The sequence below is a fragment of the Dermacentor albipictus genome, chromosome 8 (genome assembly GCF_038994185.2).
Source record: "Dermacentor albipictus isolate Rhodes 1998 colony chromosome 8, USDA_Dalb.pri_finalv2, whole genome shotgun sequence".
Taxonomy (NCBI): Eukaryota; Metazoa; Arthropoda; class Arachnida; order Ixodida; family Ixodidae; genus Dermacentor; species Dermacentor albipictus.
In genome coordinates, this window is record NC_091828.1 from 36853772 (window position 1) to 36997950 (window position 144179).

Sequence of the window (144179 nt, forward strand, 5' to 3'; positions counted from 1 at the left end):
CGCGCCATAAGGGCACCATCACTGGAATCAGGGAGATCAGCGAAGAAACGGTCCACCTGTCGATTTCATGATGACAATTTAAGTACAGTTGCACATATTGACAACGGAGGATTGATCAAGCAGCTGGTAGCACATATACGGCCAACGTCAACGAGCATGTTAAGATGATTGCCTCGAGTTGATTATGATTATGTTTATGATACCATGGCGCATGCTGCCCACAACGAAGGGCTGGTCATGAAGTGGCTCTAAATACATTTGAAATAAATGAGAAGAAATGAAGAAGAAGAAGAAGAAAAGGAAATTCTCCATCTCCATGCCAGATGGAGAATAATAAATTGTCGCACGCAGCTTCCGTATCGACAACGTTCAAATTTAACTCGCGTCGTATTTCGAACGTGGCAAGAGCTGTGGCACTGCCTCTAGGCCTGTTGCCGGCGTGCCTCATAATCAGAAAGTGGTTTTGGTACGTAAAACACCATAATTTAATTTAGGCCCGTCGCTGTTCGGTATTGCGGCTATATCGTACCTCAAAGCATAGCAACGGTCCGCTAAGATGTTGTCCAATCTTAAAACACGTTGAGACCTCTCAGGAAAATGCGAAACCTTGCCACTCATCGTCAAGAGCACATTGGCCACGCATCCTCGAGCGCATTCCCACATACCAGTATGGCGTCGGACGAGAGACGGCACTACGATCGCAAAGTGGCGGCGCCCTCCCTAAAACGATCTATAAGATTATTCACATTGAGTAGCACGGCTTGCGAGACCATATGCGCGTGTCAGTTTTCTTTACGCGGAAGAAGTAGGATTGAAATGTCAAAATTCAGAGCATTTCATTACCGCTTCACGAAAGCTTCGCTTCACGAAAGCTTCGCTTCACGCAGAGTTCAACATGCTCGTCGGGCCTGCATGTCATTTTTTTAATGCGAAAACATTATAAGCGTCATTACGCGAGCATTTGTTGGCGTCGGCGTGACCGAAAGATAGTACCAAAAATTGCCGACGGCACAAAGAGTAAAAACAAATCATAAATGCCCAGATTGACGTCAGATTTCTTAGCGAGAATCCTTTTAACAAAGTGAAATAATGGCATGGGAAAGAAAGTTTTCTATATTTCGGTCTGAATGGAAATTGAGCCCGGGTCTCCATCGTCCGACAGGGGGATGCTTCCGTGACGCCACCGCACTTCCACGGGTCTGACTGACTAAAGGTGAGCCCAGGGCGTGCGTTATAGAACACGTCACGTCACCACCCTCTGGCTGAATAAACGTGTGGCCTAGTGGGGCTGGTCATAGGGATTGTGACCGCGAATGTATTGGGAGGGTTGTGGGCCACATCTGAGTGTACTGTACCGATCGTCCGTCACGTCACCGTGGGGGTCATTTCCTCCTGCACTTTCTTCGAAGCAAGATGTCCGACTGGGGCGCCACCACAGCCACTCGGCAAACCTGCCTTTATTTTGAATGAAACCAGTCGATCCTTCGTTCTCAAGGTGTCAAAACATGTATTCTTTAACTCCGCTAAACCGAGCTCTCAACAAATGGTGACCAGTATATTTACGTTTCATTTCGAAACACAAGTCATGGACGACGCTGCTCGAACTCCTGTTGACTGAGGCGACGCCACGATTACGTCTCGTCTCATCGCCACAAAGCTTCAGCTTCCCAGCTTGTGACCCAAGAAAGCCTAAGTTTAGTTTATGCCTATAGATACCCGTTTTCAACTCCGGCGCATCACTTCACAGACAGCAAAGTGCCTCCACGTCGTAGCCACACTATCCTCCGACATCGCTGATGCCATAGACGCCTTGCTGGCAAGAATACCTTCGGCCACGGCATACGATGACAATACCTTCACGGTCCTGCAGCGCCTCGAGCCACTCCGATAGAATAGGCTCCAACAGTTCCTCTCCGAGGAATTCCGCTACCAACCACCGTCGCAACTGCTGCCCCGGGGCGCATTACTAGGTGAGCACACTGGAAACGAGAGTCAGCTTCCAATTTTGCGCGAGCTGTTAATGCAACATCTTCGACATCCTGCACGCACGGTACTGGCGGGCTCCGACGAGATGGGTCTCGATCGGCTAGCTACACTCGCTGACTGCATATGCGAATTTCCTTCTTCAGCATAGCTACCTATTGCACCTGCGAGAGTCTCAGAGCCAGGAGACTGACTCTAGCGCCTGCAGGAAACAGTGAACTACCTTACGGGTGCACTGGAGAAGCTGACGACTGGCGGCAACGCTGACGGGCAACTTCTGCGCAACCGTTCGGCTTCACGGTCTCGCAGTGCACCTAGAGACTCGCCGCGCCAGTTGTGGTAGTACGTTCGCGAACGAGGAAAGTCGCTCTTCGTGGATGGCAAACGAACGAACGAGGAAACTCTTCGTGGATGGCAAACGAACCGGCCTGTTGCTGACGGCGGCACGCGACATCGGCCCTCGAGCAAGTCGCCTATTCATATTCCACCGCATCATTGGTACCCTCCTCCTCATTGACACTGGAGCCGCGCTGTCTACAGTTTTCGCCACGGCCTCAGATCGCCAAAGCAGCCAGACCACGCTCTACGGAATGAAGTCTACCATTGTGTCGTATGGGCCCCGGTGAATAACGCAAGACGTTGGACACCAGCGGGTGCACATATGTGTGTTCGCGATCGCCGACGTAACTCTTGCCATACTGGGAGCCGAATTCCTCAGCCTAGATGTGAGTGCTCGTGATCGGCGCCTAAAGGATAGCATCACATACCTCGATGTGCTTGGCCTCCAGTCCACCCTCCCCTCATCTGGAATCTGTTCCATTCGGCCAGTGTCAATCTAAGACAATATGCTTGCTGTGTACCCGCAAGGCAAGAAGCCGTGAAAGGATGTACTGCCCATGAAACACAAGGTGACTCACCAAGTTACCACAGCTGGCCCACATGTCGCTGCCTGGCCACGGAGGCTCGCTGGAAGGAGGTTGGAAGCCACCTTCTGCGAGTTCTCAACACATTCAATTGGTCTTCGCCTCTCCGTCTGGTTCCAAAGCGGGACAGTGACGACAGGCCGCCTTGTCGTGATTACCGAGCTTTGAATGCCATAATAATATCTGGATTATTATGCCCTTCTTTACATACATGATTTAGGCACCCGTCTTTCAGGAACCAAAATGTACAACAAGCTCGATTTGATGAGCGCGCACCATATAAATCCTGTCGAGCCCTGTGAGAATCGGAAGACAGCAATCAGTACTCCATTTTGGCTAGTAGAATTTGTCCGTACACCTTACGGTTTGAAGAATGCGGCGAAAACTTTTCAATAGTTCATGTACGAGGTTACGCGTGGACTCTCGTTCATTGTCGGTTGCCTAGATGACATTCTCGTTGCAAGTCGCCCAGGTCAATAGCACAAAGAGCATCTTCGCGTTATATTTAAGCGGCTGAATGAACGCGGCCTGGTCCAAATGCCCCAGCAATGCATTTTCGGAGTTGAACTATTGGTTTTTCATGGCCATCGCATTTCACCACGAGGCATCAAGCCACTGGAATCAGGGTTGCGGGCAATCGAGCACTTCACCTCTCCAAGCTCCTTCCAAAAGTTGTGCGAGTTTCTGAGCTCAAAATTTCACAGGCGTTTCATAATGTCCTGTGTGGAAATTCTTCAACTGCTAACCGACCTGCTGCGTCGCGACTCCAAAAAATAAAATTCCTACTTTCCACTGGTCCTTGGACCACGAACACTACTTTGAGGAAGCCTAAACGCGGTTGGTGGCTGCAGTGTGGCTGATGCATCGATTACCCGATGCGCCAACTTGCCTTAATGTAGACGCGTCGACCATGAGAGAGGGTTCAATACTGTGGCAAATATGAACAAGCAAATATTAACACATCTCACTCGATGACCCTGAAAATTCGCTGTCAACGTTGGCGTGATCAAGAGTGCTGACGACAGGAAGGCAATGATTTGTGTGGCTTCTCGCTTCACCTCTTGTGGGAAAGTTGGGATTACGGGGCCCTCCAAACCTAGGTGCGGGAGAACACAGCACCCATGTAGCCACCAGACATCACGGCCGTTTTAAGCTGACGAGCGTAGGGCATACAGTGCGCGTGAACGCGCTGACAATCGTGTCTCCTAAGTGTCACATCCCTACGCGGCGGAAACACGCCTTTCTTCAAATTTTAAAGCAAATCTAATTTACCTTTCTCCTCGTGGGCGCCACGCTCCTGGCCGGAACGTCGAGCTCAATCGCGCAAGTATACTTGCATACATGCACGGCCGTACTGTGGCCTCATCTATAGTGACACATGGCTTCGAGAATTATTCAAGGCAACATCATTTATTTCTTTGGTTGTGTATGTTTGTGCCCCAGGAGCGAAAGAAAGAGGAAGAGCTGACCCGAATCAACGCCGGAATAGAACCGCGAACCGTGGCTTCACGTGCCACTTCCAGGAGCCGTGTTTATTTTCACAAGCGGGTGGGCGCTATCCAGATTCTAAGTGCCTGCCCTCCATGGGAGGGCGCTGAAGGACCCCGCTTTGACTGGAAGTCGAAAGCGGACTGAGGGCCGGCTATGACACTCTTGCGCGACTTCAGGGGGCCATGCGAGGCTTTCCATCACGGTCTCCAGGTAAGCCAGCTTAGGCCGGTCTAAGCTGACTGTCTCTTCCCGGCTGCTCCTTTGGAGAGTGGCGGTTTTCGTGGTGCAGTGGAGAACTTGAAATGGTCCGTCGTAGGCCGGGGTTAGCGATGGTCGGACAGTGTCGCGGCACACAAAAACGTGTGTTCAAGAGGTTAGGTCGTAGGCGGATTGAAGATTGTATTGGGGTGAGAAAGATGGGGTGGAGTGGGTCGGATGCCTTTACTCAGTCCAATAGGCGTTGTACGAATAATTGTGGCTGGGGTGGTAGCTGCGTTAATGTAAAGAAGTCTCGTGCGAGTCGCAGAGAACTCCCACACACCAGCTATGCTGCCGAGCATGTTCATTTGCCCAGAGGAGGTAAACCATGAGCACAAGGCACAAGCCATCAGCCCAGGCGGCGCAATTAAGGTGGGTAGCCAGGACAGCCTTGAAACGTCACTAAAGACGTTCTACCATGCCGTTGGCACATGGGTGATACTCATGGGTACGGCAATGTCTGGCACTGAGAATGCGATTAGGGCAAGAAAACTTACAGAGAAGCGTCCATGGTCTGTTGTCCCAGTGAGAGGGCAACCAAAGCGAGATGCCCACGCAGTAATGAAAGAGCAGGAAACAGTCTCAACGGTGATGTCAGCGTGTCAAACGGTTCACCATGCTGGCGAGTATATAACGACAACTTTGAGACTCGGGTAGAGGGTACGCCATGTCTAGATGAACATGGTCGAAACAGCGGCCAAGTAAAAGGAAAGCTTGGGGAGGCTTCTTGGTATGACGTGATACCTCTGTCATCTGGCAGGGCAGACACGTGCTCTTTCGAGCGTGCACATTACTGTTAATTCCGGGTTAGACAGTGCTGGGTTGGAAGGTGCTGAGTAGCCCGAATACCAGAGTGACATATGTCGTGTATAGAGTGGAAAATGGTGCGATGTGGTGAAGCCTGCACAAAAGGGCGGGGAACGTCCCCCGAGACATCGCACCATAAGAGCTCAGGCGAGCATGGACCGACACTTGGAGATGGAGAGTCGACCACGGCTGAACGAGAAATGGCATAAGCGGCAGATTGTCGGCAGCTTCCACGTGGCGGATGTTGGTTGTAAAAAGCGAAATAGCGAAAAAAATAAACGTTTGTGTGACATGTACTTAGACAAGTTGGTGCGGAAAACATGTGCCAGTGGCTGATGATTGGTCAGCGCGTAAAACTGGTATGCTTCCAGAAAATGCCGAAAATGCTGCATCGCAGGGTTGATGGCTAGTGGCTCTCGGCTGAAGACGCTATAGCGGGTCTCAGCAGGAAGTAGCTTCAGAGAATAAAATATTTATGCCTGGCTCTGCTATGCCTCCAAATTATGATAGGCCGACTTTAGAGGCGACATTCAGAAACGGGTAACCTTCTGGGATCAGTTAGAACTAGCTGTTCATTTGAAGAAGGCTTTGTCGACAACGGTGAAGTTTTTCTGCTTATGGCATTACCTTGTGGGGCAAGCGGCAGCGGCCATTGACGCTTTACCTACTTCGTATACTTGCTAGGCAGATGCCATAGAACATCTCAAAGAAAATTTTGGTGATCTTAAAGGGATAGAGCAGCAACACATATTGGCGCTTCGTAATCTACCTCATTCAAAATTGCGAAGCGACGTACGAGGCTTCAGACAACTTCATGAAGCCATGCAACTAAATATCCTCTGTCTGACTGCATTGAACCTAACTACTGTCAGTTTTTCTGCAATGCTGATTGTTATTCTACAGAAGCCATTGCCATATGAGATCCTTCTCGTATATACAAGCAGAAAGGGCATCGAGACTTTAGCAGAACATAGGTGCGATACGAACGTCTCGGAGCTAGCACTAATAGTTGCAACATCAGAAGAAGTTAAGAGGGCTCAGAAGGTGAGAGCAGTGCAACCCATCGTCACAGCGATCTGTCGATGACCGTGCGGAGAGAACTCGAGGTGGAAGCACTGCTTGTGTGCTGCACAGTGCATCATACAGCTGGAACGAGTGTTTTTTCTGTCGATCAAGGAAGCACGGCACACGCGCCTAGGAGTCAGCCTCTCTCTTTTTCTAAAAAGAGAAACTAGCTCAGGGCAACTGCTGTGATAGATGTACATCACGAGGCCATAACGGCACGGTCACGCCACGTCTAAATCAAAGGCTCAGCTTCTTATGGAAGACACGCCCCATGTATGTGCTACCCTAACTGCAGAAAGAAACACACTACAACAGAAACTTAATCACCAAAGGAGGCTTCCGGTAGCATAGCAGGGCTAGTTTCGTTAACATCAGTAATGCTATGCGACAAAGATTCAGCAAACGTTTGCGCCAAAACGGGCAGAGAATGTACCTGCAGACTTTTCGCGCCTTGGTCGTTAAAAATAGAAGGTCAAAGTGCATCACAGGGATGCTGGGCGGATGCATTCAGGTATGATTCATCACAAAAGACCTCGCTCTAAAACTGCAACTACATGTACTGACAGAAATCCGAATTGCATTCAGTAAGTTCGGGAACGCATCCCTACGTGCTGCTGAAGTACGAAAGGTTATTGAAGTACCCCTGCGTAGCCAACACTGTTCCAACACCAACATCGGGCAAGAGATTGTGGTTCCAGTTATCTGTCATGACACTGCTGCTCCGAAAGCTAATAACAACTTCATTCAGAACTTGATATTTGAAGGGAAGTTTCTTGCTGATGAAAAGAAGTTTCTTGAAGCGGAAACAGAGAACAGCATCAACTTGTTAATTGGAGCAGACCATCTTTGGAAAATCACGAAGGCAGATATTGGAAGAAGCACACAAATTCAAGGATTGGTCGCGATCAACAGGGCGTTTGCAATCTGGAGTTTATATGGACACTGCAAGGAACCAGCGGCCCAAAAAGTTTTTCTTGACTGCGACACTTACCCCATGGTCTGCGTTCTTCGAGTGGAAGCGATTGGTGACGATGCGACAACGTCGCAGATACTTCAGTCCTTCTGGTAACTAGAAGCAACGGGCACCGTAGTTTCTAGCGAACCCTCTAATATGAGACCATTGCACGTTTCCGATATATTGATATATTGCACGATATACCGAAGTGCTTCCTTGGAAGGAACACCAGAAACAGTTGCTTGGAAGCAACCGTGATACCGCGCTGACACGTCCACAAAAACTTGCAAAGAGGCTATCAATAAATGAAGGATTACAGGAGCGATACAAAACAGTCATCGAGCATCGCCTGGAGCTAGGTCACGTAGAAGTGGTACTTTAAATGTTCATATTAATCGGGCGACCTAATATATGTGACATCGAGAAGTTATGAGAGCGGAATCGCTGACCACCATGCTCAGGGTCGTGTTCGACACATCGTCATACTCTCAAGGCTTCCGATCCCTCTACGACTGTCCGAATAAAGGCGGTGACTCTTAATCCAGAGTTGCTACACGTATTAAACTCATTGTGGGGCTCGACCCATTTCCCCTGTGTCATGTAGATAGCAGGGAAATAACCATAACAAATAGGGTCAGTTTGTAAAGCATGGAGTGACGGAAATCACAGGAGTTGCTGACCCATTGTTATGGCGCTACTATCCAGGGGAAGACAACCCATCAGATTTACTGACTATAGACGAAGGGTAATGACGCTAAATGCCTGGTGAAAGCTGGTGAAGCCGAACCAGGGATGTATTCTCTAGGAGTCCACCTAGTGGACTGTCTAGTTCGGCAGCTGCTCATTGGCTGGGGCTGCTCGGCTCCTCCTCGTTTGTACAGCTGCATCCAATCAACAACGGCCGAAATGGACGGTCCACTAAGTGGACTCTTACAGATACCCCCCCCCCCCCCTTAATGTTTATCCCAGCCAAGATCAACTTAGCCTACAAGATCAGGCGTGAGCACACATGTCAACGAAGAGCCAGTGCACGACGCACCAAGTACTACTTCAACCACCGAGAATAGTGGACACCTTGATTGACTTAATGAAGTTTAGCATCCTGAAAAAGCTCCGGCACGTCAGCACGTGGGTATTTCAATTTGTGTATCAATGCAGTCATACTCAAACGTCACTTGGTGGAACTATTTCAAGCGAGGAGCTAAACAAGGCTGAAGTGTTTTTGATCTGTCGTGTTCAGCTCGAAGTATGCGTGATTGACTTTGAACACCTTCGGTTTAGAGGCATTTTCAAGAGAAAGTGTATACCGCGCAATGTCCACTTTTACCTGGATCAAATTCCCCAGCTTCGGTTTGCTTGCTGACTTGAGGGAATGGAGGCTACGTATGACAAAAAGCATTGCGTTATTTTACCGCAAAGGCATCTCTTCACAACCTTACTTTTTTACATAAGCGTAATGGTAGAGATTTACTTGGTGGTGTGGCAAGAACTATGATGCAAATTCGACAGATTTACTGACTTATACTTGCTCGACAAGAAGTTAAGTGAAATATTAATGCTTGCTTTCTCTGAAAAATATATAACATGAAAGCTGTAAACGTACAGCATGCACTAATGCCTACAGACAGGCTTCTCACATCGCGGGCATTTGAGGACGTGAGATTAGACTTTGCAGGCCCACTATATGTAAAGCAACATGAGCCAAGGGAGGTTACAACCAAAGCGTACATTCTACTGTCCATCTACCCGGCCACGATATCGGCACACCTTAAAAGGAAGAATGGAATCTCTACAAGATCTGTCTTGCTAGCATTTCGTAGGCTTATGGCTTCTAGAGAAGTGCCCGTAACACTGTGCTCCGATAACGCTTTCGCCTTTACGGGAGTATTGCGATACCTATGCCTTGGAACACCATGAAGAGCTCTGCATTTGCACCTTTGCGGTTGACGCATCGCAGAAAGTGGAAGTTTATTATGCCAGGTGCGCCTTCGTGGGGTGGCTGCTGAGAGAGAGTTATCCGATCAGTCAAGTCATCTTTGCGCAAAGTGCTAGGAACGAGCAAGCTCAAAAGCGAACAAGGAAATTGTGCTGCTGGAGGTAGAAGAGGTTATCAATTAAAAGCCGTTAACCTATACGTATACGGACGCTAGAGCCCTTTCCACTATATCCTTGTCATGTTCTGGTCGGGCGTTGATTTTTTGCCCCTCCAAAGCGAACATTGTTACGAAGCTCGAACTGCTCAGCTTAATCGACATGACCTCAGCAAGAATTTGTTTTATCGCCAGAAGCCCATCGACAGCCTGTGGATCCGATGGAAGAAAGAGTACCTCCTCGACCTATGAGCACTTCACCTCTACCTGTCGCATCCTAGTAGCAGACTACAAGTAAATGAAGCGGTCCTCGACGACGAGTCTAACACCATTAGATGTATTTGGCCAATGGGGTGAGTCATGGATGTCTTCCCTTGTCAAGATGGAATAATCCTAGCCTGCCGCGTGAAAACTTAAGGTGGCAAGATTATAAGAAGGCCAGTGCAGAAATTGTACAAGCTCGAATTGGACAATAGTATTGGGGTGCGGGAGTATGTAGAAAAAGAGGAATAAACGGAGGCAGGCGGGCGGTCACTGCGAGAGAAGGTGACGTTGTAACGATGAGTAGCTCTGCGTCTGGATTCTTCGCGTCCCGTTTGCATGCTACAGCCCCATCGCATCAGTGCCATCAGTCTTGCTGCGCACAAATGATCGATGCTGCACGCAGACGGAGGGCAGAAATAGGCTACGAGCAAATGGATGCAATACAATGGCCGTGGCTTTCACTTTTGCAGGGATATCTCGTCTGTTGAATCGATGAAGCAAAATGAAGCCGTGTGTATGCGATTAATAACGCATTGATGAAGTTGATTCGGCAGTTGTGTGTGTGTGTGTGCGTGCGTGTGTGTATGTGTGTGTGTGTTTGTGTATGTGTGTGTTTGTATGTGTGTGTAAGTCTGCGCTGTTGACTTGCACCGGAAAAGGGGGAGAGAGGCGTGTTTGACAGTGAATGGTGACCTACTCGAGATGACGAGTGCGACCATCAGATACCATTTTTGCTTGCGGCCTTATTACTGCGGTCTGCATGCAGCATCGATCATTCATTTGTGACACGTTTGAGAGCCCTGTGGGAAAGGACACTTCTGCCAGGTTTATTGTCGCAGAGCATTCAGCCCTCCTAACATGGCGTACTCAAGGTGACAAGCCTAACATCCGCCTTTTCCTTGGTCGCGAGCCCATCATCCTCTTCCTCTTCGATGCGCAGCGCGAGTTTCCAACATCCTCCGCGGCCGACCACCTCACTTGCACAGTTCCAGAGGACAAAGAAGTTGAACCGGTCTCGTGAGCTCTGTGTTGTTGGACTTTGGAAGTTGCACTTTGCATGCTCTGACGTACCCATCGCTCCCCTTAAAGATTTTAACAACTTTACCTAATTTCTAAAACGTAATGGGTACTTTGTTATCTCTATTAATGACAAGGTCATCATTCTTTAAATAGTTGTCGAGCTTCTGTGACCTGCTGTGCACGCTTCTCGGTGTCAAGATGTATTCTTTGTACCAGTGCTGCCAAAAGTCGTTTAGGTTTTGCTGTCTACATCTCAAGGTGTGCAGTGTGTCTGTGCGACTTCACGAGTTCTCGCTAACTTGCGCTTGTTGAAGGGCAGTGACACGTCTACCTGACAAAAAGTGCGAACGAGCTAGTACTACCATTCAGGTAGAATCAACAGAAATGCTTGTGAGTGGTTTAGAATTTATCACTGCCCGACCTCTATTAGTAAAGCGTGGAGCTGTTCGAAGCTGAAGCATCCTTTTCCTTGAGTATTCCTGGGGTAATTCTTAATGGTTCGAATCATTCTTTTCCAAAATCTTCCCCAGCAGGAAGCGCGCTCAGCAATGAACTTCCATGTGACGTTACCAGATGTACAAATGTTCTGTACCTGGACATCACGTAGTAGTCCATATGCGAGCATAAGTTCGCGACTGACTGCCTTAAACGTTAAAGCGTTTTCAGAATAAATTACATATGGCAAACCACTGCGCGAAATAAATAGATGAAAGAACAATAAAAGGGAATTTACAGTCATGTCACTGGAAAGTTCTAAGTGAGCATCTCGCATCACACCACAGGTAAATACTTCAATGAATGTTTTCACAGAACCGTCTTCCTTCACAAACACTGGACCAGCCAAGTCGACTCCCGTGACTTGAAATGGATGAGACCTCGAGACTGTCGATCGGAAGTGGGTCTGTAGGAGCTGAGGCCGCTTTAAGACGGAACCTCGCACAGACCGCACACTGGCCAAGCAACGTTTTAACGCACTGGCCACCACGTGCTACCCAAATTTCTCACGGAACTCGATGAGTGTAACACTGATACTACCGTGAAGAAGACGTCGATGTTCGCTGTCCACTATGAGGTGCGTACAGTGATGATCTGCAGGTAGGAATGCAGGACATTTTACGCTGTCCGAAGCAGCTACGTTGTCAAGGCGAGTCTTGATCCTGATAATGCCCTTGGCATCCATGAACGGGTGAAGGTCTCGCATGGTCGACGTCTTGTCGAGAGCTTTGTCTGCTTTTAGTGCAGCAATCTCATTTCCAAAGCTTTGTGCTTGTAAAATCCTCAGCCACCTATCTTCGCTTTCTGAAATCTCCTGAGCGAAAAGTGGACCTCCTCTTCTAGTATTAGAAAGTGCTTGGCAATTGCTAATGAACCTCTTCACCCGAGTCGTGATCCTTAGGATGTCTTCCAGCGACTTTATTTGCGGACATCTAATATAGGTTCAGGAGTCCTACTGAGGGCAATCAGAACCACTTCTGCTGGTTTTTTTTCGTCGTGTAACACCTCTGGTGAGTTTTTGCAACTGTATTCTTGTTTTGGCCGCGTTTGTTGGGGCGTAATTAGACAATGGGGGCCAAGCCACCATAAAGAATTTGTGTAAAGGCTCTGGCTGACGCACCTCTTGTTAGTAAACCGGTTGGGTCGGTTTTCCCAGCGCAGTGGCCCCAGCGACTTGGGTCAGTGCGGTTTTGAATTTTTATTACTCGATGGCAAACAAAGGGTTTCCACTAAGCGGGTGATGACCGTATCCAGCATAGGCAGATGTTCGAATCGGTCCAGCAAAAGTATTCGTCGGATTTTCGTAGTGTCTCTCGTAGGAATGTCACGATCCGCACGCCTAGGCAAGCCCAGGTGAGTTCAAGACGTGGTAACGTCAGTCTCTTCTCTAGATGGGAGCGACCTGAGCTTTCGAGGGTAGTTGTTGGGCATAGATGTTGCCCGATCTATCTTCACCCTTAGGCATCCGACGACACCGTATGTCTGAGGGCTCGCGTCAGTGAGTACATGCAGCTGAGAGTGAGCTCCGACCGTGCTACTTCGGTCAGTGAGCTCCTCTTCAGAGCAGACCCCATATGTCTTAGGCCTCCACAGCAAACTTGCTCCAATCATCTTCGAGATCCTTCAGTAGTGCCAAATCCCAATCTAATTCTTACTTTCATGTAGGTTGAAATATTATTATGGCTCTGATTGCGAATGGTGACTAGAAACCCAACGGGTCGAAAATTCTTGATGTGGCTTGGAGCACTGTTCGCTTTGTGGTCTTTCCTTTGCTGATAGTCTCTAGAAGTGGGTCAAGGTTCACACAAAATGTGTCTTCTTCCGTATTACAGTATAGGCTGAGTACCTTCGTTAGTATATGTTCCCCCGTTGATCATTCTTTTTTTTCGGAGTGTCTGTCACAGCACGTCGTCATTAGTTCACCATTTTTGCATATTCATCCCTGCTATCTTCACAATCAGGGTTGTTTGTTCGCACAAGTGGGATATCTCCTATAGTTTTGAAGCGCCAAATACCAAATCGTCCACGTAGAAGCTTTTCTTGAGCTGAGCAGCTGTTTCTTGGTGTTTCGAATCTACGTAGCTGAAGTGATACTGAAGCGTAGCCGATAGGAGAACGGAAGTGGTTTGTTCTTGGTGGGAACTTCCTCAAGCCACAAAAAGCGAAGCTCATCCCTTTCTTCTTCCTGGATGGATGTCTGAAGGAACGCCTTCTGTACATCCGCTGCAAGTCCAAATACGTACAAACGAAATCTGATTATCATCTTGAGAAGGTCAGCGTTCAAGCTCTGTCCCTTTTCAAGTCTTTCATTTAGGCTGCATGATCCTGTTCTGTGCGACGATGCGTCAAAAACAACGCGCAGTCTTGCAGTAGTAGACATCTCGCGAAAGACATCTCGCGAACGTTTGCACGTCCTTGGCCTTCTCCGCATGGCTATCCTTCTCGTACTGTCTGACTGCTTTGGCATACGCTTGCAAAGCTTCATCGTTAGACGAAAGCCTTCGAACGAATGAATACAGTCGTGAAAGCGCAACTTTGCGATTGTCTGTCATATCAGGTCCACCTGATTTCCACGGCAGCGATATTTCATAGCGACCATCTTGAAATTTGATGGTTTTCATTAAACTTCAACTAAACATATTCTTCTTGTTTGAATGATGGCCTATCCACCATACCAATCACTTCCATTTCCCAGAACTGTTGCAACAGGATGGAAGGCTCTTCAGGCTCGTGTGCGTCTACTCGTAAAACGCATATCTAACTGCTCGTTTGCCGACTAACTTTCCTTTTGACCACCAAGGGCTCTTGAATAGTCCATCCGTTGTTCGTGTTGATTGCTACAAGAGAGTGGTTTTCGGTGTCCCGTTTAACCTCACTTGAATTCGGCATGAGCTTGTACATTTGATCGAAAACAATCAAAAGACTCACTCTGGGTTCCCCTGTTATGCCTGTGAAAAGCACTGCGTCTGCTAGTGGCTTGTTCTCCGCGACGATGGCACGCCACAACTGGTTATCTGGTGGCACTTAGATCATTTCTTCGTAGGCGAAAGGCACGACGATTGTTTTTATCTGTACTGATATATTCTTGTGCTCGCTCCGAAGTGTTATGCTGACTACGTTAGCCCGGTGAGCATGGTGTGACCGAGGTCGTCCGAACGTGCTAATCACCACATCCATATCTCGTATAGGAGATAAATTAAGCTTCTTACAGACATCTTCCCGCGGAAATGTTCTCTGACTGCCATTGTCCAAAACATCGCGGACGTAACAGCAGTGGGTCGGAGCCATCAGCCAGCCACGGAACATCTGTAGAAGAATCTCCGTAGCAACTCGAGGCTGTGTACCGTTCGTTGCAATGTGCATGGCAACATCCGGCGTTCTTTGTGGGGTTGAAGAAGGCGATCTTTCGTTAACGCCAGCTTTGCACATCGTGGAAGAATGACGACGCTTGCATGCGGTACACTGGATCCTGCGATGACAGTCAGGCGCAAGGTGTCCCCTCGTCATGCACTTGAAGCATCGGCCCTCTTTCGTGAGCATGCTGAGTATTTCTTCGAGTCTAACGTCACTGGTGGATCGTTCCGTCCTCTGGTCTTTGGCTGAACAAAAGAAGCATAGTTCTGTTAATACTTCTGTCTTGTTGTGAAGAACCCTTGCAGCAGGAGCCGGCGACATATTGAAGCTTGGACTGTGTTTAGGACGTGTTTCGTTCAGCCTTGGTGTTCTAGTCTGAGCGCACCTCTCTCTACATTCGACTTCTAACTGACGAAATTTCAGGAAGTGCTCTAACTCCTGTTCCGGTGAGTGCTCACTGTTGCATGAGCCTACCGATGGCTTAGAGGACTTGATGTTCTCGCACTTGTAATACTCGACTACCATGAATCTTGACGTATAGCTTTCACAAGTATTTCACATAGCATCGAAGCGTAAGATTAAGCACTCACCTGAAGGTTTGCGAGTCCTCGTCGGGTTGAGTTGAATGTCGCCGAGCAACTTCCGCAATGCTGTAACATTGTTCGAAGACGTCACCGATCCGAGCATTCGTAGAGCTTCTGCTCGATAACCTTGCTGTTTCCGTAACGCTGCTTCAATATTTCAAGTGCATCGCTGTAGCTTGATTCCGTCACTTGCATTCCGGCGACCGCTCGAGCAGCAGCGGCGTGAAGTAGCGAAATCAGATAATGGAAGCGATCCGTGTCGAACAGCCAGGGGTTCCCTTGAACAGAATGAAAAAACATATCCCAGAACGACTGCCATCGGGTGATCGTTCCGTCGAAACGTACAAGTTTTAACTTCGGCAACCTAGCGCCAAACTCACGCTGTGAACGTGTCGTGTTTGTCGAGGAAGCAGGCGCTTGGTTGTCTTCAGATGTGGTCGGTGGCTGAATTGTCGGAGGCGAGGAGGAAACCTTCAGCATGTCGATATTGTACTCGAGCAAGGCCAAAGCACTCGTAGCAGAATCTTAATATTCCTTGATGAAATCATGATCTGCTGTGATTTGCTTGTCGGTCATGAATGCTTCCAACTCGGCGTTGAGTACGGATAACGCCGACTCGGTCGCCTTTAACCGGCTATGCAGTACAGGAAGGGCAGAAAGGTCGAACCGTCTGGATTGAATGATCTCGCTCACCTCGGTAATGATCCTCGTGCTCTGCGCTCGGTGAGAAATCCACTTGTTCTTCATGCCCTCCCTGACGGTCTGGCTGCAGAGGTCTCTCCCAGATTAAGCCGCAAGTTGCAAAGGCGGTGCCTAGCTTCCCGGGTTTCGGCACCATGTAAGATGTGGGAAAGGCACTTCTGCCAGGTTTATTGTCGCTGAGCGTTCAGCCATCCTAACATGGCGTACTCAAGGTGACAAGTCTAACATCACCTTCTCCCTGGTCGTGAGCCCATGCCTCTCTTCCTCTTCTTCGATGCGCCGCTCGAGCACGATTTCCAACAGACCAGTAATGGCGCTGCCACCATATCGTCTATCAAAGTGTACTTTATTCAGATATCGCGCGCATTCTCTGCAGCTGAGTCAAATTATTATTACCAGAGATACGGAAACTTTTTTCATTATTTGTCAGTCAGCTCGAATTTCAAATGGACATTTTACACACTTTTTTTTGAGAAAGTGGTTAACTGAGGGACCCGAGTTTTACTAGTAAGATGCCAACAAACACTGACACCAGGGACAACATATGGGAAATTACTTGTGCTTAATAAATGAAATAAAGAAACGAAAAAATAATGGAAATGAAAGTGGATGAAGAAAAAACTTGCCGCAGGTGGGGAACGATCCCACAACCACAATTGGTAGAGCCTCACACACGAAGTTGTTCTACGGCAAAACGAAGCAAAGGCAAGAGTTTGACCTAGTAGTTCTTACTACTACGTCAAACTCTTGCCTTTACTTCGTGTTGTGGACAAGTTCGACTTCGCCCTGCCATCTGATAGCCGCCTGGTTAGCTCAGATGGTAGAGGAGCTTCCCCGAAAAGGCGGCGGTCCCGGGTTCGAGTCCCGGACGAGGATGAATGTTTCTTCAATTCTGAGGCTTTTCTTTCAAGGAACCCCTATGGGTTTCATTTGTAGCAACTGCTACGAACAGGTGGATGTCTGATTTGCTCTTTATTCATTACTTCTCCCCACCTTGCGGGTTTCTGCAGAACTATATATATATATATATATATATATATATATATATATATATATATATATATATATATATATATATATATATATATATATATATATATATATATATACATACATATATATATATATATACATATATATACATATATATATATATATATATATATATATATATATATATATATATATATATTGTTGTAATGTCTTCGTAGCGTAGAAATCCTCCATTGACGCTCCCAACGAACCAGAACTTGTTCACGTCGGCGGTGCCCCTTTGACGGCGTTAATAGGTACTGGAGCCCAGTGTCCATAGTGAGTTGTAACCTCCGCCGTCGACTGAAGAAAGTTCTCACGCCTCCTACTACTCGAGCTGTACGCGTGGCCGATAGTAGCACTGTTGCCGTCACTGGAATGTGTACTTCGCGTATCAGTATCGCTGCCCGCCACGTTCCTATTTTTTCACAGCGCTGACCAATTGTCCTTATGACCTAATCCTCGGACTCGACTTTATTCGGGGAATTTGGGGTCGCATCTGCCCGAATTCCCCTGACGTTGTGCATGTCGCACGCCTCAAACCATGGGCCCTATAACGTAAAACTATTCCAATATGTTTCTATTCCAATCTCCTGACGTCAAATTTGCGTAACCACCGACGCAAGCAGCGGGCGGTCACCCGCAGGGTTTTCTGAACAGACAAATGAAACGCTCTCCTCGTTCATAGGAGGTCACTTTTGTTTGTTTGAAAAAAGAATAACATTGCCTACACTGAGCGGCTTGTCGTACCTAATTGGCTGACAAGAGGTGAGGAGAAGGCTCAAGTGGAGAGGGACTCACTGGGGCAGAGCCAGTGCACTGAAAATCGATAACAAGATGAACAGGGTGGTGCCGGCGTCTGCGATTGGTCGGCTTTCCCTAACTTAGCTTGTGGTGGCTGGTCGAAAATCACGGCGGCATGCAACGGACGCCTAAAAATGACGCTAAAACTGACCCTCAACAAAGAAGAGCTGGCAGAATGAGGCGGTAAACGTGCCGAAAGGGCTCAAAAACTTTACACGGCCACGCAAGAAGTTTTATTATACGCAAATACACCCTGGCTCTCCGGAAGGTGCGAGTAGCCAGCGTCTAAGCGATCGGTGGCAGCCATCTTTTATTCCTTTCAGAACAGGGCAGCCTGCGGCTATTCCGAAGAAAATTCTCTTTTGTTCGGCATAATAATGCATCTTTATCGCATACACGTCACTTTGACGCGGTGAGTTCGTGCGGTTTTGTGAAGTCGCGTGACAGGCAGGTGAAGTGGGTGCAGCCCGAATACTTTTTACCAATAGCCGAGGGCTAATGGCGAAAAGGGGCCGAATCAGAAATAACTGTTTTTCTTTTTTTCTGTCAAATCATGCATAATTAGTGTGGACACATCATATCAGATGGGGAGGTATCGCGGTTTTCGTGACGTCGCGTGACACACAGGTGAACTGGGGGTGGTCGAAAAGCTTTTGACCAATCGTGGAGAGCTGATAGCAGAATTGGAATAGAAAACTTTGGAATAGTTTTACGTTATAGTGCCCCATATTACTTTCTTGCTATCGCCGATACTTAGACGCACTGGGATCGTGCTTCCGCCGCCGGGGATAAGGATACATGCTTATTGCGTTGAGCAAAACGAGAAGAAAGTGAAAGCAGGAGCCACCATTTCGACAAGTGGACTTGTCTTCTTCAAGGCTTGTTTGCGCGTTTTCTGTGTATTGCGTATTTCTTGTGGCCGATGCACGCGGGCGCCCCGGCGAAGATGATGAACGCTCTCTGGCTCTCGAGCTATCGGCTCAACTGGCTATTGCTGCATTATCTTTCGTAAATACACTTTGTAAATAGACTCCAGTTCTTCTTCCTCCGTTCGCCTAGCAATACATATGTTGCCACCTGCCTTACGGGGGAGTGCAAAAGAAGAGGCAGGAAGAATAGAAAGGAAGTGCGCGTGCTACCCCCACCCGCTCGATAGCCTGGTCCCACAGCCGTTGTTTTTCAGAAGCCAGCACTCCCCGTTAAACGTTGCCAGTCCACTTTGGAGACATGCGGCGAACTGGGGAAGGTGCTGGGTATTTCTCAATCATGCCGCAGGCCCCTCTTGAGAATGTAACCACCAGCCCATTGCCAATAGAGACTCCCGTCTATGGGGCGAGCTGCATGAGGGGACTGCCTCCAGAAGATAACACAATTCCAACCACTTCAACTGGTATGGATAGGGCGATGACGACCCGGTACACACTTCGGAACCAATGGGTTCCAAAGTCGTTCTATGGCGACGTGTTCGAAGACGCCGAAGATTGGATGGCCGACTTTGACCGCATGGCCGAGTAGAGTGAATGGGACCACGCCTCTAAACTTAGAAATATCTATTTTTACCTTAAGTACGGCGCGCGTACGTGGTTCCAAAACCTGGAGGAGCAACTGGCGTCGGGACCCGAGTTCCACAGCCAGCCACTAGACACCTACAGCAGTGCTGATCGCCACGGGCGAGAGGAATGAGCGACACAGGCCTTCGTTTAGCTTCCCAATGAAAGTGTCACCGCATTTGTAGAAGACATGGCGCGCTTGTTCAGAAGAGCAGACCCTGGAATGACGGTGGCCAAGTTGCACCACGTGGTGGGGGGAGTGCAGGAGCAGCTCTTCGCTGGCCTTGAGCGGAGCCCTCTGAAGACTGTCGCCGAATTTTCATCCGAGGCTGTGAGTACGCAGAATGTATTTCAGCAGCGATGGAACTTCTATGAGCGGCAAGTGAACGCAACATCCACTTCCGATATTTTGACGGCGACCGCAAGCAATAATGGCAACCTCCAAGAACTCGTCCGCCCTATTGTGCAGGAAGAAATGCGGCAGATTTACGACGCGTCACAGGCTACGGTGAGCTCAATCGCAAACGCTGTAAAGGATGAAGTGCACCAAGCGCTCCGGTCTAGCTTTACTCTGTCTAACACTGCACCTGCACCGACTAACAACGCCGCGCATCCTACGCTGAAGCCCTGAGACTCCCTGCTTCGTCACCCCGTGTTCGTTCCCGCCGCTCATCCGGTTGCATATTCAGCAGCCCTACCGCTACCTGCATCGCAGAACTCTGCGCGCCTCCAGCGTCCGTCCCTGTTGCTCCTCCTGTTGTGCTTCAGCCGGTGCAGCCAGTGCATTACGCGAACAATCCAGGCATGTCCCCTCGGAAGTCGGATGTTTCGCGCACACCCGACTGCCGCCCTCTGTGTTTCCACTGCGGCAAGGCAGATCATTTGTACTGCCAGTGCCCATACCGACGTCCCCGGTAACGAGGCTTTTCCGCCTACTCGTTGCCACCCCGACTTTGCCAACGACCCCAGGATATTGAATATCCTAGGCGGCTGTGTGTGCTTAACAGCGCACGCCACCACCTACCAGACAACAGTCACGCTCACCGTCGCCAAGGCGAATTTCACCACGGCTCCGGCGATATTCGAGAGCATGATCACAGAGCAAGTCCCCACCGGGAAAACTAACTGCAGCAACCTTTGGGGCGAAGTCGCTGGCAGTCGACACGCTGAAGACCTCCGATCGACGCGAACAAGGACAGGCATTGATCCGACGTAAATTGTAGCTGAACGGAATGACTGGCATTCGCTCGAAATACCGGTAGTGATTGACGGTTACGCGGTTAGCACTTTAGTGGATACCGCTGCAGTTATCAGCGGGAAGATGGCAATGCTTCAGAAGAAAGTCATTATTCCTTGGCATGGCTCACAGATTCGGATGGCTGGTGGTCAGGTCATTACTCCACTGGGAACCTGCACGACTGGAGTTCGGATTAGAGGATTGACATTCGTGGTTAGCTGCTTTATCCAACGCGAATGCTCCCGTGACGTTATTCGCGGGGTTGTCTTTCTACAAGAATACGGCACTGTTATTGACCTATGAGGAGGTGTAGTCACCTTCTCAGCCAATCGAGCAATCGGCAGGTATGACGACAACCGACGAGCACGGCGACAACCGACGTGGCGACGCCCTTCGTATTTCTACCGAAAGCATTACACTTCATCCACAAGCCAGTGTCGTCGTCGAAGTTATATGCGCTTAAATGCGCGAAGACGAAGTGGTCGCAGGAAGTAACTTATCTCATATACTGAAGCAAGGTGTGTGTGCGGCTAGGGCTGTGCCGCAGCTTAGTAATGGTCGTTCGCAGTTGTTTGTCACCAACTTCAGTAACGAGCATCGACACCTTTTCCGCGGTTCTTCGATCGCCTTTTCCGACGAAATAGAGGACATGGGTGTATGTTTTGCCTCTGAAGCAGTGGCGATGGTTGAGAAGTCACTGGCTAACATTGTCGTTAATTCAGAGCATTCGAAAGACAACCACGAAGCACGGCGCTAGCTCTTGCTTGAGTTCAGGGCGTGTTTCGCATGTTCCTCTAAGATAAGCCAGACTTCAATCGCATGGCACAGGATCATCACATCCGACGACGCACGCTTGATACGCCAGCAATCCTACCACGTGTCGGCGAAAGAACGCGAAGCAATCCGTACGCAAGTAACAGAGAGGCTTTAAGACGGGGTTATCGAACCTTTCAATAGCGGATGGTCTTCTCGGCTGTTTTTTGTCAAAAAGAAAGACGGAACGCTACGCTTCTGTGTCAACTACCGGAAGCTGAACAACGTAACTGAGAAGGACGTGTACCCACTGCCGCGTACCGACGTTTCGTTAAATAGGTTGCGGCGCGCCCAGTATTTTTCTTCACACGATTTGAAAAGCGGGAACTGGCAGTGTGACTCCCGACAGCTTCTGCGAATTTCGAATGCTCTCTTTGGGCTTGTGTTCAGCTCCAGCTACATTCCAGCGTATGATGGATACTGTCCTCGCTGGACCGGAATGGCAGACTTGTCTCGTGTATCTTGATGACATAGTAGTCTTTTCTGAAACATTTGAGCAACATCTTCATCACCTGCGGAATGCACTAGAAGTCATCCGATCGGCTGATCTCACGCTGTAACCAGAAAAGTGCCACTTTGGCTATGAAGAATTCAAGTTTCTCGGACATGTCGCAAGCGCCAAATGTGTCGCACCCAATACGGACAAGGTTGCAGGGGTGAGTGCTTTTCCTACTCCGCCTGACAAGAAAGCTATGTGGCATTTGCTAGGCTTGTGTGCGTATTATCGCCGTTTCATTGAAAACTCGCAGGTAGCAGAACCACTTACTCACTTTACAAGGGATGACACGCCATTTTCCTGGACGCATGAGCAACAGGCGGCCTTCGCTGAACTACGACAACGCATGTAGTCAGCGCCTGTTCTGGCACATTTTTACGACGACACTGACACGGAGGTACATACACCTGCCAGTCACACAGGTCTTGGCGCAGTACTCGTCCAACGTCAAGCCGTCCTTTCAAAGTGGTGGCAGACCACCACATACGCAATCCTTCAGGACAACCGGCAAAGCGGAGCTTGCGGCTACATGAATTTCACATTGCTATCAGGACTATCACTAACGCTTGCCAGAGTACGCGAGATGTATTACTGGCTCGGACTTTCGGCAACCATCACAGAGTACGTTAAAGCCTAATGCTAATGTCAGCGGCGAAAGGGAAGCCCGTGAAGTCCGCCGGGGTATTGGAACCCATCGAACCGCCCCATAGCCCATTCGACCAAGTCGGCTTGGACATTCTTGGGCTTTTCCTCTGTCAACCGATGACAAGAAGTGGGTGATTATCGCGACTGACGATTTAACCCACTGTGCCGAGGCATAGGGGTTCCCATGAGACACGGCTTCTGAGGTAGCGCCGTTCATCATGTGCCACATTGTAATGCGTCATGGTGTCCTGTCCACTGTAAACAGACCGAGGGACTGCGTTCACAGCACAGCTCATGGAGGAATTTTTTGAATTGAGCAACACTAGACATTGAAAGACTACTGCTTACCATCCGCAGTCTAACGGACTTACAGAGTGCTTAAACAAGACCCTCACGGACATAATCTCTATGTACACGGACGTCCAGCACGAAACATGGGATCATATGTTGCCTTACATGATATTCACGTATAATACCACCGTACAAGAAACGACGCGCTTTACACCATTTAGTCTCCTCTACGGTTGCGAAGCTCAGACGATGCTAGACGCTATGCTGCCGCGTCAAGACGACGAGCGCCTAACTATTGACGCCGACGAATCTGCTCAGCTAGCTGAGGAAGCTCGCCTGCTTGCGCGACTGCACATTGGTCAACAGCAGCTCGCAGATGAACGGCGTTATAACATCCGCCACAGACACGTAAGCTACAACCCCGGTGACCACGTGTGAGCGTGGACTCGTGTTCGCCACTATGGCCTTAGTGCCAAGTTGCTCAGCTGGTATTTTGGCCAACACAAAGTGCTGCGCCGCATTTGTGACGGGAACTACGAAGTCGTTCCGGACAGTGCGACTCGAACACAGCGTAGACAGCAACCTGGCGCTAACGTCGTTTTCGTCTTACGCATGAAACCATATATTGCGTGTTCGTGATTATTGTTTCTTCATTTATTCATTTTTTTATATTTGTGCTCATGTGTGCCGCTAATGCGGTTACCTGTCTGTTTCTTTAGACTCTGCACGTCACGCTGCGCCTGTGCTGTAGTTGTGTCTTTCCTGTGGCAGTCACTGTGTTTTTAGCGCCAGTATATGGCTTGACAACGTTTTTGTTTCCCTTACAACGCTTCTTAACCATCGAACCAATCCTCTTTTGGAGGAAGGGGGAAAATGCCACATGCACTAGTGGGGGCAGTGCAAAAGGAAAGGCAGGAATGACAAGAAGGACGAAGTGCGCCTGCTATCCGCTCCCGCTAGATAACTTTTTTTTATTTTTTCAAGTATATTACCACCTGATTAGTGGCCTATCCCCCATAATGTGTTTCTGCCATTAACTGAGGCTTCATAACCATCATCATAATCAGCTTGGTCCCGCTGCCGTTGTTCTTCACATGTCAGCTGGCTTCTGAAGAACAACGGCGGCGGGACCAGGCTGATGACGATGATGAAGCCATATATATATATATATATATATATATATATATATATATATATATATATATATATATATATATATATATATATATATATATATGTTGTCATTATTGTTGTCGTGCTATGCACAGCCCACATCACGGCCGTGCTCCCTTTGTGCGTATGTGTCCATGGTATGGGAATCATTATCATAATCAACACGCGGCAATCTCAGAGTGCTTTTTAGCGCAACCTGATACAAGTACACGCACGAACATCGCATAATTTACGAGAATCAAAATTTAACATTAGTTTCTTGGCTATTGGAACATAGATGGGGTGAAGGCATCCACCTCGGAGGAGGATTTTTTACGTAGCTGGCAGAGCACAAATTCTGCCAGTAGAAGCGACGCCATACGCTATCGTAAGTGCGAGAAACGCTGTGGAGAACTGACGTACGGAGATAAAGTTGCAGAACGAGTAAATATTCTCGTCCTTCAGGGGTGGTCTGCGACGGTAGAGAACGTCATCGCGGAGTACGAACAAATTCATGGTGGACCCGGAACACCCAGAATGAAACAATAAATGACAACACGTACGCAGTCATCACGCGCTTCTTCAGTGCGAATGTCACACAAATCATATATGGTCAGGACACAAGCATCGTTAACATGCGCATCATATTCAGGGGTGTCGACAGGATGGCGGTAGAGGCAGTCGGCATGCTTGTGCAATAGGTCTGACTTCTATAAAACCGCAAATGAATACGCTTGGAACAGTAGCGCTCACAGACCCAATATTCTAGTGGGGTCTTTATGATCCTTAGATGACCAAGACGATCACAAGTCGTGGTGATTAAGTATGGAAAATGTACGGCCGTACAAGTAGAGACGGAATTAACGCCAGTTACTCCAGTTCAGTAATTTAAATATTGCTCCCAGCAGGTGAGTGGAGCAGAGAGCGTATGGCGCAGAGCGTGCATGCAATTACGCGCTCTGCGATCCGATGACATTGAGCGAGTACAGCTACAATCCATGGCAACTGGCATCCGTGCAATGTTCAGTGGCGCAGATTGATTATAATGAACCATCGATGGTGAAGACGTTAGCAAGCGTACGAAAGCGTAGAAGCTTTGGTCTGAGCAAAGCCCTATGAGAACACCGAGTGACATTCTTAAATTAGTCGGTCAGTAGGCGAGCGGTGTCAGTAAAATTTTTGATGAAGTGACGGTATTCTGAGTATACTCCAAAAAAGTTGCTTGAATCTGCGGTGGAAAACGGAACAGAAATCTTTTAGACAGCGCGAATATTACCCAGGCCGGTTTGAACGCCAAGTGCATTGACAATATGTCCACGACTATAATTTTACTAGGTCAAAAGTGGCACTTGGATGAGTTAAATTTGAATACAATTCGTCGGAAGAACGCTAGATCGGCCGACAGACGCCTCAGATGACTTGCAAAAGACTATGGTATCGTGTAGATAACACCGACATGGAGACCATTTGCAGCCGTGAAATCGGAAGTCTATCAGTCTTTCGAAGGTCAGACTTGAAATCAGACTAGAAAGTCCGAAGGCAAAACCTTGGAAGGCAAAACCTTGAACTGGTAGAGGACGTCATGTGTTACGAAGGCACTTTTCGCACGGTGAATGTCATCTACCGAGATTTGCCAATAGCCTGATGGAAGGCCTATGGACGAGAAGTACAGTCAACCGATTCTTTAGTAGTACCGTGCGAGCATTGATTGGCCAGCCTGTCAGCGCCTTCTAACAGCGTGAGGTAACGACATTAGCAAGACCAGTGCATGCGCACAAAGTCCATTGTAACCACAAGTTTAGTCAGCTAGGCTCATTCCACCGGCACAATACAATCCCTGGCAGGATTAACTCGGTGCAAGCTCCATGGGTTACTGGAGACAACGGCGTTCAGTGAACTTGGGGCGCATGCACTACTCTTGCTGTTCTCGTCGCTTTGCGCTGTTAGAAGTCGATGACCGGCCGGCCGGTCACCGCTAGCGCGGTGCTGTTAAAGAATCCATTGACTGTACTTGACTTCGTGCAAGGAGTGCAAAGCGTTGTCATCACGCGGCGAGGCTTCCACATCCTTGCGCATGATTTTGTTCACGTGTCAGTAATCGACACACAGGCGCCAGCTGCTATCCTTCTTATTGGCAAGAGCAATAGGGGACGTCTATGGAAAGAAAGATAGCTCGTTGACTCCTTGAGTGAACAGTTTATCTACTTCTCGCTCTAATATTTGTCGTTCAGCATGGGAGACGTAGTTGGATGGCGGCGCATCGGGTTTACTTCTCCGCCGTAAATAGGCAGGGTGACCCCCTATATCTACGCTAAGCGCTGAAGTCTCATGCGGCAGGGAAGTTCCGGTACGACAGCCGACATCGGGACGTTCCGTTTTCCCCTGCCTACGCTGTTCTTTTACGGACACCATGCCACCGCATCGGCTTGTCTTGAGGCTGCGGCCGGGCTACATAGGTCCCCACATGGTATTGGTCAGAAATTTTGCGGTGAGTTTCTAAGAGACGGCGGAAGTCAGCAGCTTGTGCAGGAAGGCGGACAGGTGCAATCTTCCTACGTTCGTCTTTGGCTAAAGTAGGTGAGCCGTAGGTTACTGTAAAGGGTGACGAAATTACGCCATCAAGAGCCGACATCTCACAATCATTGACGGGCAAGATGTCGCCCAAAGGCCCCCCTCTGAAAACAGTTTGTGTCGAGCAGTTGCAACTAAGGAGAGGTAGCAAAGTGTCACTGCCTGTCACAGTAACGAAGGTAAGGGGGATAGCCAAATTCTTTTCCAACAGTCTGTCAGCTTTTGAAGACGCCGTCATAGACATGGCGCCGTCAGGAGGACATGGAAACGACATTAAAGTGACGTACACAGTAGCTTGAGGCGACAGGCGGATGTCTTTTGAATGGCACAGCCATGGTTATGCGATTGGTGGCCTTTAGGGGATGGTTAATTCAGGCATAATGACAAATGACAATATACACGCAGTCAGAGAGAACCGAATGGCAGGATAAGCAGTCTGAGCCGAGTATAACGTCATAAGGGCGTTGTTCCAAATCGACAAACACAACGGTGCCACGCGATGCGTAATGCACATGCTGCAGCAAAAATCTGGAGACCACTCAGCACATACCATTGTAATCTGAAGGGACCCGTAATCAAATAAGACGCATATAGGTAACGTCACATTTCAGAAGCGCTTGGATTTCAACTGTACGTCAGCATCAACCCGTCAGTACTTGAGATGAGCAAGAAATGATTAGAGTATCGGTAAAAAAATGCGAGGAAGCGATGGTTACAAATTGATCCGTTACATGCAAAAAACGGCACAAGTTACACTGAGAACTTTTCAGGAAAAGAAAAAAATAATAATAAGGATATCTATACGAAAAATGCTAGAATGAAAAACATCTATATCATATCTGATTGACTCAAGCAGACAAAGTGTGTATTTGTCAACGCCCAGCTTCCAAGAGGATACCATAACTCATCATCATCATCGTCATCATCATCATCGTCGTCGTCAAGAACGTCTTTGTAGTGTTTTGCCGAGCGTCATGCGCATGCGTGAGGTGTCGCACGGGCGACCAGCGACTTTTGCTGCGGGCTTTCCCGTGATCAGGGGACTTTCTGCTTGACACACTTGCTTCTAACGTGCGCTTGCCCAGGCACTACGAAGGACGACGCGCTTTGCTCGATCCTGTGTGCGGTGAGTCTGTGTAGACTCCGCTTAAATTTCCGTCCCAAGTGGATCATAACGATCGATACAGTGTTTACAACGGCGAAGCGACGCTCGTTTGTCGACAGCGGGTGTTCTGTGTCACTGTGGCTCGCGTAGCGCGAGCTTGACCACACTGCAGTGCCAGTTCGGCACTGTGCCAAGGCGACCGCCATCAGTGATGGCAGGAGTATGTGCCACACGGCAACACTTGACGTATGCGATACCGAGCCATGAACAAGAAGGTAAATGTAATCTCCAAATGAAAGTTTTATGAAGAAATGGATTTGCAATAAGAACGTGTCATAAGGCATCCATCTACGGCCGTTCAAGCAGCATCTATATTTCAGAGAAACCCCCGCGCTTTGAGGCGCGTTGCTTCGCTCCTCTAGGCAGGACCCTCTGTGTGACACCTGGTGGAAACGCTTAGGTATAGATTAACTATACTGCAGAGGTCAAAGGGGCAAGTGATATTATAATAGAAATGAAAAAAAAAGACAGTTGAACAGAAAATACGGCGATCATGCGATTCCCTCTACGGAACTCACAATCACGACCCCAGCGCTGTTACCACTACACCTCGAAAGACGGACAGAGCGCATGAGTATTCTGGAGTATGTGTGTGTTGCCGGGTCGTGTTCCTCGGCTAGGGGCAAATATAGCACAGTGATGATGATGTAGTACCCAGGGGAAGGCTGAAGCGAAAGTCCCCAGATATCTGTCTCGAAACTCACGCACGACGCTCAGGGGAAAACAAAAAAATATGTCTCCAGTGAGACGCTTACAATAAGGTCCATAGATAAATGAAGTTTTCTTGTTTTATTTTCGTTGTTTAATGGAGAGCATTTATAGCTCGGAATAGCTGCCAGATAGAGTTACCATGCTGATATTTTAAATGTGGAGAGCTTCCTGCAGCTAAGTCGCCAGAACTTCATCGGAATCGATTTATATCAAAAAGCAACAGCGTTAGCTATAGTTGACCTAAAGGCAATGGACAGCCATTTGCGCCAACGTGGTCCAAATAGGAGCAAGAACGTACAGTCATCTTAACGAACTAATGAGATCAAGATCAGAAAATAAAATCACAACGGCATACAATCTTTTTAATGGAGAATACTTCTAGAAAAGAAGGCTCTTAAGCGAATTTGACAAGTAGGGAGGTCTTCCAACTTTAACACATCCTTTTCGACTATTCAGTGTATATCCCTTTATTAACGTTACTTAACGCTGCGTTCTTATCGATTACATTGAATCCCTTGTAAATTTCTGCATTTTTATTCTTTAAACTTTAGATTCTTTATGTAAACTCTTGCGTGTATTCGTGGGTCGCAATTGTTTAAAGCTAACCGGGTGCCCTCATGCTTCGGTTCAGCGTATAATCCGTTCCCGGTGCTTGACCAATCCGGTTTCTCGGCTGGGCAATTTCTGCGAAACTAGCTTTACATAATTCCTCGGTATTAGCAACTGGCGCGAGCTTCTGCACGTATTAGGCAAGGCGCCATCCTTTCCACATAACGGGCAGCCTAATGTCCCGAACAGTCTACGTTCGACCTTAGGCCGGACTTCCTTGCCGCGCGCATCTTATGAATGCAGTGATTTATGACGGAACCCGACGATCACTTCGAGACAGGCGCGTTAAATAGTAATTAGCAGTTAGGTCGAAGCTCAGGGGATGGAATGGCGGTTAGATACGGCACCTTTCAAACGCGGCGAAGCGATTCCTACGCCGTTCAATAATATAATTTTTCAGTGCGAAGCCACGCCCTGAGTTTCAACTGCCGGAAACTCACCGTGCCAAGTGTCGTCCTGAATTATGAAGAAGATACCATCAATCACGTCCTGTAAGACTGTTCCCACTTCGCTAAACAACGCCGAACTCTTAAGTGTGCCTTGAATTGACTGTAAAACCAGGTCATTCACAGAAGTATGGGTATTGGGAGCTTGGCCTCACATATCTTGAGCCCAGAAAGCCACTCGAAAGCTTCTTCAATACCCATAGCGACAGACTTGAGTGCCATACTGTAGACACGCTGCACCTGGCTAGGTCCACGCGCAAGTGTCATCCGTTACCATGTGTTCTCTCTGTTTCACTGTCGAATCAACCTTTACAACTGTACGGCAGTAGGCTGGACAAAGTCTAGTTAACCGGCCTTCCTTTCCTCCTTACGTCCTCCCTTTCTTCATTCGAGTGGGCGACAATGAGCATTCACCTTTATGGAAAGGCTCTTTCGTGATTGGGGGAGCCGAAATAGCTCTTTTAGGTGAAGACCAGACGCTCACCTCGCTACCTGCATAGCATGTCGCTCTAGGTCAAAGCAACTAGAAATGAAATAATGCACACATGACATGTGACACTTAACGCAGAATAGCTAATACCCTTCTCACGCAGCCGAATTTAGTGTTATTTTCAGCGTGTGCGTTTTGCCGCTGGTGTCATTCGCAGGCTGTCTCACACGGGAACGTTTATTGATGCTCACTGCAGAACGCACTCGCCAGCGAGTGTGTTAGGCCAATCCACTTCGCCGCGCCGAGGTTTGTAGCCTCGGTAGCAGTGCTTGGAAAATAAGTAAACTAATATTGGTAGCAGAATCGGTAGCATTTGCAAACTACCCTTTTTGCGATTGGAAATATGATCAGATAGAATTCGGTACGCTGCAAAACACGCTACTGATAGTTTAATATTCTCGCTTTCGTGATTCTTACAGCCACGTGAGAGATTAGCGTTCATGACATGCTCAAACGATGCAATTTTTCATCGCGCGCTCATGAACGAGGAAGGCTGCCCTTGCTTAGCTGCCGAATGACTGGAACAGTGCAAGATCTTGTAGTTTTACAGCAAAGCTGATGGCCCGTCATTTGCATATCTGGCAGACAGGCTCTAATAATTTTTGTTTATTTTCTTCTCAAAAGAAAGCGGAGTCTTTCAGTGAACCGTAAGTGACAAGTAAGCGCTGCCATCATCATCTTCATTATCAGGAGCAGCAACCTATATTTACGTCCACTACAGGACGAAGGCCTCTCCCTGCAATCTCCATTATCACTGGCTTGCGCTAGCTGATTCCAACTTGCACATGCAAATATCCCTATTTCATCACCCCAACCCAATTTTCTGGCGTCCTCACCTGCGCTTCCCTTCGCTTGGCAGCCATTGTGTAACTCCAACGATCCGCCGGTTATATGTCCTACGCATTACATGGACCGCTCAGCTCCAATTTTTTTCTTAAAGAAACAGAAGAAAGAGAAATGTACCTTTGGGCGTCCCCCTTTTTATGTCATCATCATTCCTCATCCCACCTTTATGTCACCGTTCCCCTCCCTCGGTGCAGAGTACGAGGTGGAGGAAGAGTGAGAGGTGGAGGGTATCACGCGTGTGCCCCCGCGCAAGCGATTTGCGAGGAAGGACAAGAAAAAGCCTCCCCTTCCCCCCCTATCCCGTGCTGCCCGTGCTGTCACTTCACCAGCTCGCTCGCTCGTAGGGCGCGGGACGTTAAGGGCGAGAGCTGTGGGGAGGTGCCGAAAGAAAGATGAGGGGAGAACGTCAACGAAGGTGGGTGAAGATACTTTGCAATTGTGTCAAGCTACGATGTGCGATACTCGGGCAACAAGTATTTGAGATACAGATACAACACCCTATCGCCATTATTGTATTCGATACGATACTTTCCATGTTTATCAGATGATTCGATACATTCGAGAATTTCTTATTATGGATCTACATAACGTAGAAGCAAACGCGTATGGACAAAAACATTTGCTTGGAACTTCCTTGACTACGACCAACCGTGTTTCATTTGAATGAAATATGTGTTAGTGTCTCAAAATTATTGTCTTTCTTGCTTAAATTATAATATTTTCATTCCGAAACTCTTTGTTGCGGTTGCTTTACCTTCGTAATATAAAAGCTCTCTACACGCTGCGCTGTCAGCGGTATTTTCTTGTCGCTTTTGTAATTGATGGGAGTCGCTGCTCCGTTTGCCGAAGAGTTAGCGGGTGGCCTGCTAATTAAAGAGCGTGAGTAACAAGCCTCCGCACGATGGCGCAAGCACCACTCTGAAGTGTCCGTAAATGTATTGCCGTTTACGCAGCAAGCCAATGCTGCTTAGTGGCTTTCGTGTTGCTCTGCTAAGTGGGGGTTCGCGGAATCAAATCGCGACCACAGTGGTCGCAGTTTAATGCGGGCGAAATGCAAAAATACCGTGTGCATAGATTTAGGTGCACGTAAAGAAGCCCGGTCAAACTGAATTTGAAGTTCCCCACTGGGGCGTGCCTCATCATCACATCGTGCTTTTGGCTCGTAAAACCGGAAAGTTTGTACTATTGTTTACTAAATGGCAGGTCACCGGACAGGTGTACAGCAGCAGCAACGCTTGTAGCGACACTTTTTGCCACGCATCACGTGTACAGAGAGCATATAAAGCGGCGATGACCTTTGATACTATACTTATCTGTTGGCGCAAAGCGTTCGTAAACGAGATATTCATTACCTCGCGATATTTTTAGAATTCCGTTTCTACGAGCAAGCTTGCGTGGCCCAAAAATATTTAATACGTATTCTACTGGCATATAGCGTCGCAGGATGCCTCTTTTGCCCGCACTACTGCCACATAAAGCTCCAATCACTGGTTGATTTGTAACAGCAATAAATTCAGCCTTCACCTAAAAAAAATCCAAAAGATATCTAGGTAATAAAGATATGCGGTTGCGTATCACACAGCCGCACTCAGTACGTAGAAACACGCTAGAGGCAGCACCACTAATAGCTATGACATTTAAACATGAACTATTGTCAACTTACCTGTGAAGTCAGACAACAGAAAATTCAGTGCCTCTGGCAAATTGCGTAAGAAGACTCATGTGGACGCACCTGACTGAAACGTAGTATTTTGTTGTATAAGCAGGTTGTTCGATGGGGCTGGTTGGTTCATTTTTAGAATAAGAAGAGGAACAGCGCTACAAAGGATGAGCGAGTAAAGAGCACAGTGCAGAGCGCTGACTAGCAACCAAATGCTTTATTGCAGAAGCAGCATATAAAGGAATCATTGAATGTGACATAAGGAACAGAAAAACAAAGATAAGAAGGATAAGCGTCAGCGACGGAGTTAATCCAGTTCTTTTGTTGAGAGCGTGAAGGACGCAGAACTGACGCACGCGTCGCCACTTTTGAATATGCAAAATGCGTGAAAGAACTGCCCACGCTTTTCACTATATCTGCCAATTATTTCGCACTTCAGTAAAGGTCGGGATGGGACCACACGTGTAACACAGGGCAGCCAGATGACTGTAGGGGTTTCCTTTTGGTTTAGTGAAGCGGCGTGCTCGCGCAGGCGATCATAAATGCACCTCCCCATTTGCCCGATATAGCAACGTTTGCTATCGTGCGCGGAAATCTTTGAGGAATTTTGCATATTCAAAAGTGGCGATGCGTGCGTCAGTTCTGCGTCCCTCACGCTCTCAACAAAAGAACTGAATTATCGCCGTGGCTAAGGCTTATCCTCCTTATCTTTCTTTTTCTGTTCTTTATGTCACATTCAATGATGTCTTTATGTGCTGCTTCTGCAAGCCTCTACAAAAATGACTTTAGACTGTCTACAGAAAATCTATAGACATTTTATAGACGACGTCGCCTTTTATGTATTTATTGAATTTATTTATTTATTTAAAATACTTTCAAGGCCTGAAGGCATTACAGAAAGCAGTGGGTGAACATAACAAATTTTGCAAGATACAAAGACGTATTCAACGTGGCATTTCATGAATGGTGGTTTTGAAGGCGTCGATATCCAGGATGGCTGCAATGGTGGCGGGAAGGTGGTTCGAATCTTTGCTTGTGCTAGGGATGAAAGCATTACTACAAACTTTAGTACTTGAAGACGGCACACCAACTTTGAAACTGTGGTCAGAGCGAGATGATATGTATGACGGTTGCGTGATAAGCTGTTCTTTCAACAAAGGGTTGTGTTGGTAGATTTTATAGAATAGCGAAAGGCGAAAGCATCTACAATGGAAAGAAAGTTCTGGCAAGTTAAGTGTTGTCTTCATTGAGGTAACGCTAGCATGTCGGGAGTAGTTTGATAAGATGAAACGCGCTGCACGATTTTGGATGGCGTCTATGCTGTTTATGAGTGTAATGTTAGCCGGGTCCCAAACGGCGCATGCGTATTCTAGTTTATATGTTTTGTAGAGAGTTACTTTCAGTGACGATGGTAAGGATGAGAAGATTCGGTGCAAATAGCCCAACATGCGATTGGCATTGTTAAATATAATGTCGACCAGCATTTGCCAGGAAAGGTTGCTGGTGATGTTTTGTCCAAGGTATTTTTACGATGAGACAACTCAGATAGGGCTATTATTGAGGAACTATGTATGCACATTAGTATTATTCGCACGCTGTAATAAGCGCATGCATTTATATTTGTTTAAGTTAAGCTTCATAGACCACTTGTTACACCATAAGAAAACGTTACTAATGCCGCCTTGAAGTTTACGAGAATCATTGCGGGCAGTAATTTTATGATATAGAACGCAGTCATCATCAAAAATCCCAATAGTTGAAAATTTCACGCAGGAAGCAAGATCATTAATATAGATTAGAAAAAGTAGAGGACCGAGAACCGACCCTTGCGGCACGCCTGACGTTACCGCAAGGGGCGCAGAGGGCGGATTGTTCGCGATTACGTATTGTGCTCTATTAGCAAAAAAGTTTTTAATCCAGTCCAGTACTAGCGGTCAATGTTAAGAAGATTAGGTTTATGGATTATTACGTTATGGGATATGGTATCGAAGGCCTTAGCAAACTCGGTAAAGACGCAATCGGTGTCAAATCCTAAGTCGGTGTTACAAAAGAGATCGTTAGGAAAGCAAGCTAGTGGCGCTTCGCAGAACAATTTTCTAAAGCCATGCTGACTGTTGTTAATAAAAGAGTTTGTCTCAAGAAAATCAATTATGTGGAAATATATTACATGCTCGAGAATCTTACAGGGAATGATGGTTAGTGATATGGGACGGCAGTTTTCGAGACATTGTGTGTTACCTGATTTGTGAACAAGAACCACCTTCCCCACCTTCCCCACCTTTTAGGCGCTCGGCAGTGATGAGCAGTGTAATAATTGTTGGAATATCCTAAAAAGAATAATTGATGAGTGCAGTTAAGTACATTTGAGTATTTTTGAATTAACTTATTCTGAACCCACAGACGAAGATATTTTCAAATTACCGATTAGTTTTCTAATGCCCACCCAGTCTATAAGAATTGAATTCGTTAGGGTATCATAAACTTTTGTTGAAGGTGGCAAAAGCAAAGCTGCAGCGTCATGAAAAAGGAAGCAAAGACATTATTAAAAATTGTGCAACCCTGATCACTTTGAACAGGGGTGTTAGATTGGGACAATTCTATTGTGGCTGGTGTATTACCACAAACAACACTCCAGAATTTACGTGCGTTGACATGTAAGTATGATGGTAATATAAGGTTGAAAAAGATTTGCTTAGCTTGGGAAATGGCGTTACAATATTCTTCGTTGATGCGGTGGTATTCGGACCAACGAATCGGGTTGTTTGATTTTTTTCGCAGAACGAAGTAACCGTTTTCTCTTGTTCCGAAGACGGCGCAAAGCGGCCGTAAACCAAGGCGACTAGGGATTACAGTGTACTTTTCATTGGAGGACATAATTTCGAATAAGGAATAACAGTTTGCACTTATAACGGGACCAGTTCTGTTCAAGTGTACGTTGATCGAAATCGGGCATCGTTGCATCCATAACATGCTCCATTTCTTGAATAAAAGATTGAAAGTCAAGCATACTGACATGGTATTTCTTACTCAATTTGTTTTTTTTTTTTTCGTTGACTAAAGGTCCTGAAGCTGGAAACCTTAGAAAAAAATTTTCATCTTTGAGAACACCCTAAAGAATTTATTGTGATAGCATTCACTCGAACTATAGTTTCAGTTTTGTTTCCAAGGAGCTGCATATCTGTCGTGCCATGACACAAAGTGCTCGCGTGGTATTTCGGGTGCTCATGTGTTATACCTAACTTGCAAACATGTTAGCATGCCCAAGATGCCTCATTACTTGTAAAAACTTAAGTGACCATATCGATACAATCAATCCATGTGCCTTCTGTTAAAGTTATGGCCGATAACCCACTTATTTAAAAATATGAGAGAAACATTTAAATGTGTATTAACCAAAATAAATTACAATCTTTGGCATGATACTGTGGATACTCGAGTCACTCTTGTGAGCATGTCCCTCTGCGCAGGCATATTTAATTTTAGCCAAAAAATGCACAGACAGTCCTACTCGGCAACAGCAATTTATATAAAGATTATTTGTGATAATTACAATGATGTGTCATACATGAGCTTGTCTTAAAAGCAACATACTGTTTCTGTAGCCCCAGCAGCAGTTGGGACTGTTTAATTGTTCATCATGCCATAAAATGATACGTTGCATAATGCCACTGATTTGTATTCACATGCAGCCATTAGTCTTATTTAAACCGCATTGATTATTGACCTAAATGACTTTAGTCATTATGTCAAGCTGCTTAATGAATATACAAGAATGCACAATTGTTATTTTAGCCTCACATTGTTGCATCTATTTATTTGCAGCATACACTTGCAGCATCTTTGGAACATATGACACGAAGGTCAAGGCCGGCGACAGCCTTGCTTGCCTAGAGAAAGTAGTCTGTAAATCTGTGAATAGTCTCTTTCGGTCATAGCGTAATACCTGCACTTTGAGAAAACCAATATATCGTGCAATAAAAAGAGTCAATTCAATGCCGGTGCACTTGTTTTGTTTATTGTATTGAATAATTTAACCTAAGTGGAATTGCTTCATTTCTTTTCTGTTTAAGCTACATATGAGAATGCAGCTGGTTCAGGAGCATTATTAAGCTATCGACATTAATGCAAAAGTGCAGATGAGAATCAACACGTGACCATACATAATATACATTCCAAAATTTTTTTGACGCCATGTGTAAACAGAAATGTAAACTAACTTGTAGATAGCAGACAGCTAGCAGATTTCGTTCAACCGGATGCATTGCATGCAACTGTAATATTTCTTAAAGGTTCTCTTGCACAAATACTCATGTAGACGTGCGTAATGATTCACGGCTACACACATTTGAGATTTTTCGACTGCTTCCATCCGCATGCATGATTTTCTACACACATTTCCCTGGGTGTTTTCCCATGTGCATGCTTGATGCAGTACATATTTATAGGCATTGGCAATAGTCTGCTCATTAACAACGCCAGCAGCGAGTGCTTATATATAATCGAAACCTATTTCGCGGTATCTATGGCTTATATTGGTAGTATATGGGGTGTCGATGCCGGCTATTTAGCCAATCTGGGCGATGAAAATACAAGATTAAAAAAAGAACGCGGTGCAAGATATACTATTATAAAAAGACCTACAGGTCAGATCTCTGACGGCTGCATACCATAAGTCGTAAATTGGGATCTTACTGCACCATCTATTTTTAGATTATTCTTCGTTGAACAGCTTTACTGAATTTATGTTAGCACAGAACTGTCTTGCGTATGGATTATATTGGTCTACGGATTAGCTACAGACTGATCTGCAGGAATTGCCTAGAGATAGTCTATGGACTTATGACCTAACACTATTTGCAGTCTAGACTAAAAAATGTGTGCCCATAGACACTCTATAAACTGTCTATAGATTAATGCAAATTCATGTTTGTAGACAAATATCTATAGTATGTCTATAGAGAAAAGTAAATAGGAATATAAAGTTCTACATTTGTTGACTGAAGTCTATAGGATGTCTAAATACAAATGCCTATATACAGTCTATAGACATTCGTTTATAGACGTTTTGTCGACTTCAGTCTACAAAAGTAAAAGTTTATGCAGTTCTATTCTTGTAGACTGAAGTCTATAGAATATCTACAGACAAATGTCTATAGATATTTTATAGACATTTGCTTATAGGCATTTTATAGATTTCACTACACAAAAGTAGAACTGCTGTATAGAGTTCTATTCTTGTCGACTGAAGTGTGTAAAATTTCTATAATTAAATGTCTTTAGACTATCTATAGACATATGCGTATAGATAGTCTGTATCTATGGTACAGTAACAAATGATAACATGTTCGTTTTTGTGGTGGGTGTTGTGGCAGCTTGTGTCCTTTTTCTTGTTGTGGAAGGTCTTAGGAGCTAGGCCTCGACCCGGTCGTTGATATGTTGTACTCATGTGGTGTCGGCGGTCTTGTGTTTTCGCTTGCGTTAGTCTGGAGTTTCGGTGTTTAGACACGCGATGTCGGTGGTCTGGCGTTTGCGCTGACGTTCGCCTGGTTCCGGGTGTGCAGACTAAACGTACTACCTGCTATCCTCGCAAGGAGCTGGCGGCAGTGGGTAGAGATCCACTGTCAGCGCGGTAATGTAGACGTAAACGGACCCGGCTAATGGCGTGACGGATCAACTCGGGGCTATGAAGCGCCTGGTGAATTCAGCGCCGTATCCGTGATTATCGGTAACGAGCTCTTATATTTTGACATTATTTTCAGCGAGGTAACGATCCTTGTCATCGAGTCTGGTTAATAGTGCTTGCATGCCGGCAGGCGTCGGTTTGGTTTCTTAAGGCTTTGGTAGCGGCCTGTGATAAATTCGGGTAGCGGCGCTTCGAATACTGGGTCTGTTACCGGTTGGGTGGACGGCAGGCTCCTTCCCGGGTTTCACGGCACCATTATGCAAGCAACGAAGTCACTGCACATCCATCGGCTACGATTGTTCGATGCGACGGCTTCAATGGAAGCCCGTTTTCCTGGCCCAGGCGCTTGGTTAGCGCCCACTTGTTCTCCTTCTGTTCGCAATACTTTTACCAAGTATTGATTTATGACTCACTTTACCCACGCAATTGTGAGGAAAATTTCGCCAAAATCACGACAGCTCTCGTTCGCTCTCCAAGGCGCTGAGGCGGCGATGAAAACCTGATATCATGTCCCCACCCTACAATCTGGGCTTGGTACCGAGGGGCGCTAGTCGCACATCTTGCTGACCGCCTGGCGCTGGTGAGCCTATCGTGGACGATGCGGTGGACGATTCTCGGACACACGCAAGTGTTCCGTTGGACGCTGACGGCGTTGACGCCGACGAAGGACAGCAAGTAGGGGACGCGTCCGATCTTCGCGGCTTCCATGCAGAAACACCGGCACGGCAATCGAAAGCGCAGAGGAAAAGGGCTCGTGCTCTCGGATAGCCTAGTAGCGGGGATGGGCGGCAAGGAGGCGTGGACTATCGCCTTGCTCTGTTCTACATTCGTTCGTTCGTTCGTTCGTTTTATTCGCTTAAACTGACAAGAATCGTCAGTGGTTTCCACAAAATTTGTTGCATTCGTAGTGAACCACTGTTTAGTTGGTCTAGTACTGCGTACATACCTTACCTAACGACACAGTAGTGATGAATCATATATCGTCATCAGTCATAATGCCCAAATTGTACACGTGCTTTTTTTCTTACTTGCATGTCTCTTATATTTAAGAATGCCACAGCTGTAAGCAATCCTTCTGACAGTGATGCATGGCGATGCACGTACATTGCCACAGCTTTTGTATGACCAAAAGACACACACCTTTCACTGATTAGCCGCAAGTCATCCGGTCAGGGGTTTGTTTGAAGACGTTGTTGAACGTGACGGAAGGTTTCATGTCGCGAAATCGTCACCTACTGGCAGTGGCCTACATCGATAGTAGTATACCCAAGTAGTGGTATGTGCTCGGTGTCTTGCGCCCGCTAACGAACGTCACTACCAAGGCAGGCATTGTCCTGTTCCGTGACGCGGAGCTTGCCCAGTTATGCGTCAGGAATAGCCAGCGTGGCTCCGCGAAACAAATTGGTGATCAGGCTTCGACAACTGAAATTTGTTTTAAAAAATGCTGCGTTACAATCCCACGTCTCGCGCTGATTGTGCATGTTAAGTTGCGAGATCCGGTCCCGGCCACGGTGGCCGCATTTCAATGAGGGCGCAATGAAATAAACACCCGTGCACTTCGATTTAGGTGCAGGTTAAGGTATCCCATGTGGTCAAAATTAATCCGAAGTCATCCACTCCGGCGTGCTCCATAATCAGATAATGTTTTTGACATGGAAAACGCCATAATGCTTAATTGTGCATGCTCTCAGAGCTATTGCCTTCAGAATTAAGGCAAATATATATTCTCATTTTCAATTTGGGCGAATACAGACAATTAAAGCGTGGCAAACCAAGCCACATGAACGTCTCAAGCACAAGCACGAAGATAAGACAAATTGATGTACTGAACATTATTGCTATGGTGACTGAAACATCGCAGCGCCAGATTTCCCTCTAGTTATATTTGTAGAAGTTTCTATGCATATTATATCTGCACAGCTATCCCCTGTAGTGGCGATTGGTCACGCACTGTTGGTGTTCCGTATGAGCACGACTGTCATCAGATATACTGCAATAGCACTGCAACAGCAATTCCTAGCCCGAAAGAAGGCTTGGTGTATTCGTCCACCTGTCCGTAACTTTCTGCATTTTGACTACGGCGGTGGCCTTACTCGGCGTAAACTAATTAACGCCCCGTCGTTCCTCGCGCTGCATGGAAACAAAGCCCAAAGACCAGCTTATCTAATAGAGAATTTTTCACTTTCAAACAATTTCATCTCTGTTTCACTTATTCCAACACAGAATGAATGAATGAATGAATGAATGAATGAATGACGACAATATAGCTGCGCACACCGGGCGTTTCTCGTAGTTATGACCAAGCTTCGAAATTAGATTGGCACAGTTTGGATGAACCAGATCAACGGCTTATTGTTCGCTGTCATTTTGAGTAACTATATTTCGTATTGCTACCTAAATATGGTTGCTATTACTCAGTTTGCAAACTTTCAATACTGTTCTTAGCACATAGGAGCTATTCAAAAAGTTGTAGAATGGGTTCAGGTATTCCTAATGAAACTATTTCTTCGCATTATCTTTTACGTGGTGCTTCTTTCCGGGCGCTGAAAAAATCTCACTAAGAGAAAACAAAGGTGTATTTGCTCTTTTGCGTATCTCTCTGGCAGCGCTCTCGAACGTGCGCGAACGAAAGAAATGTCCGCTTGCCCTTTGAAAACTATAAATAAAAAGCGAGAGGACACAACATCAAGCGTAGACCAGCTCGTTCGATTTCAATTTTCTGGGTGAAATTTGTCCGAATAATCAATGTGAAGAGAGTGGGGAGGTTTTTAATCCGCGTACGCAAACGTATGCGGGCACTCAAAGGGACCTTTGTGTCCGCAGTGTGTCCCGCCCGGCTTGGGTTATTCTGTACTCCTTTAGAGTTCGTCAGTAAGACGGGTAATTTGCGTCCCCAAACTTTGCCTACGCAAAATACAAAACTTCATAATAGCAACACGAACTTTTTCCGTACTTGGCACCAGTTATGAGCTCCTCAGTTGACAGGCTTCTAGACCTGCATTAGGATGATTCCTCTGAATATTTCGGTTAACAAAACTAGTTCAATGTGTTGGTTAAGAAAACAAGTTCTTTCATTTTCTAAATTGCTTGCGTAATTGCCATCGTGAGCCATGTACCAATCTGTGCGTCTGTGGTAAAAGCAATACGAAGTGAATCACGTGAATACGTCTTCCCTACCATCAGAAAAAAATGGAACAAATTTTCGGAAACGCCCTGTCTAACCCGTTAGAGAAAATTTCGTGAGCACGAGATGAAACGCAGAGGTTCGCGAAATAAATTATACTTGTCGGCGTGGATTAGATGCAGAGTTTGTTACCGGTGTGTTCCCTAAGAGTGACACCACCTATAGACCAAACGTGGCGTAGGTGAACGGAACTTCCGGCAACGTAACTTTGGTTGAACTCTGCTCCTCCTAGCGCTCGTCAGGCTCCCGTGTGTACATGGCTTCGCGGAGTCTGAGGTGCCTGTCCTCACGTGACCCAATAAAAAAGTGAATTTTATTTTCGGCTCCCAATTTGCTATAGAGTCATGTCCCGTTTTGTTGAGCTGCCCTGTTCTCCCAGAAATAGATTCGCTCCCGCGGCAGTGTGATCGTGACAGAATTTCCGTGACTACACTGAAAGATTGGCAATTCTGTGGAGCCTTCTTGTATAACTGTTGAGCTCGCCTGTTATCATCGACTAAGGAAATTGGCAGCCTCATTACATTGGGTATTGGGAGGTCCCTTTTTAGTTGAAGTTATACATTTAACATGGAGGTCGCGTTATTTGAATGAAAGTGAGAAATTACTTTTACGTCAAACCGATTTTTCATCACTAAACATCGTAACGCGGAAACAAAGATCGTGGTAGAAGGGAAACGACAAACAGAAGAGCTTGTTTATGTCTTTACCCTTCTGACTCGTATTTTCCCTCCAGGTTGCGAAGTACATTATGGACTACCAGCTAGCCGCAACCCTTGCATTGAATGTACATCAATCAAACTAAAAATGACCTTGAGCGTTCTTCATTTATGATGTGTCGAATCATTAATCGTCGCATTTCGGGGCGTTTTTGTTCTTTGGAAGTGTTTGTGGTATGGCAGTCACCTTTGCTAATATCACCTATACAATCATGAACACATAAAACCCGAACAGAAAATTATCAATTATAAGATTTTATCAAGTGATAACGCGAGTTCTTAAATTCGCGCTGTCATTTTATCTGGACGCCAGAGATGGCACAAGGATCGCGCTAAGCCTGCAAGGCGAAATATACGACATATAAAGTTTCATCACAAATGATCACAGCATCTAATCACATATAATCGTAAACAAAATTGCCCATCATCTCTTGCTCGGTTTTCATTCGCCAGCGATACACTATCATGATTGGACAGTGCCTTTTGAAAGCAACAGCTCTTGCAAGTAAAATGCTTGGGGATCCCGGCTCTGAGATTTTGTATTGTGTCAGCTGTTTATTTGGCACCGGGGGAATCGCATCTATGTTTTTTCTGGTTCGCTTCTATGTGTTTACTTTGCACATAGGGCATGAGAAAGGTTGAGGTAGCAATCATGGCAATTTCTATCGTTATTTGTTTCTCGTATATCACTGTAACTCATTCATTACATAGCCGACAATGCCATGAATCCTACAGATATTTCTCTAACTCATCGGATTGTCGACCAAATGATAGTGGGTCACATAGAAAAGTATGGTTTAGGTATGTGCGATCAGAGTGGATGCAGCATTAGGCCTCCATTTTTTTTTTGTCACAATATATGACGTCTTTAGAACATGGAATGTGTCGCAGATACCAAATGTATTTACCACAAAGCGAATGCAGTGATGCGTCTCGGTAACATTAGGCACGTGAAAAAAGTGTGAAAAAAGTACAGGTACTCGAAAGCAGTTTAGAAGGAAGCGCATGGTTTGCATATGAGTCGACAACGGAGAGAGTTCTTTGGATCCCGGCGTATTTCTGTCAGCTGTGTAAGGGAACACGAAGCGAGGAGGCCTCGAGACAGCCCCAAGACGGGCAGGGAAAAAATTCAATATCCATTTCATATCAATATCACGTCACCTTCAGAGAAACTCCGGGTGAATGGCCGTTCTGAGAAGTTTTCGTTTCACGTGCAGTGACAAGGAAATTGATGACCAGAGCAGCCTGTATGCTTTCTTTTGGAGTGTTGGTCAAGAAATTTCACTTTCGTAATGTCTAGCAGCATTGGCTGCTCCTCAGCACTCGGCAGCTGGCGACGTCTGTCTATGTCTCTCTCTCTCTCTTGTAATTAACAGCCTCTTAAGAAGCATAACGTCTGAATAAACGAGGCTTACATGCCGAATTTCAAAGGAGAGTACTTATCCGCAACCGCCGGAAGGAATGATTACAATAGCGACAGGCACAAATTAAGAATAAACGTGAAAATATAAGCGAGGAGTGATGAGGCACCGCACCGAGCTCCTAAAGGAGGCGTCATTCTCTGCTCCCCTTGTTATTGATGCGCTTGTTCCCTGGTAACAAAGACTCCATTTTTCTTCACGGACTGTAAAAACTAACTTCTGTTGAAGAACATTTGATGGCCCTTGGTAGATTGAAATCACATCTACGAAAAATTGTACAGTAAAAACAGAGAATTTTCAATGTTTGTGGAAACGTGAAACGCAGGGCAGGAAATAGATGTATACGGTGCTCTATTTTGCTACTTGGCTCCGAATAAAATTTCTGTAATTAGTGTTTGATTAGATGTGCGTGATCTGCTTTGCATGAACGCATCCTCTGTAATAGCGGGTTACTTCGAAGAAGGTGGGATAATTATAACATGGCAGGGTGGCTGTTTGAGCTAGATTATAATTCATCTTCGCAAGTAAAGAACAAAAAGATCGTCAACGTGGCGGTGCACCTTGTTTCGAAGCACCCCTTGCAACTACCGGGAACTGCGACGATTGTAACCGCCGAATGTTATCCAAGCAAATCATGCTGGAAGAATGCGAATGCGTCAGCATGTATGCGCATGTATAGCATTTCATACAAAGAACCAATTTTCTAGAAGTCAGCACACTATTGAAGCAAAGTCTTTTTTCTTACTTAATACGTTAGAGACTTTTCACTGTAAAACTCATTAGATATTCAGATGTAAAACTGATTCGAGGCGTTATACAAGGCGGGTAGAAATAACTCACCATTCTACAAAGGTACACTTCAAGAACCTCCTGCTAAAGTTACCAAGCATTCATGTTAAGAGATTTTTTTTATTTTACTGCTGCTAGCATAAATATCGACGCCAGTGTTCGAATGCGGAGACACTTCTGCAGTGTAAGGGGTAAAGTGCCGATACTTTCAGATGGCCTTGTGCTTACGAACTTGAAAGGAAACACTGTTTTTTTTTCTTCATTAACAATATCATCAGCAGATATCTTTTTTATATTAAAGGATGAACGTTCAATAACGCTTAGAAATGAGAATAATTTTTATTTCAAGAACAACTTTGACACTATCGAAACAGTGTTTCAAGTCAGCTGCATTGAGAAAGCGAGTGACCAACGGTCTCACATCTCTTTCTCGGTAATGACTGTAGACAACTACTCTACAGGTCACCTAGAGGTAGCTCCTTGCACAGGGAAATTAAAGTCCATGCTGTTCATGCTGGTGCAGCGCGGACCCTTAACCTTGATATATGAACTTTCACAGGAACAAATGCGGAAACATAGTAACAATATATTGTTACTGAAATATTACCCTTTATATAAGAACTTGCGTGCGTAAGCAGACGAAATGTTTGATGTCTTTGTGAAAGAGCAGCCTTCCGTGTTTTTTTTTTAAATTTATTTAGAGGATATTGCAGGCCTTCTAAGGGCCTATGCGGGAGGGGCACTGGTGCAAGAGCAAGTGTACTTAGATTGGCTGGAATGTGTAGAGGAACAATGGCAGATATACGTAACAAAGAAGAAACAACAGTGCGTAGCTCGCGAATACACCAACACAAACTGTAAAATATAGCAGCGATGAAAAAGCACCAAAAAAGAAAAAAATCACTACAAATATATTTACCACATGAAACACGCTCAAAAGTCAAAACGTTCAATATACCCTGTGCTAATAATAAATTGTAATAGCAATGCATTCCACTCAATTATTGTGCTCGGAAGGAAGGAATATGTAAAAGCATAAGTGCCAGCGAAGTACGTGTTTCATTACTAAACATATCGGTGTCTTCCAAGTTGTGCTGTCAGAGACTGAATCTATTGTCGCAGATAAAGGGAAAGCTGCTTATTATTAACCCTTTCGTTACCACGCCCGCTGGGCATCGGTAGCCCGCTAACTACGATTTGAAACACCGGTTTCGAGACTTTACGCGCCACTGACGCACATACTGCGCTATCGGACTTGAAGGAAGAGAACTATTCGTTTGTTTCCTAAATAGTTCGCGTTTTTGTCCCTGGCGGTCATTTTTGAACGCGCTCCGAAGTTGTCGCGTTCGTCAAAGTAGAAAGCAGAAGTGGCCGCTCGTTATCGATGATTTGAAACGCCGCTATGGAGACCTTCCGCGCCGGCCGCGGACACCCTGCGCCATAGACCACGAAGGAGGAGGACTATATTTTGGTTTTATAAGCAGTTCGCTTTTTCCCCACCAGGCGCTAATTTTTGTACGCATTTTGAAATTTGGCGATCGTCAAAGCAGAAAGCGAAAATAGCCGCCTCCGGGAGCGGCATGGTCGCTTCGAAAGATCGCAGATCTCGCGATTCCGCTACGTTTGCGGGTGATTTTATCGATATATCGAGGAGCAGCGAGTCTGAGGATGCTACATTTTCGTCGCACTTGGACTCTGAGAGTGCCGACAGCGCAAGCCATCCCGGAACATCAGCGGCCGCAGCCCGGCGAGCCAAATTGTAGTGCTTGCAGTCAGATTGTCGTAGTGGAATATTTGTTCATTGAAAAATTTTTATTTTTACGGAGGCCCTGTCTATTAGAGGGCAATACATTTAGCATATCTCATAACTGTTGTTGCATTTTTTAGTAGATACAAGCCTGTCGTTTCAAGCTTTGTTTGGTTTTATCCCCGTATCTTGATTTTGGTAATCTATATCTTTGTTATGACACACATCTCCATAATATAACTTCTCTGCATGAAAAGCGCATTCATACTGCCTTTTGTTTATTTGTTAAGTAAGACATTGAGTGCGGTAGTTCCTTCAAATGAAATCTGGCGTAACCTACACAAAATACAATTTTCCCATGGTTAAAAAATTAAATTATGAGGTTTTACATACCACAACCACTTTCTGATTAGGAGAGACGCCGTTGTGGAGGACTCCGGAAATTTCGACCACCTGGGCTCTTACATCATCATCATCATCATCATCATCATCATCATGAGCCTGCTTACGCCCACTGCGGGACAAAGGCCTCTCCCATACTTCTCCAACTACCCCGGTCATGTACTAATTGTGGCCATATTGTCCCTGCAAATGTCTTAATGTCATCCGCCCACCTAACTTCCTGCCGCCCCCTGCTACGCTTCCCTTCCCTTGGAATCCAGTCCGTAACCCTTAGTGACCATCGGTTATCTTCCCTCCTCATTACATGTCCGGCTCATGCTCATTTCTTTTTCTTGATTTCAACTAAGATGTAATTTACCCGCGTTTGTTCCCTCACCCAATCTGCTCTTTTCTTATCCCTTACGTTACACCCATCATTCTTCTTTCCGTAGCTCGTTGCGTCGCCCTTAATTTCAGCAGAACCCTTGTCGTAAGCCTCAAAGTTTCTGCCCCATACGTGAGTACTGGTAAAACACAGTTGTTATACACTTTTCTCTTGAGGGATAGTGGCAACCTGCTGTTCATTATTTGAGAATGCCTGCCAAATGCACCCCAGCCCATTCTTGTTCTTCTGATTATTTCAATCTCATGATCCGGATCCGTGGTCACTACCTGCCCTAAGTAGATGTATTCCCTTACCACTTCCAGTGCCTCGCTACCTATCGTAAACTGCTGTTCTCTTCCGAGACTGTTAAACATTACTTTAGTTTTCTGCGGATTAATTTTCAGACCCTCGCTTCTGCTTTGCCTCTCCAAGTCAGTGAGCATGCATTACAATTAGTCTCCTTAGTTACTAAGCAAGGGAATATCATCAGCGAATCGCAAGTTGCTAAGGTATTCTCCATCAACTTTTATCCCCAATTCTTCCCACTCCAGGTCTCTGAATACCTCCTGTAAACATGCTGTGAATAGCGTTGGAGAAATTCTATCTCCCTCTCTGACGCCTTTCTTTATCGGGATTTTGTTGCTTTCTTTATGGAGGATTATGGTGGCTGTGGAGCCGCTATACATATCTTCTAGTATTTTTTTACATATGGCTCATCTACACCCTGATTCCGTAATGCCTTCGTGACTGCCGAGGTTTCGACTGAATCAAACGCTTTTTCGTAATCAATGAAGGCTATCTATAAATGTTGGTTATATTCCGCACATATCTCTATCACCTGATTGATAGTGTGAATATGGTCTATTGTTGAGTAGCCTTTACGGAATCCTGCCTGGTCCTTTGGTTGACAGAAGTCTAAGGTATTCCTGATTATATTTGCGATTACTTTAGTAAATATTTTGTAGGCAACGTACAGTAAGCTGATCGGTCTATAATTTTCCAAGTCTTTGGCGTCCCCTTTCTTATGGATTAGGATTACGTTACCGTTCTTCCAAGATTCCGGTACGTTCGAGGTCATGAGGCATTGTGCATATAGGGTGGCCAGTCTTTCTAGGACAGTGTTCCCACCATCCTTCAACAAATCTGCTGTTACCTGATCCTCCCTAGCTGCCTTCCCCCTTTGCACAGCTCCCAAGGCGTTCTTTACCTAGCAAAGCCTAAATCCAAGTAGACGGGTGTTTTCCCATTTCGCCTTATAGAAATGCTGCCGCCATGGTCGGCGTTTGATCCCGCGACCTCGTGCGCAGCAGCCCAACACGATAGCCACTGAACAACCACGGCAGGTATTTCCCCCATGGCAGGGAAAGAGTTATCCAAGAAGAGAAACTAGCCTTTGAACTTCTCTTTGAGAACTGCAGTGTCTGAGTACGTTGTTTATCATTATCTGGATGAGCTTGTTTAATTATATTAAGAGAATATAAAAGAAACAGATTCTCGCTGAATTTTTTCTGAGGCGTCAATGTTTTGTTACGTATGTGGCTCAATATATTCAAATTTATGTCTTGTAATAGAACAGTACGCCACAAGCTTAGTTTTCTGGCGCGGCCTTCCTTACTTTGTGTCAAAGCAGACAAAACTTTCTGAACGAAGATGAACATGTTCCAGAAATGTTGTTACTCCAGCTAAGGTTGCGCGATATAAGGACACTAAAGTATTTATATTCTCCGAGCGCAAATAAGGGATGAGATGCAATATCCCACGTAAACAAGATAACGGGTTTATATGTTTTTTTTTGTTAGAGTGGACCGTTTTTTTTTTGATATTAGGGCCGAACTGCACGTACGCTTGTCGGCGCGTGAAAGCTGGGCCCACGCGCCTTGCTTTTGCAGCGCCTCGCGGGTAGTGGCGGTTTGGACCTACAAGACGCGCACCAGCGGTCGTCCACTTGGCTGCATGTAGGAAAGAAAGAAAATAGGAGAGGCCCTGACGTCACGATTTTGAAGCCTGAATGCAGCAATGTCGCTGTGCCATCTCTGTTTGCGCGTCCAGTCAGCTCGCAGGAGCGATAGGCGAGAGCTTTGAACTTGCATTGCTACGAACTGCCGGAAGTTTGTGCTGCCCACGTGCAGCAGAACAAAGCCAACGAAACTAATGAAAGAGTTTGAGGGAAGCAGGCGCGCTCCTCTGATTTTCCGTCGCACGTTGAAGACGATGACGAAGACTCGCGCGATGAATATTTGAGTGTATCTGTTGCTGGCTGGCACTCATACTCATTGGCCCTAAACACAGCTTTCAAGCTTATACACGACGCTCCAAAGTCAGCTTGTCCCGCGAACAGAATGTTCTGCGAGAAAAACATGGGCCGAGGAATAAAATCTCAGTTTTCAGAGACAGAGTTAAGCAGGGAGAGCTTCAGGAGCACGATTGCTATGACAACCGTTGACGTTTGGGATACCAGTCCCCGTTCTCCCTTGCGAAAAGCGGCGCCTGACTTTCGCCGCACTTTTTTCAACAGGCCCGTGCAGGCCGGGGCATGTCCTACGTTTCCCTTCCTCCATGACTTGGCTCATATTTTCTTAATGGTGGACATCGTTTCGTATTTTGGTGAGGCCGCCAAAGCACCTATATTTGTCTGGTGAAGATAGCTTAAGGATAGCGTTTGTCGCGTTTCATTCATTCATTCATTCTTTTATTTCCTCTTTATTCATTATTTAAGACAATATTCTGATTGTCTTAGGGTACACGGCAAAAAGCAAACATTTGCCTGACTAGCCCATGCCATCCATACAGTGGTAGTGATATGCCGACGGCAGGCATTGAGGAGAGCACACATAAGCACGTAGTTGTGTGCTGAAGACGGCGTCAAAACAAAGCCTGCGAAATTTCTGAAACAGTACCCTTGCAGGACGTTCTGATGTGCGTACTTTCAAGATTGTTAGTTTAACATGCGGGAAGGTAATCGCGAGGAAACATTATTCATAGAAAAAGAAATTCTACAAGAGGGGACACTCGGCGTAAACTGGCAACAAGAAACACGTCACGCCTAGTGTTAATCCCATTCGTTGGTTGACGCGAGCATGGGAAAATAAATGAACGTGAAATATGCTTAGACAGAAGGTTTTATTTTTTTATTCTTTCCCCCTGAAACTAAAAAAGTTTAGCGTATAAATGAACCTATACTTTGCGACTTATTGTTTTTGTTGCGTTACCAAGCAAAAAAGCTAACGGCACGCCAAGAGCCAGACAAGAGCCAGGGCGATTGCGCATGTGAAGTTAGCCTTTTCGGTGACCCCTCTCTTTTGGATATTGCGTGTCTGTTGTCCAAGGAAAATAGCTTCCTATGCCATGAACACGTCGCGTGAAAACAAAACAGCAAATCCTTCGTTCGGTGCGTGCTTAACTATTTTAATTTACTCGCTCGCAACAGGCGTCGCGAATATGTTTAACTGCAGGTTTCATTAAGATGACTACACTGCGACGGCGGTAGTCCAACATAAACGCGTATTTTTCTTGACTGGCGGTCAAGATAACTAGAAGTGTATTCCTTCATAGCTTCAAGGTATAGTTCAGTATGTGTGATGCCATTCCTTCGCAGCCTGCAAGAAAGGAGGTGGTCTTAAGGAAGTTTCGTAAATATAATGTAAAAAAATACATGAACAGCTAAATTATTGAGCCTTTTTAACATTTGCCTCTTTCGCCAGAGGGACGGAATTAATGAAAACTTTTGAATATGAAATGTCTGAGCCGGCCTGCCGTGCCGGAAGATTGAGGAAACGAATCCCCGATATTATTGTTTTCTTTATTTAAAGGATCCGTAGGAAATTATTTGATCTCTGAGAGACACGTAGGCTGGATAACTTCAAAACTTTCCATCGCAAACGCGTGTGCAGACCCCGCATACTCTTATACGCAAAAGTACAAACATGTCTTCTCTGTAGAACCGCAAGATAATTCATTTCTTAAAACTTCCCTAGTCTGCAGCATCATGTTCAGAGAGTAAGAACGACTCTTCTTGAACATCACGGAATATGCGGTAAACGCCTGGAAGCGTAACGTGCAAGTGCGCAATTTTTCATAGCATTTATAATCAACTACGGTAATGATTCACTCAAAGAGCAAGCTTTAGCTCGGATGCTCCTATCTAAAAATCATGTTAAAGGAGAATTCGTTTTTCTTGGCAACCAGTGCAGCAAGTTTGGCGAGGTTTCTTGCATTCAAAAGAAAAACTTATAATTTGGTGAATACTGGTTTCGAGCTTTTGATTAAGGTCGTCATTTTTTTTAAGTGGCAAAAATCTAAAATTTTAAGAAAAATGAAACTATGAAGTTTATGTCTCTATATCTCAGCAATAAAAAATGATATCTCAAATATGTGAATTCCACCTAATAGTACACCTTAAGCGGACAAAATTGATATGTTAACATGAATGTGAAAATATTTAGTAATATGGAAATACAACTTTTGCAGAACCCACGTACAAAACGTAACGAATGCAAGTAAGATATTAAATTACGTAAGAAAGCTGTCCGCTTTGAATGGTCTAATGGATGCCGTTTCCTGAACCGCGATATCTGTTCTTGATGCAGATCTATTAATTTGTAAACTTTCCTCTTCTATTTTCTTTTTCAGACTTTCGAATTCTTGAATCTATTTTAAATAAAATTGAGCCGTAAGTTGATATTCCGCTTCCGACAGGTGCTAGAATTTATATTTCCTCTCCAATGCAACAAATTTATTTAATATCGGTCTAGGGATTACCTCAGAAAAGTGTTTCTGCGTTTTACATCTATTTGAATAGGCCGTGTCGGAACAGGGCCCGAGCTAAAGCTCCCTCTTACGAATAATAAGGTATAGCCATATAAAAAAAATGGGAAAAAATATGGAAAAAAGTTATAGATAGAACTTTTCTGTTCAGATGCTTCGACCATTCAGCCCGACTTCAGGTGCAAGACAGAAAGAACGACCCTCCTTCCCATATGTTCGGCGTGGGTGGTTTTAATGCAGATTAGTGCTTACGCAGTTTTACAAACTATAAATATTTATTCCTCTCGTAAAGCTCCTATCAGAGTTGCACAAGAATGAAAAATAAAACGATACCATGCAATAGATCACTTTTTCGTTCGGCTAGATGTATATTAAGGAGCGAATATCGAAGAATACGTGTGACATGCATAAATGTTTGATGGCAAAGCCGATTTCTCAACTGTGATGTACAACGGAAGCAGCAAACGTTATTCACCTGTGTTTTTTCACATACACAAGAGCCTTTATGCGGTAGAGCAGCAAAGCACTAAGGCATAAAGTGGCACCACCATAAAGAAGCTATATAAAAATATACATAAAAGCTATTTTTGTCATCGAGAAAAAAATAAAGAAACTAAAGGTGCCTTTGATACAAACATCCCAATCTGGGTATGTTAAAGGTCCTAAATATTGCGAGAAATCACTATCTCTTCCCGAATTTCATAGAAAATGAGCAAAAGTAAATGGCGTTGCGTACGTCCGGCACTGCGGCACCAGCGCCTACCATGCTGCACGCCTCCAAAAGCAGCCACTAACTATTAGAGTACTTTAAAATCCTGTCAATCAGACACCCAAGGCGGTAAAGCCTCAGTGCTTAACCAGAACCGCAGCGCCGCTGGGACTTTAAACTTTAGTTTTCAGCTTGCTTCGGCGCTTGCGAAGCAGCCGGCGCGGCCGCTGTCTGCACGTGATCCCTCATGCCACGTCACGCCGACAGTGGCGCCAGCTTTTCCAGTGGTGGAGCTCGCCCCCAATACTACGATTTCACGACTACTTTTCTATAACCGACTATCGTCTAATAAGCTTGGCCGGACTCGTCCGCGTAGGTCTGAAACTTCGGCGACATTGCTTTTGGTTTTCCTAGCTGTCGGGTTTACCTAATTTCTGTTACTTTTGAACACTCAGCTAGCGTTGAACAACACGAAACCTAAAGTCAGACCAATTATACGCTTGCCAGCGCACGCTTACTCCTGGCTGATCCTGGCTTGACGCCATTAGAGGCTTCGCTTCTCATCGAGCTGTTGCTCAAAATGACCAATACGGATGTGGCTATACTATACGTCCTTTAAGCTGATGCAGGACAAAGTCGGTACCCAAAAGCAGGAGGGCCAGACTTGGCACAGGAGCGCGAGCGCGCACTTCAGAACTGTCGAGCACCTAACCACTACCATTTCTTGTAGTTGCGTCTGCAGCGTAGCGTACATACTGCGGCTGCCGCTGTGTGACGCGACAAGCGCTCTCACGCAGCTCGCTGCGGCTCACTGGGGAAAACAATGTACTGCGATTGCTATCTGTACGTAATGTGAATCAAGCCTAGAACACCATTATCTGACAAGCAGGCCACCTGCTTCCCTAGTTGCACAGGTGGGTTGCCATCATGTACGAAACTCCGCACGTTAGGAATCCCTTCAACGCATGTCCGCAGAGCGGCATACATAGTTTAGTCGATGCGCGCACAGCCGACTGTGGACGTACTCGCGTGATCCAACATAAAGATGAAGTTGATTCTGTTGTGTGCGCGCGAAACCAAGCACGCGTGTTATCGCGTGCTGTCTGCGCATGCTCTCTGCCCGGCTATCTCTTATCGGGTAGCCCGTGCTGGCTTTAAAAGACCGCTCGCACGGGCCCACCGCGCGCAGTATGTAACCTGTTGGCTGCCTGCCAAGTAGCAGGAATAAACGTTCTCTCGACGCTACGTCTACGCCGCCCAGTTCTTGGATGCCAGACATGACAGATTCGACCCACGAAAAATGTGTGGTTGTTGTAGTGATAAGTACTAAGGAAGTGTGCTACTTATGTCCCTCAGTGCGAAAATAGCCACGCGTAGCTATTTAGCACAACACAGGGATCAGACACCTGAAACTCGTAAGTTATCTGAAGGAGAACCTGTGAGTTTAGACTGTCGTAGACACCGAAACTGGAAGTAGTGGCGTTTGTGTTAACACCTAAAGTGAAATTAAAACTGCGCTTCATGGCGACCTTCAATGTGCGGTACGTTGTGGGCCGCACCCAGCTATGCCATGGCATTCGCAGTACAAGGAACGGAAGCACCACACAGGCAATTTTCGCCATTAACTCCGCTTCTGCTAAACACATCCAACTACTTTCTGCTGCAAAATATTTCTGAAACGGTCTGTTCTTGCGCCAAATGCATTCCTCGACTTCGACCAAAACTATAGTCAAGGATGCCTTTAACAACGCCTGCTGTCCGCCTAGTTGGTAGATTGATTTAGAAATTGCTGTGCCTTTTTTATTCCAGCCCTCTAATATAGTAAAATGAGGTATTGCCATTACTTTCTTACAGTTGGCTCAAACTAGGTCTTGCCCCTACGTAATTGAAAAAAAGCTTTAATTTGCAGGAGTCTAGTTTTGGCTCGGCGGGCTTACCTGCTTGTTTGTTAGTTTCGGTGAGCGAGGTTAGCTGAAGAAATTTCGGCGTGAGCATAACATTGCTTCAGAAGAATGCGAAAAGAAACGGACAACGCGTACTGTTGTCATTCCGTATATGCAGTGTTGCTCACTCGTTAAAGAACGTTGCTTGTGTGCACACGGTACCAGTAGTGGTTTCGGCTCCTCGGAAATGTTCTCGCATTTCTTCGCAACTGTCTTCTGTAAAAAGGGCTGATTGTATAAAGAACCACGTAAAGTGTTCTTTAGAAAAAAAAGTTTTGCTGGCGTCGTGTATAAGATTCCTTTAGACGGCAGCAAGGTATACATCGGCCAAGCAGGGTGTTGTATAAATGGTCGCCTGCTAAATCATGCTCCATCAATCAAGAATGGGAGGGGCTCGCATTTGCCTTATCACTGCAAAGTGTGCACGTGTGAACCTTTCCTGGAAAACACATGCATACTACGGAAATGTAAGGATACGGTGACACGGGAACTAGCAGATGCGACGTATACCAGAAAGTTTGGAGAAATGTATCAGCGTTCCGTTGTTGTAGCTTTAGGAGAATGACTAGTTTCGTGGCTAATAGGATATGATTAGGTTTGGTTTCTATCCCATTTCATCTCACATATGTATGATCCTGTTCGCATGCCTGAGGGTATATAAGTGTAGCATCGGGAGGAATAAAAATCAATTTAGTGTGAGCCTACCCTAGTCTTTTACTCTGTCGTCCATGTTTTATTTTTTGCGCCTAAGAATCACTTAACAATGAAGCCTTTAACGCCGTCGCAAAGCTATAAGCGAGTAGCCGCTGTACTCCCTTTGGAATGAGCTTGCAAACAGAGGAAACCAATAGAATTGTTTCTAGAAATGAATGCGTTCACATTGTTTTACAGGGAAGCTGTATACCTATACCATCAGAGAAAATTTTCGTGTCGTAAGCAAAAATACCCCATACGTGGCCCGAATCCGGAGATAGTGCAATGCCAGTACGACCTGCCGCGGAGGTGAAGCAAGCATTAAGCACTCCCCATATACGTGGGCTGATCCCGAAGATAGTGCAATGCCAGGCCGACCCGCGGCGGAGGTGAACCGGGCGTTAAGCCCTCCCCATACGTGGGCCGCTCCCGAAGATTGTGCTGTGCCGAGCCGATACGCGGTGGCGCTGAAGTGGGCGTCAAGCACTCCGCATACATGGGCCGATCCCGGAGTTAGTGCATTACCGTGCCGACCCGCGGCGGAGGTAAAGTGGGCGTTAAGCACTCCCCATACATGAGGCAATACCGAAGATTGTGCAATGCCGGACCGACCCGTGGCGGAGCTGAAGCGGGCGTTAAGCACTCTCCATACCTGGGCAGATCCCGAACATAGTGCAATGGTGCGCCAACCCACGGCGGAGGTGAAGGGGGCGTTAATCACGCCCCATACGTGTGACGATTCCGAAGATAGTGCGATGTCGGGTCGACCCGCGGCGCAGGTGAAACAGGCGTTTAGCACTCCGCATGCGTAAGCCGGTCCCGATGATAGTGAAATGCCGGGCCAACCCACGGCGGAGGTGTAGTTCGCCATTAAGGGGCCCACAGACACAGCTTCGCTGATCATCCTTCTTCGCAGAATGGAAGGGCACTGGGTTTATTATTCTGCATAATACTGTTCAAAGTGAGCGCGTTGGCTATTCATGGGAGGTAATATTTGGTTCCTTTCCCCCGTTGCTGCTAACTTCACACCTTCGTCGGTGCCAAAGATTACGAGGCGCCTCTTGATGTATTAATGTGTCTACAATAATATACACATGAAAACAAAACACAAGGGGAGACTATGCAGTAGTTATGCAGGGGTACAGTTCGCTTGCCCAAATCACGCCTCACACCTGCTAGACTCTGTTTGCCGACTTTCCCATCTGCCCCATAGCCGCGCACTCGCGTGCTTGCCTCACTCGGCGAAGAGACTCTCAACTACATCGAGCTCCTTTACCGTGCACCAGGAGCCGACCTTTTCCGGTAGCTCCTGCGCGCACTGCTATGCTCTCTTGCAGGATACCTCTGTGAGCTACTCGACAGCATTTTCATCAACGAACCGACCCCGTAAGCACTCCGGCTGCCGCCAATCCGACTGGCTCCACCTCATCTAGGTGCGTACTGACCTCCCTGGCGTCCGCTCCAAACGCCACACTCCCCACTGTGGGATCATGTAACAGCCCCAGGGGAAACCCTACTGGGACATGGCGAGTAGAATACATCTCTCCTCGTACGGGTCCAATCAAGAGGACAGCTCCATGACTGTGCTTGTGTCGTGCCGAACCTCGGCGTCCTCAGGCAATTCCGACGGATAACCGGGTGTCGTGGACCATGGCCGAGCTCACCGCCCTTCACCTTGCTCTTTCCCCGCTCGCCGAGTCGCCGGACATCGTGAACGCGGCTCTCTCTTAAGACTGCAGTACCGCACTTCACAAGGTCAGATGAGCGTGCTTGCCTACCCGCTTGGCATCTCGCCTGTAAGCATGCCTTTCCTTCGGGATCGGGGCTGTGACGTCGCACTCCACTGGTTTCCGGCGCACGTCGGAATCCCCAGAAACGAAGCTGCGGACGACCTGGTGAAACGTGTGCACGCCCTGTCCACTGCGCTCAGGCCAGGGGTAAACTTATTCACTGCTGAGAGGCAGCAAATTCCGGCGGTAGCTCGCCCTCGGCCACCCCGAAGCTCGCGTTGCGACGACCCGCCGGGCATTTTGTGTACCGTTCACAGGGCTCACTAGGCGAGTACGCCACTTTCCTGCTCTACCTTCGCACCAGCGCTATATCATCAGCTGACCGCAACCACCGTCTGCGCGCTGGCTCGTCCCTAATGCTGAAGACTACGGCGCACTAGAGACCCTGAAGCATTTATTCTGCGAGTGACTGCCCTCCCTACCGCCAGGTTCACACCGACCAGGTAAGCGTGAGAGCTAAATCATGTTACAGTGCATGGCTTTCACGCACTACCATGCCATCTGTCGAACATCGGAGGGCACGCGATCTCGGAGGCCACGAAAGTGGCTTTCTTCTAACTGTACAGCGGCACCGCTATATATGGCGCAGCATGGCGAGAGGAAATTGTGAGGAGCTCGGCTGCAGTATGCGCCTCATAGCTGACCCCCATCTGCTCTTCGGATTTTTAGATGACCATCGAAAAATGTTGTGCTTCAATTACTTTTTCATGAACGGTACGCTGGATTCAGTCCGGAGAAGAACAATATGCTGGAACGAAATGATACGTTAAATATTCAGGGTTAACCACAGATAATAAATGGAGAGCCCATGACATTGAATTTTTAACGAATTTTAACGCAAAAGAAATTACACATAAATGTTAGCAAAATGCGTGGACGGTCGGCAGGTAAGCTCTTGCGCGCGTAAAGCAAATAGTTTTTTTTCTTTTGCACAGTTGCGATTCGAACTTCTGACCCTGTGGGAATGGGTATATCGCTGCGCAGGGCGCATTTTATTGCACCGTTGCACTTCGTCATTCCTAAATTATGCATGATGTTGCGCCCCACAAAGAATCGGCGAGTCATAAGTGAAAAAATATATGTTCGCAAGTTGGTGGCATCAGCTGTGAAAGCACACTGCTCTCGCAGTAAATGAGTTGTGTGCGACGCAAATCGCTGGAGTTCGCTCTCTCGCTTTTACAGCGAAGCTGGTTTATGGGTAGGGTTCCATGCTGTTTTATTCTGCATAAACAAATACTCGGGTCTTGCGCCAATGTACTCGTGGCGTTGCTCGTGCGTTCATCATCTTCTGCTGCTGGCTAGTCGGCGTCCCTCGGATAGGCATTTTAGGCGCAGTAGTTACTAATAGGTTTCTCAAACATTTGCCGCTGTGCGACCCGCGTCGGCCAAGTGAACCTTCGCACCGCCCTCTTTTTGTTGGCGTTCCAAGCACTTGCGTATCTCCTTTCCTTCCTCTCTCGCGCGGTGGTGATGCCGTTGAAAGGTCACGCGTGTCTATAGCATTCTCTGGCTCCTCGGGGTGATGGTCCCGTTATTCACAAGAACGTATATAAGAAAGCAGATAACTTCACTTCTGTCTTCGTTTAGTAAGTGATTTAAGCACTAGCAGTCAACTGTCCAAAGGACAACAGGCCATCAGGTGACAAATTATTCCAGTCGGTAATTCTATGCGGAAAGAATCAGAATTTAAAGACATTTGTTCTGGCAAAATTAGGAGCCAGCGAAAGCTCGAATGTCCTGAAAATACGAAAATAAACTTTTCTTACAGGCCTCTTATTTACTACAACTATCGCTCGTAACCACAAAGTTCGAAAAAAAATTAAAAGACCAAGTTTAGGAAATTATTAACTCTATCACGAGAAACGAGTCTGTTACAGCATCTAAACCGGAGAAACGTTATTCATAAATTTGCGGTGGATGGGAACTAGTTTCACGATTCCGAGGTTGTTGCAAAAGCCTACTCAAGAATTCAAGGCAGAAGTCAAAATTTTTTCAAAATATATTTCTTTTGTAAGATTGGTGCTGCTAATAAACTTAAGAAATATTGCTTTTTATTGCTAAGTTGGAGAATCAGAAGCATGATGGTTGAATTTTGTAAAAAGTTTGAAATTTTCAAGACTTTTTTGGAAAGAAGAAGAAGTCGCCGAAGGGAGCGAACGCACTTCACGTCGGCTCCGTTTTCCAAGAATTTCGCTGTGATTATCGCTCATTCACCTCATGAATGTAACACCAGCGTGTGCAGGAAGTCACCCAGATTCTAGTGGCACCATATTCAAGGTGGGTTACGACTTCCTTCCCAATCACAGAGGCTTTTGACCAGCTCCACGCTAACCCTCACCGGAGTTCGCTTCGCCGGAGCGGTGATGGAAGTTCAAGTTAACGGGGAGGACATCTCCCCTGAAGAGTTTCTCCAAGGCAACGGTTGGTGCACCATTCGATACAAGACCCAATTCAACCGCGAGGCCGCGCAAAGCAACACCCAGAACGGAACCCACTCCCGCACCGGCGAGGGAGCGAACGGCGACCGACAGCGTTCGCGTCAAAGACAGCGTAACGTCAAGCAGCAAGTCATCAGGAACAGTAAAATGCCACTAGTCCCACGAAGTGATTTCAAGGTCGTGATACGACCAAGAGGAGGCCTCGACGTTGCCGCCACCGGAACCGTGCTCCTCGCGTCGGCCATTTACCGGGCGGCCAACGTACCGGGGCAAGAAGCAGGGGAGGACACGGTGTGCACCAACAACCGCCAAAACATCATAGTCGTGAGTACGCCTCACGCTACTCACGCCGCTAAGTACAGACAACTAGAAGCCATCACCATCGGTGATCGCCGCCACGAGGTCAGTGCCTATGAGACGGCCCCCGACTACACGGTGAAGGGAATCATCAGGGGAATCCCGTTGGAGGAGGACGCCAAGTCCATTCACACCAACATCGTTCACGCCCGCAACCCCGACGCCCTGGCAGCCAAACGGCTCAGTAATACCAAGACGGTCATAGTGGCCTTTCAAGGACCGCGAGTGCCCTCCTACGTCAGGTACGGCGGCGCCCTACTTCGCTGCACCCTGTATCGCAGGCAAGTCGACATGTGTCACTGCTGCGGGAGACTCGGTCACCGCATGGACGTGTGCCCCAATCCTCAGGACAAAGTGTGCCGTGGTTGTGACGCCCTCAACCCAGGCCCCGACCACCAGTGCTCCCCACGTTGCAAGCTGTGCGGGGGAACACACATGACAGCGGATCGCAACTGCCGCGCAAGGTACAAGACCCCCTACGTCGTGACAAAGAGGCAATGGGAACGACACAGGGCCACCGAGGAAGCGGAGGCGGCCGCCAAAGCCACCAGCCCCGCCGGCAAGCCGCGCTCGAGATCCAGGACCCGCAGCCGAGGCCGCTCCCGGTCCCGGAGCCGCACCCCAAACCCACGGCAGCAGCAGCAGCAACGCCGGTCTCGCAGCCGCACCCCCAGAAGGACCTCAACAAGAGACACCGAAACCACCGAGAAGGTGAGCTGGGCAGATGCGGTCACGGGAAAACGAGCACCAACCACGAAGGCTGGCGACAAAGCACCCGCTAAAACAGAGACGGAGGTAACTAAATTAACACAGGCGATACAAGCGCTGCAGAAGCAAATAGAACACATGCAGACACAGATTCGCGAAAAAGACGACCTCATACAACAACTCCAGCATGCCGTGAAGAGCGGTACCGATACAGAGGCCATGCATGAGACTCAAGAACAACCAATAGAGGACGACGAAGTCGTATACCCCGACACTAAACGCAGGCCCGCTCCCTCACAGACCATTCAGGCCACGCAGGGAACAGAAGAGGAACCCATAGAGGACGACGAGGTCGAGTTCCCCGATACCAAACGAAGACCCACTCCCACCCTTACAGAGGCAACACGACCCAAACGCACGCGCGCAGCGATACGCGACGCGCGAATAGATGCACTCGTGGCTCGCTTCAGCAATCTCGAGGAAACTATCATCGCGTCCATCACGCGTACCATCCAGCGGAGCCTGGAGAGTGTTCACCTCAGACTGTCGAGATTAGAAGCCGCAAACAGCACGATCGTACCGTCGCATAGGGAAGCGGCGCAACACATGTAACAAGATATAAGCATGGCCCGACACTCATCGAAACAAAAACACACGATATGGCAGTGGAACTGCAGAAGTTACCAAAACAAACGAGCGCACTTACAACAATACCTGAAAACGATCCCCGAACGCCCAGACGTCATCATACTGCAGGAAACGAATGGTCCCGCCAAACTCGCGGGGTACCAGTCTATAACAGGCAAGGCGGAGAAACCAAACGTCACCACACTGGTCAAGCGAGCGCACACAGTTATCGAACACGATACCAAAATCAGAGACATCGAAAACGTTCTCGTAGAATTAATTCCACCACGCAAGACCCGCAATAGCATCTTCGTACTCAACGTCTACAGCAGTCCCAGATGCCGCCAGCACCGCTTCCATGTCCTCTTCAAACGGGCAATCGACATCGCCAAGGGGCAACAGCTGTTCATTGGGGGGGACTTTAACGCAGCGCACACGGCGTGGGGTTACAAGCACGATCACCCCAACGGCACCCATCTATGGGCAACGGCGCAATACGCCGGACTCGAGCTGGTCACCGACCCCGCGGCACCAACAAGGCAGGGCAACAGCGTAAGCACTGACACGACGCCGGACCTTACTTTCACGCGCAACACACGCAAAGTCACTTGGACAAACACCATGCAAGACTTGGGGAGCGATCACTACATTATTTACATAGAAGCAGAAGGCGGTCCGCAGGAACACAATGCCGGTCGTCAAATGAAGATCACCAACTGGAATCGGCTACGCAAACATCGTGATGAGCAACAGATGGAAGACATCACAGATATAGAACAGTGGACCGACCAACTGCGGTGGGATATCGAGCGCATGACGCAAACGGTCCCGTCGACAGCTGGGCTCGAGACAATAGACTCCCGGTTGCTGCACATGTGGGAAGCCAAAACTAACCTGCAGCACCGATGGAAACAACAGAGACACAATAGGAGACTGCGTAAACGGATAGCACAGCTCAACAAAGAAATAGAAAAGCACGCGCTTAACCTGCAACATCAACAATGGGAAGAGAAATGCGCGGAGATGGATGGTCAACTCACCACGCGTCGCACGTGGCAGATACTGCGGTACCTGATCGATCCCGCCAACACCAAGACCACACACATGCAAGGCATATACAAAATCATACACGCTTACGGGGGAACGGAAGAACAATTCCTACGGGATACGGAACGCCTTTACATATCCCAAACGCCACCGCAAATATATCCAGACTACTCAGGAGAAAGCAACGCCACCCTAGACGAGGAATTCTCCGTAGCCGAAATCCAGGCGGCCCTCGTAAAGCTGAACACCAAGTCGGCCCCTGGCCCCGATCGAATACCCAATAGGGCACTACGCAATCTCGATTACGGATCGATCGAGAAACTAACAAAATACATTAACGAGTGCTGGGCGCATGGCAAGCTACCTCGACAATGGAAAGAAGCAAATATCACACTGATACCGAAACCCGGAAAGAAATTACAGCTGGAAAACCTGCGCCCCATCTCCCTCACGTCCTGCGTGGGCAAGATAATGGAGCACGCGTTTCTCAATAGACTCATGGATTACCTCGAGGACAACGACTTATTTCCACACACCATGATTGGGTTCAGAAGACATCTCTCCACGCAAGACGCCCTTCTGCAACTAAAACACCAAATCATAGACAATCCGGGGCGTTCGACGAGAGCCATCCTCGGGCTGGACCTGAAGAGGGCCTTCGATAACGTTCGCCACGATGCCATATTGCGACAAATAGACAATCTAAATCTCGGCCTGCGCACGTACAACTGCGTCCGAGACTTCCTCACGGGAAGAACCGCTCGCATACGAGTGGGGCAACTACAGTCAGAGCAAATCAACATCGGCAGCTCGGGCACCCCGCAAGGCTCGGTGATCTCGCCAATGCTCTTCAACCTCGTCCTGCTGGGGTTGCCCGACCGACTGTTTCAAATCGAAGGACTGCATCACACGCTATACGCGGATGATATTACGGTCTGGACGACAACGGGCAGCGACGGAGCGATCGAGCAACGTTTACAACAGGCCATCCAATGCGTAGAAAACTACCTCGTGGGCACGGGACTCGCCTGCTCGGCCGAAAAATCCGAACTGCTGCTGTATAGACCAGTCAGAAAGGGGCGCCCACCTAAATGCTACACCCCACAGGAAAAGCAAAAGATCCAATTAACGGCATCAAATGGCCTACCCATCCCGATAGTAGAGAAACTCCGGGTACTAGGAATGATGATAGAGCATAAGGGTGGCAATGGCGAAGCACTTCGCAAGATAACGGCGAAGGCCACCAGCACGATGCAGCTCATTCGACGCATCACCAACAAACACGCGGGCATGCGCGAAGGCAGCGTCATCCGACTCATCCAAGCCTTCGTCATTTCCCAGATAAGGTACACGGCAGCGTTTCACAACTGGACGGTTGCGGAAAAAAACAAGCTCAACGCGCTCATACGCAAGGCATACAAATGTGCGTTGGGACTTGCGCCTGGAGTCAGCACCACCAAGCTCTTAGAACTAGGCCTACACAATACGCTCGAAGAACTCGTGGAGGCGTAACAAGTGTCCCAACTTGAACGCCTATCCAAGACCCGCCCGGGCAGATACGTGCTTGAAAATCTCGGCATCACATACCACTCGCAACATGGCGTCAAAGTAGACATTCCAAGACCCATACGCGAGCAACTATACGTACCCCCATTGCCTCGCAACATGCACCCCCAACACCACACGGGGAGGCGTAAAGCCAGGGCACAACAAATGAACAAAAGTTACTCTAACGACAAGGATGCGGTCTTCACCGACGCAGCCCGCTATCGATGCAGGAAGAGTTTCGTGGCAGCAGTTACTAGCCACCGAGGCAACCACCTCACGAGCGTCACCGTGAACACGGCACATGCCGAAGCGGCAGAGGAAGCGGCCATAGCACTGGCCCTCACACAAACCAAAGCTACATACGTGATCTGTGACTCGCAAACGGCAATTCGCAATTTTGCAAATGGGCGCATCTCGCAAGAGGCGTATCAGATACTCCAGCGACATCCCATACACCAGGGAGAGGCCGACGTTGATACCCGAAGGCATTTGCTGTGGATCCCGGCACACACTGGAATGAGCACCCCCAACGAAGCGGCTCACGGCGTTGCTCGAGGCCTGACTCACCGAGCAGCATCGGAGGAAGAGCCCCCGCGGGGTACTGCAAACGTCTGGGCATGGGAGGATCGTATGACCACTTTTCACGACATCACGGCACACTACCAATTACAAAGACGCATATACCCATTCCCTCACGCTATGTTAGACAGGACGCAAGCAGTACACTTCAGACAATTACAAACACACTCTTACAGAAACCCCAGACTCATGCACGCCATGTATCCAGACATGTACACTACGAACAGATGCACATCGTGTGGCGAGGTTGCCACGCTAAATCACATGCTATGGGAGTGTCGGGACCTAACAAACAAGTCGGGCAGTGCCGACCCCTCCGTCTCTTCCACCGCCAGCCTCCAGTCACGCTGGATGACCGCACTGCTCAGCTCTGACCTGACAGCACAACTCTGGGCCGTCCAGCGAGCCGAGGAAGCCGCTTCAAGACAAGGTCTCGGAACCGCGTCCGCGGCGGGTGCCCAGACCCACTAAAAGACGCCGGACTCAAATCTTGCTGATTTGAAATTAAAGTTTACGCTCTCTCTCAAGACTTTTTTATTGTACCCTAACAACTCAATTTTAATTTGTGGAATGCTCTTGGTAAATTTCATTTGTTTATGTTTTTTGCAACAAGCTTAATCGATTTGGAAGCAAAGGAAGACGAGGTTTCCTAATTCTAATGTATTTAGATGTGAGCTCATGAGATAAATGCACCTCTTGGCGATGAACATTCACAAGAATATACAAGCGCAGGTCACAGAGAACTTGGCTGTAGCGCAACTTCTTACCGTGACCTCGTATACTGACAATGAAAACGCATTCACTGTGACGGGCCCAGCAGATATTTCGACACTACTGCGAGCGCTTTTTCGTTAACGTGGATCTACTGCACATTTCTTCTCATCCTTATCTTGCTTTATTGCAATACCCTTGTTGCAACCAAATTAAGAATGCCGGTACATTTACTCTTCGCAAGGCACTGAAGATCTCACCAAACCCCAACTGCGTTACCACGGGAAATGCAAAGAAATGGGGAGATTTGCATAAGCGGACCGTTTGGAGCTGTAGTGCAACAAACAAACAAATAAATAAATAAATAAATAAATAAATAACGAAGCCAAAATGATGAATGAGACACACGATCGCTACACATGAACGTAACCATTTATTGGGAAACCGTGATAATAAAAGGCAAAACAAGAGTTTATGCGTACCGCGTTTAAGGTAATGGAGGGCTGGCAGATACACCTGTCGGGTGTGTTGCTTATAGTATATGGCCCCACTATCTCCCTTATTCAAGCGTCGCGATGGTTAGACAGCACTGTAGCTTCAATAAACGGTGGCTCGTACCCGCAATCCCTGCAGACTGACGTAAATGGCGGGAATAGGGAGGACATCTTAAAGAGTAGATATGCTAAAGGAAAGGCTTATTCAAACAGCACCACGTTTGACCTTTGTTGTACCAGTCACAAGTTATGCGAATATTGCGGACAACGCCCTGGCTACACAGGACCAACTTCTTTATGCGCTTAACATGGCAACTTCCCGTTTGCTTTCTAACGCTTTGGCCTTTTTTTTTTAATTTTTTTTTCAGCGGTACACAGATTAGATTGAGACCGTTCTGAACAGATAACCCGCCCAACCTGTATGTCATATTTAAACGCCAAGTTCTTTATCCTGTGGAAGGGCGCGCGAATATTACTTCCTATTTCTGACATTATAGCGTACCAAGGACAAGAACGTCTTATTGCGTTTCTTTAGGGTGTGAAAACCTTTGAAGACCATCACTATATAGCTGGCATGGAAATGCATGCTCTCTCAACTTTATTGCTTACCTGAAGGCAAGAGTTTTGCTTCACTGGTGAAAACATGACTTCAATTTCAGGGACTTCAAGCAAGACCAAGAAATTGTCATCTTATTTAGGTCATGATTCGTCGGTAGTGCACAGGAACGGCGCTGTTTAATAAAGCCGAGGTGTTGTCTGAACATGGCGATGTTCGAAAGAGGGAGATAGTGAGAGAGCATTTTATAAGTAGAACACCACACAGGTGCGCACGCCGGCCCTCTATACGCGTGAACCCGGCTGACATTTGGTATGTTCATCGTGAATGAAGTCATTCTGACTTTTGTACACGTTCTTCTTTTTATGTGACAGCGACATTTTGCATTTTTACTGCGCGTCTGCACACGCATCTGCTTTTTTATTTAAGTCAACGATTTACTCATAAAGAACTCTGTTTGTTCTTTATCAGGACACTGTAGCGTGTTTATGTGCTTCAGCTACAGTTCATCATGATGCACTATCGTCCAGGGCCTTCGTTGTGGCAGATAAAGAAAATGAAGCAGAAGTATGCGCAGAACGCGATTGCATGTTATTGTAAATCAGAAACGTGAACATTTAAATTGTAGCTACTCAGATTCGACTGCTGCATCATTATAAGTATTTTCAAGCATTTGTTGAACGTAGCTTTACACCAAAATATTATGGCTTGCAAATCACACTCAAATTCGTTTTTTTTAATTATTGTTGGAACCTCTCCGATGGCACCGGCTGTTGGAACCTCAGCGCTGCCACCAGCTGTTGGAACCTCAGTGCTGACGCCCGTTATTGCAGTCGGACCACTGGCGCCCGTTGTTGCAAATGGGTCGCAAGCCCCTAGGGTAGCGTTGGCCTGGCGGCCTGGGGCACACTGGAAGCATCCGAAGGTCCCGGCAAAGCATGAGTCGAATGCTAACAGAACAACTTGTTTATTCTAGCATCGCAAAAGAGCGGCCGGTCAGGTCGACCGAAGTGGAGAGACGGGAGAGCACGTAGCTCTACAGAAGAAATCGGAGCCTCTCTCTCGGCGTCCGGGGGCAGCTGCTTTTATACTCTTGGCATCGCGGGCAAGAAGGAAGGTCACGGGATGAGACCACGTGACGGCGGCGACGGACAAGCTGAGAGACATGTTGAGACGAGTGTAGTGACGCTTCAGACGGGCCGGCGCCGGTCAGACCTCCTCGCTTCACACTGGGGGAGCTCCTCTCCCCAGCTGCTGCGCTTTGACAAGCGTGGGCACACACACACACGCACACACAAAGACACGTGGCACTGAACATGCCGGGACGCGCTCGGCGGGGATGCGTCGCGGCCGCTCCGAACGGGCCAAAATGTCCGCCGCTTTGAACGAAGCCCCGGCGTCCGTTGCATCCGCGCGTCGTAGGCGAAACGTAACAGACCGCCCCGCCGGGGGAAGGAGATCCCGATGGTCAGGGGACTGCATCTGTTGTCCGGAGGGATGTCGCTCGATGATGCTCATAACCGAAGTCGGTCGTCCCTCGGCGTTTCTTGAGCGCAGCGCACCGAGAAGGCCTCGTTCTCACGTTCAGGTTCACACAGGACACTGCAAAGTGACTTCGGGAGAGTTGCCATTTTTCTCTCGTTCCCAGCAAGCGTTAGAACTACGCCGAAACTCAGCCGCTCAGTCAGCAAGCACGGCGCAACCCTCACTAAGCCCTGCCAGGCTCTTTCCCCTTTTACACTACTGCGTAGTTCCTTACAGTAGTCTAGCAGCACTCAGAACGCGTCCACAAATCGGAAAATTGCACTAGAAAGCACATCATCACATGAAACACTACACAAAAGCAATATGTTAAAATCCTGCCTCAGGAAGAAAAACATCAATAACAAACAATTTTGAGGCTGATTCCCACGTAAGGGGCTTCGACTTAAGGCATCGGCGTTACCGTTGAGACTCCCCTTTTTGTAACGCACCTCAAAGGAATATTGTTGCAAAGCGAGGCTCCAGCGCAGGAAGCGGCCATTTTTGGGAGAGATGGTCTGCAGCCATTGGAGAGGGCAGTGATCCGTCTCAATGATAAACCTCGAGCCGGCCAGGTAGCATGACAATTTCTGAACTGCCCACACGAGACACGCACGCTCTTTCTCGGTGGCGCTGTACGCCTGCTCACGACTGGTCAGCTTACGACTAGCATACAGGACGGGGTGTTCTACTTCTCCATTTTCCCGTTGGCACAGTACAACGCCCACGCCTGGCTCACTAGCATCGCACTGAACAACGAACCCTTTTGTGTAGTCGGGCGATCGTAGCACAGGCTGGCTTGTTAGGGCGTTCTTTAGGGCGCTAAAAGCTCTTTCTTTTGTCTCGTCCCAGACGACTGTTTGGGGCTCTGTCTTTCCTAGAGCATCCGTCAGGGGAGCCGCGATATCAGAGTACCTGGGGATGTACCTCTGATAGTAGCCGGCGACACCTAAGAACGACCGAATATCGGTCTTCGTGCGCGGTTGCGGTAAGTCTCGCACAGCGGCCACCTTTATTTCAGAGGGGCGGCGACGACCCCGACCAATCACGTGACCGAGGTACACAACCTCGGCCCGTGCTAACTGGCACTTGGGAGCCTTGACTGTCAAGCCCGCTTCGCGCAGGCGGGTTAGCACTGCCCGCAAGTGTGCCATATTGTCACGTGGTAGTGACGGCGAAGAAAGAAGCAGTACGGTGGAATACAAAACTAGCTTTTATTGGGCGAACCTGTGCCCACAAAACAGGCTACACTTATAGCACAACGAAAGCGGCGAACACAGTCGGCGATCGTCGAAAATCTGATCAGCGGGTCAAGCGCGTGGGCTTTTATACAGCAATCATCGAATGTTCCAGATTAAACGTTGGGACCCGCATGCCTTCTAAAATGTTCTACACCATTCGTGTCAAGCGATGAAATCAGATAACACAACGTTCGGCGACAACAGACAGCGGATAGAAGCATCGATAACTTTCCAGAAACTTCGGACACATGCAGGCGCGTCCCGCGCTGTGCGATAACATTTGTTAGGCGACAATACTTGTCGCCCGATAAAGACAAGTACACGTGTCAAAATGCTCAGACCAGGATGCGGAGAATATCGCTACGTCGCCTAAATACGGTAAAGCGAATTCTTGCTGTCCCCGCAACACTTTATCCATGAGGCTTGAAAAACAGTATGGCGCGTTCTTCAAACCGAAACTCAACACTTTAGGACGGAATGTTCCCATTGGTGAAATGAACGCCGCATACCTACTAGCCTCTTCTGTAAGTGGAACCTGCCAATAACCCCTGACAAGATCTAGGGTGGAAATAAACTGAGCGCTACTAACTTTCTCAAGGCACTCCTCGATGTTAGGGATCGGATAAATTGATCCTTAGTTATGGAATTTAGGCTGCGGTAGTCGACGCAAGGACGAGGTTCCTTGCCCGGTACCTCAACTAAAATCAAAGGGGAGGTATAATCACTCTCACCCGCCTCAATAACACCGAGCTGTAGCATCTTCTTTACCTCAGCCTCCATAATATCGTGCTGGCGGGGTGACACCCGGTACGCCTTGGATCGTACTGGCTCTGGGGAGGTAAGTTCTATATCATGAGTAAGGACAGAAGTCCTACCAGGCCTCTCAGAGAACTGACCTTGAAACTCTTGTAAGAGCTGGTGTAGTTCGGTTTTCTGCTCAGGCGACAGCAGTGCTTTACTGATTAAGTCACTAATGACTTGATCGGTGTCTTCCCTGTTCGTTATTGAGCCTAGTCCCGGAAGCTCGACCGGAAGCTCTTCGGGAGCGTTTACCATCACACACACTACTGCTGCCCGTTGCTTATAGGGTTTGAGCAGATTACAGTGGTAAACTTGCTGTGCTTTCCGTTTTCCTGGCAGACTGACCACGTAGTTGACGTCCGACAGTTTTTGAACAATCTGTGCTGGGCCCTCCCACTGCACGTCGAGTTTGTTTTTTAGCGATGTGCGCAATATCATGACCTCATCGCCCACCTCAAAACGACGGGCCCTGGCTGTCCGATCATAATAAACATTGGCCTTCTTCTGGGCCTCTGCCATTGCTTCACCTGACAACTCCTGTGCCCTTCTTAAGCGTTCGAGGAGCTTAAGCACGTACTCCACCACGACTGGGTCGTCGCCCCTGCCTTCCCACGATTCTCGAAGCATGCGAAGCGGAGACCGAAGCGAGCGACCATACACCAGCTCAGCTGGCGTAAACCCCGTAGCCGCATGCGGCGCGGTCCGTAATGCAAACATCGCCCCAGGCAGACACACCTCCCAGTCAGTTTGATGTTCAAAACACAATGCTCTCAACACGCGCTTCATGACGGAGTGGAGCTTCTCAACGGAATTCGACTGGGGGTGGTGCATTGAGCTGTGTAGCAGCTTTACCCCGCACCTTTCGAGAAAGGCTGTCGTCAAAGCGCTAGTAAACACTGTGCCCTGATCTGATTGGATTTCCGCAGGAAAACCAACTCGCGAAAATATGGACAGTAGTGCATTGACTTTCTCAACTGAGCTGAGTTCTTTAAGCGGCACTGCTTCAGGGAACTTTGTCGCTGGGCAGATCACAGTCAAAATGTGTCTGTACCCCGTGGTTGTTACCGGCAGAGGTCCCACTGTATGAGTCGAATGCTAACAGAACAACTTGTTTATTCTAGCATCGCAAAAGAGCGGCCGGTCAGGTCGACCGAAGTGGAGAGACGGGAGAGCACGTAGCTCTACAGAAGAAATCGGAGCCTCTCTCTCGGCGTCCGGGGGCAGCTGCTTTTATACTCTTGGCGTCGCGGGCAAGAAGGAAGGTCACGGGATGAGACCACGTGACGGCGGCGACGGACAAGCTGAGAGACATGTTGAGACGAGTGTAGTGATGCATCAGACGGGCCGGCGCCGGTCAGACCTCCTCGCTTCACACTTGGGGAGCTCCTCTCCCCGGCTGCCGCGCTTTGACAAGCGTGGGCACACACACACACACGCACACACAAAGACACGTGGCACTGAACGTGCCGGGACGCGCTCGGCGGGGATGCGTCGCGGCCGCTCCGAACGGGCCAAAATGTCCGCCGCTTTGAACGAAGCCCCGGCGTCCGTTGCATCCGCGCGTCGTAGGCGAAATGTAACAGTATTTAGGCATAATCTGCAGCAAGCTGATGTATCAAAGTACAAATCCTTGATGCCCGACTTACTTTAAACTCGAGAAAAAAATTTGAAGCTTTGTGGTTTGTTTGGCTTTCACCTTTAAAGCACAAAAAATACACCGGAAAGCCTGGATGCACGCTGTAGGTCACATAATCGGTATGTCGCGAATTCACGACCCTCGGCATTTCGTCCATGTTGGACCAATTCTGAAAAATTATTAAGGCAGTGGCAGCCTGGTAGTTGTATTATGCCTGCCCTTTTTTTCCTGAAACACTTTTCATCTTCAAAAATAAATTTGTTCTCAATGTAGTCAAGTGCTGATAAATATTCAGCAAGGACTTCTTTGGTTTATTGAGTCTGAGATGGACATTAATTTGAGCGCACAGAAATGCAATATACTCTTTGCAGTTAGTTTGTTTCAACATCTGCCACGTGCCTTTTACTGTAGTCAGTGCTGAGCATGCTACACCCTGCCAACAGCCCACGTGCGACACTTGCAGCTTTTATGAGACATCCCCGAACATTACATGTGCCTGGCCCCACTAAGAGTGCCTAGATGCAAGTTATGTGCATGGTGCTTGCGTGGGGACGAATTGTCCACTTATGGTACTAAAAGTTCTAGGCCAGTGCTTCAAATAAACTTCGTGCAGACGGCAGTACTCGTGGCACACATGTCCCAGTGGTCTACAGATCTTTGTCATAGATTTAAATGTGCCGCCCGCTACCGCTCTATATAGTGTATACGGCTACATTGCTTTCGTGTGGATGTGCTCGTCTCCCCCCCCTCTCTCTCTCGCTTTCTCCACTTTCTTTATCATTTAATCTGCCTACACCATTTGATTCTCCACCCGTGCAGGCTTGCCAACCGCAACTCCCTGCCTTTCTCCGCATCTTCTCTCTCTCTACCGCCCGAAGTTGGAACTGGCTTCATCTTTGTCACTAAAAATGTTTTCGTAGATGATGACAGCCAGCGCTCTGCATTACAGCAGTGTCGTTTCCCTGGTATATAGCATCCTGCTCAATTAGAAATATTGGGTAACTTTAGCATACATCAAAATGGTGAACGTGAAAGCTTGCGCGCTCAAGATAGGCCACTAAACTGATTGGTACTCTCAATCGAAGGCGTTGTTACTTCTTATTGCTTGTTTTCTCCCACTGTAGGTCGTGGGTTCAAGTGCCTTAATTAGAGCTACCATATTTACCATTGCCTCAATCAACTTCGCCCTAATTAACCCAAAAGTGCTAGATTTCATTAACACCAAAGGTAGGGCTTTCAGTGCCTTAATGAGCTCAATAATAATTAACAATGCCTTTGTTTGCATGACTACCAGCATCGATGTGGCGGCGATGAGGAAGAAGACGATGACGAACGCGCAAGCAGTTTCACGAGCATTTCGATTAACTGTGCCTTTTTTGCATGATTAGCAGCATCGATGTGGCATCGATGTGTAAGATGACGATGAACGCGCCAGCAGTCGCACGAGCGTTCCGATTAACTGTGCCTTATTGCCATGATTAGCGGCATCGATGTGGCGGCGATGTGGAAGAAGACGATGACGAACGCGCAAGCAGTTTCACGAGCATTTCGATTAACTGTGCCTTTTTTTGCATGATTAGCAGCATCGATGTGGCATCGATGTGTAAGATGACGATGAACGCGCCAGCAGTCGCACGAGCGTTCCGATTAACTGTGCCTTATTGCCATGATTAGCGGCATCGATGTGGCGGCGATGTGGAAGAAGACGATGACGAACGCGCAAGCAGTTTCACGAGCATTTCGATTAACTGTGCCTTTTTTGCATTATTAGCAGCATTGATGTGGCATCGATGTGTAAGAAGACGATGAACGCGTGAGCAGTCGCACGAGCGTTCCGATTAACTGTGCCTTATTGCCATGATTAGCGGCATCGATGTGGCGGGGATGTGGAAGAAGACGATGACGAACGCGCAAGCAGTTTCGCGAGCATTTCGATTAACTGTGCCTTTTTTTGCATGATTTGCAGCATCGATGTGGCATCGATGTGTAAGAAGACGATGAAAGCGCGAGCAGTCGCACGAGCGTTCCGATTAACTGTGCCTTATTGCCATGATTAGCGGCATCGATGTGGCGGCGATGTGGAAGAAGACGATGACGAATGCGCAAGCAGTTTCACGAGCATTTCGATTAACTGTGCCTTTTTTTGCATGATTAGCAGCATCGATGTGGCATCGATGTGTAAGATGACGATGAACGCGCCAGCAGTCGCACGAGCGTTCCGATTAACTGTGCCTTATTGCCATGATTAGCGGCATCGATGTGGCGGCGATGTGGAAGAAGACGATGACAAACGCGCAAGCAGTTTCACGAGCATTTCGATTAACTGTGCCTTTTTTTGCATCATTAGCAGCATCGATGTGGCATCGATGTGTAAGAAGACGATGAACGCGCCAGCAGTCGCACGAGCGTTCCGCTTAACTGCGGCTCATTGCCATGATTAGCGGCATCGATGTGGCGGCGATGTGGAAGAAGACGATGACGAACGCGCAAGCAGTTTCACGAGCATTTCGATTAACTGTGCCTTTTTTTGCATGATTAGCAGCATCGATGTGGCATCGATGTGTAAGATGACGATGAACGCGCCAGCAGTCGCACGAGCGTTCCGATTAACTGTGCCTTATTGCCATGATTAGCGGCATCGATGTGGCGGCGATGTGGAAGAAGACGATGACGAACGCGCAAGCAGTTTCACGAGCATTTCGATTAACTGTGCCTTTTTTTGCATGATTAGCAGCATCGATGTGGCATCGATGTGTAAGATGACGATGAACGCGCCAGCAGTCGCACGAGCGTTCCGATTAACTGTGCCTTATTGCCATGATTAGCGGCATCGATGTGGCGGCGATGTGGAAGAAGACGATGACGAACGCGCAAGCAGTTTCACGAGCATTTCGATTAACTGTGCCTTTTTTGCATTATTAGCAGCATTGATGTGGCATCGATGTGTAAGAAGACGATGAACGCGTGAGCAGTCGCACGAGCGTTCCGATTAACTGTGCCTTATTGCCATGATTAGCGGCATCGATGTGGCGGCGATGTGGAAGAAGACGATGACGAACGCGCAAGCAGTTTCGCAAGCATTTCGATTAACTGTGCCTTTTTTTGCATGATTAGCAGCATCGATGTGGCATCGATGTGTAAGAAGACGATGAACGCGCGAGCAGTCGCACGAGCGTTCCGATTAACTGTGCCTTATTGCCATGATTAGCGGCATCGATGTGGCGGCATCGATGTGGCGGCGATGTGGAAGAAGACGATTACGAACGCGCAAGCATTTTCACGAGCATTTCGATTAACTGTGCCTTTTTTTGCATGATTAGCAGCATCGATGTGGCATCGATGTGTAAGAAGACGATGAACGCGCCAGCAGTCGCACGAGCGTTCCGCTTAACTGCGGCTCATTGCCATGGTTAGCGGCATCGATGTGGCGGCGATGTGGAAGAAGACGATGACGAACGCGCAAGCATTTTCACGAGCATTTCGATTAACTGTGCCCTTATGCATGATTAGCAGCATCGATGTGGCATCGATGTGTAAGAAGACGATGAACGCGCGAGCAGTCGCACGAGCGTTCTGATTAACTGTGCCTTATTGCCATGATTAGCGGCATCGATGTGGCGGCGATGTGGAAGAAGACGATGACGAACGCGCAAGCAGTTTCGCGAGCATTTCGATTAGCTGTGCCTTTTTTTGCATGATTAGCAGCAGCGATGTGGCATCGATGTGTAAGAAGACGATGAACGCGTGAGCAGTCGCACGAGCGTTCCGATTAACTGTGCCTTATTGCCATGATTAGCGGCATCGATGTGGCGGCGATGTGGAAGAAGACGATGACGAACGCGCAAGCAGTTTCACGAGCATTTCGATTAACTGTGCCTTTTTTTGCATGATTAGCAGCATCGATGTGGCATCGATGTTTAAGAAGACGATGAACGCGCGAGCAGTCGCACGAGCGTTCCGATTAACTGTGCCTTATTGCCATGATTAGCGGCATCGATGTGGCGGCATCGATGTGGCGGCGATGTGGAAGAAGACGATGACGAACGCGCACGAGCATTTCGATTAACTGTGCCTTTATGCATGATTAGCAGCATCGATGTGTAAGAAGACGATGAACGCGCGAGCAGTCGCACAAGCGTTCCGATTAACTGTGCCTTATTGCCATGATTACCGGCATCGGTCTGGCGGCGATGTGGAAGAAGACGATGATGAACGCGGAAGCAGTTTCACGAGCATTTCGATTAACTGTGCCTTTTTTGCATGATTAGCAGGATCGATGTGGCATCGATGTGTAAGAAGACGAGGAACGCGCGAGCAGTCGCACGAGCGTTCCGATTAACTGCGGCTCATTGCCATGATTAGCGGCATCGATGTGGCGGCGATGTGGAAGAAGACGATGACGAACGCGCAAGCAGTTTCACGAGCATTTCGATTAACTGTGCCTTTATGCATGATTAGCAGCATCGATGTGGCATCGATGTGTAAGAAGACGATGAACGCGCGAGCAGTCGCACGAGCGTTCCGATTAACTGTGCCTTATTGCCATGATTACCGGCATCGATCTGGCGGCGATGTGGAAGAAGACGATGATGAACGCGCAAGCAGTTTCACGAGCATTTCGATTAAGTGTGCCTTTTTTCATGATTAGTGGCATCGATGTGGCAACGATGTGGAAGAAGACGACGAGCGTGCGAGAAGTGGCACGAGTGTTCCAATTTACGGTGCGTTTCTTAAAATGATTAGCGGTATCGATGTGGAAGCAATGTGGAAGAAAGCGACGAATGCGCGAGCAGTGGCACGAGCGTGCCAATTACCTGTGCATTTTTTAACATGATTAGCGGCGTCAATGTGGCATAGATCTGGAAAAAGCGATGTGCAAGAAGACGACGACGAACGCGTGCACAGGGGCAGGAGCGCCTTCGATGTTTTGTGCCGCACAACGGGACCTTGACACCATATATATATATAGCTTCCACCTTAAAATCCTGAAATATTCATCCGGAGTTTTCCCGCTCTCACTCTCTTTGTGCCGCCACAAATCAGCATGCGAGATATCTTCGTACATAACATATTTTCATTTTCCAAGGAGCACGCGTTCGTAGATATTGCACTTTTAGTATCCTTCGTCCTCGATTTAGAGCCGTCGTGTCTTGAAATATATTCATCGTCGCCTTCGTCACTGAGACTCCAGTCATGATGGCTGCCTTCCAGTGGAACACGTGTTTTCAATGGACTTGGCCCATTAAAGGATGCACATTCAATATATAAAACATGCACGGCACCTTCTAATTGGTCGAAGCACTTCTCTTAACCATGCCCCCTTTTAAAAAATAAACAAAGAAAGCTTCCGAGTGCTGAACTCAACCACACTCCGAGTGTTGCACTGCTGCCGACTCCGTGAAATTGAAAATTCAAAGCACCATGAGAGCCTTAAAGAGAGGCTCCAGGCTAACCTCATTTCACTAGCGCTAATAAATCAGTTTCAATAAATCAATAAATATTTGGTTAATTACCCCCACAGTGCATTGCGACCTAACCACGGGAGTAAGGAAAAAGGCGCAAATATCCGAGGTCATAGATTCGCCACACACAAAAAAAGAAATGCAGCCATTCAAGTTAAATCTATATTCCACATTGTTTATAATGTTTACAATGAATGTGGAGCCGCAGGAAAACAGAAAAACAGTTTTATTTTACGAGCAGTCTCATATCATGTATGAGTAGAAAATCACGGAGAAAGAAGCGAACTGCACCTGCCCGACTACTTTAAGTGCGCTCAGGGGCCCTATAATATATAGCTATACCAAAATGTTTTTATTCCAATCTTCTGCCGTGGAATTGGCGTAACCGCCGACGCAAGCATCGGGCGGGGACCCGCTGGGTTGTCTGCACAGAGCAATCAAACGCTCTCCTGGTTTATAGGATGTCACTTTGCTTACTTTAAAAATGAATACCATTGCCTACATTAAGCGGCTTGTCTGACCTAATTGGCTGATAAGAGGCGAGAAGCACGCTCAAGTGGAGAGCGTTTAGACGAGGCCGAGCCAGTGCACTGACAAACGATGATCGCTTGAAGAGGGGGGTGCCGACGTTTGTGATTGGTCCGCTCGACTTAGCTTGAGGTGGCTGGTCGGAAATCGGGGCGGCATGGAACGGAATGTTGAGAATGCCCCTAAAACGGATCCTCAGCAACGAAGAGTTGGCAGAGCGAGCTCATAAATGTGCTGAAAGTATTAGATAGCGTTCCACAGCCACGCAAAAAGTTTTGTTGTACGCGAGTAAACCCACGCTCTTCGGTAGGTGCCAGTAGCCAGTGCCCGAGCGATCGCCGGCAGCCTCCTTGTGTAACTCTCGGAACGGGGCTGCATGCGGTGGTTCAGACAAAAATTCAGTTTTGTTCGTCATAATAATGCATATATATATATATATAACACGTACACGTCACACTGACGTGGTAAGTTTGGCGGTTTTGTGACGTCGCGTGACAGGCAGGTCAAGTGGGTGCAGCGCGAAAACTTGTGACCAATGGCGTAGAGCTAATAGGGGAACAGGCGCCGAATGAGAAATAACAGTTTTTCTTTCGTTGAGTCCAATCATGCATAAACCGTGTGTACGCCTCATATCAGAGCGGGAGCTATAGCGCTATTCGTAACGCCACGTGACAGACAGGTGAAGCGGTCGTGGTTCAAAAGAGTTTTTGACCAATGGCGGAGGGCTTATTGCATAATTTGAATGGAAAAGTGCGAAATAGCGTTACGGTATAGCGCCCCAGTTCTCATCCGAACGATTGTCCTGAAGTGGCGATCAGAATTTTTAAAGAAGGAACTGTGTGTGGAGAACACACAAAGGCCGTAACTAGGCAGTAGTATCAGAGCGTTAGTGTGGGGTCGACATTCATTTGACCTGTCGCGAATTCGCAACAGTTGATAGTAAGGGGTTAAAATATAAGCCGTAGCATCTATCTATCCGGCATGTGCATATCGTATTCTCATTGAGTAGGTCGACATAATTGAGCCTTTAACATTAAGCTTACCGCCCGGGTCTCACGATGACGTTTGCTACCACGTAGGCGGAGCCCAGTTCCTTTAACTCGTTGTTTTCTAAGCAATTGTTTATTACATGGAATGGCAATATTGTCACGGCCTAGTAGGAGACGGGAAAGCCGGTGTAGAGGACGTATAAAAACATTTTATCAGAGGAGACAATGCGACGTTGTTCTCGTCTCTGTTTTTCTAGCCGCGCGCTACTTCAGCGTCGTTTTCATCGCCTGGCACATACCCGCGGCGACCATTTAGGATGTGGAATTTGCCCCTCCTTTGGAAGAAAAAAGGGCATCATCCCGATGCACCAACCTCCGAAGGCAGTGCACAGATGGTGCAAAGTTGAAGTCATTAGTGAAAGTATGGCTTTATACGAAGCACGTGCACAACTTCGGGCAGATGCCGCCGGTGTTTGGAGCAGTTATGACTGTCGGGGACAACTTCGTAATTCACATCGCTGATGCAGCGCAGAACTATGTACAGCCCGAAGTATCTTCGCAGGAGCTTCTCATATAGCCCCTGTCAACGAATAGGAGTCCAGACCCCGTCCTGGTCACCGACGTTGCATGTGATGGGTCTGCGTCAAAGGTTGTATTGTTTCGCATTGTAGTCCTGTTGTTCTTGGATTCGCCAACGCGCAAGCTGCCTGGCTTCCTCTGCACGTTGCGTAAGCTCCTCGGTACCAGTTTTCGTCGTCACCGCATTCGTGGGGCAGCATTGCGTCCAACATTGTCGTCAGTTCCCGGCCGTAAACGAGGTTGAAAGATATCGCGCGTATTGCCTCTTGGCGAACCATATTATACGCAAATGTAACATATGGTAAAATCTCGTCCCACTTCTTGTGGTCGACGTCCATGTACATACCCATCATGTCTGCCAGAGCATTATTCAAACGTTCTGTCATCCCATTCGTTTGGGGTGATAAGCCGTGATCTTTCGGTGAGTGATACCACTTAGGGGTACCAATATAAGGTGAAACAATACTCTGCCTATTTAACAATGACACGGTCGTAATAATAATAAAAAAATACTTTACACCATATCAGCAGACGCCTAATTTCAGAAGGATGTCATTGCAAGTAACACGACTCCAGCCGCTCTGACGCATTATGCGTTTTTCAACTTCCTCGCCTCTTGTCAGCCAATTAGATACGAAGATCTTGTGAAGGCAGACTATGCTATGCGTTTCGAAAGAAAACGAAATGGGCCGCGTGTCAACGAGGATAGCCTTTGATTGGGTTGATCAAACAACTCTGCGAGTCACCGGCCGATCCTTGTGTCGGCAGGTGCGTCAATTTTATGTAAGCAAATTGGAATAAAAACAGATCGAAATAGTTTTGCGTTATATATATAGCGCTCGAAATTACGTGCATATTTATCTGGTGCAGTTCTTTTTTCTTGTTATTTGATTCGTCATTTCATAACTGATACCAGGCACGTACCCAGGATTTTTTTTTTCGGGGGGCGGCCCCACCACCTCCATCATCATCATCATCACCACACCAACACCACCAACACCATCATCATCATCAGCCTGTTTTATGTCCACTGCAGGACGAAGGCCTCTCCCTGCAATGCGATCTCCAATTACCCCTGTCCTGCGCCAACCGATTCCAACTAGCGCCCGCGAATTTCCTAATTTCATCGCTCCGTCTAGTCTTTTGTCGTCCTCGATTGCATTTTCCTTCTCTTGGTAACCATCCCGTAACCCTAATGGTCCAACGGTTATCTAACCGGTGCATTACATGACCTGCCCAGCTACATTTTTTCCTCTTGATGTCAATTAGAATATCGTCTATACCCGTTCGCTCTCTGATCCAAACCGCTCTTTCTCTCCCTTAACATGCAATCTTCGTTCGATCGCTCTTTGCGCGGTCCTTAACTTGCTCTCAAGTCTCTGCCCCATATGTCAGCACTGGCAAAATGCACTGATTGCACACCTTACTTTTCAATAATAATGGTAAGCTTCCAGTCAGGAGCTGGCAATATCTGCCGTATGCGATCCAACCTATTTTTATTCTTCTGTGAATTTCCTTCTCATGATGAGGGTTGCCTGTGATTAATTGGCCTAGGTAAACGTGCTCCTTCACAGTCTCTAGTGGCCGACTGGCGATCCTGATCTCTTGTTCCTTTGTTGTTGTTGTAGCCTGTGGCACGTCTGGCTTCTACCCACGATGGGGGATTGGCCAAGAAGTGGCTGGATTATTCCAAAATAATATCGAGCATAATTTTCCTAATATCCATGCGAATAGCATTTAATAGGGTTGAATTACCGGCTAAAATAAAATCAGGAAGGTGCTGTTGAATGAGGAATAATTATTTTAAAAGTAATAAAAAAATAGAATTTAGGATGGCATTCGTTCAGATTCTGTAAGGAATGTTTGGACAGCGAAGCATGCATCCCTCTGGCTGTATCGCAAAGTGGACGCCCCGAACAAAAAAATTGCAGGTTCTGTCAAGTCCAGGCCAATTCTTCGAAAAGGTATCTCCAGCAATCTTTTTCTTAACGCAACAAAGCGGCGGCAAGATAGAAGAAAGTGCTGTATCGTGTCCTCTTTCTCACAAAAAGAACAAAGGGGAGAGGGAGCCAAACCCGACCTGTATAAATTGAAATTTAGGGAGGGAATGCGGCAGCGTAATTTGGTGAGGCAGACCTCAAGCATCTTTGTGTAGCAAGATTCGCTATGCCAGGGAAATGCCAGGTGTTTATACTCTGGAGAAGCTGTCCAATGTGGGTTTCTGGGTTTCTGTGGGTTTCAAATGTGGTTTCTGGCAAATAGGAGTTTCTGTATCCTGTTCATTACTGTTTTTAAGTGAGGTATCGTGACTCCTCTTGGTAGCTCAGAATTCTTCCGCTGCTTTTACTATATTTTCGATATTGCTGATGATATTCCCCTTCTTATCTTTTAGTGCATACATCATGGTTTGTCCTATGCCAGGTTTCTTTTTTACTGATTTCAGGCTGCGTTCATTTTTTACGGCTTCTTCAGTGTTTCTCATGTTATAGTTTCGAATATCAGTTATTTTCGCGTTGTTGATCAGTTTTGACAGTTCCGCGAATTGCGTAACGCTGTGCGGCCGCCAGTCCCATACAACCGTGTAGAGCGCAGGACTCTGCGATTCTAGACCTACTGCGCTCACCGCGAAAGGTTAGAAAAACACCCACATAAGCACAGCAGAGAAGTGGCCACGTGAGGCGGTTCGACCGATAACTGTAGAAGCGTCATTCAAAACGAGTAATTGTTCTCGACTTCCGGCGGCGTTTTCTCTACTTCCTTTTTCAATAAAAAGATGTTGATCCATAGATAGCCTCATAAACAACGATTAACTTTTTTATTATTCGCTCTTGCTTGCAGTTTGGTTGTTGCCTTGGCTCTCTCCCTTAGTATATCGCTTAATTTCTCAACTCCTTGCGATTTTTGTTTCCATTTGCCAAGTTTGCACGAAAAGTGCTATACAGTAAGCGAAAAACAGACGAGGTAACGGGCGACAGTCATTTTGCTTATGGGTTTAAGGGTTATTGCAGGGTTTCATGATGGACGCTCTTTCACATTATTTTATTTCCCACTTTATCTAACCCATATCACGTGTATATGGTTCCGGGCATCTGCCAGCGTCGCGGCGAGCCGTAACTCAAGAAAAGAATGAAGCAAAGGGAAAAGTTAAACGCAATTGGCGTTTTCTCCGGCCGCAACTCGTCCCATGAGAGTACAGACCAGCTGAGTAACAGCTGCATCCCTCTCCTGGTCCCAGGATCAGCCTAAACAAAGAAGGTTGAACTAACAAAAGCAACAGCTATGCGCGTGACGGTTGAATAGGTGGTGACAACTGAACGCATCTCGAGTTAATCGCGCGGGTGCGGAATCTATGAGAAACCTGTCCTTCACATTACAAGAGGTGCCGATAACTACAGCCGTCTAAAAGGAGTGAAAAAGGCAGCATAATGCTGACCGATGGACAGCTGTCAAGTCTCAATATTGATCTGGTGGCGCTTTAGGAATGTGTGAGGAGTGGTGGCGTGGGTGGGGAGGGAGGGGGGGTTATGTCACTTGATTTCGGGGGGGGGGGGGGGCGGGCACCCCCGCCCCCCCCCCTTGGGTACGTGCCTGACTGATACATAGGACACTCGAAACACTGAAGTAGTCACCGTGGCCATTTCTATTGTCATTTTTTCATGGCTCTTTCGTCCATTAGTTCGCTATGCCCCGTTTAATATATAACAGGCAACTCTAAGAAGTACGGAGGGTCTCCTCTTAATCCTCGCGTTTGCGAGCAAAAAAAAAATGAAGTCACATAACAAAGAAAGGTTAGACACACGCCATCTTACACGCCAACTTTGAAGTCGCATCATATGGCGTTTTTATTTCACGGAGTGTATCGCACATCTGAACGTACTTGCCACAAAACGCGTGGAATGGCTCTCCTTGCGACCAGGTGTCCTAGCTTGCGCTCGGTAATAAAACACTGCGCGCAGCAAACTGCAAGTACGAAGTCATGTATATATTTCAAACACTAACCCGACGTTTCGTCCACAAGTAGTTGTTTTAAATACAATAAAGTAGATATTGTGTCATCAAAAACTAGTTCTGCACGAACTGCACGGAGTGATACATCTCCATCCGTGTTATCTGCGCAGCGTTTCCTGGGTTTCCTGCTAAGTGTGAAATAGAGGGTACATATAGTAAAGACAAAAGTAGGAGAGAGGCGCGCGGTTCTAATATAGGCCACACCGGGGGGACGTCATTGGTCGCTGGAGTTCTTTTATGTCGGTTGCGTAAGCCAGCCGCACGAATGAAGAAAACCCGAGGGGCAGAATGAAGCCGAGCTGGGGAAAAATGCAATATCGTTTTCGGGGGAAAACAGGTCGTGGAGCCTTCAGCGAAACTCCCTATGAGCTACCACTCTGCGAATTTTTGTGTTACTCGTGCAGAGACCAGAATAATATTTATGTGCACAGCATACTGTCTGCTTCGCCTACTTTCATAGTCAAGAAATGTAATGCCCTGAAGTTACGTTTCAATTTCGTAATGTTTAAAAGCGCGAGCAGTAGCTCAGCAGTCAGCACCAGACAATTTGTCTGTGTCTTTTAATTAATGCCATTTCTGAAAGAAAATGTTTTCATTAAACAGAGCTTGCGTCCTGGTAACCAAAGAAGAGTATGAACCCACACTCCCTAGAAGGAAGGCATACTGAAGTGACTGACAAAAAGTACACTAAAAGGTGTCAGCGGAAAAAATGAGCTACGAGGTACTGTATCTAGCTGATAAGGGTTGCGGTATTCTCTGTGCTTACTGTTGTTGATGCGCTTCATCTTATATCATGATGAAATAACGCGCTTTTTATTTCGGTAGCAATTAGGTAAACAGACCGGGGCATCTCTGCCGTCGGCATCGCCGGGAGGTTCTGTATAAAATCCAAGGGCGACAAAATCGTCGCCGCGCGCAGTATGCTGTATGTGCGAGTGAAAGCCTGCGAGAGTTAGTCGGTGATCGCAGCTCAGCCTCACACACGCAACGGAGGAAAGCGGAGAGGAGGCGCGCCGCCTTCTGTCGCGCGCAAGACTTCGGGGGAAGTTCAGTGAGGGGATCGCGTTCTACTCCGGGCAGCCCAAGTGACGGCTCCTGCCCGGCCTGCGTTTTCGCGGCGTACTTCACGGTGCACGCTAGCGGCTGCACAGAGGTCAATTCACTCACTGCTGCTGCCACGTATCTTCGCTGCAGCGTTTTTACAGAGAGTTTGCTTGGCCATCGAGTGAGATGTGTTTATTGAGTGAGATGTGGCTTGTGCGTGCGTAACACCATGCTTGTTAATATCATTAGTACGCCAATGTCTATGTTTACAAGTTTATATGGCCGATCAGGTTACTATCCTGACGTCGTATGGCTGTCGACTAATTTGCTGTCGCAATCGACGCTTCGCATTTCGGGCGAAACTGCGAATTTTATTTCCTGTTAGGAAATAGTGCTTTTTCTTCAAGGATTGCAACAACTGCCCTTGAATGTAGAGCAATTTATGGCTTCAGAACACATCTACTAGTAGTGTTAAAGTAAAAAAAGTGTCTTTTTCAATGTTTCTGCAAATATCAAACCCGTTATATCAAGGGGAGTGCTACTGTGCCCTACCATTCGACTTAGCTTCAAATCAAGTCTACTCTTTTGTATTTTATTAGTTGGCTGGGATTTCCTTGGCTTGAAAACGTGTGCCAGCGGATAGCTTCTGAGAAGGCAGCATGATTTATTACCGAGTCCAACTTTCCTGGCTGCTTAATCACATTTGTGAGCAAACAGCACATATGCCGCTGAGGTGGCTGCACAGTTTGGCTCGAAGCAACCCATCTAATTCACCAATACAGCGAATGACGGTAAATGCGCTATAGAAGTGGCGCCAATACCATCAGAGCAATGAGTCTGCATGAGCAAACGTTCCACATATGGTGCTCCAGATGAAGAACCGATCTTTCGGTCGGAGGTAGTGCACATTAGAGTCAATCTTCATTATCCATGATCTTTCAGAAACTTTTTTAAAGAGTTAGCGCCTATTTCCTTACTGGGAATGTTTCTAGCCCCTTTCGTGGACCGATCCATGAGAGAGTGCAGCCTGAAAATGTGGTCCAATAAGTGCTACTAGCTATGTGCCCCTGGGACCAATGCTCGCTCCAATGTTCTAAATATACATGCGCGTGCGCGCGCGCCTTTGTGTGTGTGTGTGTGTGTGTGTGTGTGTGTGTGTGTGTGTGTGTGCGTGTGTGTGTGCGTGTGTGTGTGTGCGTGTGTGTTTGTGTGTGCGTGTGTGTGTGTACAGGGTGTTTCAGCTAACCTTGGCCAGAGTTTAAAAATATGCCGATGCAATCTAAGACGACGCCACTGCATGTTGCTCACTATTGTATTTAGTGTGTCACATTATTTTTTCTATTTTGCCTAATTAGATAATTGGTCAGGATTAACTATCCACTTCTGAAGCAATTATGCTACAAAAAATTCCAATTAAAAAGTTGCAAAGAGGTTTGAAAAGCGTCCGAATGAACAATTTGTTTTCTACCTATTAGGTATTTGTGTTTTTCCGCTTGCTGCTGTTGTCCGCGAAGTACAAAAAAATGCCACGTGATGTGCCCGCTTGCGCGTCTGGATTGCAGCCCTCCGAAACATTTGTCGCCCAAGCGAACATAGCACTTAACAGGGTGGGCTGCCGCTTAAAAGTTGACAAGGCAGTGACGCAGGCATTGGCTGAGCGATTTACGCCACCAATGTGCTTCCCTCACGGCGGTTCTAGGTGGCGATAAGCAGGCGCAGCGGCAGCAAACCGGCTATATGCTATGTTCGCTTGTACGCGCAGTATTTGGGAGCGTTGAAGTCACGACGTGCAAGGAGACATGTCACATCCTATTTTGTTGTATTTCGCAGGCATCTGCAGTCGGCAAAAACACTAAAGGCTGATAGAAAGTCAGAAACTGTTTATGGGACATTTTGCAAACCGCTCTGCAATTTTAGAATTTCTTTCCTAGCTTCGTTGCTTTAGAAGTTCGTAATTAATTATGAATAATTATCTACTTAGGCAAACTACAATATATAGCATGACAAACTACATACAAAAGTGAACAACGTGCATTTGGTCGAGTCATCTTAGAGTCTTTCTGGGTAAATTCTGGGTAAGGTTAGCTGAAACGGCCTCTATAATATAATGAAGTGGCTCTTGGCCGCGGTCGCACGAGAGGAACGAAGAGGAAGTCAGAGTACAGCAGGAGGTCACAGGGACAGCCGGATGTCTGTTTCTCTTTCATTATAATGGCGCAGTCTACAGCAAATCTGCCTTGAGTCCTTTCAGCCTCAAGTGTGTCCTCGCGGTTCTTCGGCATGCCAGGTCCCTCCTGCCTTGCAACGCCGTCCACGCTTCTTCGGTTGTGGAGCGGGCCACCCTACCGCATCGCAAGCACCCACCGCACCATCCGGGGACCGCGTCCAAGCCCCCTCGTCGGCTCTAGGGCAAGACTCTACCGGTGATTACATCCAAGCCATCGCCAAGCTGACACAACAGCTCCAGGTTATGACGACCGCCTCCACGTCTGTCAGTGGTTGCGTCGTTGCTTCCCACACTGAAACTGCGCTTCAGCTCCTCCGTCTTGAACCCGTTCCGCCTGGCAACGCCGTCCATGTTTACTTTGGCGAGCATAGGGTAGCTGGGCAGGCAGCCTTTCGACGAGTTGCTGCGACTTCCAGCCCCCGGCTTTGGCGGAACTGCCAGACTTTCGGGGCTTTGCAGACGACGCCATCCTTTGGGTTCCAGCTCTCAATTTCTTGGGTGACCTTTATGCTTGATCGCAACCACAAATAACCACAAGAACCACAAGTAACGCCGTATGAAATAAAGAAAGCCTTGTGAGCTATGCGAAGGGGGGAGGCAGCTTGGGAGGATCAGATAACAGCAGATTTGCTGTAGGGTGGTCGGCAGATTGTTCTACAAAAGCTGGCCACCCTCTATATGCAATGTCTCATGACTTCGCGCGTACCGCAATCTTGGAAGAACGCTAACATAATCCTAATGCATAAGAAAGAAGACGCCAAAGACACGGAAAATTATAGACCGATCAGTTTACTGTCCGTTGCCTACAAAGTATTTACTAAGGTAATCGCAAATAGAATCAGGAACACCTTAGACTTCGGTCAACAAAAGGACCAGGCAGGATTCCGTAGAGGCTACTCAACAATTGACCCTATTCACTCTATCAGTCAGGTGTTAGAGAAATGTGCGTAATATAACCAACCCTTACATATAGCTTTCATTGATAACGAGAAAGCGTTTCATTCAGTCGAAACATCAGCAGTGATGGAGGCATTGCGGAATCAGGGTGTATACGAGCCGTATGTTAAAATACTGAAAAATATCTATAGCGGCTCCACAGCCACCATAGTCCTGCATAAAGAAAGCAACAAAATTGCAATAAAGAAAGGCATCAGGCAGGAAGATATGACCTCTCCAATGCTATTCACAGCGTTTATACAGGAAGTATTCAGAGACCTGGATTGGGAAGAATTGGGAATAAAAGTTAACGGAGAATACCTGAGTAACTTGCGATTCGCTGATGATACTGCCTTGCTTATTAGCTCAGGGGACAAGGTGCAATGCATGGTCACTGACCTGGAGAGGCAAAGAAGAAGGGTGGGTCTAAAAATTAATCTGCAGGAAACTAAAGTGATGTTCAACTGTCTCGGAAGAGAACAGAAGGTTACGATAGGTAACGAGGCAATGGAATTGGTAACAGAATACATCAACTTAGGACAGGTAGTGACCGCAGGTTCGAGTCATGAGACCGAAATAATCAGAAGAATGAGAATGGGCTGGGGTGCATTTGGCAGGCATTCTCAGATCATGAACTGCAGGTTGGCATTATGCCTCAAGAGAATAGTGTATAACAGTTGTGTCTTACCAGTACTCACTTACGGGGCAGAAACCTGGAGGCTTACGAAGAGGGTTCTAATTAAATGGAGGACGACGCAACGAGCTATCGAAAGAAGAATGATAGGTGTAACTTTAAAGGATAAGAAAAGAACAGATTGGGTGAGGGAACAAACGCGAGTTAATGACATCTTAGTTGAAATCAAGAAAAAGAAATGGGTATGGGCCAGACATGTAATGAGGAGAGTAGATAACCGATGGTCATAAAGGGTTACGGATTAGATTCCAAGGGAAGGGAAGCGTAGCAGAGGACGGCAGAAAGTTAGGTGGGCGGATGAAATTAAGAAGTTTGCAGGGACAACATGGCCTCAATTAATATGACCGGGGTAGTTGGAGAAGTATGGGAGACGCCTTTGCCCTGCAGTGGGCGTACCAAGGCTGATAATGATAATGATAATGAGAATCGAATAGATGGCTTTTTGCGGCTAAACGACTTTTCGGTGCCACCAAGGTGTGGGTGAACTACGAAGCCAACAAGCAGCGGTCCTAGCCTGAATGGAATGCAGCTATAATAGCTGATTTCGGGCAGCTTCTTTATGCCTGTAGTGAGCTGGCGGGCGCAATTCTGCGCAATGTGCTCCAGAGAGCTACCGCTTCGATCCTGCGGCCGGTGTGTCAAGCAACGCCTCGAGAGAAGTCTGCAGGCTACCCCGGCACAGAGGCCGGCTAACCGCGTGTCGCCGTCGGCTTCACCCCAGACGGTGGGAAGCGCATGCGACCAGCGTTCCCACGTCGACCCACCACCAGGCGGCGCATCCCCCATCGACACCATCAGCTCCACCACAACCTATAAACACGCAGCAGGCCACCGCTGCTAATTTCACACAGCAGACTACGCCGGCTGAACTGCTGCGACAAAAACCCGGCGATTCTCAGAAGCCGCACCACCTTGCCGCTACAGCTGCCCGTCGGAAAGTTTTGGCTGATAGCCTTGCCGCTTGCCCCACTGTAGCATGCGACACCATACCATCAATTCCAGACACTATCGCCACCTGCCATCCTAAGTAATCATTGACGTGGCCTTCGTGCTCTTCAATGGTCACGCACAGTGAGGCACGGGCTCCTCTCGCACGAGACATTATATATACCACTCCAGACTGGTCCTCGGACCACAGAAACAAGATGAACGAGATACTAGAGGAACGAGATACACATCTGATTATCAGCGTAGCCATTGGCAGAAAGAACAGCACTTCGCGCCACGCTCAGCGCCTTCTTCCTCAAAGAATCTGATGCGACCAATACAGCTGAAATCATCGAAGGCGTTCCTGTGAGACTGAAATCTTCTTATCAGACGCGGAAGATACCACAGGTTTCGGTGCAGACATAAGTGTACCCTGTTTGGACCCAAACGCCTCCCAGCCAGGAATTGCCCTTCGTTCCATCATCGTACATGGATGACTCCGCGGCACGCGGACTTTCGCTGAGTTCGGGCGATTCGAATGCATTAGGAACGCTACGAAGATGAACCGGACGAGTGAGCAGACAGACTCGCTGCTTACACAGCACGTCAATGTTCTTCAATATTCAGGATCTCATGGCGCGCTTTTTATACGGCGGCCATCCCGAAACAGCCAATGACACCCACCAGAACCATCTTTGGCAATTTCTCATTCTCTGAGCCGTTTGCGGCAGCATGGAAAAGTGTACTTAAGAAGTGGTTCTTGGGCGGGGGCGCTCGCGCACCGGGCCGGCGGTCTGCTTCTCTGTCATTTAAATATATATATATATACATATATATATATATATATATATATATATATATATATATATATATATATATATATATATATATATATATATATATATATATATAGTTGAACAAACGAAGGAGCATACTTAAGAAAATTGCATGTTTAATTTGTAAATACACATGCAATTTTCATAAGTGTGCTTCTTCATTCCTAAACTACCTATGCACTGGACCTACAGTCCTTTTCATCGAATGATATATATAGACATATAGTTGCACTGCTCTGCACAACGTTCAGGAAGAGCAGCACAAGCTTGGTGCTGAAGAAGACGGCACTTCAGTGATTGGCCCGCTCTGGACTTGTCCTTTTCAATTATGTACATATTGTATATACATTTGCCGCCCTGCTTCTTCCCTCCGCAACATGCTTGGTAGAGTTGTTGGGTATTTCTGTGCACGATGGAGCTCCGAAGCGGACGTAGTCTGGCCAGTAACATGACCGCTGGAGCCTGTGCTGCGACAACCGCCATGCCGACAGACGCAACTGCTAACACAACGCCGACAGTCAACTTGTCCTAGCCTCACGACTTAGGAACGTTTTCCGGGACCAACAAAATTGACGTTGACGAGTGACCCCAAATATACGAGCGCGTCAGAGCCCATAACAGGTGTTATCCAACTGTTATACTGGCAGAAATAATTTTCAACCTGCAAGCCACGGTACGACTCTGCTTTTGCAACCACGAGGAAGAGTTGACTAGGTGGGAGCAATGCAAGCAAAAACTCCGCGTGTTCTTGGGTAAATCTCTTGACCTCCACCGAGCTGCGCAAATGGGACTTTAGTCCCGCGTACAGACGTCGACGGAATTATATATGACATGCATCACGCACGCTGTCGCCATTTGCCGCAAGGTTGACGACAGGATGTCACAAAAAGGCGAACTGAATCACGTAGTGAAGGGCATAGCGGAAGATGCTTTTAACTTTCTAGTGTAGAAGCGCTTTTCCACCAGCACCGACGTCATTAATGCATAACGACACTTTGAAGAAGCAAGATGTCGTCGCATCGCCAGCCAGGCCACGCGCCTTCATAATACAGCTGCTACATCGTCGTGGGAGGACCTTTACTCTCCGCATCAGCCTCCAATGTTCGAGAGCCTCGTTCGCATCGTTCGCCGAGAGATCAAAGCCACGCGCCGGCTGCCTTACAGACCTATTCGAACAATTCTCGACCGACCATTTCCATCGCGCAGTCTGTCGTACGCTAACTGTTGGCGAACCTTGGCATTCAGTCTGTCCTGTCAACCAATCGGACACCTACGCCTTTCGTACGATCTCTTCTTCGCGACCCCTGTACTCCTCTCCGTCTTTTCGCAACCCAGCGGAATGGTGAACATCTGATGACCAACCAATTTATGTCAACTGCTGACGCGTTGGCTATATTTCCTGTCAATGCCACAATATCTAGACGTCATCCCAATATAAGTCTAAGTTCCCAACTTACCGCCGCTCGCCTGGTACTCATCCACCGCAGGAAGACTTCACAGTCATAGAATTCTGGCCAGGAGTCCTCATCGGTACGGCAGAGACATTATCGTTCACCACTACGTACCCTCTCCCGCTCACCCTTTCTTCACTGTTCTGCGTCCTCCATGTACGGCTGCTCTACAGGAAACTGGCTGGTGGAGCTACGAGGGGTTACGGGGATACAATTACCAGCACTACCACTGATCTACTGACCTTACTGACGGAGAGGAATTTGCTTGATGGGTAGATAGATATTGTCCCTGTTGCTGCTCTGCTTGATACCAGCACATGCATTTTTGTGATGTCTGACAAGCTTTGTCAACGGCTCACTAATGTCCTGACACCAGCGGGGTCCTGTGTTGTGCGAGTCACTGATAGAAGAACAGTGCCACAATACGCATATGTGTCACTCGCGTTGGTGTCACTGGCCACCAAACATACGTTTTGTTTACTGTTCCTGAAGAGTGTTCCCGTGACGTTGTTCTAGGCCTTCATTTTTTGTCCGGTCACCAGGTACTTATCCACGGCTCTGCTTGAGTGGTTCAACTCGATTTGTCTTGTCCTCACTTTCCCGAGGAAGTTCCCAACAGACTGCACCGCCGAACTCATTTGACTCGCCCCACAAGCCACAGGCTGTCTCCTCCTTTCTGCAGCTCCATCTGTGCCTGACGGTGACTACGTTGTTTCTCCTCTCGCAGACATCCTGCTTGCCTATCACGTTGTACTTCCGCACTCCGTCGTCACTATTACCAACAACTCCACCAGCCTTTCTCTCGTCAACTTCGGAATTGGCTACCATGTCCTACAGCAAAGCACAGCATTAGGTACGCTGTCATTGTCCCAAGATTCCTAGTTATGAGCCTTTATGAGCCTGATATCCCGTCGTGTCCCGGTGACTCTTCATCTTCTTTGCTGGCTGTCTTTCCTGAGTTCACAAACATGGTTGCTCCCTATCTTTCAGATCATCGCACCGACTAGCTATGCTACTTACTGGCCTCATTCAGTAAGATTTTTGACCTGGACAGTCGCTGCTTAGGTCTTGCCTATCTCACGAGACACCGCATGGACACCGGCGACGCACACCCAATTGACAGCAACCAAACCATGTGTGTTTGCATGTACGGCAAGTAATTCAAACGGAGGTCGAGAAGATGGTCTTTCGAGCTATAGCCGAAACGTCCTCCTGCCTTTGAGCGTCAGCTACCGCTCTCGTTAAAAAGAAGGACGCTACCTGTTACTTCTGCGTGGATTCCCGGTACCTCAACAAGACCACCAAGACGCTTATCCGCTACCATGCACTGATGACGCCCTCGATAGCCTCCATGGTGCGGAGTAGTTTTCTTCCACCCTCCTTCGTTCCGGCTACTGGCAGATAGCCGTCGACCTCATAGATTGCGAGAATGCGTTTATAACGCCCGATGGTTTATACCCATTCAAAGTAATGCCTTTTGGCTTATATATCGCTCCATCTACATTTGAACGCATGATGGGCACACTCATGCAAGGTCTCAAGTGATCCCTTTTTGTTACTAGGTGGTTTCATTGTTTTTGCTCCTACATACACCACGCACCTGGAGTGCCTCGACAAGAATTCGGCCGCCGCCAAATTGTTATCCTCGGTCATATTGACGACTTATCTGGTGCGAGCCCAAACAAGCACAAGATTCATGCCGTGCAGAAGTTTCGCATTTCAACATAAACTGAAGATGTTCGTAGATTTGTGGGCCAGTGCTCACGCTTCCTCCGCTTCGTGCACAATTTTACGCAAGCCACCCGTCCTCTTACTGCTCTTCTGAAGGCCGATGTTTCATTTTCTAGGGGCCCTGCACAGGCAACCCCCTTCTCGTAGCTTATTTCTCTCCTGACATCTTCACCCATTCTGCCACACTTAGACCCGTCTGCTGCAACAGAAGTCCGCAGGGATGGCAATAGTCATGAAATCGGTACCATTTTATGCCAACGTCAGCGAGTTCACGACAGCGTGATTGCATACGCAAGCCGTTTGTTTTCTCGAGCTGTGCGGAATTATTACATTGATGAACGTGTGTGTCTTACACTTGTCTGTGCAGTGGAGAAATTTCTCCCTTACCTGTGTTGCGAGCCAGTCACAGTCACAACAGACCAGCATGTGGGCTGCTGGCTTTCGTCCCTGTAAGACCCTACCAGTTGCTTAGGTCGCTGGGCGCTCCGCCTCTAGAAACACTCGCATACAGTTGTCTACACTTCCAGCCCTTTACACAGAGACCACGACTGCTTCCCCCTGATGTTCCTGCGACCGATGTTTTTGCTTCTGTATTTTCGATATCTGCTCTCTCTGATCTCGCTACCAAACAGCGCCAAGGTCCAAGCATGAGTGGTCTCATGGAGAAGCTCACATCTCGGTCAAGCAATCCCTTCCTTCGCATGTTACTACTCCAGGATGGCATTCTGCATCGGCGCGGCATGCAGCCTACTGGACCTCAGATGCTGCTCGCCATTCCCCGGCATTTTCATACCACTGTTGTGCCCCACCTTCACGATGGACCAAGTTCTGATCGAAGAATCTCGTACGTACGAACGCGTCCAGCAGTGATTTTCTGGAACCTGGAACATGGACTGGTCTATACGGATCTGTTAGCCTCTATGCCGCTTCTTGTGGATTGTGTCAGCACCGGACGAACCCGTCTGTGCTCCCTGCTGGTCGACTCTAACCACTTGACGTTCCTGCTGAACCCATTTCCAGCGTTGCTGTAGACCTTCTGAGAGCTTTCCCCAAATATAACTGCGGCAACAAGTGTATTGCCGTCGCCAATGATTATACAACTCGGTTTGCTATCACAAGAGCCCTTCAAAGCTCCTGTACGACAGACGTAGCCGACTTCCTGTCGCATATCATTCTTCACCGTAGCGCACCTGGCCACCTTCTTACCGACCGCGGTCGCTACTTCCTCTCAACAGTCGTGGACGAGTTGTTCCGCTCCTGAGGCCCTTTAACGTGAAGCTATTCCAATCTGTTTTTATTCCACTCTCCGCACGTCCAATTTACTGTAACCACCGACGCAAGCATCGGCGGTAAGCCGAAGTGTTGTTTGAAAAGCCCACTAAATCTCGTTTCTAGTTTGTAGGATGTCACTTTCTTTCAATTTGTCAAGCTGTGCATGAATAGAAAGATAGGCTGACACCCTTTCCCCACTTGTAAGCGTCACTTCACACGCGTTTACAGTCTCTGTATATTTAATCCCATGTTTGAAAAAAATAAACCAATTGTTAGTCTGCGCTCGTGTCGTGTGCTTCCTTTTGTCTTTTGTCCGGGTTGTGCTGCTCACCCGCAGCAACAGGCTCAGTCACCACCTCACCCAGCTTTCTCTGTTAATTCAGGAATTTATCCACTTATGCCATTAGCTTTATTTATTGATCGGCGGGCATATAAAGGATGATAGGGTAATATACTATCAAGCGCACAAAAAAACAACTATATAAACAAATAAATAAACGAATTGTAAGACACGGCGATATTTCAAAAGCGCGAGAGGACACGAGAGTAAGTACAGGCAGTGTGGATTGCCTTATTGAGCAGCTGATAAAGCTTATGACGAATAAAAGTAAATAAGGAAAATGTGCCCATAGACTACTGAGTTTTACAAATAGCGCAAGCGTCTGTGAGTACCCAAAAGGTATCACCATGCTTGCGCTATACTATTATGAACAATATGGGCGAAAAAACATGAACTCGTGGCAAATAGCCTCGAAACCGAGTTACAGAGACACGCGGATGGCGCTGTCGAAAACAGCGGGGAAAGGGAGCGCTCTTTCGCTAAATGTGGGCACTTCCACCGTGCCCGTGTTTATCGAAAATGGCAGCTTACGGCATTTCGCTGGCTGCGGATAGCCGATAAAGCGCTTATGTGCGCAGTGACTTGCAGTGAGTCACTTTTCTTTCAGTCATGCTTCTTTTTTTTAGAGCCCCGCTCTTAGGCACCCGTTCCTGTGTTTAGCGTAAGCTATTTTTATATATACCCCCATTGGACTTCGTGTATTACTTATGAAGCGCAGCGTGTCACACATTCTAAACAGACGAACAGATTTCCCAGGGCAGAAGTTCTCCAATATTCCCGCTTCAAAAGAGTGCCGCTATTGGCCACGCTTGGATACACTAAGCGTGGCCTAAGCTATCACTAACCGCAATATCAAACAGCTTTATCAATATGCGCAGGCGATGCGAATTTCTGAGATTTCTATAAAGAGACGTACGGTGGGAGTGCTAACAGTTATTAGAAAAGCTTCCTCCTTTCCACTTTGCTTCCGGTGGCGGCCGCCGCATAACAGACATAGCAGGGTTCGAGGCAATCTGACACGCTCCTGTGTTCCCCCTGATACTGCTCAGGATAGTACCCCATTTGCATTCCTTTGCATAACTTTTTGCTTTCTTTTTTCTTTCTTGAAGTATGCCTCTGTCCCGTGGAGCTTCCCTCACTGCCTCCTCGCCACGTATTAGGGCTTGATAACTTTTACTGGCGAAATACCTCATGTATATATTATGCCTTACTGCAGAAGGCGCACTCTCTCTATATAGCTGGTGCCCTCGTACAGAACGGGTCACAGCTATGATATAGCTCCGAATTTCTTTCTTATTTAAGGAGTAACATCCGGCAATGTTCATGAAGGCGCACTGCTCCATTCCATCGACAGCGAAAAATTTTTGGAACCAATCAGTTACGCCCAATCAGTCAGTTACGCGCGCGTTTTCTCCCATTTTGTAGTGACTGCGCTTGGCCCTCCGTGCGCCTGAGTAGTACTGCATAAACTGGTCGCGTGCTTTGTTATGAAGGAAATATGCATCCGCCGCAAATCAGCGCGATCTTCTGCGCTGGCCGTCTGGTAGCGACGCGCGGCAGTACGCTGCGCGCGTAAATTCGCTGTGCGGGATCGGAATATCTGCGTGCTCAACACAATTTATTCTCGGCTGGATTTTTTAAGTTAGTTGACTGTCAAGTTGGGGGTGAGGCCCTTACATGGGTGCGTCCCTTACACGGATTTATACGCCAAGAATTTTCCTTGCTATAATTGTTTTAGACTTCGTTATCACTAATGCTGCTTCGCTTTATTATTATTATTATTATTATTATTATTATTATTATTATTATTATTATTATTTAACAATACTGCGCGCCCTCGTCGGACCCATGCAGGAGTGGTTACAACATGGAATACAGTACAAAAAAAGAATAAAGGGAAACTAGTGTATCCAAAACAAAGAGCATTAGCACACACAAAAATGAACCCTACTCAATAAATATATGCACTCTCCTTAAATGAGCCGTCCAGGGAACAGGAGAAACAGCGTTTACCATTAGAATGCATCTACAGAGGCTGCATATGAAATACAGGTAATATCACCATTCGAATTCCACATTCTCAATGCTGTCAATAAATGCGTTGGCAGGTGGGAAATTTACGGCTCTAGAGGGTATCATGTTCCAATGGGAAATCGCGTGTGGAAATAAAGAGTACTTGTGAGTGTTATTATGGCTGGGATGGTGTCGTATTGATTTATTATGGTTGGTTCGAGAAGAAAGTCTGAATGGCGCTTGAATGTATGTTTCTTGTGGTATTCGATAGGAGCCGTGATAAAGTAAGTATAGAAATTTTAATCTGGAAATAATTCTACGTTGAGCCAGTGATTGAACGTTAACCTTGACGTGCAGGTTCGTAATGCTCGTTTGACGTGAATATTTTGAATATATATATCTCAATGCTAAATTCTGTATGCGTTCTAGTTTCTCGGCTAAATACTTCTGGTGCGGGGCCCAAATAATGTCAGCATACTCTAAAGTGGGTCTAATGAGGGTTCTGTGTGCATTTAATTTAACACTAGGAGCTGTGTTTCTAAGTTTTTTTCTCAAGAAATGTGGTTCTCGCACCGCCCTCAGGTGGTGGTCCCGCTGCCGAGCGTGTGGCTGGCACTCCCAAAACAGATGGGCTGCGTATGGCCGCGTGGTCATGTCGCAGTCAGTGAACTTGTGTGGCACCTGGAGCGCTTCTTGGTCCGCGGAGGCTGTGGGAGGGCCGGGTTCCTGCGATGGAAGGGAGTTGGGAGACGGATATGGAGGGTGTCTTTCCCAGCGTGGCCGTTACTGCCACCACCTCTCCAGCACATCCAGTGTGAGGACGAAGCTGCAACGGGGCCTATGCAGCGGCATCTTCCCCGACCTGGGAAGACCCGCGGGAAGGGGGTCTGGGTCCGAGGGCACTCTCACACGGATTTCCCCCTTCCGTCGGTTGACAACCTTGTAAATAAGTGACCAAGGCTTGGTGAGGCGCTTTCGTTATGCCCTATTAGCCCGACGAACACTTTCGGTGTTTCCGTGCTGATGGTCATTCCTTGAATATAAGGTAGAAGCCGCAATGCCCTCAATCGGTCTCGTAATTACAAAATCGCTCGCAAAGACATGTTTTCATCACCTCCCAGCACTCGAAAACATTTTCACTTCCACAATAAACATTCCCCTTATCTGTAGAAAGAAGAGCAATTCAAATTTCGACAACATAAGTAGAGCTCTTTTGCGCAATTCCAACACTGCGTCAAGTTATCGAACTAGAGAAAGAGAGTGGCCAACGGTTTCGCGTCCATTTCTCGGCAATGCCGGTAGAATGCTACTTTGCGAGGCACCTAAAAGCGTCCATTGTCTGCTCACATAAGTGCAGTGTTTTGCGTTCATTTGTTTACATGAGAACATTGAGATGAATAAAAGCGGACCCTTTTTTGAATCCATGTCCACAAGCTGAACTCTTACCCTTTCCTGCGATAGAACCTACGTGCATAAGCAGGTGTGCTAGGTATCCCAGTATAAAAACTCACTTTATCCTTTGGAAGGTGACCCGAGAAGCTTGTTTGGACATATCCAGCGCGTCGCATGTGCACAACGCCCTCTGGAGCAGGGATGGGAAAATATACTTTACAATTTTATGATAATACGATACAAAATACAGGGGCAGCAAGCATTCGACATACAGGTACAAGATACTATGACATTCACTACATCGGACAGGGTACATTTCATTAGTATCATAAGATACTTCGATGCCATCACAAATTTCTTATTGTAGATCTATATAATGTAGCAGCCAATGCGTCTGCGTCAAAATATTTCACTGGGCAGTTCTTAACTGCAACCAACCTTTTTTTTCATTTTAATGAAATTTTGTTTGTATTCTCAAACTTTGTGTCTTTCTTACCCTATGTGCAATATTTCGTCTCTAAGCAATTTATTGGACTTGCTTTAGTTGCATAACATAAAAAATTTTGATATGCTACGCTGTCAGAATTTCTTCCTTGTCACTTTTTTAATTCATCAGAGTCGCTGCTCTGTTTCCCGACAAGCTAGCGGGTGGCCATGTAATTATAAGAACTTCAATAAGAAGCTCTTTACTGTGGCGCAAATAATGGTGAGGAGTTTCACTTTGTCTGTAAACGTTCTTTTTGGTGCTTGCGAGCAAGAATCACGCACACAAGATAGCCGCCCCACGCACAAGTCTCGTGGAATTAGCGCCACCCCCGCTTTAGGTCTAAACAGTCAAACTTGCATCTTCGAGATCCTTCAAATCGGGGATGCGTGAAAGCGACTAGACGCAAATCAACCCTATTCTTCCATTTTTCAGACTTTGTAACAAAGCATCACGCAAGAGAACCTTCGATAAGGACACAATGCCGGCATCAGAATTTGCGTGAAAGACGCCACCTGCATTTGCTTACGCAGCAAAGGAAGATGACTCTAAACAACTGTCATGGGACCCACGCAACTGAAAACAAATAAAGAGCGCGCAGGTGTTCACGCGCTTTTTTTTTTTCGAGACGGTGAGAGCGCTACCACGCGACTCTGCTCCACCAAAACGGAAGGGCACACCTCATCGTCTGCTCTAGCTGAAGCGCTCTAGCAGAAAGATGAAAGAATGTCGCTCCCTTTAGTTTTATATAGGTGGCTTAGAGAAAGATGTATCAGTATGAGAAACGGAGCTAGAGCAATGTTTATAGCTTCGCACTGCGATGTTGTGATAAGAGTGTAGCCATCGCCCGTCACTTAGCTGACCCGCAGGAGGGTCATTGCCCCCTGCTCGAACCGAAGCGGTTGTCCAACAGGGGTACCACCATTGCCACTCGGCAAACCTGCTTTTATAAATAAAGCCAAATGAATAAAGCCAGTCAACTCTAACTTCTCAACATGACAAAACGCTAAACTTAACTCCCAAAAAGCGGTGACTAGGACATTTATGTTTCTATTCAAACGCTGGCCATAAAAGACGTTGCTAATAATCTTTGAGAGAGACGACCCCGCTATTAGGTCTTTTGTCATCGCTGTAGAGCTTGGGCTTCCTAGGTTTTAGCCCAAGAATCGTCGAGTTCGGATTATGCAGGTAAAGACCCGTCTTCAACTCCGGCCGAGCGCTTCACAAATATGTCACCGTCACGCTACTCTCTGATATCGCCGATATCACAGGCGACTTGCAAGCGCGTATATTTTAGGCAACAGCGTACGATGATATGAAACACACGGTCCTGCAGCGCATCGAGCCATCACGACAGAGTAGCTCCAACTCATCCTCTTCGAGGAACTCGGTGGGGCCACTAGGAAGACGAAAGCCAGCTTCCAATTTCACGCGAGCTGACCTTGCGGCGCCTCCCCGAGTCAGCACGCATGGTGCTGGCGGATTCAAACTAGCCAAGTCTTGATCGCCTAGCTGCACTCGTTGACCACATATGCGACAGCTCGTCTGCGGCGCAGCTGCCTATAGACGCTGCGAGAGTGTCAGAGCCAGGAGACCGACTTTTGCGCCTGGAGGAGACAGTCGACCGCCTTCACATTACACTGGAGAAACTTACGAGGGGTGACATCATCGGCGACTAAATTTGGCGCAGCCATTTGACTTCACCGTTTCGCAGCGGAATTAGAGACTTGCCGGGACAAATGTTCCGGACCGTCGCTTTAGCGATAAAGCAAGTCTCTGCACCCAGCCCTTTTCGTGGTTGAGAAATGCGGCCAGTCGCTCATGGCGGCATGCGACCTCGGCTCTCGTGCAAGCCGCCTGTTCTTGGGGATCGACCACATCACCAACCAACGCTTTCTCGTCGACCCCGGATCCAAGCTGTCTGTCACTACCACCACGGCCGCAGATCGCCAACGCGGCAATTCCACGCCTACGCTCCACCCAGTGAATAACACTGCCATCGCGTCGTATGGACTCCGTTCTATAACACTGGACATCGGACTCCGGCGCTTGTACAGATGCGTGTTTGTGATCACCGATAACACATTTGCCACACTGGGAGCAGTTTTCCTCAGCCATTTAAAATTAGATGTGGTTGCTAGCGATCGGCGCGTAAAGGATAACGCCCTCATTAATCGATGTGCTTGGCCTGCACTCCAACCTCACCTCATCTGGCGTCCGTACGCTTCAGCTGGTCTCAACATTCAAGATACTTGCTTAATACTCGCTACTAAGGAATCCGCGAAATGATGCGCCTGCCCGTGAAACACAAGGTAACGCATCGTATCACCTCCCCCGCATCGTATCACCCAGCTGTCACCACCCGGCCACCGACGCTCGCTAAATGGAGGTTGCAAGTCGCCCGCCGTAAGTTCGAACACATGCTTCTGCTCGGCGTTTATCGCCCTTCCTCTAGCAATTGATTTTCCCCTCTGCATCTGGTTCCAAACCAGGAAAGTGGCGACCGGTGGCCTTGTGGTGGTTACCGAGGTTTCAATGCCGTTACAGCATCGCATCAATATCCCCTTCCCCACGTCCATGACTTCGGCGGCCGTCTCGAAGGAACCAAAATATACAGCAAAATCGATTGGAGAAGCGCGTACCTCGAAAATCCTGTCGTACCAAGCGGTACTCAGAAGGTACAATCACTACTCTATTTGGTCTGTTAGAGTTTCTCCGTGTGCCTTACGGTTTCAAGAATGTCGCGGAAACTTTTCAAAGTTTGATGGACTAAGTTACCTGCAGACTCCCGTTCAGTGCCACAGACGAAGAGCATTAGCAGCACGTGCTCCTTCTATTTGAGTGTCTGGATACACGCCGCCTGGTGCTAAAGTCCGAGAAATGCATTTTGAGAGTGAAAGCCCTGGATTTTCTCGGCCGCCTCATTTCACCCCGAGGCATCAAGCCACTGGAAACACGGGTGCGGGTAGTCCAACCTCCAACCTCCTTGGGAAAGTTGCGCAAGTTCCTGGGTCCCATAAATTTTCACAGGTGCTTTATACCATCATGTGTGCCAGTTCTTCAGCTGCTTACTGAACGGCTGCGTCGCTATTAAAAAAAACGCCTGCCTTGCGCTGGTCGTTGGTGCACAAGCACACCTTCAAGGAAGCCAAAAGGCAGTTGTCGACAGCAGCGCTGCTGATTCATCCATTGCCTGAAGCATCAACTCGCCATATGGTAGACGAGTCGAACACGGCAGCAGGTACATTATTGAAGCAGCATAATGGCACAGACCGGACGCCGCTGGGCTTCTTCTCAACGCGCCTCAAACCTACAGAAGCTCGAAACAGCCTTCGGAAAGGATATGTTGGCCATATATTGCGCTGTCAAGCATATCTGTTTCTTTTTCTAGAAGGTTATAGTTTTACAATCTTACCGACCACAAGCCGTTAGCCTTCGTTTTACAAACAAAAGTTCCTCGTACTCAGAACATGAGCTTCGGCAACTTCCCTTTATCTCCAATTTTTTTAGGGATATCCGCAATGTCTCCGAGACGAAAATCAGGCAGCTGACGCACTTTCATGGATTGGCGGTGTGCGTGCTGGCCCTAGGGATTTCCAAGCTCTGACCTCCGCCAGGAAAATGACCTCGAGCAGCGCCAATAGCGGGAAAAGCGCTCGATGCTCCAGCTTGAGGAGGTGCAGCTTCCCTTCCCACCAACTTTGGTCACATGCGACACATCGCAAGCAGCTCTTTGATGCGATACCATTCCAGCATCACAGCAAAACAGAGATTATCAGAGACCGCTTCGTATGGCCAGGGATCAGCGAAGATGTTCAAAGCTGGGCAAGAAGCTGCCAAGCCTGTCAAGCCGTGAAAGTGACCCGGCAAACACTTTCAGTGGTGCAGCCATTTCGGCTCCCAGAGAGCCCCTTCGATCACGTGAATTTAGAGTTTCTGGGGCCTCTTCCGCCCTGCCAAGATTTCAGTTACCTCCTCACAAGTGTCAACCGGGAATTAAGGTGAGCTGAGGCGGTTCTGCTACATGAGATCACGGCCATAACAGTGGCTGAAGCAATTGTTGCAACGTCGGCGCAGCGGTACGGTGTCCCTTTGTGCTCAACTACTAATTGAGGCTGGCTATTCCAAAGCTCCTTTTTTCTGCCCTCATGAGACTGCTGGGAACGTGCCTTCTTCACACCAAGGCTTAACACCCGCAGAACAACGGCATGGCCTAGCGTGTCCACCCACACTGAAGGCGTCATTGACCGCCACGCTTGACAGGCAACACTGGGTGAAAAGGCTACCCCTAGTACTACTCGGGCTTGGAAGAACAATCAAGGATGACCTCGGAGTCAGCGCAACCCAGATGCTAGGTGGGTCATCAATTCACATTCCACGCCAGTTTTTGAGCACCCAGCAAGGAACTCCACCAGCAGTCGCGCAGCAATTAGAGAGGCCACATTCCTGGCTAGACCAGCTTCGATCTACACAACCACGTATCGCCCGCGGGCTGTCAATGTTTAGTTTTCTGACAATGAACGCAGTTACGCACGCCTTTCTGCGACGCGACTCTATCGAGCCGACTCTATAACCGACTCTATCACTCTTTCTATGAAAGACCCTATTCGTGTGGTTTCGCGTTAAGCGAAAAACCTGGTAGATGGAAGTTCGCGGCACTGAAGAGACACTGTCGTGCGACCACGTGAAACCAGCCTTGCTTGAGCAACAACTCTTCATTCCTTCCGACATTCCCTCTGAAGCCTCGGGAATTCAAGGGGCGGGAGGGGGGGGCGAGGAGCCCTTGTAGCGACCGTTCGTCACTTGGCTGTCTCGATGTGGCTGTCATTGCTCCCTGCTCGATGCCCGAACTAAAGCGGCGGTCCGACAGGGGCACCACCACTGAAATCGGCCAACTTGCTTTTATTTTTTAATATAACCAGTCGACTCTCCGTTCTCAACCAATGAAAGCGTGCGTAACTTGCCTCCGCTAAACTGAGCTCCCAACAACAATGTCGTGTATCCTAAGGTACACGATTCATTGTTTTATGTGTCAGAAATACAGATACTGATAAACGCCTATTCAGACGCATCATGATTCAGATACATGATACCCAAGAAGTATATTAGATAGCGTCTAAGACGTATCTTCGATAGATGTATCTTCCATACTGCCCAGCACCGCTGTGGGGCTCACTGGGCATCGTCACATTGGCCTCTTGACAGCTGTAATTATCTGTGACAGCTCTAATCGTCTCCGTTAAAGCATTGCAGAAGCTGCTAAGTTTACCTTCCTACTAACGTGTTAGTACAGAGTATATATAGTATAATGGTAGCGAGGAAGGGGATAGGAGGCAAAGATCAGATAAAACCGACGCAGTCGGGAAACGAGTGGCTAACAGCCTTAACACTCTTCGCTCGCAGTTTCCGTACATGGGGGAGGGCGGGAGAGGGTAAAGAGCGAGGCCACAAGGTAAGCAAACGCTGCTGCTACAGACACGACACCGGTTGCGGGCAAGCTGCAGGTTTGCTGCGGTAGGTTTCTGCTATTTATGCAAAACAAACACTATGCAAATTTGTCAAGCAGGCAACTGACGCTGGGCGTGCGTATGCAAAGCCAAATTAAAGCCCGGTTTGGTGTACGCGACACTACGAAGCGGTCGCAAGTTAAATCAACACCTCTGTACCTACCACGGTAGCTTTGCCGTTAGGACATTATCAGACTTCGCACCTTCAATCCCGACCATGACAGCCGCATTTCGGCTAGAGCGAAATACAGAAACACTCGCGCGGTTAGATTTAGGTGCACGGTAATTCACACCAAGGGGTCAAAATTGATCCGGGGTCCTCCACTATGGTGTGCCTCATAATACGATTGCGGCTTTTGTAGGTGCAGCCCCATAAAAGCCTCAAATGGCGATGCGCCACGTGAGGCAGTTACCATTCTTAACCGTCTTAGAGGTTATGAACAATGGCGCATAGCAGCGCCTCAAGCAAGGACTTCTCCCTTTGTGTTCGGTGTATTACGCCGACAAACAGCAGTGGTGCGCGCATGGAACCATTAACATCAGCGCATTCACCGTCAACATCAAGGCTAATTATCGTCAGTCACAACAGCGCAAAGAGCTTCGATCGCATGGTTCCAACAGTGCGTAGGATCCGCAGAATTTTTCTCATCGTCATTTTTTTTATATTCAAACATTCCTTCTTTTCTCAAACCGGCATTATTGTCTTCTTAACAACGGATGCACGTGGCTCGATATTCGTTACAACAAGACAAGCTCAAAAACACAATGATTGCGTTAACTACCTTTCTGCAAGCAAATTATCCTATGTTCCTAACTAAAATGCGGCCCTTGCCTCTCCCAGAGAAGTTGTCGCAGCGCTGGCTGGTTCTTTTTTTTTTTTTTTTGTACAGATGTGTCATCAAAAGCCACACTAGCCGATTGTTCTAGGATGTGGAAGGAGAATAAAAATAGAATAGGGGCAGGTAAAAATCATTCCATTGTTTTAACGTAATAAATTAATAAATTATTAAAAAACATTCTTGCAGTTATTTTGTGCGCATCCGTTATTATTGTTCCCTGAGCCCGGTGATAGCGGTTCAAAGGAAAAGCTAGGTGTGGTTCCCAAGGGTAGCTGTGTCGGGTCGCTGAGCAAATTTATGCGGTCTTATCAAAAAGGCCGTCATTATTCCTTGTTTACGCCCCAAGTACGAAATTCCGTACGCCATGTCCATGGCACGTAAACAGTTAGTAAACAGTTACGTAAACAGTAAACAGGTAGTTTGTCTCGCTGCATGCTTCATTCGTTTTTTTATCGTTCACCGAAAACTTTGGGTGAATATAAAGAATTGCGGATTCCATTAAAAGGGCAATATTGCTTCGGAGGACCTCGACCGTAAAACGAGATTTTTTTTTCGTGCACTGCAGCGAATATAATTAGAAAGGTGTTTCCTCGTTTTTTCCAAAGTACAGCTCATTATTGGGGATGCCGTACCTGTCGTACCTTAATAGGGGAGAGGAGGCGGACTTTTTTAAAGCAAATTAAAGCATTAAGGGAAGCCCGAACAATAAAAAAAGCTATCGAATATTTTTTTTACATTTGCATCTTTTATAGATGGGACGAAGTTATTTTCTAAATACATTTACGGAATGTCTACGCCAGTCAGCAATGCAGGAAGAATGAAGTAGGAAGCGACTGATCCTATTGATTTCTTTACGAGGGATAGATTATCGATATTATGGGATCTCAAAAAAGAAAGGTAGGCTTGATAAGGGAAACTTTGACACACCAAGCATATGTGCCTATGGCCTTCTTATGTATCCAGAAGATGACCCAACGAGTTTGTTTCGTCGAAGATACCTAAGCTTGGAACACTCTCCATCACCTTCAGTGAGTAAAAACGGCTGTTATTCAATTTTGCATATTATCTGGTTAACGCATTGAATTTTGTTGCGCGGTTACATAAATTATTTGCAGCGTAATAAGAAATGGCTGTGGTAGTGCTTCCCTTAAAATGCCCGTTAATAATAGATGACATCAAGGTACAGCCCTGCCTGAAGGAGCAATCATGTGTGAAAGAACGTGCTATTGTTTTCAACCATATGAGTAGGAAGTGCTGACACATTTGATGCAGTCAACAGTTTTGACGCAGAAATGAATATTGACGCGAAATAGGTTTGCGCGTGTTTAAACGGGACCCTTAAGGCGAGAACGACGAAGTTCGTGGTTGCGCGCGTGCTCTCCGAGGACCAGCCATCGAAAAAGGCAGACGTTTTTTCTCAATCTGTCGGTGCTAAACTGTTTTAGTTGTCATAGCTGGGTGACATTTCTGGTGGACGTGCGGGGTACGGTCGATGTTAAGATCTCCGGAGCATACCCCAGACCCAAGCCCGGCGAGCAGTTCAACCGAGCTTACCCCTGTGCACGTACGTGCCAGCCGACGCCTCCAGGGACTCCAGCCACAGCACGGTCTTCTACCTGAACGAACTAGAATGACGGCCCGACCACCTCCTGCCACTCCTGCAGCATCGCACGTTGTCGTCAATCACATCCGGACGCCGAATCTGTTCCATGGAAGTGCTTCAGAGGACGCCGATGACTGGCTTGACCATTTTGACCGGTTTGCCAACCTCTACGACTGGAACCACGAGCGTAAGCTACGTTACGTGTACTTCGCTCTTGAAGATTCCGCGAAAACATGGTTTGAGAACCACGAGGCTAAACTGATGTCATGGGAAGAATTTCGTAGGCAGTTCCACAATGCCTTCGCCAGGGCGGACAGGAAGGAGAGAGCGGAGTTAGCGTTGGAGGCAAGAATTCAAGGCCCGAATGAGCGATTGACTGCCTACGTAGAAGACATGAATCGGCTTTTCAGATGTGCGGACCCTTTGATGACTGAAACAAAGAAGGTGCGCCATCTCATGCGCGGCGTCAAAGAGGAAATCTTTGCTGGCCTAATTCGAAATCCGCCGACGACACTTGCAGAGTTCCATGACGAAGCCAGTACTATGGAAAAGGCCGTTCAACAGCGGGCCAGGCAAAACAACCGCGACGCTGTGATTTTAAGGGAGCTCTCTGCCGTTACCCTCGGTAACGACGTTGGCGCCTTGCGAGAACTCATCAGGGCTGTCGTCAAGGAGGAACTGCAGTAGATGCAGACGACCACTGCCCCTGTGGGACAACTTTCCATTGCGGAAACGGTGCGCGCCGAGGTCCGACAGGCCATCCATATTCCTGGACAGTACGAGGCACCACCGCAGGTACCGCACGCCGAAATGAGTGACGCTGAAGCAGTACGCCGTCCGCCACCCTCAAGTGCGTGCAGCATGGTACACCCCACCTAACAAGTGGACGCAAGCTTCAGGCCGCCTCGCAGCCCACCGCACATCGCCGAAGCAAGGACTAGGAAGAGCGACGTCTGGCGCACCACGGACTACAAACCCCTTTGTTTTCATTGTGGCGAAGGCGGGCACATCTACAGAATGTGTCCTTATCGTCATCTGGGGCTTCGTGGATTCTCGCCGAATGCACCTCGTCCACGACCTGGTGAGCGGCCGACGGAAATAGAGAGTTTCGTCACAAATCGTCGCAATGATGATCAGCGATGGCCGGAGCCCCGTTCGTCGTCTCCTGCTCGTTACAGGTCACCATCACCGAGCCAAGCTTTTACTGGCGGCGCTCTGAGACGCCGCTCGCCTAGCCCGGTGGGTCGGGAAAACTGAGTTCAGCGACCTCCGGAGGTGAGGCCGCTGACGACGACCGTACGCAATATCCTCCACTACGACGACAACGACGAAAACAGAACGACGCAGACGTACAGACGGAGTCGAACACCTTGCGAGAGGTTGTAACGTCGAACATTTCCGTCACCATAGACGACGAAGAAATAACGGCGTTAATCGACACTGGAGCGGACACCTCAGTTATGATCATGGACCTTGCCTGCAAGCTGAAGAAAGTTTCTACCGAGTGGACAGGGTCGCAGATTCGAACTGCAGGAGGCCATCTGCTAACCCCGGTAGGGAGATGCACAGCGCGAGTGAGCATTCGTGGGTTTACGTACCTCGGAGATTTTGTTATCCTCCCAAGCTGCTCGAGGGACCTAATTCTGGGAATGGACTTTCTGCAGGCTAATGGAGCTGTGATCAACTTACAAAAGTCGCGGGTAACGTTTTCGATGGCGCAGGCCTTAACAGGGAGCAGCACTGACGACACGTATGTCAACGCCTTGAGGATTGTTGACGAGAACATCACGGTGCCGCCAAGGAGCAGCGTATTGACCCTCGTCACCTGCGACGCATTCGACGGCTATGAGGGTATTGCCGAGGCAAATATCCCGCTGCTGCTTGAAAAACACATCTGCATTGCCCGGGGCCTTGTTCGAATACAGCATAAGTGCTCGCAAGTTTTGTTGACAAACTTCAGCCATGAGTATCAGCACGTCCCTCAAGGTACAGCTGTGGCATTCCTGAACGAAATTGCTGACTTCTCCGACATCGGCACGTTACAAGTGACTTCACCGGACGCAACAACTCACGCCAGCCTGAATACCGGCGTCCGCATTAATGCTGACTTAGCAGATGTCCAGAAGGATCAGCTGCTGGGCCTACTGACAGAATTCTCCGGCTGTTTTTCCACGGAATCCAAAGTCCAGCGCACTTCCGTTACGCAACACCGGATAGTTACAGAGGAGTCGGCGCGGCCTATTCGTCAGCATCTGTATCGCGTGTCACCTATGGAGCGGGAGGCGATTAAGCGTCAAGTTCAAGAAATGCTAAAGGATGACGTCATCCAGCCGTCGGCAAGTCCGTGGGCATCGCCTGTCGTACTATTAAAAAAGAAAGACAACACACTCCGCTTCTGCGTTGACTACAGACGGCTTAACCGAGTCACCAAACGCGACGTTTATCCCCTGCCGCGGATCGATGACGCTTTGGACCGTCTGCGTCATGCTCAGTTCTTTACTTCGTTAGACCTAAAGTCGGGCTACTGGCAAATCGAAGTGGACGAGCGTGACCGTAAAAAAACCGCCTTCGTGACTCCCGATGGGCTGTACGAATTTAAAGTGCTGCCTTTCGGTCTCTGCTCCGCTCCTGCTACGTTCCAACGAATGATGGACAGTGTACTCGTTGGACTAAAGTGGCAGACGTGTCTAGTGTACCTAGACAACGTTGTTGTGTTTTCCAGCACGTTCGATGAACATCTCACCCGGCTACGAAGTGTTCTTACCGCAATACGCAAGGCCAACCTCACCATCAAGCCTGAAAAATGTTACTTTGGCTTCCAGGAACTCAAGTTTCTAGGACACGTGGTCAGCTCCCAAGGAGTACGACCCGACCCAGAAAAACTCGCTGCCATTGCCGAGTTTCCTCGTCCTAAAGACAAAAAGTCTGTTCAGCGGTTCCTGGGCCTCTGCGCTTGCTACCGTCGTTTCGTTGAAGGCTTCTCAAGGATTGCTGAACCACTCACGAGACTGACGCGACAAGATGTGCCCTTTGCGTGGACGAAAGAACAAGAGCAAGCCTTCACCGAATTGCGTAAACGCCTTCAATCCGCTCCAGTGCTGGCGCATTTTGATGACACCGCGGCAACTGAGATACACACCGACGCCAGCAACGTAGGACTCGGGGCCATTCTGGTTCAATGGCAAGATGGCGCAGAACGTGTAATTGCGTATGCCAGTCGTAGTCTCACAAAAGCAGAAGTTAATTATTCAACGACCGAAAAAGAATGCTTAGCAGTCGTGTGGGCCATCAGCAAGTTCCGACCCTACTTATACGGCCGGCCATTTCGAGCGATCAGTGATCACCACTCGCTCTGCTGGCTTGCCAATCTACGAGAACCGTCAGGTCGCCTCGCTCGTTGGAGCTTCCGTCTCCAGGAATAGGACATAACTGTTGTCTACAGATCCGGCCATAAGCATAGCGACGCTGACTGCTTGTCAAGTTCTCCTATTCCTTTGACATCCTCCGACTTGGAGCTAGATTTGCCGTTTCTTGGTGTCGTCGACGTGGTGCGCATGGCTGACTATCAACGTGCAGACTTTCAGCTGCTTCCAGTCATCCGATATCTCGAGGGAGCTGACGTTGTTGTCCCACGCCCAATTTCACGAGGATTGACGTCGTACTGCCTGCGAAACGATGTCCTGTATAAGAAAAATTTCGAGAACAGCCAGGAAACGTTCCTTCTCGTCGTTCCGGCGGCACTGCGCGAGGAAGTTTTACAGGCGTGTCACGACGATCCCTGTGCCGGCCACTTAGGCTTCGCGAGGACATTAGCGCGCATACGGCAAAAATACTATTGGCCACACCTATTTTCGTCAGTTCAGCGCTATGTGCGAACATGCCGTGACTGTCAGAGGCATAAAGTTCCACCCGTCACGCCTGCCGGCCTCCTTCAGCCTTTGGATCCGCCTCCGGCGCCGTTCCAGCAAGTGGGAATGGACCTTCTTGGGCCGTTCCCCACGTCCTCCTTGCAAAATAAGTGGATAATCGTGGCAACTGACTATTTAACCCAATAAGGACGAGCGTGACCATATGGTCACGGTAGTCTGCACAGTGGATTTCAATTAATTAAGATTAACAAAACGGCACAAAAATCGCCTTTGACATGCCGATTGACAGATTAGAGTCCCCATTATGGATACCAAGTGTCAGCAGCTGTCAGTCGTTTTGTGGGAGCCCCTCGCAGAGGCGGGAATAAGTGTTGCTATGCGAGTAGCGTCGCGATGCATCGCTCCAAAGGTTGTGTTTTTTTTCTTCACTACTTGCTTAAGCAATTGTTGGATATCGTTACCTCCATATTGCTCTTTGAATATGTGACCTCCGATGAGCATTTGGGAAAGAATTACGTTTGATTTATCCATGAACGAGTACGTTATCTTGTGCGTTGCCATATGGTCACGCTGGGCCTTTAGGATACCGAACTTTTTGTTTTTTTTTCAAACTGCATTCTCATCTCTTGCACGGCTGCTGGCGCGTTCCCACAGTGGTTATTTGTTATTTTATTGTCTGAATAGGGAGATGTTGGAAGAAATAGCGCAGATACTCGAAGAGGAAGATGACGATGTGTCAGTGATTTATATCGAGCTGCCAGATCTGGCAGCTCTATTTGGAAATAGGCTAGCACCTATTTGGATGAACACTCGGCCGATGAAGACTCAGACAGGCTCATTGACAATCTAAGCGGGCGGCAGCTATGAGCCGGCGCTGAAGCTGTTTTCTCCGACGGACGCAGCATTGGTGGATGCGAGTCTGACCACAACAACCCCGGCGGTCAAAGTGACGGAACATCAGAGGTGTCTTCTGCTGCAGTTCATGCGGCCATTCCTGCGAAATTATCCACTGCTTCTAAGTGGACGAAGGGTGATCTCCATAAAAGCCTTGGCATATTTCCCGACCCAAACTTTGTTGCTTAAAGGGACTTTTCAGATGTTGAGTTGTTCGAACTCTTTTCTGACGAAGCCGTCGTGGAGCTGTTAGTCGAACAAACAAGAAACGTTATTTTGAATATGCCTGATCCAAAGGTTACCAAAGAAGAATTAAGATAAGTTTTCTTGGACTACTTGCTTTTTCCGGCTATAACCGCTTGCCAGAGAAAAAGTGCTATGGGGACAGCGGCACTGATATGTGCAACACGATGACCTAGAATGCTATGCCAAGAAATCGCTTCATACAGATAATGTGATTCCTGCACGGAGCGAAATGCAAGCCTAACCCTAAGTGACAATTTGGCAAAGTTGCGCCCATTGATGGCAACATTGAAAACAAAATTTCTGGAGCACTTTCAACCTGTGCGTCACCTGAGCTATGACGAAAGTATGATTGGGTATTGTGGTCGTCATGACTGGAAACAGTTCATACGCGGAAAGCCTATCCGCTTTGGGCATATAGTATGGCGGCTAAATGCCAAGAACGGATACCTTGTAAACCTCAAAGGGTATCAAGGCAAGCAGGGGATCTCGGAACATCTAAAAATATGAAAAGAACTTCGGAAAAGCAGCGGCGCCACTTCTTCAAATGCGGGTTGAACGCGCAGCAGAGACGCACAACCTTCCTTTTTTTTCTATTTTGATAATTTATTCACAAGCATGCAGCTACTCAGGCATCTCAAGGCACAGGGCTACGAATGTATTTCGCTAGAATAGCAGCTTGGGCTTGTTGGTTTTCCATCCTGCTAGTAACAGCGCAAAATATAGACAAGGGACGAGACAAGAAGACACCACAAGCGCTGACTTGTGGTGTCTTGTTGAAAGTCAGCGCTTGTGGTGTCTTCTTGTCTCGTCCCTTGTCTATATTTTGCGCTGTTACTAGCAGGGCTACGAAGGCACAGGCACAGTGAAGCAGAACCGTGTTCTCAAAGAATGCCCTATCGCTGGACCAGAACTCGTCAAGCGCCAACCTCGCAAGCACGTAGAGCCCGTGCTGAGCGACAATGGGATAATTGTTGTCCGCTGGATGGACAATTCTGTAGTAACGATCGTGAGCACCATTCAAGGCGTAGAGTCAATGTCATACGCAGACAGGTACTTTCGTGTTCAACAGAATCGAATCAAGGAGGCCCGTCCAAACACTGTTGCTCAGTACAAGATTTATGGGAGGTACGGACCAGATGGATGCAAATGTAGGTGCCTACAGGTTTGCAATCCGTGGCAAAAAGTGGTGGTGGCCGATTTTCACTTGACTTTGTGATGTATCTATCAGCAACACTTGGACGTTAATTCGTAGCACAGGGTTCAACGTCACGCACGTGGAATTCCGCAGGCAAATTGCAGAAAGCTACCTGATGCGATGGGGCAATAAGCCTAGAGGGCCTGGTCAATGCAGAATCCCAAAGACTGGTGATGTCCTGACTGGTACAGGGTATGACCAAGTGGCCCACTTTGTTGCGCCAATAGCTAATGGCAAGAGGTGGAGGTGTGCATGAGACAATTGCAACAACGCGGTGCACCCAAAACGCACAAAGTATGACGTCGGCATGTGTATTCCATGATTTAAACCATATCACACTAAATAAGTGCTCGTCTATTCGCTATGTATGTTTTTTGTGGCGTTTCATGGCTTGAAATAAATGTTTTTCACTTCGCGTATATTGCTGTAGCGTAAGGGCCCAGCGTGACCATATGGTCACGGGCTATTTTTCAAAAACTAATTAGGCAAGAGTAATAATTTTTTGCATGTGAATTATTAGTCTAAAGGTAAGTTAATATATTAGATTTATTTCAAGATAGCAAGAAAAAAAAGAAACCGGTCCCTAATGGGTTAACTCGCTATGCGGAGACGAAAGCTGTGCCGCGGGGAACTGCTGCTGAAGTCGCCAGCTTCTTCGTCCACAACATCGTGCTTCGCCACGGTGCACCCGCTGTACTCATTACTGACCGCGGTGCGGCGTTTACAGCGGAGTTATTGCAACAAGTCGTCACACTGATGCACACCGACCACCGAAAGACCACAGCCTATCATCCCCAAACTAACGGCTTCACAGAGCGCCTAAACAGAACATTAGCCGACATGCTCTCCATGTACATTGACGTGGAACACAAAACATGGGATGAAATTTTGCCATACGTCACGTTTGCTTACAATACCGCTGTGCAGGAGACCACCGAGTTTACACCATTCGAGCTTGTTTACGGATGTCGCGTTACAAGTCCCTTAGACGCCATGCTCCCGGTAGACCACGGAACCACAAGGAATGACAACACTGAAGATTTCGTCGAGAAAGCCGAGGAAGCTCGCCAGCTTGCTCGGAATTGCATCCGCGCCCAGCAGTATACCGACGCCTACCGTTAGAACCGGACCCGACGGAATGTCCAGTACTTACCAGGCGACCGCGTGTGGGTGTGGACACCTATCCGACACCACGAGCTCTCAGAGAAATTGTTGCGCCGCTACTTCGGCCCCTACGAAGTTGTACGCCGCCTCAGTGATGTGAACTACGAGGTGGTGCCTCAAACCTCTGATCCTGGCTCGAACCGACGCCGTCCCCGTGCTGAAGTCGTCCACGTAGTACGGATGAAGCCGTACTACCCACGCCAGGGCTAAGCAACCCTCACAAACTGCTTCAGCATTGTGTACATTCCTCAATGTTTTTTTTTTTTTTTACCTTTTCATGTTGGCACTCTTGCCCATAGTGCGCGCCCGCTGCCCTTGAAGCGACCGGGCCGGTCGCTTTTGAGAGGGGAGCAATGACGCGAAATAGGTTTGCGCGTGTTTAAACGGGACCCTTAAGGTGAGAACGACGAAGTTCGTGGTTGCGCGCGTGCTCTCCGAGGACCAGCCATCGAAAAAGGCAGACGTTTTTTGTCAAGCTGTCGGTGCTAATCTGTTTTAGTTGTCATAGCTGGGTGACAATATATATATATATATATATATATATATATATATATATATATATATATATAAAAATATATATATATATATATATATATATATAACCTAAAGCAAGCGTCGCCGCTAATGTAGCTAAGTTGACGTAAATATTCGTTCGGACGACTAAGCACGAAGTGCTCTATCAATCTCTCTATTCGGCCTCTTTTGTGCGCTCACTATTCACCAACTCGGTGCAATAATTGTGGGTCCCCATCAGGTCTCTCTGGCCACTGTGTGCCGTAAGAGACGCTCGTTGTTCAGAAGTTTCGGCCGCCACGGGGGCCTGTGTGCTGGGCGACTCTGTTCCGCTCCAGCGCCTCCCAACGCTCCTTGAAATCATGCCGCTCCAGGCGGGCACAATGACAATCGCATATTTGGGCGAGACGGGCCTCGCCAAGTTTGGCCGTCGTCTTGCTGTGGCGGGCGCATGCTTCGGTGAGACAAGCACCCATGCGCGTCGGCACTCTCATTGGCCCGTCGAGCGCATGCATGCCCGGTGCGCTTGCCTGTCTCCTCATCCGCGTCGGCAGCTGTCTTTGCACGTGGCGGCTTGTTGACATTACAACAAACCTTTGGCAGACTAGGCTACGCTCCTTCCTGAACTCAAGTGGAGGCAATTTTTGCAACACGTGTCAAGTCAGACCGCTGTAGGTATGCTCCACCTAGTCATGAACATAAACTTCAGTATAGCTCCGAAATAGTTATTTCACAAAAGACCAACGCGTTGCTACTACAATAAATAAATAAATAAATAAATAAATATGTCAATATTGGCGCGTGGTGCCTTAAGAGGCATCTACCCTACGTCCCCCTCCCTCCAGGCTGCGAACCGACTCACTTGGCTACCCTTAGTAGTAACTCTCTGTGTAGAGCGCTTAGCGGTCAACCGCATAAATAATGAACGTGTGCTGCAGAAACTCAAGGGGAAAATGAGGTACGGGTGTTAGCCCCGAGAAAGAGGAATGGCGCCCTCTCGCGAGTGACGTCACGGCCAGGACGCCGCTCGCTCCGGCTCGCTCGGCTGCCGCGCGCGCTCGTTCCCTTCGTGTATGCTTGGGGTATAGGTGGCTCGAGCCGTACGTATTGAAGAATAAGTTGGCTTCTTTCAGCTGCCATACATTAACCACAGTTTCTTCTTCAAAAGCGTGTGAGTCGAGAAACTTTGCGGCGTGGACATCGCAAGCTAAGTAGCGTTAAAGGGGTCTACTAGTTTTTGCAATCCATATATGCGCCGTGTCTATCGGTAAATTTTGACTAAAAAAAGAATATCTGCAAATTCAACGCGCGAAGTTGTGTATGATGCTTCGCTAAGCACTTAAGATTCCTTTAGTATTTAGCTATGAGAGGTATTGCATTTTACGTGGAAGAAAAATTAGGCAATTGGCGTCAACATGTTATCCGATGTTAGAAAGACACTGCCCAGCGAAGCTGTCATCATGATTCCTATTACCCTGGTGTGTTGTTCTATTCAAATATGGCCATTCATTAATGCGCAAAAAAATAGTTAGGCCCGCATTTCTTATGAAAATGTTTGCTGCTACTTTCATCCCCCTCTGAAACAGGCCTCCAAAAAACAAATTGCTCATGGCTGCTAACACGACGGCGCGTCATGTAGAGTATTTACATAGTTAATTGACAAACACCATAGTAGCAATCACCTGAGAGAATAGTTTCGTTGTTTAGATCCAGAGCCACTCAATTGAAAGTGATGAAATGTATCATAGTGGCCCTCAGTAGCCTTTATCGACAATATGGCACACCCCTGATCACGTAACGGTAGCAATCGACTGTCCGTATGGCGAGGCACGCTATGTTCGCGAAACCCATCAGTTCACTTCAACTTCGAATTAAAACCATAAAGCATTTTTTTACAGAGCCAACTGGAATGGCTAACGTATTCTCGAGCTACTACTACGGAGCTTAGATTGCCTACAAAAGGAAAATTCAAGCACCTTTTGCCTCACCATGTCTCGATCCAGCGTTCTTTAATTATACAAACGGATAACTATTCGCTTCGTCGGTACATAAAAGAGAACCTTGCAGGCTAATTTAAGTTTGCTCCAATCCAATCGCAAACATTCATAAAGAAAGCACCACAAGCCTTGCATATACTTTCACTTGATTTCTGACCCTCCACAGGGGGAATTTCGATATCTTCAATATGTCCCATACTACTAGTCATTGACGCTTCGACTGCTTTCTGGCTGCAGCTATGCGGTCCAGCAGGCATACTTCACTAAAAAAATTGGGTCAAGCAGCCTGTGTCAGTTTGCCAAACATATTCGTCATTATATTCCTCAAGCAACAAGCACCAGTAAATTTCTCAAGTGAGTTTGATTTGATTTGATTTTTTAATTTCCATTTACACACACACATGTACAGAGGAGTGGTAAATGGAGGTGGATGAGGGAAAAAAGCCGCACAGACGCGGCTTGAGGTAACCTCACCCTCTTAGGTACAATATGGCTGCATGGGGTAACACATCAAGCGCCATATAAATTACATTTATATAGTGGCCATACAACATTGCAGTTATACAATATATGAAAGCACAGTGAAATATTTCCACGATAACAATGCAAAACACACTGCGTCATTGAAATAAATAAATGATATACACTTGGTAACATAGACAAAAAAAGAGGAACATAACATGCATTATTAATCATTAACAAACGCGCTCTAAACAGGTGAGTTGAACGTGTAGCACGGAAAAGGGAATATGTATCGGTACATTCCTTTTTGTACTCTGTAAATAGCTGTAAGCCTTCATTAACTTTACTTCAAATTTCCGCCGCTTAAAAAAAAATAAACACGTGAAGAACCGCCTAATGTTGACAAGCAGTTAAAGAAGCAAGTGAGGCGTGTAGAATCTAAGCTCCAGTATTAGTTAAGTCACCGTGCTACTGGCGAGCGTTTCTGTGAGGAAATGCAAAAATTCGATATTATACCATGAACTACTCGTCGTGAGCAAACCTGTTTTAGCGGAATAAAATCAACGTAACTGCTGTAGAAGTCATATATAGCCAGCTTTGCGACATACTTGTTGCACCGCGGCAGGTATGGTATCATAACTGGATTCCTATAGCCTATGCTTTTGCGATTGTCGATCCGCCTATGAAAAACCCGCAATGGGCTGGTCTGCGCCGCTTCGGCTGGCACTGTAGCGTTGCCTTCGAGAGCTGCATTGTTGTCTAAGAAATTAGCTCTTTGAATAAATGTTCGCAAAGGAAGACGCCGTAAAAATATATTTGAGACGACCACCATAAGTATACAAGCAGAGAGAACGAGGGCGAACAAACGAAAAAACCGCAGAAAGCGCCCGGAAAACGCCCGAACTGTAGCAGACGACATGCGCGAGTCCGTGCCCTGACGTCACGCGAGCGGCGCTCGCAGCGCCGCTCGCGTTCGTTCTCGGGGCTAATAGACCAGTGCAGCCTCTTTGCTTACCTGACATGCGCGCCGAGAGTGTAGCGATTGCAGAGCGAGCCCAGGTGGCTCTTACTGTAAAGTTATCTTGCCCTGTCGACGCACGCACCCTCCCTCGAGTCATGCACTCTGGCGTGCGCGCGTCGAGGCATCGCCATCCGGTTAAAGGCGTGGCATTCAAGCTAGATGGGACTTGGCGGGGGCACAGCAGACAGCGATGAAGAGGCTCGCATCCCACCCCGTTTTCGGCTAATTACAGTAGTTTTTAATTGTACGCCTAGTTGCTCAGGAGCGCTAGGTGTTCTCGGCGTTACGAGGTACCATTCATCACCATTTCTGCGTTCATCCGTCATATACAAGTCATACAAACGACCGCCCTTTTTCGAGAAGTGGGTACAAGATATCGTGATCCCAGGTACGCCAAATTTATCTGCAGTCAGCTCGGAAGGCTGTATTCAAATTCACGCCAACACATTTGTGGGTCTAAGGAATGCAAGAAAAACCTTCCAGGATTAAAATTTTATTATATGACATTGCAACACAGAAAAAACGCGTCCGCTAGTTCCCATGTGTTATGCGCCAGAGATTGTGCTTTCAATGACTTTGTATATTTGCACAGCATAAATAATTTGTTTAATCATTTACAAAACGTTTATCACTGTAGCGGTGCAGATAGGAACATTATTTCAATAAAAAGTTAAATCACGTGAAGGTGCTAGGTATGGTTTAAATTAGCTAGATATATTTTTAATACTATTCATCATGTGCGACTTTCACAAATCTCCGATAGTCGAGGAGAGTCTTCAGCTTTATTATAGCACAGAAATTATGAGCGTTCTTTCTTGGGTACGTGCACAAATACAAGCAAGTTATGCAAAGCTTGCAGGGGCCAAAATGTGCTTGATTTAAACAAAAGCGTCGCAGTTTCACCCGAGAAGCGAAGCATTGATTGCGATAGCAAATTACTGTACAGCTAGCACCACGGGGAAAGGATAATACTTTTTTTCGGCCGTGTAAACTTGGAAACACATGCACACAAATTTAACAAGCGTGTTGTCATGCCCACACAAGGAAACTTGAACACAGCTCACTGGATGACCACAAACACACGCTGTCAAGGCGCTGGATCGAGTTAGTGCGGCCGCAGCTACGAGCAAATTAACATTTGCGGGGCTTCTCGCACCAACGCGAACTACGGCGCCAAAAAACAGTGCGTGTCCACATTGTGTCCGCGTCACAGATGGCTTTCATGATACAGTGACCTGGGCCTGCGGACAAGGTCGCCCGGAGTCGGATGTGGCCCCCCTGCGCGTACCCTCCCCAGGATCCTTCCGTGCGTATGAAGATGTCACGCTGCCATGATTATATTTCACTTGTATTTCAGGCGGAACCTGAGGCCGACTCCGATGGCGAGGGAATGAATGCGCCTTAACTGTTCATATAATAAGAAAATGATATAAATTACCTTGTTACATACCGCAAAGGCATATTTAGGTAAGAACATTGAAACAAAAATATAAAAGTGCTCTTGAGATAACTCGAACTTAGGGAGGGCACGAAGTAGATTGCCAGAAATCGGAATTACTTGGTTCACTTATCGAGAAAAGCGAGCGAAGATAAGTTTTTGCGAACGTGATCAAAATCAGTATTAAACGCGATATATATGTATAAAGCGCAAGGTGGTGGAAATTATTTGTAGAGTGTGACAGCATACAATAAAAATATTGCGGATGACACTTCCTGAAGGGGAACTGTCATGCTGCGTGGCATTGCATAGTGACTCCTTATTTGCGTGTTTGCTGGGTAAACGTTATTCCTTCTTTCGTTAAACTGGGATAGCGCTTGCTATCCCTGGAAGTTCTGACACATGGCATAGAAGCAACGCTCTCCTTTTTTTCGAGTCATCTTTACAGTCTTCACAAGAGCAGAAGTAGCTCCCTTGAGCGGTGTCCAATCACAGCTATCTGGACCTTAATTCAATCTTATCACCAATGAGTAGGCGCCTCTGAGACACATAGCTCCAGTTGTGCGTTAGCTGCACCTCTAATTGGTGACGGGAACGGAGTTTCGGTCTTTGTTGCGGGTAATGTGGCCTTCGTAGGGGACACAAGACTCCAGAATTATTGTAAGGTCACGTGACTCACCCTAAATGAACCGTTACTGCATTTATAATACAGATTGATCAGCTTCAAACTGCTAAGCTTGCTTGTCACTTCACAAGACTTTTAAAACCCAAAAAATTGCATTTATTTTAAATTGTAACTTTCATTTTCTACATGTGTTATCCCAAAAGTTTAGCATTAAAGATACTTTTAGGTGCAGTTCACAATTGAAGTGGTGTTTTGCCCTATCTGTCAGCGGCAATTTGTTTCTTATTGTGGGGCGGGGGGGGGGTTGTCCGATAAGTTTCAAATGACGTGGCGTGGACTTCCTGAGACCTCGCCGTATAATGATTTGCATTAAATGGTTCAGCGTTTAAAAGAATGCGTTCTATGCATTAAGACTTTCGGTTGAACGTGACACTCAAACGCACGGTAGCACCCAGCGCTAGCGTGATGAATTCGCTATAGAGGCTGATGACCGGCTCCGGAACCGCCGAACCCGCTACATTATGAACGTTTGTTGATTTGTTTAAACGCCTCTATTGCACTCCCCACGCCTTTTTCTTCCTTGAGAGGGCAGCGGGGAACTGGTTTCGGAGGGCTGGAGAGCAAAAGTGGAAGCAAGAGAGAGGAAATAGGCAGCGAGCTTTATCCTGGGAGCGGACGCTATTGTAAGGTGTGGCCGATTTGGAAAAGCCTGCTGGCACTTCTCGAAACCCCACAGTAATGCAGGAATTTGCGATGGTGGCTGAAGCTGCTCTGTGGCGACTCGGCATAGACATCTGGACCGAGATCGGTCGCCATATTGTTGTGCTCGGGCGGCTTGTCTATACAGCCAGCCGTTGTGTAGAGCCACCATTCAGTGCGCAATAATGGGTAGCAGCTCGACAGAAAGAAGCCGCTACCTAGCAGCCTAAACGCCAAGACCAACCCAGACATAACACGGCGCGAAATGACAACGCAGGAATCGCACTTTCACCAAAAATGCTTAAGCGATAGCGGCCAAGTTATAGCGGTAAGCCTAAGGTGAAGAAGACAAGCTCGAGAAAGCCAAACCTATTGTGCGCAGAGTCGTGTTTCACTGCTGAAAGCACAAGCTAACGGCACCTGTATGCCACAGTGGGATCGGTAGTACATTCGGCAAGAGAGAGTTGTCGTGATTCAAATTTGGGCATATACACCGAGTGGTTCGTTTTTCATCGACCTTGAAGCTCAACAAACGAACTTTGGGACTTTAATGGTGTCAATGCTTTGGAGAAAGAGAGAGAGTGAAAACATTCATTAGAGTAAAGGGAAACCGCAGGGTCCTTCAACGAGACTTGGCTGTGGGTGAAGTCTTCAGTCCAGGAACCACGAGTCGCGGCCGCCCGGCCCGCTCTCACGACCAGGTAGAGCATTCCCCAATTTGAGTGGCATTGGAATGCCCACTGATGATCTTAGTAATAATTCGATGCCAAAACGATCGATCGATTGGTTCGTAGAAATTCACCCCCACCGTCGGCGTCCGAGACGCACCGTCAGAGACGGTCTGCACGGGTGGCTCAATGGGTGACTTAGGTTCGAAAAGACAAAGCCGCTGCAGTAACGAACGAACAACAACTTGTATTTACAGATAAAATTACAAAGTTCGGTTACAAGATTGCATAGTTTCAACGGTACATAGGTTACAAATAGCTACACTGGTTTGGACCACATAGGGCGACCCTATTTCGGCAGAGCCGATGGTGCTTAGCACCGAAGTCAGGTCCAGAACTCTCCTTTGGAGCGCTGCGTCCGCATTTTGTAGACGTAACGCTCCGCCCACAATCATAGCTGGCGAATTGCCGCCGGGTTGCGTCTCAACTGGACAATCCATTCACCAATCACTGCGTTCAGCAGAACTTGCGTGCGGGATTGGCCAGTCGAACAACCAAAAGTCAAAGAACATCTTTTTTAGTACAGTTCACAGTGCAGAATCCTCACCCGAAATACACAATATACAACAACAAAGGGGTGAGGGTCATGCCAGCTGTACACATCGCAAGTTCCGAGCAACGGCTCTCGAGCACAGCCGGCGCAACAAGCACTGACTAACAAAATACATTCACAAATCTCTAAAGCCTGGGAACGTCGGGACCATGTTTTCCAGTGCTCGAACATGTGCGCGACGCGATCGGATTCCAAGAACCCGCAGGCCATGCGGCGCCTTAAACAAGCAATTGTTTGCAAGCCAAACTGTCACGGAGGAGCCCGGGATAATTGCCCACCCGCCGAGGTCGGCCTCGTGTCCGGGCCGTAAGCCGAAGAAGACGTTCCCACGGCGCCTCGGAACCGAGACAAAACCGCAGGGTCTTTTGCGGCTCAAAGAATCCCTACGCCGGTCAGCGCGCGGTGCAAAGCCGTCAAAGTCAATGAGGCTGGCGCGCCTGCTTGAGGCCGCGCTATCTCCGTTGCCCGCGGCTAGACCCGAACCAAGCACTCTTCAAGGGCGCCGATGAGAGCACCGCGGAAGTCAGACGGGCCCACCCGTTACGGCGTTTGACGCCCAGTCGGGGAGATCCCAGCTGGGAAGGAGTTTACCCCCGCCAGCCGGCCGCGCGCAAGGGAAACGCCTGTGGGGATCCCCAGGAAGCACAATGCGACGGGGGTCCGAAGCTCCCTTTTTTACTGTGAGGCGCGACCGCTAATGTGGCGCTGATGGCCTTCTGCGCTCCCCGAACTGTGCGGCAGCCCTGGGTGCCGACGGCGTGGCTACTCTGCTTGCTTGCAAGGCCCCGCTCTGGGTCAACCGTTAACAGCCATTACTCAAGTGTGGAAATAATCTCGTCGAGACGCATGTCCCCTGCCCAGATGGCCCGCGCCGTCCGTATGGGTTTGTTTTGCAGCCGCCCGTAGCGGGGCTTACACCCCCCACCCAAGACGAGACAACAACTCGCTTACAGTGTTGTCGAAGCAGAAACCAAAACAAACCGAAACAAAAGCATGCTACGTGTAAACTTGTACATACGCCGCATCTGGACATGACAATTAAAAGTTACCAACCAATCTTAGGCAGCGCGTTTTAACGATGGTCTGAGTTCGCACACATAGGAAATGCGTGAGCCGCGCCTTGCTCATGACAGTAAGCTGGCCCGCTGGTTCGCCCAAGTAAGCTGGCTCGCTTACTGAAACAACACAAATAAATGCCAGCGCCATATGATGAGCACTCTACGCGGCACATTCCGTAGAAAGTGTGAACACATGAATAAGTTTCACCGTAAAATAGGTACAACCTAAACACACACAAAGCAAATACACAAACGAAACAAATAGTAAGGCTTCCCTGATGCAACAGGGCTCGCGTCCTGAAACTATAATATGCAGTATCGTACAAATATGAGCCGGAAGGACACTGTCAGCCTCTAGTTTGGGAGGAAAACATACAAACATACATCATTGAGCTTAGACGACGACACTCGCAAAAACAAACACACTAAAAGAACAAGGTACACACAGAAATGCGGAAGCATGAGTTCATCGTCCAAGGTCGTCTGAGTGGTTACTGCAGTCATTTCACATTACACCACACTTGTTCCCTTGTCTCCACTGTTCGTCACTGCGGGTTCCCTGTCTTCTACATCCTTTTCCCAGTAATGGTTCGTCAGACGCGAAAGTGCGTCGGCGTTAGTATGTATGATTCCCCTTCTGTGTCGCACCACTCTATCATAGCGCTGCATCGCTAAAGCCCAGCGTGTCAATTTTGCTTTTTGAGGCGTAGACTGAGTGATGTACGTCACAGGATTATGGTCGGATACCAATATTTTCATGCCCAAGACCCACATGTCGAACTTTTTGATAGCCGAAATGACGCCAAACGCCTCGCGTTCAATCTTAGACCACAGCATCTGCGTGGGCGTGAAGCGGTGGCTGGCAAAAGCAATGTGGCACTCTTTGCCATTGTCGGTCATCTGAGCTAGACATGCGGCCCCTGCAATTGCAGAGGAATCGGTGAATAGCCAAAACGGCTTGCTTGAGTCTGGAGTCGCTAGCTCGACGGCACTGCACACAGCACCTCCGAGACCTTCGAAAGCCTCGTTAGCCACAGGAGACCACGGAATGCGATTGGGGTCGCAACGCTTTGGCGCGGCTCCTTCCATCAGTTCTATGCGGTGCCCGCTCACTCGCGTTATCCCCGTTTCGGTGGTAGACAAGGTGGCATGTGTCCCGAACACCTCGTTCACTAACGCTCGCTCCGGTGGTTCGAAATGTGATACACTCTCTGCGGGCAGGAGGGCCCTACTGCCGAGAACCCTGCTGGCCGTCGCGTCACTTTTTTGTTCCTCCCCTAACATCCCGGCATCACCCCTTACTTTATCGGAGCTACTGCGGGATTCTTCCTCTGCCCTTTCCTCGTTCGGATGCAGCGCATCGCTCCTGCTCGCACCGGCAACCGGCTGTTCGGGGCCAACCCGTTCCCCATCTAGTCCTGTAAACATATCTGCGCTGCTGCTCGGCGGGAGTTTGTTGGGGGGCGGCTCGCAAGCCTCGTCCCGACCCTTTTGGAGCACGCTCCAATCTTCCGCTGAGAGCAGGCAGTCCGCGCTCACGCTCAGCCTATCAGTGAGTGCGCACAACACTGGTGTCGCCTTCTTCACATTGGAAAACGCGGGTTGGCCCTGTTTTAGCGTCAGCGGTAGCGCTACGAGTTTGGCTTCGACCCGTTCACCAAATGCTGCACGGAGGTTTACGCTACCGTGCGACTGTGCCAATTCCTGTGGTACAGCACTTTCGCGAACTACAGTTATCTCGGCACCCGTATCCACTATTGCCTTCATTGTTCGGCCCCTACAATTGAGAGCTACACACAACAAGCGGTCACCCGCAGCTGGGTTCTCTAGCGCGACCCGAGCGGTGAGCATCTCTGGTTGTTCCTGCTGGGCGGCCGTGTGCGCCAGCCTTTCGCGGATGCGGGGACAATTTGGCCTAATGTGCCCGGCTGACCCGCACTCAAAGCAAACTGTTGGCCTCTGCTGTCCTGCGGGTGGATACGGTGATTTCGGTTTTGTCCTCTGCCCTTGGTGCGAAACCAAACCACTGCTGCTGCGGTTCCCAGTTGTAGTTTCCGGGCCCTTAATGCTGGTGTCCCGAGGTTGCCCCTTAGGTATGTCTACGCGGCCGTGAGCGTCCTCAAAAGTTTGCAAAAGTCTAGCAATTTCCGAGGCCTTGTACCACCCTGCACCCTCTCGTAGCCTGACGTACCTGAGCGCCTCTTCCGACAACACCGTTTTCAGCTGGTCAGCCACCAAGAGCTCTAGCAGCTCCGCAAAATTTGACACGTCTCTTGATGCCACATAAAAATTTAGGTAGCTGGCAAGACGAGTCGTGAAACTCTTCCACGTCTCGGTCTTCCGCTTCCGTACCCCAAAAAAACCGTTTTTGATATTCAAGGGGAGACAACTGCAGCTCATCAAGGACGACTTCCTTTAAAGCTTCATAATCATGGTGCTGTGCGGGAGTCAGACGTGTTGACAGGTACTCAATGCGCTCCGCTAGGAGCGGAAAAACTATCTGACCCCAACAGCTTCGCGGCACCTCGTAGGCCTCCAAGGTGTGCTCTACAGATTCGAACCAAATGGGGACCTCAGCGTCTGTGGGAAATTTGGGGAAAGCACCAACTAATAATTTTGAATATTTACGCCATTCCGTGTTCCTGTCATTCTCAAGCGCTCGGCCACTGCCGTCCCGACCACTCGACGGTGATGCTGTACGTGCCCTGGCGAGCTCCAGTTCAAGGGCAAGGCTCTGGCGACGTTCCTGAGCCATCTTTAGTCTAAACTCCATCTCCCGCTCAGACAGAAAGGGCTCGCTTTCACCATCGCTGCTACCCCTTTCCCTCTGACCATCCTCATCGTCCCTGTGATTCTGCATCGTGATTAGCTTCGAAGCCCCGCAGTGACTGAACAGTAAGAGGAAAGGAAACTCACGTTTCAGACGAGGATCACAGGTGGATGAAGGTCGAGGTTTTTCTGCGTCGCTCTCACTCGGGCTGCTTCCCTGCTGGGGTTCAGTCGGCGCCTCGACGTCTTACTCGCTGAGGTACGTCGCCTAGCGATGTCTTGCTGTTGGGCTTCCTCCTCCAAGGCTTGAGCCAATTGCAGACACCGGAGATGCTGCTAGCTCTTGGGATGCCACTCTGGCAGATGTACCGCTGTCTTGATAGCGTTTAGCTGGTCTTCCGAACCTATCCTGTCGACTGCGCCAGTAATAATTCGATGCCAAAACGATCGATCGATTGGTTCGTAGAAATTCACCCCCACCGTCGGCGTCCGAGACGCACCGTCAGAGACGGTCTGCACAGGTGGCTCAATGGGTGACTTAGGTTCGAAAAGACAAAGCCGCTGCAGTAACGAACGAACAACAACTTGTATTTACAGATAAAATTACAAAGTTCGGTTACAAGATTGCATAGTTTCAACGGTACATAGGTTACAAATAGCTACACTGGTTTGGACCACATAGGGCGACCCTATTTCGGCAGAGCCGATGGTGCTTAGCACCGAAGTCAGGTCCAGAACTCTCCTTTGGAGCGCTGCGTCCGCATTTTGTAGACGTAACGCTCCGCCCACAATCATAGCTGGCGAATTGCCGCCGGGTTGCGTCTCAACTGGACAATCCATTCACCAATCACTGCGTTCAGCAGAACTTGCGTGCGGGATTGGCCAGTCGAACAACCAAAAGTCAAAGAACATCTTTTTTAGTACAGTTCACAGTGCAGAATCCTCACCCGAAATACACAATATACAACAACAAAGGGGTGAGGGTCATGCCAGCTGTACACATCGCAAGTTCCGAGCAACGGCTCTCGAGCACAGCCGGCGCAACAAGCACTGACTAACAAAATACATTCACAAATCTCTAAAGCCTGGGAACGTCGGGACCATGTTTTCCAGTGCTCGAACATGTGCGCGACGCGATCGGATTCCAAGAACCCGCAGGCCATGCGGCGCCTTAAACAAGCAATTGTTTGCAAGCCAAACTGTCACGGAGGAGCCCGGGATAATTGCCCACCCGCCGAGGTCGGCCTCGTGTCCGGGCCGTAAGCCGAAGAAGACGTTCCCACGGCGCCTCGGAACCGAGACAAAACCGCAGGGTCTTTTGCGGCTCAAAGAATCCCTACGCCGGTCAGCGCGCGGTGCAAAGCCGTCAAAGTCAATGAGGCTGGCGCGCCTGCTTGAGGCCGCGCTATCTCCGTTGCCCGCGGCTAGACCCGAACCAAGCACTCTTCAAGGGCGCCGATGAGAGCACCGCGGAAGTCAGACGGGCCCACCCGTTACGGCGTTTGACGCCCAGTCGGGGAGATCCCAGCTGGGAAGGAGTTTACCCCCGCCAGCCGGCCGCGCGCAAGGGAAACGCCTGTGGGGATCCCCAGGAAGCACAATGCGACGGGGGTCCGAAGCTCCCTTTTTTACTGTGAGGCGCGACCGCTAATGTGGCGCTGATGGCCTTCTGCGCTCCCCGAACTGTGCGGCATCCCTGGGTGCCGACGGCGTGGCTACTCTGCTTGCTTGCAAGGCCCCGCTCTGGGTCAACCGTTAACAGCCATTACTCAAGTGTGGAAATAATCTCGTCGAGACGCATGTCCCCTGCCCAGATGGCCCGCGCCGTCCGTATGGGTTTGTTTTGCAGCCGCCCGTAGCGGGGCTTACAATCTTCATTTCAAAGTCCGCAAAATAGATGCGGCCTTTCTCTTGAGCAGTAAAAGTTGCATTTGTTCTATTGCCAATCTGTGATTTTTTGACAGGTATATCTGCAACAAAATAATAATTTGGCCAACTCCTTCAGAACTTCCTGGCGCCTGTCTAGCGGGCTTCAGAATGACATTTTATTTGAAGTGTGAAGTTTGTTGTGTAAGACAATACAGTCCTACTCACCATGAGCCAAACCACCGAAAAAACTGGACTACTGATTGAGTCTTGCTGTCGTAAGGGGCCACCGCAGCAATGGCGCTTGATAAAATTTACAATGAGAACGCCTACACCCCCCCCCCAGTTTGGTTACGCATCTAGAGAGCAGATTACGAGAGGTAACACATAAAAAACAACAAGATAGGAACTTCAAAAAATTTTATAATAGGGCAGCGCGGCCACACACATACAAAACCAGATATATATCTCATGACACAATATATTCAAAGAGGAATACTTAACAAAGCATTACTGATAATCTATCCTCAGCACAGCGTTAACCAGAAGAAAAATAAACAGATACATATATTATCGGTAAAGAGAATAAGTAGTCTTCACATGTAAGTATCCTCATTCATTCAAGGGATATGTTGAAGATAAATAGTGCATACTACCCTTCTAGGTCTAAATTGTTTTATGCTCTCCAGCTAAGGGAATAGGACTTGGAGAGGCATTGCACAATGCCATAATTTGATAGGAAGTTGTTTGTGTGCCATAATTTGTGCATGACTTTTCACCGCTACTTTATTTGCATTCGATAGAAAGAATAGCCAGTATTTTTCTCAGCGTAGCGCTTAGAAGAATCTTCATAATTATTTTTCCATTGAATCATTATAAGTACAAACGTTTATTCTTATAAGAACATTCACCTTTCGGCAATGATTCTGTGCAATCAGTTCCAAATTTCTTAATGGCTCACTAAGGTGCTTATAAGATTGCTGCTCGTCGCTGTAGAACAGAAAACGCCTCTGTGTCCGTAGTTCATTTCAGTTTAGTAGAGTCCTAATTTAGGTACAGTGAAGAACACGGCAACTGGTGCACAGATCGAAAGAGATCCCAGAGTGAAGCACTGTGAACAGGCATATTTTGATAGTAATTCCTAAAACAAAACAGAACAGCAGTCAAAGAAACTGGCTAAGGACAGATTTATCGTTAGGAACATTATAAAAATAAGTTAGCACAAAAGTATTATTTGAACAAAGGTACTAGGGAAATAAACACAAGAATACAATTTACAATACGAAAATATCAGATGCATCTTTTAGCAGTCTTTTGAAACTTTTTAGGCGCCAGGCAGTTTGTGTGAACTAGTAATTCATTCTAAAATTTAGGGGCGGAATGTCGGATTTCCTCATGATTGTGATTACTGTGAACGCTTGCAAGAATAATGTCGTTTTGATTGGCAAGTATAAATAGTGTACAAAGGATCATCTGGACGTTCCAGTAATGATCAAAACGTTATGATCATGCGAACACACCCGTGTACTTAGATTTAGGTGTACGTTAAAGAACCCCAGGAGCTCGAAATTTCCGGAGTCCTTCACTACGGCGTGCCTCGTAATCAAAAAGTGGTTTTCGTACGTAAAGTCCCATAATTTTTTTAAAAATCATGAATGAGACGATAAGTTGCAGTGTCAAGGTTGAATTTAGTGACGTTATCCAATGGAAAAAACTTGGCTTTCTGAAAATAGGCGAGGCAGATGCTTAGTATGCACAGTGAGATATTGTTTGAACACTATGACACCTGAGTTGCAATGACAATGAATATAAAATATGTGTTAAACCACATATTTTGTTTGAAGGTCATGTGTATAAAAGGACAGCAAACCATAAGTAATATCGGGAAAATCGAACTGTGACGGGCTTGAATAAGAATTCGCATGCCGTCTCAAGTTTCGGTTTTTAGTTATGCAATATGGGCCGAAACTTTCGGGTGGTTCGAAAGTTCGGTGCTAGAAAATAATCGCAGTCGTCGGGGAAATGGAGTGAGGGTAAGTGTAAACTTGAGTTAATATTGCTGATTTTGAAGTGGGAGCTAAAGACGAGCAATGTTGTCTTGCAGGGATTATTTATTGATGTGTTCGGCTGACACCTTAAGACAAGTCCTTTTATATCGCGGCTTAGTTTAATTACAACAGAATGAACACGATCACTCGACCAGAGGAAGGCTGTGTTATCGCTATAAGTAACGAATTGCACCGAAAGAAAAAAAATTAGAAAGATCGCTCAGATAAATTAAAAATAGGAAAGCGCCGAGCATGAACCCTTGACGAATGTCTATATTAGTAACAGAGGTACTGGAGAGGTTACCTGAAAAACTATCCATTGTTTCTCGGTCCAGTCAACAGTTTTTATAGGTTGCAAAGGAGGACGTTCTGTACCGATTCACTGAAGTTTAACAAGAATTATGTCGTGGTTGGTGGAGTCAAAAGCTTGGGTGAGATCAACGAACACGGACTCAAGAAAACTGCGATTATAAATACATATTTTCATGATGTTTACAGGAGAAACCAGTGCCAGGTTAGTTCCATATCTTGAACAGAAGCTTAATTTTTCGCCATTAATAGGTTTTTTTTTTCAGATATGAAGCCATGAGTTTAATTTGTTTTTCTGCAGCCTTGGTAAAAGATGAAACAATTGAAATTGCTCTAAGTATATCCACATCATTCTTATCTCCACTGTGGAATATTGCTATTATTTAATTATACTTATTTATTTTGCAAATTTGTGAGCTTGAAGGATTATCTTAATTGCGTATGCTAGCACATCGGCTCTAATGCTGATATTTTTTTTTTATATGACTAGCGAAAACTCACTTGTAAACATCTTCGGAGCCTGATAGTGAACGAGCTGTCGAAGAACGAATACGTGCTGTGTGACTGGCTTTCGAAGAATGCTCAATAAATTGTTTTTCAAAGAAAGAATTGATGTTGTGGAAAAAGAAAAGAAAAACCTGTTGAGGGACCTGTGCGCTGTAGATGCATGTAAGGGCATCCGTTATAGGTAACATGTTACTGCTTGTATCGTAAAAGATAATGTTTTTGCACAAATATACTGCAAGAAAACCTAAATTAAAGAATACAATAAAAATCGCAGGTTTTTGTCTGGGCTCACCCTCGTGAAACCGAAAACAAAGAATGTATTACTTATTAAGGAGAAATCCTTAAATGGCTCGTTGCGCGATGGCCCAGAAAAAAGATGTGGCGTCTGTCGAGTGGTACAAAATTATTATCATCAGTATTGGCTCATACATCGGCAAGCAACCAAAAATTAAATGGCTCATACGCACGTAATCAGTGGCTACAAATCCTGTACGCAACGGCTCCTACTCCTGTAAGCAAGTCAAAAATACAATGGCTCATGCCAACGTAAGTAATGGCTCCTACTTCTTTAAGCAAGCCAAAAATGCAATGGCTCGTACCCCCGAAAGCAATGCCTCCTACTCCTGTAAGCAAGCCAAAAATGCAATGGCTTGTACCCCCGTAAGCAATGCCTCCTACTCCTGTAAGCAAGCCAAAAATGCAATGGCTCATACCCACGTAAGCAATGACTCCTACACCTGCAAGCAAGCCAAAAATGCAATGGCTCATGCCAACGTAAGTAATGGCTGCTACTTCTTTAAGCAAGCCAAAAATGCAATGGCTCGTACCCCCGTAAGCAATGCCTCCTACTCCTGTAAGCAAGCCAAAAATGCAATGGCTCGTACCCCCCTAAGCAATGCCTCCTACTCCTGTAAGCAAGCCAAAAATGCAATGGGTCATACCCACGTAAGCAATGACTCCTACACCTGCAAGCAAGCCAAAAATGCAATGGCTCATACCCACGTAAGCAATGGCTCCTAATCCTGTAAGCAAGCCAAAAATGCAATGGCTCATACCCATTTAAGCAATGGCTCCTACTCCTGCAAGCAAGCCAAAAATGCAATGGCTCCTACTCCTGTAAGAAAGCCAAAAATGCAATGGCTCATACACCCTAAGGGCAGAGGCTACAAGCACTGAGAAAAGTGAGGTGAAGAGTGCATGCCTTCATTGAAATAACCCATTGGTCATTCCACGGCAACTGTGCCAGCCCTGGCGGCCGAGAAAAATCATTTATAAAAAAAATTACGAGAAAATTACACGCATAGATGCATTACTTGCACAGTACCTTCCCAAAATATGTTGAACGAAAAATGTTTTTGGCCACGTGACAGCCATTTTAATTTCACAAAATGAGGGAAAACTAGCTGAAAAAAATAAATTGACCAAAACTTCACCGTCTTCCATGTTATTTCAGAATTTGGGGTTTTGCGTTGTCTCACCAATGTTCTTTCACTATAAAACAGTTTCACAAAATAAGCTTGTTTTACTCCTTAGCACCGAGGTGAAGTGTTTGTAACAATTTTGCGAATTTTTTCACAAAACACTATCAGGGGTGAAAGCCTGGAATTTCTTTTATAGAACTCTCCCTAAAAGATTATATCTTGTCAAATTTTACTTTCGTGCATGTGCCACCGACCGGCTCCAAAAAAAGAAAGCCTGAACTTGGCAAAAAGGCAATTTTGGCCCATGTATAGACGTCAGTAACACACTAAGTGGTCCATGAAAAAGCAAGTAGAAAAGCGGATATCTTTGAGAACAACAAGAAATATCGCCACAGAAATTGTAATCAATGTGATTTGCGTTTTCACTGAGAAAAAAAATTAAATTTGAGTCCCACAATTTCAGTTAATTTGGTTCGAGCATCTACTTCACCTGGTAGCACGTTGGCGTGAAATACAAACCATGGTGGTGCGCATGGTGGTCTGTGTGGTAAGGAATCAAAGCTGATATCTCCAGGATTTCACAAGAATTTGAATATTGAAATTATGCCTAATTAATGTAGATCGACATTGCGCACTTCCTTGCTTCTGGAAGTATACATATGTGGCCGCCTTTGCATTAAGTGGTAGAGCGTGCCACAAACCTCTTTCATTTTCTCAGACTATTTTTAAGATGTATTCTGTGAAAACAATTTGCTAAGGCGTCACATCTCAAACGCCCTGTAGTACGGGTCAAGATAAAAAGCTTGCGACTACTTTCTGTCTTGCCCGAAGTAGCAGGAAGAATAGTATAGACATCACGGAAATAGTGAAATATGCAGAATAATGCTCCATATCAAAAATATTCACCAAATAAGCAGTCTGTTTTCACTGTTTCACGGTGACTGAACGTTTGCCGGTCAAGTGGTGCTTCCAGTTCACGCTGATGACAGTGATTTGTGGCGCGTAGGCGGCCGCATATGCATACTTCCAGTAGCACGGAAGTGCGCAATGTTGATCTGCCTTAAGTAAGCATACCTTCAACATTCTAACTATTACGAACTCTTGGTGACCTCGGCTTTTATTCCTCCGCACACAGACCGCCATGTGCCGTCGCGCTGGTTTCTATTTCCCGCCAACATTCTATCACGTGAAGTGGAAGCGCGAACCAAAGTAATCGAATGGTGGGACTCAAATCCCAATTTCTTTTTCCTGATGTAAACAGAAATCACTTTGATTCAAATTTCCGTCGCGATATTTCTTACTGTTCTCAATCATATCCACCTTTCTGCTTATTTTTACATTGACCATTTTAGTGTATTACTATTGTCTAAATATGGGCCGAAATCGCGTTTTTGCCAAATTGAGGCTTTTATTTGGAGCCTGTGAGCAGCACACCGGCAAAAATAAAGTTTGAGAAGATAGTACGGTTGAGAAGCCGTTCTATAAAAGTAATTCCGTGTTTCCTTCCCTGACTGCGTTTCTTTCAAAATTTCACAAAACGCTAGAATTTGTGGAATATCCCCTCAGGGCTAAGGAGTTAAAAAAAGTTGCTTTATGAAACTGTTTTATAATGAAAGAACATTGTTCACACAACAGAAAACTCCAATTTTCGAAACAATGTGCGAAACGATAGATTTTTGGCGAATTTGTCTTTGTTCAGCTGGTTTTCCATCATTTCGTGAAATTCATATGGCACTCACGTGGTCAAAATAATTTTTCCATTCAAATCATTTCGGAAAGTACGGTGCAAGTAATACTTGTATACGTGAAAATATTTTCGCATTTTTTTGAGAGAAATGATTTTGCTCGAGCTCCACGGTTCGGAATGTTCGCGTGGAATGACCCCATACAACACACAGAACCGCACACGTTTCAATAATAAGAAGCTCAAAACAAACATCGGAACCACAAATAAAGATTTGCATACCCCCCTCGGAGGTACAGTCAATGACAAACATTTACGGAACATGAAGTCTGTGGAAAGCGGAATATCTGCGCACCCTCACAACGCAGCCTGGTATTCGCATTTGCAGCCTGTAGTAGTATATGCGAACAACTATATCATGTTCGGTTTTACAGACTACTAGTAGAGGCTGCTGAGAAGATGATAGTTTTTGGAGATGCCATGATCCGTAAGCTTTCGTGACTGACTGTACGCTAAGATAAATACCTGTCTCTCACCGTTAATTGCGTTCGCCATGGCTCCTGTCTCTTCTGTCAGGATAAATGGCCCTGTGTATTCCCTCCAGGAGCGTTACCAACTCCACGAAAGTGATGATTTGAAGATATTGTGTGAGGTTGTCTATGAGGAGACATCGGTTGTTCGAACGCTATATGGATCTTTGGCAAGAACAGCGTCGTTTTCTTTCCTACTGGAGGTACTGAGTTCTGTTACAATACTCTCAAAGACTTGGAGCATTCATTTGGGCCATAATAAAGATATTAATGATACTGAAGGATGTATTACCTTTCAATTACTCATTACGAGACGTGATATAAATTGCAGACTGAGCTAATGAAACAAAGAAAGCTGACCACCTAATTCCGTTACCCGCCATGATATCTCAGTCACAATGGCTTGCGCTGCTGAGCACGAGGCCACGGGCTCCATTCCATCCATGTTGGCTGCGTTCTAATGAAGACGGAATGCAGAAATTTTCGAGTGCCATGCATTGAGCTGATGATGCCTGTATTTTATTTGCCGAACGTCAACGTCTGGTAAAAATAGTCAAGAGCGCATTGGGTGTGCCTTTAAAGACCGCAGGTGGTAGTAATTACGCAGAGTCCCTCATTGCAATTTGCCTAATAATCTGATGATGACTTTGGTACGTTCAACCTAAGCACAAACTCTCACATGCTGACGTGAGCAAAACGCACATTAAGAGGACACGGGCTGCTTGCATAAGTAGTTATAAAGCAGCAGGTACACGGAGCTGTAAAAATATATATTTCCGTAATACTATGACGTAAAGCGGAACTGTAAATTGCAGCCGCGATAAAACTTCTCACCTATAGGGCTGCGCTAAAAGAACACCTTTTGTTTAACATAAGTATTCAATTTAGCAATATTATAACATTATTGAAATACTTTTTCACATACAAATGCACGACAAATACTTACAAGATAATGATATCGAGACCCAGCATGGCGAAACGACTTTAGTGCGCGCATACTCTCTCTGTGACTCTCGTGTAACTGCTGGTGTGGTGCAACGTGCGTGCCGTATATTTTATGGCAGGAGTTTGCGGTGTTTTCATTATTTATGGACAGTTCCGAGTTATCACTAGGCATTTTCGGAACAGGGAGGGTGGAGAACTTTGGCAAACTGAATGCAACAATTTGTTTTGCTGAATTCTGTTACTTTTCCATCATGAGTGAACGACCATAGTGATGATCTAAATTCGGAGCATCTTTCGAACCGCTCGCGTTGAGCGCGATACGAAGCAGAACTCAAATAAGACATGTATACTACCCGTTCCTTGAAGCAGAGAGTCCAGTGAATCCTGCAGTACAATGAGTTCTCAACCGCTTATCTCCGTTTTTTAGGTATGCACAGCAACCAAACCACACAGGATATGGATATCGTAGTTTCTCAAGGCGCAGTTCGTTATAAACCTTGCATGAAGCGCAGGAATGCACAAATGGAATCGTTAGTGTTTGTTTTTTATTTCTTTCAACGTCCTGAAGCATAACACGAGCTTTGAGAGACTGATGTCTAGTAGCACTGCGCATTTCGCTTGACCACTCATGTTTGTCTATTCTAAGCCCAATGCAAAGCACATGAGGGCTTTTGTGGCCTAATATGATCCGATACGTACTTTAAATATATTCATATAGCTGCATCCTCCATAGGGCGAAAGCCATAGCCATTGAACTACACTGACCAATGACGGTCAAGAGAGAGAGGAAGAGAGAGGAAAGGGGAAAGGCACGGAGGTTAACCAGAGAAAAAGATCCGGTTTGCTACCCTACACTGGGGAGAGAGGGGAGGGGTAGGTAAAGTGGTAACAAAGTAGAGATAAGGAAAAGAAGGAGCATACACACACAATCACAATAGGTCATTGTCACCGAATACTGTCATCTCACAGCACAGTGACACTTGCAGCACTATCGTCATCTGTTCAGGCTACAGCCGCCTGTCCAATTCTGTCGCCCTCAAAAACCGCAACAGTGCCCTCGTCGCCCTCTGCTGCGATGGCTTGTGATGGCGGTATTTTAAAATCTGTGAGAATGACGGTCAAAAAATATGCAGCAAAATATTAGTAAGAATAACAAACGCTCAATGTCATCGCAAAAGCGGCCCTGAATGGTCCGTTACGACCACCATGGGGCGCGTTCCACTTTCTCGCGAATTGTCGTGTACCTACGGACGGTCTAGAAGCATTGCCATCCCAAAGTGACAGCATGGTAGATTGTACGAGGTTGACACTGAGACGAATTCGTTGCGGTCACCTTTTCCGCAGGTTGGAGTAGCTGTTTTTCTTTACGACAGACAACGACCGAACAAAAGTAAAGCTTGGTCGGCACTCTTGCTTCCTGTCATCCTTTTTGCTTCCCTTTGATATATGTCTGAGAGGTTTTGAGGCATCGGGCACTCACGAAATAGTTACGCTGCGGTTAACAGGCTTTCCACTTGCATGTCAGCATGTTTATTTCGGTTCAAAGTAGTGGATACTTGACTGCCTACTCGAATAATGTTTTCTTGCCATGAAAAGCACATGGTTCCACTTCGTAATATCTTGTTATTGGAGAAGTCAAATGCGCACCCCATCAAATATTAAAAGGCATATAGTCAAAGAACCGTGACGAATAATACATGCTACAACAATGCCAAAATCAGGTGATGAAAATAGTTATATTTGATATATATCGCGAAGCAGACTATACAGCGTACATGGTAATGTGCTCGGTGTTTATCCAACGGCACAAAGGTAGGCGCGGAATGGATAAGGTGTCGTCTATTCCAAGTTGGAACATGGGAAGAGATCCTCGCGTAGTTTTACCGGTTCAAATGTTTGAATGCTTTACACATTGCTGATGCTTTTAAGGTGAAATAATCTCCACGTAGAAATAATTTAGCTCACTCTGTTTATATAGTTAGTTTGCATACTTCATCTTGCATAATGGGTTTTTCTGGGTGAGTTGCTGAATTGGCGAGGCTCACGTAGAGGTCCTGTAGAAAAATTTATCTGGTGTTAACGTAAGCGGCTTTATCGAATTACATTCTAAATACATTCATTGCTCATTGGTGATCAGGTAATCGAGGAATCCGGAAAGTACAATTAGCAACTCTGTATACCTTTTAGAAATTACGAAAAGGCATTTGATTCAGTAGAGATACCAGCAGTCATAGATGCACTACGTAATCAAGGAGTACAGGAGGCTTACGTAAATATCTTGGAAATATCTACAGAGGTTCCACAGCTACCTTAATTCTTCACCTGAAAAGTAGAAAGATACCTATAAAGAAAGCAGTCAGACAAGGAGACGCAATCTCTCCAATGTTATTGGAGAGTTTGAAAAGTTCAATATTTTTATTTTTATTCACACATTGCGTACTGGAAAAAGACTGAACTCCAGGCAGTGCGAAAGTGTCAGTCTGCATAAGGAATTTTCCTTCACACCTTAAATTTGCACATAATGAGCGATGATGGGTTCCAGAAGATACAAAGGCTGGTTACACGGAACTTGAATTTCACGTATGTTATGAGGCGACACAATCTGCAGCGCAAAGAAAGGAGGTAGGGTATAATATGTGGATTCCAATACTCTCCAGTTACTCACCGGCACCCCTAATCATGACAAGGGAATTTACAGAGCAATAAAAATGGGTTAGAGCGCATACGGCAGACATTGTCAGATCCTAACTGGAAGCTTACCGTTATCATTTTAAAAAACGGTGTTCCATCAGTGCATTCTACCAGTGCTAACATATGGGGCAGGAACATGGAGACTGACAAAGGAGCCCGAGAACAAGGACCGCGCAAAGAGCGATGGAACGAAGAATGGGGGGCGTAACCATAAGAGAAAGAAAGAAAGTGGTCTAGATCACATAGCAAACGTGGACAACCGATATATTAATTGACATAATCAGAAAAAAAATGGAGGCTTGCAGATTTTGTAATGCGTAGGTTAGCTAAGCGCTGGAATATTAGGGTTACAGTATGGGTTCTAAGGGAAGGGAAGCGCAGTCGAGAGCGGCAGAGAACTAGGTGGGGTGATGAAATAGGAAATTCGGAGGCGCTACTTGGAATCGGTTGGCTCACGACAGGGGTAATTTGAGACTGCAGGGGTGGCCTTCGTACTCCATCGACATACGATAGGCTGATGATGACATTCAGTGTAACTACGCTTCCAGGAATGGATCTGTCCTCATTCAGAATAAGCTGGGCTTGATAGTGCTGTGCATTGCACACTTTTATACATTCTTAGCAATGTACACGGGGCTAAATATCCGTAGAACGACAGAACTGTTTTGGGTTTCTTGATAGATGTAGAGTTCGAGTTTGTTCCAGAATTGATTGTCTGTTGTCCGCGACGTCGTTTAGCATTTTCATTCGCCTTTGGCTGACTGTCTTTCCTCTGGCGCGTTTATATAGTCTTCTTTCGGTTTTCAGACTTGGGTATGCAATTTTCTTCTGCTTGTTGAATATTTAGTTTTCAGCCATTGACGGCGCGTAAGACGAGGATGAAGTAAAGGCAGCAGAGCTCGCTGAACTTTTTGCTCTTTTCTCTTTATCCTCGTCTTCAGCACTGTTCCCCCACGCGCTTTCAATTTTTCTCAACACAGGGGTGCTGGGCTAACCAGGCCAGGCGCCAAGCATTTACACTTCGTCTTCGCTCATCGAATGAAATGCTGGAAGGCTTGTCATGTAGTAATACTTTATTAATTGAAATTGTAGGTCTTCCAAACATAAACTGACGCTAACTTCTGATCTACAACCTTAACAACTTATTGAAGCGGGTCACCCGGAATGCCTGCTGTCGTCGGTCGGGTAAGTTTTTCTGAAGAAAGAATTCTAAACTTTCAGTTGCTCAGGAGGGAAGTTGCACGAGGTAAGTTTAGTTATTATGCAGATCGGCTCTCATGCCCATAAATAAAGAAAGCAAAAAGTATACAGTGGAAGTAATAAGCAATTGAGTGTTATCTGGAGGCAGGTGAACTGAAATGGTGTTACTGCGCGCCACTGAAAAAAACAACCAAAAAAAGAAACACATAAAGAAGTAAATGCTTAGGCAAACGAAGTGAACCTTTCACAGGCTGTGCGAAAATGCCATTAGCATCTGATGCGAAGGCACATGGTGAGACGTCCGTGCTGCGAATTCACGATGACGAATGCGACATTTGATGTTTGCCGAAAGAAGAGCGGCAAGGAAAGGTATGCCGAAAATGAAGTCGGCCAGCGCAGAATACATAGCTAAGCTATAATTCGCCAGCGTGGTTCCTGCGTGTGCGGCCCAATTCAAACTTCCGTGCACACACGTATCCTCGAGCGCACGTGTTATAGTACGCAAGTGCTTTCGCTCGTGCGTAGAATGCGACGCGCACGCCAAGCATTTCAGAGACCTACAATATTTATGCAAATATACATTAACCTTTTTCTGTAATATCTAGTAAAATGCGTTTACGCTCTTTATTCATGACTACGGAATCTCGACCTATATTCGCGAAGAAGGTTGGCAAAGCTACCAAGCTAATGGACTACTTCAGCGCGCTCATTCTAAAAGCAGTCAGGAGATTATCGAGACTGCCTTTAAGAAACGCTGCATTTCTTACGCCCTGGAGTGCACCGAGGACGACGTATTTCTGGCCCCGATGAAGAAGCCTGCAAAGCATCCTACGAGAACGACTTCACTGGCATTTACGACGAAGATAGAGCATATCGCATCGACTAGAGTGATTTAATGGTCTAGCTTACAGTAAATAAAGCTTTATGTTCCAACTTTTCGCGTTCTCAAGACATATGCTTCGGCCTATATTCAAGATATTTTAATTTCTTGGTGAGTGCAATATATAGGGGCCGACTTATTCTCGTGTTTGGCATAGCTTCGAATTAATACGGAGCTTGGCTTACCCTCCCCAACAGCTTAGCCGCTATGGCACTTCGCAGCTCAGTTCGACGCTGCACCTTCGGGAGAAACGCTTAAACTGCAGGGTGCTCAGTTTTAGACGCACGCTGCAGAAATTCCGGTGGTCGAGATTACTCCTCAGTCTATCACTACGGCGTGCCTCATAATACCATCATTGTTTTTGGCCCGTACCAGCAAAGAATTAAATTTTTTATAGCTGCATGACACTGCCAATAGACAAGTGTGTATGTGATTGTAGCGGTATAGTTACAGCGTCGCGCTGCTGTGCTTGGAATATGGAGATTTATAACATGATTGGACTCGTAGTTCTCTTATTTTCTGTGAATTCTTTATCTGTTCGGTAAGACAACAGCAACTCTGAGAGTCAAAGTCTGGGAGTATCCGCATAAAAATGTCTCGTTTAAAGGAAGCACAAGCATGAGTTCGAACCATGTGTTAAAGATTGTTACATGTTGAAATGTACATGCGGGTAACCGGTCGAATGTTCCAAGGAAATTAAGCCGAGGGAGATGAAACAAAACTTGAACAAAACATTATCAGGCTCGTTCCTGTGAACTGGAAATATTGTGGCGGCGTGTCGCAGCTTGAAATATACCTACTTGCTGGTGTTGAGGCAAGACAACGCGGGAAATTAATGAAGCGGGAGATACTGTACAAAGAAAAAATAAACATATCCACCCATACAAAAATGTATCCTTACATTCTTTAGAACTCTTACGAACTTTTCTTCAACTTTATTACCGTCCTAGGCACAATAAGTCCCATTAACGCAAGTTGCAGGAAAGTTGGTAGGCTCTGTATTTACTTTCGTTTGAAGAAAGCTTGTTAAAAGAAAGTTTAAAGGAAGTTGGTAGGCTCTGTTCTTGTTTTCGTTCGAAAAAAGTTTGTTAAAGGAAAGTTTTAAGAAAGTTGGAAGGCACTGTTCTGACCTTTGTTTGAAGAAAACTTGTAGCAAGAAAGTTTTAGAAAAGTTAGTAGGCGATGTTTTTACTTACATTTGAGGAAAGTTAGTTTAATGCAAGTTTGTTGGCGGTGTTCTTACTTTCGTTTAGATAAAATTATAACAATTGTATTTGCTACATCCATTTCATTTAATTATTACTGCGCTAAAGAAGCATAACATGCAAATCTCGCTGCATGTTTAGGCTTAAGTCCCTGTGCATGCTTTATAAGTAAGGAAGCTTACCTAGATGCTGCAAACCAAACAAGTGGGGCTTGAATGTCTCCCCTCATCCCAGCTACGGCGTTCTTTGAGTAATAAAGTTTGATCTCGAAGGCTGTACTTTTGCAGGCTGCATGCACCTGAAGTGGATGGGAATCTTGGAGGCAATATCCGCTTAGTTTTTTTTTCTTTTATGTACATTTCCTTAAACTTCGTATCACAAAATGCGAAGTTTATACTTTTACAAAGTAGGCACTTTTTGGACCAAACGAATTCGTAAAAGGGTCCGTACCGTTTGTTATTAGGAAAGAACGCGCAATATTTAGGACGTACTTCTCCAACAACTGCAAAGTGGCGCTACAGCAGTATTTGTTTGGTCCACAGACAACGTTGGTAGTACTGAGTGCTCCTTGCAGTAAGGCGGTAGTTGAATTATATTTTTGAAGTGCGGTCGTGAGGATTAGGTCGATACCCTTACGCAGTGTTTGCTTACTGCAGCTCTTCTCCAAAGCATTGCTAGTCTCTTTAAGCTCCCAGGTGTTCCATATCAGGCGGTTTTATTTTTGCAACCTTTGCCTTAACAGGCAATCAACCAGTTCGTGCTTCTTCTTGTCGAGTGCTCACACCAAGTTTGGTTGGCACATTCTGATGTGATTTTCGGGGACGGGAGCAGAGCCTTCATGAAGTGCTTGCGAAAGCACGGAAGGAGGTCTGGTTCCATCTTAACTGGGAGCGTGAGCGCTTGGGTGACAAGAAATTTCTGGAAGTGTGGGCTCGTCCTACAGATATTTTTGGTGAGTCAGGTGGAAAGCCCTCCAGTAAATTATGATGCACGCTCCCGATGTCGCTCCACCCGGCCGTGCGGGTCAGTCGATCCACGGGGTTTTGTTTGGCTCAATGTTACCCAGAGCTGGAACTGGTCGTGGGGCACCCTCGTGTGGTCGCGCTGCTCCGCGGATCCCTTTGGTAGTCTCCGTGCTTGTATGCCTTGACCTCTTCCTGTCTTATGTCGGACTGCCTTATGTCAAGGCAGTTGGAGGGTCAGTCAGGCTTGCGTGCTGTAAGACCGAAATGGCTCTTTGTGTGTTGAGTGCAGTAACTCAGTTGTGTTCTACCACAGCAGTCCCCTTGTGCGGGAAGGACCGTTGGCCCGAACCAAAGCACCCCGCCTCCTCATCCCGGGTAGAGGGGGAGCGCTGGGGTCACTGTACCGAATGATGCTGGGTTGATCAGTACATGAAAGCTCTGGGACGCGGCCCCTCCGGGTGCCAAGTCCTCTTTCCATCTGACAACGGCGCCTAGTCAAAATGTGCTCCTTGTCGTGTGCGTTAACCATCGCAAACCCTCCGGACTCCTGTAACGCCAATAGTTCGCCGTGTGTTTCATGCAATCCACCAGTGTCGACAGTGAATGTCCTCCTATAGCACCTGTCCGAGCTGTCTTTGTTTTGCCGGGCTGCCTGCCTGCGCTCTTGTGAAAGTCTGGTCTTAAAAGTGAAAAAAGTCTGAAAAGTCTGAAAAATCATAGTGTATGGAAGACTTTGTTGAAGGTTATGCTTTTGTGGAGCTGGGCTTCATCGGAATTTCTACAGTGTTTGCGTCAGAAAAACGTCGGTGCCATGGTACCTGTGAGAATAAGGAGGGTTTGCTGACAATTTCTTGAAAGAAAAGCAAGTTTGGCGCTTGCGCGCATTCTTGAAGCTTATGGTTCATGTAATGAGCGTTTTGTAACTAGCTAGAGCAGAGCGCTTTCTAATCGTAGGTTGTCCGTGTTGCTGCACGTATTTAGCAAGCAATTTCACGAAAGCTTCATCTGATGTTATAGCGTACTTGTATTCTGCTATGGAATATATGTTACCCGCCTTGATTGCTATGACTGAACTGGCACACAATAATAAAAACACTGAAAGTTGTGGTGCGTTCGGTAGTATTCTGGCAAGAAATTCTTCGCTATGTAGGCATTCCCGCAAGTACAGTACATGCGGAATGTGTACGTCGATCTTTGATGGGCTTCACGCGTTGGCACATGATTGCAATGTTTGACGCTTGCGCAGATATACCCTTGTATGAAGATTTTTGTATGTATACAGGTCGGTTTCAAGGTCCCCGTTGCGAGAACCTCTCTGTATTGCTTATGTTCTTGAGTGCCTTCGCGTATTTATTATCTCTGTTGCCAAGAAGATCTTGGCCAATAATATAATAACGAGGTTTTTTTTTATTCGAGCCATTTTAATCAGACGTTGGCCTTTATTATTTTCATTTATCTTAAGAACAGGATGTCGGCTCTTGCAGTCGTAGGTTAGGGCAGTGCGTAATAAAGTAAGGACTGCGATTTTGTAGCGATACTTACCGCTGGATTCTATTCCACTCTTGTCACCCACCGCTAACGGCCGGCTATTCCAATACGTAACACGGGCCGGGCCATCGGTCGGACCAATAACGGAAAGCGAACAGGAATAGCATCGCTACAAAATCGCTGCCAAGCGTTCAGAATACTTTTCATGTTCTCAGCGTGTTTTTATCCAATGTTGTAGGTTTAAATACATATCTTAGTTTTGATAGGATTGTCCTGGTAGGCTGTTGCTGCTGCTGATTGCGTTCCTTCCTAAAATTCCACTTGTTAGAAAACAGCAGTGTAACCTTGTGAGATGTAACGAAGAAATATTTGTACAACCAGATGCAGATTGATGCAGCTGGCTGTGTGAAGCTGCCTTTGCAATTCCACATGACACTGTTAAATCAAAAATTATCAAATTCACTACGCAATAAATTAAAGATTTCTTACTATTGAAAGCTATGCGGATTGTGGAGGCATTCTTACACCCCGCAGGAACCTGCTGATCTGCTGGAAGCTGGGCAGCACGGTGATAAAGCAACTGATCTGCGTGCTTTCACGAAGGTGCGTACGAAAGGGGCGCTACCTTGCGAGTTGTAGGATACCTTTTTGTAATATGCAATCCTTTTACTGTATTGCTATATTCAGGATTTCTAGTGGCTGATGACGATTCTTATGTTTTCCTGGAGTGCCCCCAGTTTAATGAATTTACCTAAACCAGCCTCCATTGAGTTCAATATAATTGGAGGCTTTTGTAGTTATGCCTGATATACTCCATATAGACTCTATTATTCTAGCCGAATTGTTTTTTGTAACATCCCTGAATTGAGGTTTCGTGCTGTGAATAGCACGCTCTAAAGCATCTAGGAAAACATGTTCTACCAGCTAAAACATGGTTTATCCCTAAAAGTGCCTCACGCAATGCTTTCGCACAATAGTTGTATCATCAAGGGTTTCACGGAAGCCTGTCTGGTTCGCATGAAACGTGACAAAGAAAGATATAGCAACCAAATACAACATTAAATGAAATTAGGGGCTTCCATAGGGAAGTCTTGTTCACAATATAGCAAAAAAGCAGAAATGCATATTTAATGAAGAAAGATATGGCAACCAAATACAACATTAAATGAAATTAGGGGCTTCCATAGGGAAGTCTTGTTCACAATATAGGAAAAAAGCAGAAATACATATTTAATGAAGTTTAGCATAAGACGGGGGGAGTTTCTTGGTTTCAGTTGAGCGTGTGTCCTATTGATTGTACCTTTAGGGACTCCCGGTACAGGGATGGCTTCCAGTATCTTTTCTGGCTGATTATGCAATAGTTCATCCC